This window comes from Xenopus laevis, chromosome 5L (genome assembly GCF_017654675.1).
Source record: "Xenopus laevis strain J_2021 chromosome 5L, Xenopus_laevis_v10.1, whole genome shotgun sequence".
Classification (NCBI taxonomy): Eukaryota; Metazoa; Chordata; class Amphibia; order Anura; family Pipidae; genus Xenopus; species Xenopus laevis.
In genome coordinates, this window is record NC_054379.1 from 149,268,512 (window position 1) to 149,390,407 (window position 121,896).

General features: G+C 40.6%; 1 protein-coding gene across 2 annotated transcripts; it reads left to right on the forward strand.

Moving 5' to 3' along the window:
- The first annotated feature begins 25,061 nt into the window (after nucleotides 1-25,061).
- On the forward strand, nucleotides 25,062-119,032 carry hpcal1.L (hippocalcin-like 1 L homeolog). 2 transcript variants are annotated; one of them, XM_018261978.2, is made up of 6 exons: nucleotides 25,062-25,613; nucleotides 53,363-53,393; nucleotides 74,279-74,355; nucleotides 109,268-109,670; nucleotides 111,822-111,927; nucleotides 118,150-119,032. In XM_018261978.2, the coding sequence occupies exons 4-6, from the start codon at nucleotides 109,293-109,295 to the stop codon at nucleotides 118,245-118,247; spliced, it is 582 nt and encodes a 193-aa protein (XP_018117467.1). In that variant the 5' UTR covers nucleotides 25,062-25,613; nucleotides 53,363-53,393; nucleotides 74,279-74,355; nucleotides 109,268-109,292; the 3' UTR covers nucleotides 118,248-119,032.
- Nucleotides 119,033-121,896: the final 2,864 nt, after the last annotated feature.

Genomic DNA, 121,896 nt, shown 5'->3' on the forward strand with positions numbered 1-121,896 from the left:
TACATAAAGCAAGAGCTAGCAGTAGCAATAGAGTCTTTGCCAGAATTCAAAAAGTACTTTTGTTTCTGTAATGGTCCTGATGGTCATGCATTGTCCGTATGGTAATTGGATCTGTTCTGTTATCCAGAAAGCTCTGACTACTGCTAAGGCTATTGCCCATAGTGTACTGTTTAAACAAAGAATTCTTAATTTGTAATTGATTTGCTTTCTCTCAGTAATAAGGCAACAAATTCTACTTCATATTGACTGACCTTGCAAAAATCCCAGATCGATGGGCAAACAATTGTATTTTTTGATTTTTACATGTTTATTGGAAGACTTTAAGAATACACCTGTATAAGTGCAAAACAGTTAATTATTGCCTGGGTCTGTAAGAGGCTGAAGGTTCCTGACTGATTTAGCTGCACAGCCCAGTAACATCTAGTTACACCAATGGTCTTTGCTCTGGACTTCTGCACCTAGAGTAGTCAGCAGAAAGACTTGAGACACTCCAAACAGCCCTTTTGACTTCCCAGTGTAATCATATTCACCAAGACAAAACAACTGATACATTTTTTTAATATATGTCTTTATTTGCACCACAATATAATGATACATAAGCATCAAAATGAACGTTATTACACATATGAATACATTTTGTACAATAAAACTGGGGTTGGTCTACACACTTTCTTCAACCTTCCCCAAACACAAAAGGCATAGGGGCACATTTACTTAGATCGAGTGAATAAACAGAGGAAAAAATACTTCAAATTTCGAACGTTTTTTTTGGCTACTTTGACCATCGAATTGGCTACTTCGACCTTTGACTACAACTTCGAATCGAACGTTTCGAACTAAAAATCGTTTGACTATTCGACCATTCAATAGTCGAAGTACTGTCTCTTTAAATAAAACTTCGACCCCCGTCTTCACCAACTAAAACTTACCGAGCATCAATGTTAGCCTATGGGGAAGGTCCCTATAGGTTTTCTAACAATTTTCTGATCGAAGGAAAATCGTTCGATTGATGGATTAAAATCCTTCGAATTGTTATTAAAAAAAGAAAAGATATGACAAAAAATACAAAATAATACTTAGTGAGCCCAACGCGTTTCGACCTTAGGGGCACGGATAGCACACCCAATTAAAGAAAAATACATTTATTACAAAAAGAAAAGATATGGCCTCTTTTTGATTTTTTTATCATTTGTGCCGGAGGCACAGTATGATTGTTCATTGGAAGATGTAAGGATAAGATTGTTATAAAGGACACCAAGAAGTGGGTCAGAAAAAAAAATTGCAGCACATATTTCTAAATGTCATCCCCCCCAGACACTGAGGTGTTATGATGGATAACTTGCATCCCAGAACATAGGCTTCAGATGATTCTGCTAAACAGACACCAGACAAGACATCTGAGGAGGCATCATCATTAAAGAGTTTGTCAATGATAATATTTCATGCAAAACCAAACGATCCAGGTCAAAACGATGATGTGTTCCTTTTGCTTTCCATAATTTCTATTTTTTTCAGCCAACATCCTATTGTGTAACTCCCCAAGTCCCATTATACTAAATGGGTAAATATATCAGTAAGAATTATGCAAGAAAATGTTTAGAAAAATAATCTTATGCTGTATGTCTACTTGAGCCACTGTTTGTAGCAATAATGTTCCGCCCAACCACAGCTTTATGGGTTCACAACTGAGCTTTCTCTTCAGGTATAGGTCTGCTCCATCTGTCAGCAGTATTCCTTTATAACATATTGCCCCATTTACTGAAACAGAAAGCTAGAAGAGCCTCTAAGGGGCAGATTTATTAATGGTCGAATTGAAAATTCTAATTCTAATTTCTTTATGGTTAAAACTGTCAAATTCGACTATGGAATTATCCAAACTCAATTTGAGTTTTTTAAAGAAAAATTATTTGATTTCCAAGATTTATCATACTCTGGCCCTTTAAAAGAGAAGCAAACCCAAAAGTTAAAAAACCCCTACCCCCCTACCCTACATAGACCCCCCTACCTCTTCCCCCCAGCCTAAGTGTTACCCCAGGCAAATGGCCCTATCTTTTTACTTACCCCTCGTGCAGATTTAGGCATCAGAGTTCACGGACGCCATCTTCAGCCGCTTCGGTAATCTTTGGAATGAGACCATCGCTTTGGCAATTTCCGTGAGTTTCGGCGCATGAGCAGTTGTCGCGAGACAGAAAATTGCTTCATCTGCGCATGCGCTGATACACCGGTCTCATTCCGAAGAGAAGAAGATGCGCTCGTGAACTCCGCTGGACAGAATCTGCACGGAGGGGTAAGTAAAGACTTAGGGGCGTTTGCCCGGGGTAACACTTAAGCTGGGAGGAGGAGGGAGGGGGTCTATTAAGGGTAGGGGTTTTTTAACTTTATGGTTTTCTTCTCCCTTAAGAATTCAAGTTCGACTATTTGCCACCTACAACCTGGCAAATTCATGTATAAGTCAATGGGAGAGGTCCAGTGACCAATTTGGAGTTACTAGCCTTCCTGACGTTCGAGTTTTTGGGTCGGTAAAATTTGTCCGAGTTTTAGCTATTCGATTTTTTTCTTATATAACCCCCCAGTCGAATTTCGAGTATATTCGAATTTAAGGGAGTTTAAAAAAACTCACATAAATTCAACCTTTGATATATGTGCCTCTAAATATTACTCTTACAATCAGGGGCATCCTATGTGATTATCTGATCCATCCATAAATTAAAGTCCCTGTTCTGGAATGAATGTGACAACAAACTTATGCTGCTGGTCGGGACGCCCTAAGCTAAATGTGTTCTGGGTAACAATTTAAGATGCTCCCGGTTGTTCCCTTTTGCAGCAAGCCTCGTGTTAGCGGAACATAAAAGGAGTGTTGAGTGAATACAAATAGAGCAATATGCTCTCATTCTGTCTTTACATCTTTAACATTTCATAATGAGCAGGTGGCCAGGGATTCGGAACTCTCGGCTTTCTGTGCAGAGCAAACTGATTCAGTGGTAGTGTTGACAGCGCAGCCTGCATAAATACTGGAGCAGACATTATTAGAGCTTATCTGCCTTCTAAAAGTCATTCTCTGTATAATAAATTATTTGAATCCAAAACTTAAAGCAGGGTTTTGGGAACATATGGCGTGCGAGCTTCACTTCAGCACACACATTTCTGCTTTTACAGGGGTGGTTCACCTATAAGTTAACTTTTAGTATGTTATAGAATGGCTACTTTTTTCAATTGGCTGTCATTTTTTTCTTTTTTATAGTTTATAAATTGTTTGCCTTCGCGTTCTGACTCTTTCCAGCTTTCAAATGGGGGTCATGGTTCCCATTTAAAAAGCAAATGCTCTGTAAGGCTACAAATGTATTGTTATTGCTACTTTTTATTACTCATCTCTCTATTCTACTGATCCCCAACCAGTGGCTCCTGAGCAACATGTTTCCCACCAACCCCTTGGATGGTGCTCCCAGTGGCCTCAAAGCAGGTGCTTATTTTTGAATTCACGTACTGAAGGCAAGTTTTAGTTGCAAAAAAAACAGGTGTACCCCCAAACAGCCAATCACAGCTCACATTTGGCACCCCATGCTTGTGTTTGTTCTCCAACTTTCTTTACATTTGAATGTTGCTCACAACTACAAAAGGTTGGGGACCCAGGACCCCTATTCAGTCCTCTCATATTCATATTCCAGTCTCTTTTCAAATCAGTGCATGGTTGCTAGCAATCAGACTGCTTAAATTGCAAACTGGAGAACTAAAAATAACACAAATAATAAAAATGAAAATCAATTGCAAATTGTCTCCGAATATCACGCTCTACATCATACTAAAAGTACATTTAAAGAAAACAACTCCTTTGAGAATATTTTTTATTAATTTTGCCTCAATCAAAATCAGTGTGGCAATGTAGTATTTGGAGCATTGTATCCTATTGGACAGGAACCTACAAACTTACCCCAAATTCAAATTAAACCTTTCATTGATTGGTTAGTTGAAGGATTTGATACCACAATAGATGGCAACTAGATTGATCTATGAGTGTTTTTGACCAAATAAACGGTAACGAAATTGTGTCCTGATTACACAAATTCTTGTCCTTGGTGCTAACAATAACAATTTATTGAGTTGTTTTTGGTAAGATTGGTAAATCTGAACCATAGTATTTGTACTAAAATAAGCAGCATCCTTTTCTCATGCCATTGCTTTAATAATCTGAATATAAAGTAACCAGGAGCGCAATCTAATGGAGATGTTCCATAGCTAATGGCTCCACAGCTTCAGCATTAATCTCGGGAGAACTTGACATTTGATCACTATAAAAAGGATTGGAGACTGTGAGATGTATTGGCAGAAGAGGTTTGATGTTGATCATTAGTCATTAGTCATGCAGTTAGTTCCTAATAACAAACTCATTAACAAAATCAATACACTGAAATTGGAAAACAATTTAGGAGTAATTATTTAGACCATACCTTATGTCTGGGGTTCAGTTTTGAGCACCTATATAGAAAAAAGGAGAGCAAAAAAAACCAACTGATATCTGTGTGACTCCACTGCAAAGGATGTAATAATGATTTAAGGTGGCAGGACGGTCAATGTACAGGGCAGCTTCACATACTATAACTGTTAAATACTCTGATTGGTTTCCTTTTGTTCTAAATTGTCTCCTTCTAGCTGTGCTTTAGTCAGGTGCTCACCTCAAAAAAATAATCTAAAGATCAATCTCCCCTTTGACCAGTGCATAACAAGATACAACCTCTATGGCCAATGTCAACCACATTATATAAAGAGTCTCATCAGCTGATCCAGGTCCCTTTAATGGTGGAATGACCTACAGACCTTTAATAATCAAAAAAAAAGAAATTGTAGTGTCAGCTCGATTTTCAGAGGCTTCTCTATCCTTCTCGCTACCCTGCCTGAAGCTATTCTTAGATCTTCACTAATGTCCCTTGGGACCTCTGCTTTCTAATAGCTTCACTCTTCTTGCACAACATCGAAACGATTCAAAAGCATAATAACGTATTGATAAGTTATATGCATACGAGTGGGGCATGCCATATTGCTTGTCCCTGCCTACGTTCATTGACAACAAAATCAAAACCGTCTTCAATTGATATCCACTACGGAAGCTGCTCTATTGCACTACAGCTTTCATTGTATATTGATAACGGCTTAGCCAAAATAAGATTGCAGATTGTATTTATAATCACTTATGAAATTGCTTAACATTTTAGATTCTATAAGCTGTAGTTTCTATTAAATGTACACTACAATGTTTTTTGCCTGTCTTAGAATTCACTGAGATTTTCAAACATGGTTTCCTTTTTCTCTGTAACAATAAAGCAGTAGCTTATACTTGATTCAGACTAGGATATAATTAATCCTTATTGGAAGCAAAACATTCTTATTGGGTTTATTTAATGTTTACTTGATTTTCTAGTAGACTTAAGGTATGGAGAACCAAATTACAGAAAGATCTGTTAATGCACCCCAAATAAACATGTATATAAATAAATCCGTAAATATTATAATATGTTTGTATCATCCTTATGTATGAGCTTTATGAAAATTTCCAATCTGGCCCACTATATTGTTTCCTGGCAACAAATCAATACAGAGCAGTTTGTTAGGACTTCAATACATGTCTCAATGCCTATATTTAGTTATCCCCAGTGAACTCATCATCAGTTATACCCTGGGATAATTCTTACACTTGATGGTAAAATGAACGCTAAAACAGTAATGAAGGAATTTAATTTTTGGTTCAAACAGTAAAACAAAAGCCTGTTGCCTTTACGTGCACTCTCTTAAAAATGAATTGATGTCAATATTATATATACGTCCTTGTGAAAATCCAGGTGGCATTCATGAAATCACTTATTTTGAGGGTACAGGTATGGGACCTGTTATCCAGAATGCTCGGAACCTGGGGTTTTCCAGATAAGGGGTCTTTCCTAATTTGGATCTTCATACTTTGTCTACTAAAAAATCCCATAATCGTTAAATAACCTCAATAGGATTGTTTTGTCTTTATTAAGGATTAATTATATCTTAATTGTGATCAAGTACAAGGTACTGTTTTATTATTACAGAGAAAAAGGAAATAATTTTTTAAAAATGTAATTATAATGGAGTCTATGTGAGACGGCCTCTCTGTAAATCAGAGCTTTCTGGATATTGGGCTTCTGGATAATAGATCTTATAGCCTTTATTTGTTTTATTCAAATTATGTCTAGTGTATAGTAGTGTACAAATAATCATGAAAATTTTGAAATTTTTGAAAGTTGATCTGACCTCCAGTAACATCATGGGGCAGCAAATGAATAGTCTACCCAGCAACAGAGCATGCTTGGTAAGCAGCCACAGCAGACTGGTCTACTCAGGACAGACTAAGATGAAAATAAGCACTGGATCACAACTGTATTTATAATATATGGTCAGTATGTAGACACTTGCCTACCTCGCATCTCCTTGCAAAACCAAGGGTATAAATCTGATATTGACCCTCTCTTTGTTACTTAGACAGCACTCTACTGGAACATAAAATATTGTTTCGTGGGATTTGCTCCTATCATACATAAGAGGTTGGGAATTGATGAAAGGGATCAAGTCTGGACAGACTTGGGATTCCAATTCATCCCACAGGGGATGCGTAGGGTTGAGGTCAGGGCTCTGTGCAGGCCAATTAAGTTCTTCCATTCGTGTCTCTGCAAACCTGTTCTGTATGGACCTCCTTATATAGCCTTATACCTGGCCATATATTATATATACCTTCTCACTGCTGCAAAGCCAATGTGCCTCTGGGTTTACACAGTAAACCATTAATTTAAATTGCCTCATTTCCAGCCAAATCCCCCAATCTTTTGCTGCTGTTTACTGATTTACATTATTATAAACGAGTATGTTTCCCTTTAACACTGAAACTGGAATTAAAGTTGTGCAGACTTTGATATGCGAAAACAAAGATTCAAACACCCGAGGGCCTTTTCCTTTCCAAAATACTTGCAGAAGAACAACAAACACAGATTAAAACTTCCCAGTTTGCCGCACTGTGCCTGCCTCCGACTCACATGTTCAGAATTGGCTGAAGAATACAAGGGGAAAGCTAAGGATGCAGAGAAACACCTGGGCTCTCTGCTGAGAGAGTTGCACGTCTGAAAATAACATACAGATTGTCTTAGGAAAACTTCTTAAACGTATACTGTCCTCAGAATACTTGCACCTGTAAACAATAGGGGTCATTTAGTTACTGAAACTAAGCTGCAGGCCCCCACATTTCCCTGTAATATTTTAAAAAACACATTTATTATCAAATTTGTATAGTTGCGCTTGCTGCTGTCTTCCTCCTGTTCTGAAGCGAGTGCTGTTTTACCTATTGTCTCAAGACACATGTGTTCCAGGTCAGGCAGCAAAGGAGGTTAATGCCCATGTAGGATTTTTGTCCTTCGTATTTCAGCAAACCAATTTCACTATTGCACTAGCCTTAGTGCTTTAGAAAAAATGCCTGGGCTTATAACTAATTCCACCAGCCCCTACCCCCCTAAGGTGTGCTCAGACAATTCTCTTGTATCCTTATATTATCTGTAAATAAATTAAGTTCTTTAGGGAGAACAAAATGCAAAGTCACATTGAGGTGCCAATTTTTTAGGCGCTCCCCAGTGACTCTAAATGCTTATGTCTTACATCAGTATGACTCTCCCCGTCTTTAAAAGTGCACCAGACTTAATTTCTAGGAAGTGAGGATATATGACGTATTCACTGTCATGCTCAGTGGGCAGTCAGCCATCATGCCCCAGGCTCCCAGGTTTGCTCTGCACAATGTCAGACTAAGTACATGTACAATGCAGAACATTTCTGTGTACTTTCCAGTGACTTTACATTTCCTTTTGTAAGTGCCCAGAGGCTTTGGTAAAGTTGCAGACCAAGGAGGAAACACCAGTCCAACACAGTTCGAGGTATTCGACAAAGGTGACAAAGAAGAATAGTCACGTCCAGGCAGAAGGTTCAATGCAGGCAGAAAAGGTTCACAGACGAATAAACAGGCCGAGGTCAAACACAGGAATCAGTAATAATCAAGAGTAAAGCGCACACAGGAACACACAAGGTAGAACCTATAATTGGTAAGCAAACAAACAAGCCTATGACTAAGTGTTCCAGTGACACAAAACGCGTCAGGCAAGAGATGTTTGTACAATAAAGGTTTAATTTTTATTTATGTTTCGGTCTTATCTATTTGTGGTGTATCGGAGTGCTTTGCACCAACATTTGTTTGTTTGCTTACGGTTTATCTGACCCCTTGAGCTGAGGGCCTTGGGCAGGAGCACCTGGGCCGTGAGTTATTCTAACAACTGCCTATGTTTTGTGCTTAACTGTTCTTGTTTCAGAATCTATAATTGGGCAATGACAGGAATGTTTAAGCGTCTTATATAGGCCTCTTTGGTGCCAAACAGGCATGATGACATCATGACACTGGCGTCCTGAAGTTGCGTCCATTCTGATGTGCTGCCGTCAAGACGCGGTGTCCGTTCTGATGTGCTGGTGTATAGACGCTGCGCACGTTTGACGCATTGGCGTCGTAGCGTGCCACATGGGATCCCTGGACGCTGTAATCTTGTCTCATAGGAGCGGAGTGGTGGTGAGTAATCCTTACTCCTTTTTCTTTAATTTGTGACTGATTACCCTTTTCTCTGTAATAATGAGTCACTACTCTGTACTTGCTGCCAGTATCTAAACTACATGAATCCATGATGGTGTCATGGGCCTTGCGGCTCCAGTATCGGAGAAGTCTGGACCAAGGAGGAAGCACTAGGCCAAGAGTCCAATATGCAGTAGCCAAGGGGTTAAACAGGAGGCGAAGTCAGGGAACAGGTAGAAGTTCGGCAAGGATCGTAGTCAGGGTCAAAAGTCCAGAATCAATAGTAGAGCAGTATAATAACATCCAGGAACACAAGTAATAGGAACCTATAATTGGGCATTGAACTAGTGTCCTATGAATCTTCACACCAAGGCGCAGCGTCATGACATCACACGTTTATGCGCTGACCTCATAATGCCAGCGCCACAACCCGCGTGGCACCTAAGGGTGCCACCATCTTGGATGCAGCACCGGTAAGGATAGGAGCGCCACTGAGCACTTCAGGCGCTACTGACAGTTGGTAGCAGAACATTGCTATTCGTTTTTTTTAATCTTACTATTTATTAGTTTTAAAGTAAACATTCACTTTACAACATAACAAAATATATCCAGTTCATTCCTTTGTCAAGTTTCTAGTTTTTAGATCTGGCAACACGATTGCTAGAATATTAAAAAGCAAGGGATAAAAAGACTTTGTTACAAACAAATAAAATATTGATACAAATACAACCAGCCAAGAAATAACAACAAACAAAACAGGAATCCCTAATCAAAATAATTCAATATAATAGATAATATGTAAGTGCCCTACTTTAATAATAATTGGTTCAATTAAGATCTTCTTTTGTAGTATCCATGTAGTGTCCATGAACTTTGGGTTTAGATATAATGCCCAAATTATAACCTGTCTAATATGTCTTTTTTTGATATTTAGTTATTGGTTTCTTAATGATTTTTACCAGGATCCACTATCTGGCCAAACCCCAAATACTGACTGAAAGATTCAGCTGAATACCAAATCCAAACCCTAATATTAACGTATGCAAATAAGGACAAGGAAGGGCAAAAGAGAAAAATGTTTTTACTTCCTTGTTGGTGTGATGAAAAGTCATGTGATTTTATAGGACACTATAAGGCTCTATAAGCCCACATCTTTGGTGGTGGAAAATATTTTGGCCAACACGTGCCTTTAAGCATTCAGATTCAGATTGGCCAGGCATGTGGATTCAGCAGTGGAGTCTTGCTGAAAAAGGCAGAATCCTGGCCGAATACCAAATAAGTGTCGGACTGGCCTACCGGGACACCAGGAAAACTCCCGGTGGGCCCAGGTGATAGTGGCCCCTCATGCTGCTAAACATTTGGCCTATTTCATGGCCATTCCCTATTTTTATGAGAACAAAGAGGCTAAATAGTTGGAAAAATAGATTATAGTATGTAAAGAAAAGAGAGGAGAATAGAGGCTGAGTGAGGAGAGGAAGAAAAATAGTACTGAGAGTGGGCCCCTGGTCTAAGATTAATTGGTGGGCCCCTGGTCAAAGGTTTTTGGGTGGGCCCCTGTTGTCCCAGTCCGACACTGGACCGAACTGACTATTGGATTTGATGCATCCATAATTATTACAAGGCATGGCTCTACAAATTACACAAAAATCTGTTATCCAGAAAATGTTCAATCAATCCGTATATATGGAGATACATACATATATATATATATATATATATATATACCCATTCACACAAATAGTTCAATTCATCAAGGCAGCAATGAGTGAAATAGCAGAAATGTGATTTTAGTTGCAGAACCTTTCGTTTTATTTTGTCATATAAAGTTTGCATTTCTGCTATTTTTCTGCATTAGAAAGCCTATGTTGATTTTTCTTTTTTTCTATTATTTCTAAAATGTATTGCCCTGTGTCTATTTGACTTAAAAAAAAAACCCCTATGTAAACAGAAATAGAATATACTGATGAGAACGATAACTTCCTTCTGAAAATTGGATTGTGATTTTTACTCCCCTGTTACAATCTTTTTAAGGTTTCATTTGAACACCTCTTGTTTTATCTCAAAGATACAGAATGATTCATGGAGGCAGCAGAGGGATTAAATGTACCATCCCGTGCAGAACCCAACTGAACGATATCTTGGAGGATTTCTGCTTGTTTCAGCCAAAGTAAATAAAATAAGCAAAGTAACAAGCTGAAGCTGAAACTTTATATTCAAACTATTTCAAGAAACCTGAGCTCATATCCTGGATAGTATTGTATTCTACAGCATTGTGTCCTCACCACAGAGCAGAATATTTATTCAGCACAGAGTATGGATGTTAATTTGCTTTTAACGCTACTGAATTATTCACTACAAATGAGGTATTTATTGACCAATAAGTAAGGGTAATGTGCAAACAGAATTAGATATGCCCGCACTTTTCGACTCTCCACAGAAAGGTTTATTCCTGATTTGTACTGCTGCATTGGTATCTGAATATCTATAGGAAAATCAAAATACAGGAGAGGTAGACTCCATTCTCTTGAAGGTTTGCCTTGTAACATAATTAGAGTTAATCAGGTATGTTCTTCATTCTGTTAATTGTAGCACACTGATCAAAACTAATTGCTGACTGGTTACTATTGGCAACTGCACTTCTTCAAGTAAGCACCTATGTTCATAAATCAGCCCTCCTGTCTGTAAAGTTCAATATGGTGTGAGTGCATGAAAAGTATTATTGCTAATACTAACTATGACATTGCATGGATTTTTTTATCCTGCCCTTTTGCTTTTAATATGTTTAAGCAAGCAGTATGTTTATTGAATTCTTCTGCCACCAATATGGATTCATGTGGTTTAGTTTGGATCAAGTACAAGGTATAGTTTTATTATTACAGAGAAAAAGGGAATGATTTACTTATAATGGCCTTGCTGTAATATGGAGCTTTCTGCATAACAGATTTCTAGATTGACAATTAGCAATCTATCTGGGACAGAGAATGTGTTTTGTGTTTTTTTTTGCCTGACTGATTCAATTAAAGTAACTGATGAATTTAGAAATAGCTCTATTTTAAATGAAATGTATATGGATGGTCTTACTAGTTATGTATTTATTGTTTTTTCATGAATCAATAGACTGGCCAGTCACTGATTAATTTTATTATGAAGTTGTGGTTTTTCTGGAATTCAAAAGGTTTGAATTATTTAAAGGGATACTGTCATGGGAAATGGTTTTTTTTTCCAAAATGAATCAGTTAATAGTGCTGCTCCAGCAGAATTCTGCACTGAAATCCATTTCTCAAAAGAGCAAACAGATTTTTTTATATTCAATTTTGAAATCTGACATGGAGCTAGACATATTGTCAATTTCCCAGCTGCCCCAAGTCATGTGACTTGTGCTCTGATAAAATTCAATCACTCTTTACTGCTGTACTGCAAATTAGAGTGATATCACCCCCTCCCTTTTTCCCCCCCAGCAGCCAAACAAAAGAACAATGGGAAGGTAACCAGATAACAGCTCCCTAACACAATATAACAGCTGCCTGGCAGATCTAAGAACAACACTCAATAGTAAAAACCCATGTCCCACTGAGACACATTCAGTTACATTGAGAAGGAAAAACAGCAACCTGCCAGAAAGCATTTCACTCCTAAAGTGCAGGGACTAGTCACATGACTGGGGGCAGCTGAGAAATTGACAAAATGTCTAGCCCCATGTCAGATTTTAAAATTGAATATAAAAAAATCTGTTTGCTCTTTTGAGAAATGGATTTCAGTGCAGAATTCTGCTGGAGTAGCAATATTAACTGATGCGTTTTGAAAAAAACATGTTTTCCGATGACAGGATCCCTTTAAGTAATTGTATATTCCTTGTATGGAATATTTTTGGTTGGATCGAGCCACCAACATGTGGATTGAAATACATTAATATAATACTAAAAGGTGGTATAATTATAAACAGAGCAATTAACAAAACACATGTATTCCTCCAAGCATCATTTGAACCAGGAGAAACAAGATTTTTAATTCAATACTAGTGATGGGCGAATAAATTCACCAGGCATGGATTTGTGGCGAATTTCCTCGATTTGCCGCCCGTGAATAAATTCATAAAAATTGCTGCGCGTCAAAATGATTTGGATGCCTATTTACATTAATGCATTTGGACAAAATTGTCGCACGTCAAAATTATTTTGACGCCCCTGGACTTCAATGCGTTTCCCGAAGTGAAACGGGACAGATTCACCCATCACTATTCCGAATCCTTAAAATCACATGATTTTTTGTCACAAAAACAAGGAAGTTAAATTTTCTCTTTACCCTTCCTGACCCTGATATGCATATGTAAATTAAGGTTCGGATTCCTCAGCAGAATCCCAAAATAGTAGATTTGCTGCATTCCTATGAATATTTCCACCGCTCTCTGGTGTTTTAATCCCTTTCAGTACACGCTACCCTAACTGGAACTTACTACTGGGTTATCAGTGGCACTTTGTTTTTTAAAAATCCCAATAAAATCCCAATATTGCCCTTATGCTCGCTACTCTGTCTCATCACATACAACTTATATACTACAAACATGATTCTTGCTGCAACATACTATAAGGGAACAATATCAAAACACCAAGCAATTTCATTCTTAGCAACCAATGGATAGTTTTTCTATGCTTACCAGTTTACCAAAGCTTTCATTCTCTTGCAAAATAGGCCAATATAGCCTCAAAAATGTAGCTGAAATCTCCACACTTGCTCACAAATCCAGGTCTCTCGATTCATTTAGGTTTCTCCTTTACTCGCCAGCAACCCTTCTCTTAAGAGTTTGGATATATTTATCCCTTACATGTAACAGTGTGCTATGATTATATCCTTCCTCTTAAAATCTTTTCACTGGAGTTTCTGATGCATCTATAAACCAACTCTGCCTCTTAAGAACTGACCCTAGGGCATAGCGTTAAGGGCTCTAGGGTTCCCCAGGGTCTAGGAAAGCTATGGGCATTGAACAGCGTATTCCTATCTGTAGGGTTCCTGTAGAGACTTGTACTGATAGAATATCTTTCTCTTCTTCCAGACTCAGTTTGACTTCCATAATCATGTTAACTTACCAGTACCAGTCTTTTATGGACCTGAGAATTGGTATTTGAGACATTTCCCACTTTGCTGCCATTGATATATGAGCAGCTGTTTACGGCTTTTCCATTACTGCGACGGCATTGGAAGTCCTTTTATTGTTTTTCCCAGAAAACGGTTGCATTTACCCGCTATTTAGGTTGTAAATTTCACAGCAGGGATGCATTTCGTTCACATTTATAGAAACATCTCAGCACTGCCCTCCCAGATAACAAGTACATCATCTACATATCTCATGTCGGGTTTTATATGGCAGCTGTACTTATGCTTCAAGAAAAGGTTAATTTCAGTCTACAACCGGCAACCTTTCTCACACAGTGTTTGTTTCTCTTGAGAAAGGTCACTGGTTGAGAGTGATGCATTATAGGGAATGCAGTCCATCTGAAGCTGATCATACTGGTGACGTTGTCCATGGTGCTTGACAGTGACTCCTCTGCCCTTCCTTAGGGTCTGTTATATTTGTGCTGGTGGTGGCTAATTCATTTATAGTAATGTATGCATTCTTTCCCACTTACTAACTCCACCTTCATTTTCTGCTGCCTCTTCTTCCGTTGCTCTATAGTTTAAGCTGGACCTAATGGGGGGCTGCACTAGGTTATCTTGCATAATATATATATCAGGTTCAGCAAGATTAACGTTTACCTTGAAAAAAACACAGTGGGGGAAATCATATTTGCTACATTGCTGATGAACTAGTGCTGTCCAAGAGGTTCTACTCTGGTAGGCCACCTACTACCTGCTATCAAAGCAAAACCACAGGATTGCACTTAGATTACAAAAAACACATACTTGAGGCAAACACAGCCTTAAAATACACAAAGAGCCATTCACAAGCAACTGCCTCCTGACACTTGTTCACACTTCAGATACACAAGGGGACTGTTGTTTCATGCTCGGCAGCTCTTTATTGCGTTTACCTCCAGCCGGGCTGTTGGAAATTCAGCCTAACGTGTTTTTAAAGGAATTCCCCAGTGGCCCTAAATGAATGTGTGCAGATACATGGTACATCACCTAAGTTACAAGAAAAGGAAAATAAATGACAAGAACAGAACAAGGGAAAATAAATGAGAAAGTTCATTACAACTAGATGTAGTCATCAAACTAGCCATATGCTATGCACAGTAAAATAAAGCCACATCAAACATTGTAGTGACAGTGACATGCATTCCATTCATAGCTGCCCAATGAGCCGTTCTTTATTTAACAAACTCCTGGAATTTTAAAGGTTACTTGGACAAATTCTCTTCATTTTTATAGTATTGCTCTGCTATACAAAAAGTGAAATGTGGCCACACAGGGGCAGGTATTTTCTGCTGACTAGAATACTCCTAAGTAAGATGGATGTTTAAAGACTCGTGTATGAAGCCAAAACAATTAATATCTATTTGGAAAATGGGCATAGACAGTACTTCCTCGGCAGGTTTGAATTTGAAATTATGCATTGGCTCCTATTGCCATCCCAATGTGTGGTCCATCTGGGTGACCAGATTGTATAAACATCAGCTCACATGAAGTCCTCTCTAACCAAGTGGTTATGTCTAGCTTAAGATGACTGATGTCCTAAATAACTTGCTTTCGAATGTAATTCCACCTTTCCTTTGTTGTTGATCTAAAGTTATCATCACCGCCGGACAGCTGATGTCTATTTGCTTTACAAACAAGGACTTCTGTTTGACCATTTATCATTTTGCCACCAATGAAAATGTTGACGACAAGAGCCATTGTCACTCTGCAGACAATAAAGATGTAAATTCAGAAGAGATGTGAAAAGGGGACCTTTTGAGGTAGTTTGAAACTATTAAGGCCAGTTACATTGTTCGATACTAAGATACACTGCACTACAACCATGTACATTCCTCACTGCCTAGATACATCACGCTACAGCCAATTATATGTGTCAGCACATGGTTACTGCTGTAATACCTATTGCCACTCCTGAGACCTTTGTGACTCCAAGTCTTCTTACTTCATTATTTCACCTTTCCTCTATTAAGTGTCTATTCGTCAGTTAAGTACTTCTCATAATCCAGGACCTGACCTATTTCCTACATTTGATAGATGGTTAAGGAGCCTCCTTCTGTTCCAATGGTTATTTGCAGTAAGGGTGGTGCCACAAATGTATGGCCATGTTGCACCTTGACAGTAGGTAGATAGGTAAAGATGCCGTGATAGCCTTTATTGTGACATTCCAGAAAGACACAACGTTTCCGGGGATTTACACCACCCGACCTGAAGAAGGGAGGTATAACCCCTCCCCTGAAATGTTGTGTCATTTTGGAATGACACATCTTTACCTTGGTGTGTGCTGAGCCCCCTTTTTTTCTACTACTTTTTATATTTTTCATCTACAACCCTCTTAACCTCTACCATCACTACCTAGTATAAGATAACAAGCGGGAAGGGCACTAATAACGTAGAATGGTCAGTCATTAAATTGCAGGCAGGTAAAGCAGACAACCCGTAAAAAAGAGTACATGAGATAGGGAGAAGAGAGAGAGCAAATAAGCTTGGAACACCAATTTGTATACAAAAAATTAGTACCATGAATATTTTTTCAATATGTTCGAAGTGTAAATGGTAAACCTTTGCTTTTCCTGTAAAAAAAAGACTTTTATGTCTTCAATTACATTTTTCCACACGATAATAGGATCCTGTCATTATAAAGCTACAAACGTTCCAAGTCCACCAGAACTAGACCCTGATCATCTATCTTACTTGCCTTTACTATTTTTATTTCTGAAATTATTGTACCATGAAGAAACGTATCAGAGATGATCTGACCCAGAGAGGCTTGAGTTTGATTCCAATAAGGAGCTGACCTTAGGCAATCTCCCTGTGTAGCAGCTAGCAGGTGTTGCATGTAATATGACTTCTGACCTATGGTTGGTAAAGCAAAGTCAACTGATTGCATCTTCCCAGCATCACAAATGACTTGCAGCCATATTCAAGAATCTTTTCCAGAAACCATTCAATGTGTTTACGTTGATGACATTCACCAACATAGAAACGCTACTGTCACATCTCTTGCAAATGCAACAAACGGCACAGATCACCTCCTGCAATAGTTAATAGTGACTACGGTGAAAAACATGGGCACGATTATTAAGTAGAAATTTGGGAACTGAACACCAAAGGAGACTTAGACTAAGTGAATGAATAGGGCAGAGAGAGATATACTGTACAGGTATGGGACCTATTATCTAGAATGCTCGGGACCTGGGGCTTTCCGCATAAGAAATCTTTCCATAATTTGGATCTCTATACCTTAAGTCTGCTAAAAATAATTAAAACCTCAATTAAACCCAATAGGATTGTTTTGCTTCCAATAAGGATTCGTTATCCCAGCTGGGATCAAATACAAGCAGGGCCGCCATCAGGGGGGGACAAGTGACCCAGGGATGAAGGGGGGCCCGGCAGTGCTGCAGTTTTGAAAGAGCCGGGCCCCCCTTACGAGTGCCCGAGCAGTGCGGCCATTTCGCAAGTCCCAAATGCGGAAGTGCCGAAAAGTCGAATTAGGCATATTTTTGTCTTTTCTCCCATCTGAGGTTACATTTATTTACTTATCAAAATGAAATGCCTAACAAAGGCCACAACAAAAGTTAAACTCATTGTAATTGAGAATTTGTTCATTAATACTGCACTTATTAGGTGTATTCTCTGCTGCCGTTGAGACTAATTAGGATTCTGAGCGGAATGATAGTGAGTTAAAGGGATCATTCACCCTCTCACAGGAGTATTACCATGAGTGCAGTTTTTCTACTTCTTTCCTTTTTGAAAAATCAGATTACTTAAGACTATTTGTTTAGATCTGTGATCTGTTGTGTATAGAGACACGGAGTTAGTTGCATTTACAAAACATGTCAGTAATGATGTAGTAATGCTGTAGTGTGACACTTTTGATTACATTTCAGCTCAACTTCAGAGACGGGCACAGCTGCAAAGTTTGGTGAAACCTGCATCATCAGTGCCCACCAGTTTCTTATTTCCATTTATTTATCAGCACAGGACAACCTCCTTATGACTGCAAATATGTTCCAATGCCCTCACTCTCTATCCCACTCCATATCTCAGCCTGCCTGTGGGGTTATAAACTGACCCTTTCAGACCTGTTTCCTTCTGTATTAAATGATCAAATTATTTGTGCCTATCAAGGATCCTTATGTGCTGCTCCCCTCCTAGGCAAGTGTATCAGGCAGAACAGCGAGAAAATGAGCAGGCAGAAATACATGGTGTTGAATGAATAAAAATTCGGGGAGGGGGAAAAAAAGTAAAAGAAGGGATGATAAAGAGAGGAAAAGAGGAGACTGGAAACAGAAATAGAGAGAAATGTTATCCAAAATACAGAAGGGTATTGGAGGCGAATAAGAAATAAAAAATAAACGAGGAGAGTAGAAATATATAAAAAAGGAAAAAACAAGACAAGAAAATAGGGAATAAGAGGAGAAATTTAATAGAGAAGAAAAGAGAGAAGGTGAATGCAGAGGGGAGTTGTTAAGGTGCTCATCTTCTAAGTTTTCCTGGTGGTCCCTACTAAACCATGGTACAGGTATGGGATTTGTTATTATTATTATTATTATTAACATGTATTTATATAACGCCAACATATTGCGTAGAATACTTGGGACCTGGGGTTTTCCAGATAATGGATCTTTACATAATTTGGATCTCTATACCTTAAGTCTACTAGTGCACCCAATAAGGATTAATTAAATCTTCGTTTGGATCAAGTACAAGCTACTGTTTTATTACTACAGAGAAAAGGGAAAGATTATAAAAATTTGGATTTTTTGGATACAATAGAGTCTATGGGTGATGGCCTTCCTGTAATTCTGGATAACGGATCCCATACCTGTACTGCCCTTAAATAATTCTAATTACTGCTCCACAGGAGAATACACTGTGTCACTAATCAGAACGTATCTCAGTCGCCACCACACGGCTGAAAGCACGGTGACTGTATTGACTACTCTCTCCTGGCAGTATATTACAGCACCAGTACAAATAAAGCAATGACTCTTTTTCTGAGAATAATAAAATAAATAAGTCTGGAAGCAGCAGAGCCGTGCACTTAACATAATTAAAAAAAAAAAAAAAAAACAAGACGGCACAGTCAGATGTTCATGTTTTGGAAACGATCGTAAAGTCAACAGAACATGAAAGTCCTGGGTTAATATGATTTCTCTATGATATGCAGTGCAGTCTCGCTGACTGATTAGCCATGACATGGGGCGGACAGACAGAAAATCACAGAGTAAAATAAAGAGAGCGGGGGTGAGATTTTCTGCTCTTTGGGTGTATGTTAGCAACCGAAATCCCAAACATTGCACATTGCACAGGTCTGCTTCTCTTCTCCACCTCCAATTACAGATGGATACCAGTGACAGACTGTCATAACCAAGAGGAATTTATTTAAAGGCATAATGTATACTATTTATATATGGTTTCCAGGTCACCCTTCATTAGACAGTAAATATGAAGGCAGAGCTTTATCTTTTCTAGCAGATTTTAATGCTGCAAAAATAATACAACAGGTGAATTAACTGAGCAAAAAAACCTAAGAGCCATGTCACATGTGGAGATTCATACGCCGGTGGAGAAAACAGCACACATGACATGGCCCTAAGCACATGAGAAGTCACAGACATGGGTCTATATACATGTCTTGCGACTTGCACAAATTCACCGGTACAGCCTGCTTTTATAAACTAGAAATCCATATCCTATCCTAATGAAAATCTCCAATCAGATCAAAATGTGGAAAGCGCTTCCCTTAAAGGAATTTATACTTTTTTAGTAGTATGTGCCACTGGGTAATCATAAATAGAAAATTGCCATTTTAAGACCCGCCCCCTGGGATCGTACGATTCATGGTGCACACAAACATACCATACATGTTAGGTCACATGAGCCAATTAACCGACAGAGTTCTGTCTTTTGCTTCTACACTTCTGTCTGTTATAGTTAGAGTTGTAGTATTTCTGGTCAGGTGATCTCTGAGGCAGCACATAGACCATCATGGTATGAGATGAAAAAGGGCAATATTTACTTAAATAAATATACCAGTTTGGTAAGATTCTTTAAAATGCCACTTAATATGATATAAAATATATGTTGCTGAAATATTCATTTTGGGGGTATACTTTTCCTTTAACACCACCGGGCAGAGTATCTATATGTAAAATTATTTTTTTGCCACAACTGGTGTATATTATTGAAAACTCTCCAGTCTATATATCCAAGAAAGTGTTTTCACAATTGGACTCCGATACCAAAACATTTATATGGGCAGGGAAACGCAGCAGACGGTCATACCCAGCACTTCAACTTGCCAGTCTCCAAGGTGGAGTGGCTTTCCCAGACTGGAGATCCTACGATCTGGGATCTCAGCTGCAACACTTACTAGCATGGATGAGATGTGATAAAATGGATGCATCTTATTATTGACTTAGCGCTCAGGTACCTCCTCAGGTATTCTTAGATAATTTTGTATGCCCTCTTCCAATTATTGAGACCCTCTTTCAGGTGTGGGAAGACACATTAACACAGTACCAAGGAGTCTCCCTGAACAGCGCATTATGGGAAAATAACAAACTACTGACTGCACCAGACTTTTGTTGATGATTTGTTTGTATATGGGATATTCAAACCCATTGATCAGATCAGGACTGACTTTGGCATAACTCCAAATGCGTGACTCCATTACTACCAACTCAAGCATGTAGCCAGGGCCCAATGTCCAAAGTTCCAAGTCACCAATGGAAAACATACTGGACTATTTAGCAAATATATGTAGAAAACACCCTCTCTCATGGATTTAATCCATTCTGTTCAAAAATAGAAAACACACTGTGGGTAACTTTAGAAACAAATGGGAACTCTGTAATGCAGACTTAGATGACGAGGACTGGGAGGAAGCCCTGAAAACCCCATGCCTCGTATCATTTAATGCTAAAGGTGCCCATAGACGTAGAAATCCGCTTGTTTGGCGATGTCGCCAAATGAGCGGATTTCTCCCCAATATGCCTACATTGAAGTGCGCGATATCGGGCTGGTCGATCAGATCAGAACGGAGGCCAAACAGGCGGTCGGATCTGACGGGATATTCTAACCTGCCCGATCGGCATCTACCCAACTTTCGGCCAGATATCGATCCGGGAAAGCCCGTCACTACACATGGGCCGATAAGGTGCCGACTTGGTCTGTCGGCAGCTTTTATTGGCCTAAATTCACCCAAATACTCATTCTTCAGCAGGCTTACATGACCCCTGCTCGTATGTATAAAGCAAACATGCAGTCTCATGATAACTGTCCTAAACGCCAATCACCAGGTGCGAATTTCTTACACCTTATATGGAATTGTCCCGAAGTTCTGGGGTAAGGTCTGCAAATTGTTATCTGTGGCCACCACAATCCCAGTTCAAGTATCCCCTAAAACATGTTTGCTAGGGGTGGTAACACACCTTACTAAATCTCATCACACACTAACATCAACATGAGAATCATTGTTTTTAGCACGTAAATGTATTGCTCTTAAATGGCTTTCAGTAGCTTTTCCTACTACTGGTGTTTGGAAAAACCTTCTGTGAGAGCATCTCACCCTTCATGTATTTTGTTTTCTTTATTTTTTGTTACTTTTTGTATTAAAAGCAATAAAAAAAAGGTTTTAAAAAAAATATACTGCATATCCAGACGCAAGAGAGCCCTGAATTGGGGAGGTGCTATTTCCTAGGCCTCTTTGCATTGTAAGTTATGTTGCAGATTCTGGTGCAAAATGCTGCTTAGTAGGTAAAACAATGTTGATTTATATTTGGTTACTCCTTTCCACTTCCATTATCTGTTATCTATGTGGGGTAGGGGGGAAGGGTTTTTTTGTTTTGTCCACATTTTAGGGATTTTGATTCAGTTCAGCATTCAGGCATATAGATGCAGTGCATTCCTCTTCCAAATGCAACATTTTATGAAACCCCTTTTCTAGTAATTATATCCCAAGGTGTGACACACCAGAAAAGCACTGCGTTATACAATTTGCTCTGTTCAGCCCAACAAATTGATTTTAGATAATTTTCAAGAAAGCAGCTCAATATGTAACATTTTAGCCAGGCAATCTGCCTCCCAGCAGGGCGCCCGAGTGCTTCAACAGACTGACACTCCTCGTATATACGCTGTGCTGTGAGAATCTCTGTCTGCAGTCGCAATTCACTGTGAAATACACTGCCACCTATTTGGCACATTGAGCAACTGTCACGTACAATTACATTTCTCACAATCCTTTCATTCCTTGAATTTTTATTATATAATTAAAGTCCTAGACCATGAAGTCTTTAGCAAACTATAGCAAATTTGGTGACTTAGAGCCAATCAACCTGCTGCTGAGAACTTAATCAACTTACCTGCCACAGACCACCAATTTCCTCCCACTGGCCCCTCCATATTGGCTGCATGGGATGTTATGATGCGGTTATACCTCCTCGTAGTTACTGACTCTATGGAAATTGCCAATCAGCTTCCATCTGCTCATGTGAAATACTGTATGTGCGCAACAGGCTTATAGCCCCTCACTTAGTCCATGAATTATTACATTAAAGGAACAGTAAAAAAATGAAAGTGTTCCAAAATATAATTTACTGTTCCCTGCACTGGTAAAATTTGTGTGTTTGCTTCAGAAAGCCTATTATAGTTTATATTAACAAGGTGCTGTGTAGCCATGGGGGGCAGCCATTCAAGGCTAAGGTTTCATAGCAGATACACTCTGTAGAATTCCATTGTACTCTATTACAGAGCTTATCGGTTATCTGTTGAGTAACCTGTGCCTTTTCTCCTTTTTTTCAGGTTAAATGGCTGCCCCCATGGCTACACGGCAGCTAGTTTATATAAACTATAGTAGTCTTTCTGAAACAAACACATAAATTTTACCAGTGCAAGCCAACAGTACATTATATTTCAATTGTTTTAAAATGCTTTATTTTTTTGGTGTTACTCACGCTTTAAATGGAAATCTAAGCAAAAACATAAATGAATGCGAACTATTGCAGTTTATTTTTTGTGGTTTATGAGATAGTGGCTTTTTTTAAAGAGAAAACTGCCAATATCTTGGAAACTACTACAATTAGAAAATTTATATAGATTGCAAAAATACTCAGGGAGGCGTTCTGAACACAGGTTTCCGTTTGTGATTATTTCCCTTTTAAAGGGGAACTATAGCGAAAATGAAAATGTAATATAAGCTTCCTCATACTGAAGTAAGAAACTTTCTTAATACAATCAATTAAAAATTTTGCATTGTTTCTGAAATAATCAAGTTTATCTTAACTATTCCTCTCTCAGAATCTGTTTCTCTTCATTCTGTCTTCATTCAGCAGTTGGGTGTCAGATAGTCATTGATTGTTACATCCAATATATCTTATAGGGGGGGCTCCTTTTGCCTAGAAGATGAATTAGAACTCACTCTAGGGTTGTCACCTGTTCGGTTTTGACCCAAAATGTTCGGTTTTTCTAAGGCCTGTTTGGGTCTTAACTTTCAGTTCAGTTTTTAGCCTTGTGAAACCCGAATAATAATCTGGCCAATATATGAAAACCAATTAAATACAAAGATACTCACCTTGCCATGGTTTAGTTATTATCAGGTAGGGATGCACCGAATCCACTATTTTGGATTTGGCCGAACCCCGAAATCCTCTGTGAAAGATTCGGCCAAGTACCGAACCGAATCCTAATTTGCATATACAAATTAGGGATGGGAAGGGGAAATTTTTTTTTACTTCCTTGTTTTCACTCGATTTCCCTCCCGCCCCTAATTTGTTTATGCAAATTAGGATTTGGTTTGGCCGGGCAGAAGGATTCGGCCGAATCATGCTGAAAAAGGACGAATCCTGGCCAAATCCTGAACCGAATCCTGGATTCGGTGCATCCCTATCAGGTGCAGTTCATTTCTTGTTATTTCAGTAACAGAAATAAGCAAATCCATCAAAAATAAGAAATAGTTTTTCTAAATGAGCACTGCTGTATTTCAAAGCTTTCTGGATAACTGATTTCTGTATAATAGATCCCATACCTGTAGTTAAAGGATTGTTCTTACTCATCGGGCAGACTAGATAGATGTAGGGTTTCAACTGGACATCTCAGTTTGTCAAAGGGCTGACCATTCAAAACTTTCTGTCCTATTTAAAACATTGCGGAAACTATACAGAAACACAGCCAATTGCATAAAAGTGATGCAATAACCCTGACCGCGTATCATAACTCCACGACATGATCTCTGATGCCATCATGCCCAACTGAACATCACTGCTCCATCCCCAATGCTATCTGCCCCGTCCCCTTTGTTCGGGTTTAGCCACCGGCAAAGATGGCAACCCTAGTTCACTCAAATAACTGATTCCAGTAGAAACAAAATCGAACAAAATAACTGCCTTTTGCACAAATCCTGCATGTAGAGAGACATGATGTCTGGTGATCAGGGATGGGCGAATTTTTTCGCCTTGTGTCAAAAAGAAAGAAGCGCGGCGAAATATTTTTCGGCGCCCATAGACTGTAATGGGCGTCAGCACATTTTGCTGGCGGCAAATTTTTGTCGAAACAAAGCAGGTCAAATTTGCCTGTCCCTACTGGTAATTTTAATAGAGTGAGCTCTAATACTTCTTCTAGGCAAAGAGATTCCCCCTATAAGATATATTGGATCATTCATCCGTAGGATTGCCACCTTTTCTGAAAAGTTTAACCGGCTGGTGGGGGGGGCGGGAACAAAAGGCAACATGGCGAGATGGCCAGAAAAAAAGGTACGTTTTAAATGAATTGGGGGCGGATAAAGGGCTTTTTAAGGGAATTAAAAATTTACCAGCAACTGCATTGCTGGTAAATTTGTAATACCGGTCCTGGTCTTGGGAAGTGTTTTAAGATGATAAAATACCGGCCAGGTGGCAATCCTATTCATCTGACACCCAACTGCTGCATGAAGAGAGAGTGAAGAAAAACAGATACTGAGAGAGGGATACCTAATTATTTCAGAAACTGTACAGAATTTTTAATTGATTGCATTTCAGTGGGCTGAAGCTAATATTAAATTGTCATTCTTGCGATAGTTCCTCTTTAAGTTTTACACTTACAAAAGGGGGGTAGTGGAAATTAAAGCGCCCCCAGACTAAGGCGAAGTAAAAGCAGAAACAGTATACAGCCAATGAGTCTTCAGGGAAAATTGTGACTACAGAACCAAATGTGCTCATACAGTCCTACTGTACAAGGAGACGCGCTCTAACCTCGTCCGACTCCGGCCACCTCCACCCTCATTCTACTTCCTGAGCTTTGGAGCCACGCATTGAGAAGCTGAAGGGATATACCAACTGTTAAAACCCGCGGAGGGGGGGGTGATATTGTGACGTCTCTAAAACTCACCAGAAGGAAAGTTTAGCTGTGAACAGTGAGTATGAATTCGGGCTAATTGTGAGGGAAAGTGTCTCTGAGCGCTGTTTCAGTTTAGTTAACGCCCGCAGGAGGGAGGCGGATATTTGTACATGCGATGTGCCCCCCCTCCGCCTGTCGCTCAGGTTGGGCCGCACTAGTGTAATATTCCTCTGCGCGCGGGGAGCTGTTGGTCGGCGCTGGTGTCTCCTCCTCACTATGCAAAGTGTCCTCACTGGCCGCTGCCTCTGCCTGTAGTAACTATGCGCTCAGTGTGACACAGACAGGCAGGCGAGCCCTGCGCACCGTCTAATCTCCTCGCTGCCTCATCCCCGCCCGACTGCAAACTTCCCCGGACTGTCCAATCCGCTACTCTCCTGCCCGCCTGCTTCTTGGTGTGTTTGGGGGGCGCCTGTCACGTTGTAAGCGGCTCCGAGGGGCTGTGAGTGGAAGTCAGTGAGATACTTAAGTGACCGACAAGTCAACTTACCTGCTGCAACTGGTAAGTGACTGTTTCCCCATTACTCGGGTTGTTTGTCAGCCAGGGGGCGCTAGGGAGGAGGGGCACCACACTGAGCCCATATTATTATTATTATTACTATTATTACTACTTCTACTCTGATGTTCCGCTACTGACATATTCTCCAGACATGGGTTGGATTATAGGAAAGAGCAGAGGAAACAATTGGTCCAGGGTCTCACTATGGGGAGGAAAACATAATGAGTTGTAATTTAACAACAGGTGGAAGTTGCAGGTCGAGCTGGTGGGATGTTTTATAGTAAAAAACTATTTATGTGGGGAGCACTGGTCAAGTTGCCCTTGAATCGCTGTTGTATACTGTGCCCCCTAGTCATTCACTTTATAGAAGTACTGGCACCTTTTCTTAATGTACACCTGCGCATCCAAGCCGGAGATCTGATCGGACTTCTGTCTGTCCAAGCCGGAGATCTGATCGGACTTCTGTCTGTCCAAGCCTGAGATCTGATCGGACTTTTGCCTGTCCAAGCTGGAGATCTGATCAGACTTCTACCTGTCCAAGCCTGAGATCTGATCGGACTTCTGCCTGTCCAAGCCTGAGATCTGATCGGACTTCTGCCTGTCCAAGCCGGAGAAATGATCGGACTTCTGCCTGTCTGAGCCGCAGATCAGATCGGACTTCTACCTGCTTAAGCCGGAGATCTGATTGGACTTCTGCCTAAAGCTGGCCATAGACGCAAAGATCTGATCGTACGAATCGAGGATTCGTATGATTTTCGAACCGTGTGTGGAGATTCCCGTCATTTTTCGTCCGGCGGAGATCGGTCGTTTGGTCGATCGGACAGGTTAGAAAATTTCTGTCGGCTGCCGATAATATCTCTGCGTGTATTGCCGATCGTACGATTTTCAGTGGGAGACTGTCACTAGCTTTGGTTGGACATAGATATCGTACGATTGCTGTCAGGGGCAGAACATTGCTGATCTGTTCTTTTACTAATCTGACTGGTAAGACTTTGATCTGAATGGTTAGTGGCGGGTCGGGAGATGGGAAAGTCCGATCATACGATGATTCGTACGATCGGATCTTTGCATCTATGGCCAGCTTTAGCCGGAGATCTGATCAGACTTCTACCTGTCCAAGCCGGAGATCTGATCGGACCTCGGCCTGTCCAAGCCGGAGATCTGATCGGTTCCCTGCCTGTCCAAGCCCAATATGTACTCATGCATTTTTCATCGGAAGAATCCTGCAGTGTTTCCTGTCTCTGTGCAACCAGACAAGTGACCCTGTGTCCAGATGTGGCTAAAGTTTAATGCCATTGACTCTCGGGGGGGGGGGGGGTGATAATTACAGATTAACAACTAGATTGCCCCAGGTTGGCCATACTTGGTCTATAGTGTGTTTGCCGTATAGTGCATGGGTATAAATAAAATATTCACATTGGCATTAGATAGTGTTAATGTGCCCCCCAGCAATGCACTTGTTTTAGAAGTAAGGGTCTGGATTGATATAAAGTTTATCTCCTGTCCCCAACCTTTACCCCCTGCAAGAAAGTGATGGTGAGGAGGTCTGTTAATGTTTGACCGGCACCTTGTTTTTTCTACCCAGGAGGTGATCTGGCTGCCGGATATGCACATACACATTCACAGGGAGAGAATAAAGGGAACATTCCCACTGGGAATGGCTTCTGTCAGATACCCAGCCCTAGTGCCTGCTAAATTGCCTCTCCTTGGTATTCCCTGTTTGAGCATCACGGGGATTTGCCTCCATTAAACTGTCAGGGCAAAATACTTTAAAGGGGTGCTTCACCCTTAAGTTAACTTTTAGCTTAATTCTAAGCAATTATTCAATTGTTCTTCATTATCTATTTTCTATAGTTTTTTTAAATATTTGCCTCCTTCTTCTGACCCTTTACATCTTTCAGATGGGGGTCACTGACCCCCACCTCAAAACAAATGCTCTGTAAGGCTACAAATGTATTGTTATTGCTGTTTTTAATTACTTATGTTTTTATTTTGACCCTCTCCTTTTTAATATTACAGTCTCTTATTCCAATCGGTACATGGTTGCTGGGGTAATGCTGGACCCTAGCAACCACATTTCTGAAAGTGTAGAGCTGCTGAATAAAAAGTTAAATAACTCAAAAACCACACATCATACTAAAAGTTAACTCAAAGGTGACCAACCCCTTTTAATAAGGCTGCCATACGCATTGAGTAGAATAAGAGGCTAGAAGTGCTGATCTTTTGTTTTGGGTTTGTGACCTGGTTTCTCTTGAGTTAAAGGGGTGGTTCACTTTTAAGGTAACTTTTAGTATGCTGTTGAGAAGCTAAGCTTAGGGGTCGTCACAAAACAAGCAGAAAATGAGGTTGGTCTGTAATATAAGATGATGCTACAGGCCTGATTATTAAATTCTGATGCTAATTACACTGGTTTCTGTGCTGCCATGTAGTAATTATCTGTATTAATTACTAATCAGACTTATATTGTGACATTTCTATTCTATGTGTACTGTATATTGTGAGTGGGTCCCTAAGCTCAGTAAATGACAGCAGCACTGAGCATGTGCAGTGAATCAGCAGAAAAGAAGATGGGGGAGCTACTGGGGCATCTTTGGAGACACAGATTTTTACTGCTAAAGCGCTTTGGTTGGTACAGAAGCCCAAAATATGACATATGACATACAACATTTCTAGCCTACTTCTTTAGTTAGGCTTTAGTTCTCCTTTAAGGGGTGTCGCATTACTATGCATTATTGCAAGGGTCCTCTGTAGGTAGAATGGGGAGTCTGCAATCTTTATCCCTCCAGCTGCTGCCAGAATCCTGGGAGTTATAGTTCTGCAACAGACACGCTGAGGCTACAAAGGTTGAGACGATAGTGTGCATCTTGTATATGCCCCCTTAGCTGAAATTATATATCTTTATTATGTAAAACGCACATAAGGTTATAGGTGTAAGGTAGTGAGGGGGTGGGTTTTGTTGTCTTATTTATTGCAGTTATGTGATGCAGATTAGTATAAAGCAGACGAGTTACACACACAACTCCAGTAGGTTCTGCAGCAGGTGTTGCCTCTGTGCCCACAGTTCTCCTGCCCATATAGACTAGTGCCATTTCCACTGGGGCACAGATAACTGCTCTACCTGTGGGTGAGAGACCTGTGCCTGGCTTTGCTGCTCATTATACCCGTGTCTGGGCTTCAATGTAGTCGGTAAAGCGCTGCTTATACTTCCCATCTTACAGCTGCTACTGGAAAACAACCCTACCCTGCAATTAATCTGCTGCGGCTTTGTGTTGCCTTGTTTGCCCTCCTCGGGGAGAGACCTGGCACAGGGGAAATGCTCTGTACAACTGCCGCTTAGCTTGTTGATTAAAGAACACTGTCTGACCAGTAGCTGCTTCAACCTAGTTCTTGATTGACTACAACTCCCAAAATTCCCCAAGTAGCCTCTAGAGATTCATGTAGGACACACATAGTGATTACTTCTGAAAAATCCAATCAATACTTCAGTGTAACTGGGGAATCGTCCCTTTTACCAGAAAAAATATTTTTAATTTCAACACTTTATGCATTTTATATTATAGGGATTTTGTCATGATTTTTATGGTATAGTTTTTATTTCTAAATTACATTGTTTTACACTGCAAATAATTCACTCTACAATATAAAATTTAATTCCTGAACCAGCAAATGGATGTTTTTTAGTTGTAATATTGGTGTGTAGGTGCATCTCGGGTCATTTTGCCTGATCATTTGCTTTCAGAAAGAGCCAACACTTTTGGATGGAACTGCTTTCTCAATGTAACTGAATGTGTTGAAGTTAGGCTGCTGGGGGGGGGAAGGGAGGGGGTGATATCACTCCAACTTGCAGTAAAGAGTGATTGAAGTTTATCAGAGCACAAGTCACATGACTGGGGGCAACTGGAAAATTGACAATATGTCTAGCCCCATGTCAGATTTCAAAATTGAATATAACAAAATCTGTTTGCTCTTTTGAAAAATGGATTTCAGTGCAGAATTCGGCTGGAGCAGCATTATTAACTGATGCGTTTTGACAGTATCCCTTTAACCATCAATTGCTGGGAGATGGGCAGTGGCTGCGGACTGAAGAGTAAAAACCAATTTCTGTCTGTTGTTGGCAGCAGCCCAGTGTTAGAGATTGTGACATATTCTATGGAATTGATATCCGTTGCACTAGAGACTCTCAGCTCAGTCACCGTGACCAGCGTGATATTGCTGCTTCTCTTAGCAATGGACAAACTATTGAGAGATTTTACTGTTGCTCTAACGAAAATTTTATGAAAATTGCTGCTGTACCTATTCCAGCTTGTTCATTTATAACAAGTACAGTAGAACCCCCATTTTACGTTTTCAGTGGACCAGAAAAAAATGGTGTAAAAGCCAGGAAAATGTTAAATCAGGGAAATGTATTATGCATAATATATAGGTGGGATCACAGAACAACAATGTAAAATGAGGGCAACTTAAAATCAGGGGATTTAAATTTGAGGTTTCACTGTATATAAAAACAGTTGCTGTATCAGCAGTGGAGTGAGTAGAGAGCTATGAACAGGGCTCCCATAAATAATCACGGGGTCCCATACTCCCCCAGAGGACGCCAATCATTTGTTCACTGGGTCTTTGCACCCCTTGGTTGTGAGCCCTGCCAATAAGTAAAACAGGGCAACAAAGGAAACAAAATGACCCCTTAACTGCCTGGTTACTACCCAATTATACCCAAATCACACTCTGATCAAATCACAATCAGAGCCGGGCCCAGCCGGCTGGGTGCCCTAGGTTAGAGTCCTGCGCAGAACCAATTTCTAAGACCCGAACCAGCCGTCCGCAACCCACGTAATTACCCATTTTGAACCGCTACCCGACCCTAACCCGCAAGTGCAGCCTGACCCGCAACCTGCCGATCACAATGAAGAGAGGGAGAGGGATAAAGCGCTCTGTGTGATGTAAGAGAGCTGTGCCGGAAGTCAGACGGGAGGGGGAGATGAGTGGAGGGAAAGCTGCAGGGAGAGAGTTGCAGCAGGAAGAGACCCGCAACCTGACCCGTGTCCTGCAGACCCGTGTCCTCCCAGACATGCATCCATACCCGCACCTGAAAAGCCTACCCTCATTCTGAAGGGTACCCGCTTTTTTGCGGCTACCCGCTGAGGGACTCTACCCTAGGTAAACTGGCCAACAACATTGCCCCCCCTCGTGAGTGCTGCAGGTTAAGTGACCAGTGGCAGTTAGGGGATGAGGGCCTGGACTAGCGGTTGGCAGAAAGAAGAGGTGCATGCCCAGCGCCGCCCCTCCAACGTTGTGCCCTAGGCACTAGTGATGTGCAAATTGACAATAAGTTGACCCTCACCCAGCCTGATCCCAACTGACCCAGCAAGTCCTGCTGGGTGCCCTAGGTTAGAGTCTACAAAATAGAGGCTGCTGGAGGAGGAAGCCAGAAGTGGGGAGAGTAGAGGGAGAGATCAACGTGAACTCGCCTGCGACGCGGAAGTCTTGTGCAGAAGTCGGACCAAACCCACTCAGCCCGTGGGTTTCGGCCTGGCCTGCACATCGTTATAGGCAGATGCCTCTTCTGCCTGCCCCAATTCTTGCCACCTTTTCTACAATTCTTTACCGGCTGGTGGGGGGCGGGAACACAAAGGGGCGGGCCGTGACGTCAAAAAGGGCGAGAAAAGTTCCAGGGGATTGGGGGCAGGCAGAGGAGTCTTTTTAAGCGGCTAGGCCGGTAAAATACTGGCCGGGTGGCAACCCTAGTTCTGGCCCTGCTCATAATGTACCCAGACACCACCCAACATACAAGCCCCAGCCCTTTGTTGTTCAAATATTAGATTTTAGATATTAGAGATTATTAGAGATTAGATATTAGATTTTACACAATGGACTGCAAATAGAAAATAACACGATGGCTACAATCCTGCCGTCTCTGAAACATGTTACAGGTAACAATGAGTCCCCAGCCCTTTGTATCCGTTGTGTATTGACCATAGTCCCAAGAAGATACTGTGACCAAAACTAGGGTTTACCCCAAATTTCACCCTAACTGACCTTCAGGCTGGGCTTTCAGGAGTATCCTTGAGCCATATGGATATAGACATTCTCTCCAAATGTTACCCAAGCTGATCTACAGACTGGGCTCACCCAACCACTGGTCTGCATGGTGTTGCGATTCACAGACTGGGGGCTACTACTTTAGAGATTAAAGATCTTTAGTTTTGTATCTTAGCTGTGGCTAAAGTTATTTTTTTTGCACTCACGTTCATGTCCATCATCGCCTTTTGCACACAGTAAGGTTACAGATTTATGAAAGCAGCAGTATTTCTAGAACAACAGCTCAGCACAAGCTATTCACTGCTTTGAGCCCGTTGATTACATCAAACAAAAATCAACCAGATAAGTGATTAATGTCCATTGCCTATTAGGCAGTTAACAAAATTCACTTTTTCAGGTACCGAGTTTTTTTAAGCATATTGTGGCTTTTTATATTCTATTAAATAAACTGGGGCTGATTTACATAGCTGGCTTTATATCTGTTTGCTGGAGCTGTAACTTTGAATGTGGCATCTCTGCCTGAACACCCTCAATGTGTTAATGGGTGCATTACTGATACTTGATGTATATTCCATGTTTGCTTTATGGATGGTCTGTAATGCCTTCTGACCTTGTAAGGGCAGTGGCCCACGGGGAGATTTGTCACCCTTGATTATTTATGCATGTCTGCGAGTGACAAATCCCCATGGAAATAACTGAAATTGATGGCAGTGAAACCAACATATTGCAAAGTCACCCAAAATTGCCTCTGGAGGAAACCATGGGCGACTTTGCGATATGTTGGATTTACCGCCATTGATATCAGTTATTTCCAATGGAGATGCATTTTCGGGAGATGTCACGCATAAATCATCGTGGGCGACAAATCTACCTTTCGCCATTGCCCAACAAGATTTTCAATTCTTTATAACTCTGCCTTCTCTTTATTGTAATCTGCTGTTCATTATAGTTACTGAGGTTGTTATATATGTCTGGGCTAGCAAACATGATGTTAATTGGTCACAGCTAAAGTGTTGTCTGTTTCCCTTCAAGTTTGTGCTTTTTTTATTCAAAGAAGTAGACAGAAGTCAGATTTCGTGGAAACGTGGTTTATTATACAGCAGTAGAGGTTCGGAGGATCAGCTGACAGTTTTCCAGTAAGTTGTCCCCCCCCCTAGCTTAGAAATATAACATTGTGAGACAGCCAGTGGGATATGGTTGGCTGGAAAGGGAAGAGACTACATTTCTTTGTAACATGAGTTTTGTGCTTTTACTGAAATACGTTAGATGCTTCTGTTCCAAAGACTTCCATTTTATTCAAGAGCACTGCAATTCCCATGCACGTATGTACACGTCTGGAATTCTGTACACTGGAGCACACTTAACAATAACAATACAGCATAGTGAGTTAGGTTGAAAAAAGACACGTCTATCAAGTTCAACCTTAACTCTGTATATAATCTGCCTAACTGTCAGTTGATCCAGAGGAAGGCAAAAAAAACATTTGAAGCCTCTCCAATTTGCCTCAGAGGGGAAAAAAATCCTTCCTGACTCCCTGGATCAACTTGTACTATGAGCTATCTTGCATAACCCTGTATTCCCTCACTTGCTAAAAAGCCACTTGCTAAAAAGCATAAAACCGAATTTTAGAACTGGTTGCTAAGGGTTACTAGACTGGTATAAACGTTAGGCTCTATCTTTGCCTATATTTGAACTCGGAACCAGCAGTTCAATCAAGGCAATTCTGTCCCTTCTGGGTTTCCGTTTATCCAGTTTCAAATGTAGTTGCAAACGATTAAGGGCTGTTTATAATCATTAGTTTGTAAGTCCCCCCCCCATCCCCATTTATTTATTGCAGTTCGAGAATCTGGGTTCTGCTCCTGGGCTTTGCTTGTCTTTAGAAGCAATAGTTATGTAACATTTGTTCATAGAATAACCATAGTTACTTGGGAATTTGTTTTTAAATATATACCGCTCACATGGTGGTATCCAACTTCTGCTAATGTGATTCTGGATCAACCTTCTTCTGGATGCAGTCTTGGTGCATTTTATTTTCAGAACATCTAGTGTGGTCATCAAACATGCCAGAACATTAGTCTGTACACGTATGGGACCTCTTATCCAGAATGCTCAGGACCTGGGGGTTTCCAGATAATGGATCTTTTTTGTAATGTGGATCTTCTACTAGAAAATCATTAAAGTAACCCAATATGCTGGATTTGCTTCAAATAAGGATTCGTTTTTTTTAGTTTGAAACAAGTACAAGCTACTGTTTTATTATTTCACAGAAAACCGTACATAATTTTTTTTAAAAATCTGGATTATTTGATTCAAGTGGAGTATATGCGAGACAGCCTTTCTGTAATTTGGAGCTTTCTGGATAACGGGTTTCTGGATAATGGTGCAGTTACTACTTTTTCTGAAAGTTATAATTCCCCAGGTCAAGATTATGTTCTGTGTTACTTTTTTGGGACCAATATTTTTGTGGATTCAGTATCTGCACAAATTCAAATTTCAAAAAAATAGGGAATCTTCTTTTCTGTTAGCTAGAAGGTAGAATTACAACAGTCGTGGAAACTCAATTATGGGCTGTGAAAGAGCAGAAAATCCTTAGGCCATGTTAAATGTATGAGTAGGATTCCTAGAATGTAAGGGGAACTATCTCAAAAATAAAAATGTAATATTAGCTTCAGCAACTTTCTAAACTTTTTAAATACAATCAGTTAAATATTCTGCATTGTTTCTGAAATAATCAAGTTTATGTTCACTATCCCTCTCTCTGCATCTTTTTAACTGCACTCTGAATGTGTGGTTCTCTTTCCTTCTTCTACCCCTAACTTACATATGCACAGAGTCGGACTGGAGGGCCCGGGGACCACCGGGACTACAGTCCAGGGCCCCCTCTGGACCCCCTGGCCCCACTAATGCGGCGCGTACACGTGAATGGAGCATGTGGCACGTAAGCGTGAATGGAGCCGCATTGGAACTCATACGCGAACGAAGCCTGTGTCGCAACCGGAGGAGCGTGGCCCATATGCACAACCGGAGGCTCGTTTCCTGGCCCTACACAAAATATTATTTGCCGCGCAGCTCCATTTGCACGTGCGTGCCACGTGGTTTTTCAGGTGCAAACAGCCACGTGGCATGCGCGGCTAATTATTTGATTTGTAGGGCCAGGAAATCGGGAGAGGGTGTCTGGCCCGGAGCGGGCCCATGAAGGCTGGGTCCCACCGGGTTTTTTCCCGGTGTCCCGCCAGGCCAGTCCGACCCTGCATATGCAAAATAGGATTCAGATTTGTTTCAGTATTCGGCCAAATCTTTCACAAAGGATTCAGTATTCAGCCAAATCCTTAAAAAAGTGGATTTGGTGCATCCCCAATAGGAAATAAATAGGAATTAAAAGCAGAATTCCGTCTGTAATGTGATCAGTTACACTTGCAAGTGAAATTGCGGTACCCACAGCCAAGTGCTATTGTAGCCAGGCTGATACTCATTGTGTCCGAGAGAGGATTTCTGGCTTTTCTGTAAGTGTATAGCTAGTGTGCCTGCATATAAAGGCAGGGCAGGTCAATTGATGTGGTTGTTAAGCTTAAAATCCCACAGTCACATTGTGAAATGAAATGCTTCTTGTTCAACGAGTAGGTAATCTACACTGCAGTGTGCAACAGGTAATAAATACTGCAGTGAATGGTATTGCATGCTGTTTGGGTCCCTTTTCTGAGGTTTACAAAGAAAGACCATAAAATTGATGATACATGATGTGAAACGGTGCTCAAAGGTCTCCCATTGAGTGTGTGCAAGTAGTGAAACTCTGTTGTGAATGCATGCGCTCTGATACACTCGCTGGGAAAGAGTGAGGTGCCAGTGTTAGAATCAAATATAAGGGGGATAAAGCAGGGGCAGACACAGTCATCAAAGGACCTTCTGAAAAAATTATGTATTGATTAGCCCCAAAGAAGATTGTAACTTGTTAACACAGAGCATCAGGCTGGGGCGGGATTCACTGACTCTGAAAGATACATTGCTTGATACATTTCTTATTTCTGCTGAGCAGAATCCCTGGGTTTTTATTAAAGGGGTTTGTTCACCTTCCAAACACTTTTTTCCAGTTTAGTTGTTTTCAGATTGTTCACCATAAACAAATAATTCTTTCAATTGCTTTCCATCTTTTATTTTTCACCAGTTTTCAGAAATGTAAGTTTGAAGTTGATGTTCGTGTCTGTGGGGTTTCAGTCTGGCAGCTCAGTGATCCAGGAGCATCTGAACTGTTACAATTTGCTCCATTTAGTTGATACAATTAGTTGATACATTTCTCAGCAGTATGTGGAATATTAGCAACTATTGTATCTGGGGACTAGCCCTCTTCTGTGCAGTGACAATCTCTACAAACTGCCTTCCCCCTGCTATAATGCGGAAACGCCAATGCACTCGCGGCACTTCGATTTCCGAAGTCGCCTGAAGTTGCCTCATGAGGAAACCAGAGCTGCTTTAGAAGGTGAAAAATGAAACACTTCAATATTAAAAAAACGGTCACATATAGAAAATGAAAAGTAATTGGAAGACGTCTTTGTTTTTGGTGAACAATCTGAAAACAGCTGCACTGTTTGAAGGTGAACAACCATTATAAAGGCAGCTGTTACCATTGATACAATAGTTGCTAATATTCCAGAGATGCTGCAGAGAAATGGATCATTTGACTTCTCCATAGAACAACAGCATTACCTGTCTCTTATACATGAACATCTACAAGTGCAGTTGTGCCCAACGCTACAGCCTTGCTCCTGCTTTATTGATCTTAATTGAGCACTGCTGTAACTATTGATGCAGAGGAACCCTGGAACCACTGCTGCTTCCAAACTTGGCGGTAGCTCCAGGTTTCCCTGCACCCTGCCCTGCATCAATCGCCGCCTTTCAGTTGCACCAAAAGAGTAGGGCACACTTGCATGCTGAACACCGGAAATGATGCCAGACAATATCCAGGATAACTGTGGCCTATTCGCATGCACAATTGCATCCATTTTGGCAAACTGGATGCAATTGCAGTAGGCAACACGCAATTGCATGTAGAGCATCGTCCCTTTGTGACCAAAATGATGCTGAAATTCTGGGGGGAAATGCTGCATTGTGGGGGGGGGAAACATGACAATTGCACTCGAACTCACACTTTGCTCACTGCATGTAAATTTGCCCTGATAGAACCATGGCAGTATTAGTAGCAGATCGCAACCCCAATGTTTCTATTACATTACTTCTTAAGATAGAGTCCTGCACGGGTCCATTTTTTTGGATACTGTCATGGGAAAAAAATCCATTTCTCAAAAGAGCAAACAGATTTTTTATATTCAATTTTGAAATTTGACATGGGGCTAGACATTTTGTCAATTTCCCAGCTGCCCCTGGTCATGTGACTTGTGCCTGCACTTTGGGAGTAGGGTTGCCGCCTTTTTAAAAAATTTTACCGGCTGGTGGGGGGCGGGGACACAAAGGGGCGGGACGTGACGTCAAAATGGGCATGGTGTGACATCAAAATGGGCGGGGCAGCGCCACGGACGCTGAAAGAAGCACAAGTAAAGCTAAGTACCAGGGGATTGGGGGCAGGCCGAGTGCTCTTTTTATTCGTATTACAAATTTACCGGCAGCTACATTGCCGGGAAATTTGTAATACCGGCCCCGGCCTTGGCAGGTATTTTACCGCCTAAGCCGGTAAAATACCAGCCGAGTGGCAACCCTATTTGGGAAAGAAATGCTTCCTGGCAGGCTGCTGTTTTTCCTTCTCAATGTAACTGAATGTGTCTCAGTGAGACATGGGTTTTTACTATTGAGTGCTGTTCTTAGATCTACCAGGCAGCTGTTATCTTGTGTTAGGGAGCTGCTATCTGGTTACCTTCCCATTGTTCTTTTGTTTGGCTGCTGGGGGGAAAGGGAGGGGGGTGATATCACTCCAACTTGCAGTACAGCAGTAAAGAGTGATTGAAGTTTATCAGAGCACAAGTCACATGACTTGGGGCAGCTGGGAAATTGACAATATGTCTAGCCCCATGTCAGATTTCAAAATTGAATATGCTCTTTTGAGAAATGGATTTCAGTGCAGAATTCTGCTGGAGCAGCACTATTAACTGATTCATTTTGAAATTTTTTTTTCCCCCATGACAGTATCCCTTTAAGACTCCACTGCAGCTACTGCTACTCCTAAATACTGTGACAGATATCTGTTGCCTAATACTGTAAGTATATTAATTTATTTGCAAGTTGTAGCCTCTTATGTTCATGCGTAGGAATGTGTAAGCAACTTGTTAAAGGGATCCTGTTATCGGAAAACATGTTTTTTTTAAAATGCATCAGTTAATAGTGCTGCTCCAGCAGAATTCTGCACTGAAATCCATTTCTCAAAAGAGCAAACAGATTTTTTTATATTCAATTTTGAAATCTGACACGGGGCTAGACATTTTGTCAATTTCCCAGCTGCCCCTGGTCATGTGACTTGTGCCTGCACTTTAGGAAAGAAATGCTTTCTGGCAGGCTGCTGTTTTTCCTTCTCAATGTAACTGAATGTGTCTCAGTGAGACATGGGTTTTTACTATTGAGTGTTGTTCTTAGAATTACCAGGCAGCTGTCATCTTGTGTTAGGGAGCTGCTATCTGGTTACCTTCCCATTGTTCTTTTGTTTGGCTGCTGGGGGGGGGAAAGGGAGGGCGTGATATCATTCCAACTTGCAGTACAGCAGTAAAGAGTGATTGAAGTTTATCAAGTCACATGACTTGGGCCAGCTGCGAAATTGACAATATGTCTAGCCCCATGTCAGATTTCAAAATTGAATATAAAAAAATCTGTTTGCTCTTTTGAGAAATGGATTTCAGTGCAGAATTCTGCTGGAGCAGCACTATTAACTGATTCATTTTGAAAAAAAAAGTTTTTGGCATGACAGTATCCCTTTAAGTCTCCTTCCTCTCTGCAATACTTCAGCTACCTTTATAATGGCGCATTCCAACTACCGCTCTCAAACCAATGAGCAGATTTATAAAGATTGGAAAATTGAACTGAGATAATGCTTCTTGCCTTTTCCCGTTCCCAGGTATTTATCATCTGTCACTGGAATTTTCTCTATTATAAAAAGGCCATTGTGCAAGGTTCCCCGTAGAATAATGGTAAAGAACTCTTGAGAATCCCCCCGGTAAATGATGTGGTAGAAAGATTTCCTTTCAACAAACTCTGATGTGCCCGTGGGCTTTAATTGGACCTCGGCAGCTTTGAGCTCCCAAATTAAAAAAAAAAACTCAGGTGAGAAAAATGATTGATATCTATAATATCTTCAGTAGAAAAACAGTTTAACTACAATTTCGTCTTGACTCTCTTGTGTTTGAGATAAATAAGCAAAGGTGATACACAGCATGAAAAATAAAGTGATACTTATCTACCTTCATGTGACCCATGAATCAACTTCATTCAAGAAGCCCCTGTGTTCGTTCCACTTCCAATTAAAGGGCATGAGAGAACACGCTGAATGCTGTGTGCAACAGCTGTACTTGCCCTTTAACAGATTCCAGCTTAAACAGTTGAGTTTTTCCTTTGTAATTTACTGGGAAGTTATTCTATTCCTTAAGGCTGTGTTTGTCTGTTGATACCAGGACTATAGAAACTGGCATTTGTGCTCTGTACTTTATTTCTTTTGCAAACTATCCATTTACACATTGTGAATGGTTGGGGTTAATTAAGTGGATTCTGTTATGATTTTTATGGTGTTGTTTTTGTTACTAAATGTTTATTCTTGAACCAATAAATGCATTTCTAGTTGTTATATTGGTGTGTAGGCAGCCATTTTGAAGAAAGAGCCAGCACTTCACAAAGGAACTGCTTTCAGATAAGCTATTGTTTCTCCAACGCCATGTAACTGAAGGAGTCGCAGTAGGACTTCTCATATCTTATATCTACCAGGGAGCTGTTATTTGGTTACCTTCCCATTGTTCTGCTGATGAGCTGTTGGGTGGAAAAGGAGTGGGGGGGGGATATCACCAACTTGCAGTTCAGCAGTAAAGAGTGACTGAAGTTTATCAGAGCACATGTCATATGACTGAGGGCACCTGGGAAACTAACATGTCAGGATCTGTTTGCTCTTTGAAAAACAGATTTCAATTCAAGATTCTGCATTGAGGAGGAACACTTTTAACTGATGCATTTTGCAATAAAACATGTTTTACCCTGACCAAATATTTAAGAAATCATTAAAGGGGTAGTGTACCTTTAAGTTGACTTTTACAATGACGCAAACTGAGAAAATTTTATGGTTTTTGAATGATTTAGCTGTTTGTTCAGTGGCTGCCCCATATAGAATTTCAGCAGCCATCTGGTTGCCATGGTATTATTTACGCTAGCAACCAGGCAGTGGTCGTAAGTGGGCATCCTAGCTAAAGGTTAATGGGTAACCTCCTTCCACCTCCACTCTCTTGCTGGATTTAGGCATGTCTGCCTGCATTTTGGGGGGTAAAAAAAGAAAAAAAGAAAGATATATGCCATGTCTCACCCCCCCCCCCCCCCGATCCCTTTCCATTAAGTGCCTCATGGGCTGGTATTGTAAAACCTATACTTAATGCTGAGCACGAGCAGGAAAGATCTGTAGCATCTGCTACGTGGGGTTTATAAAGCCACAAGAGTATCACAGGGACAGTACTGATGTTCTGTATCTTCATATTATGATGCATGGTCCCTGTCCGACCCCTGGGCGCGCGCCAGCCTCTGTTTGTGTGTTTGTAACCGGCATGAACTAGGCAACAGGGTTAGAAAGAAGGGAGCGTTAATAAAAAGGATCTTGGCAGAAAACCTATAATGAAGTCATGCAGAGCACAAAATGGATTTAGGGATGGGAGGTGTCTCCTTTGATTCCATCAAGTAACATTGAATATACTGTTAGATAAAGTGGGGGGGGGCAGCGGCTCTTCAGATGCTGACGAAGTACAACTGTCGGCATCACTCTTAACTGCCAAATGCTTCACATCATATAAATGACTTTAAAAGAGTTTAACATTTATATTTATCTAAATACAACTCCCAGCATCCTTTTTAATTTGCTGTCTGATGATGTAGTGTAAACTAGAGTCCTGCGCAGTTCCATTTTTTGGAATCCGAACCCGCATTCTTACCCGATTGGCCGCACATGAATCTGATGGCAGGCACTCAAAGGCAATCTTCCAACAAAATGAATAGAAATCAAGTAGAAAAGATTTATTGTGTCCTCCGCCTTACGCGTTTCGTGTTACAAACACTTAATCATAGGCTGAGTAAGTGAGGCTCAAACAAAATTGCACCAATCACAAAATTCCAACAATAAAAGCATTAGCCAATCGCTGAATATCCCACATCAGACCAACCCTTATGTTCAATTATCTCAGGTGCATCTCTTTAGGGAGACTGTTTTAAGCCAAGCCTCTTTCAGATAGAGGCCATTTTTGTACACCTCTGTAGATAAATTTGTAAACAGGTGTTGATATTTAGGAGGCCATTTAGGACCCGCTACCTGACCCGCAAGTACCTTATGCGCGACCCGCTGACCATCAAGAATCAGGAAGTGCTGTCATTGTAAACCGGAAGTGACCTCATCGGAAGTAGCTGGGATCAGGAAAAAAGGAGTAAAACAGGAAGTGCAGGAAGGGACATCATCGGAAGTAGACGTGATCAGAAAAAAGGAGTAAAAATCGCTATTGAGAAGACCCATGGCCCGACCCACAGCCCGCAGAACTGCCGACCCACGTCTATACCCGCACCCGGAACTTCAACCCACAGGGTACCATAGGTTTTTGAGGTTAACCTGCGGGTACCCATCCCGCTGCAGGACTCTAGTGTAAACAGGGGAGGGTTTAATTACTTTCCTTACACATCTATGTAGATGATCCTGGCATATGCATCAATTTTAGTCTTAACTATTACCTATGCCTACCTATTGTCTCCTGTTGTGTTGCAGTGCCCTTAGGAGCAAGGTACCAGTCTTAACAGCTTAGCCAAATAGGCTGTAAATGGACTTCTCAATAGCAGGGAAAATTCACATTCTATTTATATAGATAATATAAATATATTCTGGCATGATTATTCCCCTGTGCTAAGCACGATTCTGTAGGGACAGGGGTTCCTTTAAGGGCAGAATGTACGCAGAGCGGTTCGTTTTCCGAAGTCGCCTGACGTTTCCTAGTTAGGCAACTTCGGGCGACTTTGGAAAACGAAGCAATCCGAGTGCCATCCTGCCGGCGATTCACATTCTAGCTGGCGGGAAGACAGTTTGGGGAGATTAGTCTACCCGAAGAAGAGGGTATTTTGTCGCCAGGCAATTAATCTCCCCGAATCTGAGCGTGTGTCTCTTCCCTAAAGGGACATCTGATATAGCGTCCTTTCTGGCGATTTGTTTATTCCGCATAACTGGCACTGAATAACTTGTATAATAGACATTTAAATTTGATTGGGGTGTTTGGTTTTCTTTTTACTGTGTTCCCTCAGCCAGACCACAATACTAATTGTGGGTAAAATGTCAAGGGTGCTATGACGCTCCAGCTTTCAATTGGGGGTCGCTGACCCCATAAAAAAAAACAAATGCTTTATAAGGCTACAAATTTATTGTTACTACTTTTTACTATTCATCTTTTAAAAAGCTAAATAACTACCACAAAAAGCTAAATAACTACCACAAAATGTGAACTAGTGTAGCCCTGAGCTGGAATTAACTCTTGTGGGGGAACTACCTGAAATGTAGGGGGGAACCTTAACTATTTCACAAACCTACATTAGGAAGTCATATCATGTACTGGAAGAATTCCTGCTGTAGTAGATGTGCAAAGAAAATCATGTCATTAGAAGCAGAATAAATTAAATTGTCATTTCCCAATCTGTTGCTTTGGTACAATTGTAAGATAATGAATGAATAAATAATGGAATATTCAGTGATTAAGCTCCCAGTAGCATTGGACCTGAAGCCATAAAAGAAATATCTCATTATAGATGATTTTAATCTAATTGAATTTTATCCGTTGTCCATAGAGGTTCTCTTCTTTAACTTATTAAGTTATGCTGCTTGGTCATTATTATAGTGGCTGTGCCTATTAACATTAATAAGTAGGGTTTCCACCTTTCTTGATCCAGATAGCCTGGTTTTCGAGAGGGCTGTCCTGGTCAAAACTGCCTGCCTGGTTTCCTAATTTGGAGGACCGGGCAGGATTCTCTACGATTGATAGAACTGCCCACCGACCCACTTGCTCGTCATTAACACCTCGCCCACAATGTCATGAAGACAACCCCATGACGACATTGGCCCGCCAGGAGGGTTTTTTCTTTTTTTTTTTTAAAGCTGCAAAACTTGCCAAAAATCAGAGCTTAAAGGTGGCCATAAATGGGGAGATCCTCTTGTTTGGAAAGGTAGCCAATAGAGGGGATTTTACACCAATATGACAACTTGAGTGGGTGATATCGGGCTGATCCGATCCTTAGGGCTCAACAATTGGATCACAAGGCCAGGAATGCAGGCAGTGGGAACGATCGGGCTTCCCCATCTCCTGACCTGCCACTAACCATTCCGATCAAATAAAGTTGTAAAAGAACAGATCAGCCAATGTTCTGCCCCTACAGCAATAGTACGAAAGTTATGTCCGACAAAAGCTGGAGACAGTCTACCACTGAAAATCATACGATCGGCAATACATCCAGAGATGTTATCGGCAGCCGACAGAAATCTTTTAACCTGTCCGATGGACCAAACGACTGATCTCCCTGGTATGAAAATGTCGGGACTCTCCACACAAAGGCCCGGATTTGTGGATAGGCCACCAAGGCCATGGCCTAAGGAGGCAGGATTTTAGGGGGGTGGTATGCTGCCCAACAACACCCACTTTGGTTCAAAAACATTGGGGATGCGCAGGAGATACAATTGTTTTTTAAATTTCCTGTGTGCCAGTCCCCATTGCTCCGGTTCAGATGATGAAAATTTGCAATAATAAAGGGGAGGGGACATGGGTGATGAACGGCAGTGGCCTAGGGGCGCCCGCTATGTAAATCTGGCCCTGTCCACACACGGTCCGAAAATCGTACAAATCTCAGATTCGTACTATCGGATCTTTGCATCTATGGCCAGCTTAAGTGATAGGGTCCTCTACCTAACAGGATTTTTAAGACTGACTCATCAACATCTGGCTGCTTTTCGGCCAGATATCTGTTGTGAAAGCCTGTTTGAGAGCTCCATATACTGGCCAATAAGTTGCTGACTTTGTCTGTCGGCCCGTGTGTGGCTCCTTAAGAAGTTTTGGGCATTTGTCTTTGAAGCACCTGGTGTAAAAATATATACACTGTAATAATACCCCATTTATAGGCACCATAGATTTGGATACTTATCCATGCAGAGTTGCTTTATATTCTGCAGCATGTCAGGGGACGGGGCTTCAAACTGTTGCTTGAATGCAATGGAGGCTCACACTCTTGCTGTTAAACATACAGCACAGCGTAGGGTGCTTTTGTATAAGTGCCATCATGGATTCTACATTGCACAGCACGTAAATGGTTAAAATACACAATAGCTGTGTTGTCTCATTCCTTTAACTGAACTGTATGGAACTAGGGGTAGTTAGAAGTGACGCAAGCCTGGGGTGCAATTATGGGTGGGTGTGAGGACCCTAGACTTGTACCTCTTCTGCCTTTTGTAACATAGGTCCTATGCAGGGGGCATCAGTCAGTAGGCATGCAGGGGGATTTGTTGGGTAAGTTGCCAAGCAGCTCCTTGGACACCCTTACCTTTTGGCCCTGCACAAGCTGATTGCTAGATAACCATTTTTTCCTTCTAGACAAAGAAAGAAACCTTTAATCGGCAGAAGCAATGTGAAGTTCCGATCATTTAGTGCTGAAAACAGGCCAAAATAAATTAGAATTAGAAATATTCTGCCAGTGACTTTGTTTCTAAGGAAAAGTATATTTCCATCACTATGGAGCTCACTAATGCCTAGCTTCCTTTATGCATCACGTTTTTCCATGCCCTTTCCCGTCCATGCCCTTTCCCGGTAACATTTTCCTTTAACCATTAGACGACCATGTATTGGCTAATTTGAATGGATGAGATCCGGCAATACATCAGTCGAAGCATTATTTGCTTTTAGCACAGTTATATCCCCCCCACCTCCCCGAAGGATCATCAGTATTTTTTATTTCTCGGAGTAGCCTGGTGTTGCACCCTGACAGCACATGGCATTGCAGCCTAAATGAGTATTGATTTCATGAGAAACATCAGTTGTTCACTGGAACATTATCCAATAAAGAGATAAAGCTCGGAGGCATCGAAATGAGTCATTCTGCATTCAGCTTTTAACAGAGTACTGAATTTCCCCTGTGCTGCTACTTCTCATAGGGCTCTTGTTCACGACCGTAAATTCAGCAGCCCCATTAAGACGACTATATGCTATAATATTTCATACATTTTATTTGATTACTGAGCAAACGGTATGATCCTGGGGAGTGTGTAAGTCCATCTGTTGAACAACTGCACCAAAGAAGTGGTTATATGAAGACTCTGCACAAATTCAGATGGCTATACATGGAGTATACACAATAATCAGAAATGACATCAGAATGAACCCGTACCATTTGGGGGGGCATTCATCTTATGATCACTAAATGCCATACGGTGGGAAGGGTAGCTGGAAAGACATTACCAGTATACAACCCCCTCCCTTCACCCTTTGTTGTGATTGTTTTGTTAGCTGGAGTCCATTATGCAGGGGGATAGTCTGTACACTGGAAATCTAATTATTTTCCTCGCAAGGCTCAAACATGGAGTGGCTCCAGTTTTCCCTGTATCTCTCAAGATATAACTATATCGTGATTAAAATTGTCAAAAAGTATGTTAAACACAAGCCCTATTCATTGCACTCATGTTGAGCAAGCAACTATACTGTGCCTTTAATGACACATTTGGTTCTACTGTTAGCGGAGGCGGTCTTTAAAAATGTAGAAAAAACAAAACAAAAACAATACACTTATAAAATGCCTTGTCGTAATACAAATATTTCCAGATGGATTTTATGGTTTCAGATATATTTCATATTTGATCCTATTCTCTTTTGGGGATTTATCCCACCATCTGATTCCTCGTATGTCTGATATAACCGACCACTTAATCAGCTCTGTGCCCTGTGGGTGAATCAATTGGAAGATCATTTGGCTCTGTGCAGAATGCCGTCTCCTGGCCTATGTGCATGGATAAGCTTGATATGCCGCTTGCAGACTGTGAATAATCCGGAAATACTTATTTGTGGCTAAATTCAATATACAATGGATGTTAGAATAATCGTAAGAACTAAACGTGTAATAATTATTTTCTTTGTGTCACATGGAATTCTGTTTATGCTAATTTTGTTTTTGGGCTTTTCCAAAGAAAAATCTGTCATGAAGGACGACCAGGCCTTCATTTTCTTTGGCCAACTTCTTGAGCCTGACTTCTTCTTAGCCTCGGTGCTTACACTTGTGCTATTATCAGTAGGAAACATACCTAGAAAAGAGCCCCAAGCCAAACAACCGTTGGGAAATAACAATTCTTTTCTTATCCCTTTACTTCTAAACTGACATATTGACTAAAGCAGCTTCACCATTGTCCTCTTGGTCAAATGAAATTTACAGGAACAACGTTATAGTTTGATCCGCTAGTGATTTTAAGCAAGTTTTGTTTAAATAGGTTGTTTAACTTTGTGTTAACTTTTAGTATGATGTAGAGCAGCTATCCCCAACTTTTTTTGGCCCAGGGACCGGTAATGGAAAAATAATTTGGCGGGGGTCAGGGCGCCAGTGGCAACTGCACATTCTATTCGGGCGTGCTGGCATCCATCAACGTTGATTGTGGTCTAGGCTTGGAGGCCTGTTCGCAGCCCAGGTCTGTGCCACGACCCTGCGGTTGGGGTGAGAGAGTGATTTTCTGAGACCATTTGCAATTGGTTTTAATTTTTTGTTATTTGTGGTTTTTGAGTTGTTTAGCTTTTTATTCAGCTCCAGTTTGCAATTACATTTCTAGTGTGTGTGTGTGTGTGTGTGTGTGTGTGTGTGTGTGTGTGTGTGTGTGTGTGTGTGTGTGTGTGTGTGTGTGTGTGTGTGTGTGTGTGTGTGTGTGTGTGTGTGTGTGTGTGTGTGTGTGTGTGTGTGTGTGATATTTGTAGAAGGAGCAGATTGTGTAAAGATGAACCCCTTTTTCCCCCATACTTCCTAAAAAGATATTCAGCCTTCAATACTTTCAACCTATCCAAAGAAATGTTATAAACTGTACAGGTGTGAGACCTGTTATCCAGAATGCTTGGGACCTGATGTTTTCTGTAATTTGGCACTCAATACCTTATGTCTACTAAAAATAATTTAAACATTAAGGGGGTTGGAGGGGTCTGCGTTTAATTCGGCAAGCCACGTTAATTGTTCCCACTTCGAAACGTTAGTCATTTTTTTGCTTTAATAAAACCTCTTCTCCACCATAAGACCTAGTGCTAGCTTCTTTTGAGCCAATATATACTGTGTGTATATATATATATATATATATATATATATATATATATATATATATATATATATATATATATATATATATATATATATATATATATATATATATATATATATATATATATATAGTGATAGAATGCTGATGCACACCAGGATTTTCTTTTCAAAGTTACTTTATTTAATCATTGATTAAATAAAGTAACTTTGAAAAGAAAATCCTGGTGTGCATCAGCATTCTATCACTATATAAGTCATTCTGTCTTTGCACCCAGGTGAAGTTTTTTCTAAGTGTGTGCTAAAGCCTTTATATATATATATATATATATATATATATATATATATATATATATATATATATATATATATATATATATATATATATATATATATATATATATATATATATATATATATTTTATTATATATATATATATATTATAATATTGTATGCATATTGTGTGCCATAAGAGTAATCTGGTTTTGTTTGTTCTGCTTTGGCAGTTTCTTATCTCTCCTGATGCTCTGTTTGCTTTAAAGGTCTAAATTACCTTTTAAAAGGACAAGGAAAATGGTAAAGCAACTAAACTTTATCTTAATGGTCGCTGTAAAACTTACTGTGTCCCTGCATTGTGCCCTTTGCCTCCAGAATCAGTGGTATTCATCTCCTCTGCCCTTCAGATACGATCTATGTCTTCGAACTTCCATTTTGGGTGCCCCCTCACTTTCTGCATGGCTATTTTCTGAAGTCCAACCTCTGCGCATGGGTTGTTTTCTTAAAGGGGAAGGAAACCTAGTTGGCGCAAAAACCCTCCCCCCCCTCCCGTGTTGTCCACCCTCCCTCCTCCCCCCTGGCCTACCCGTCCCGCTGGGCAAATGCCCCTAACTTGTTACTTACCCTTCTGCGCAGGTCCAGTCCAGGGAGTTCACAGACGACATCTTCTTCCACGCGATCGTCTTCCTGCTTTGACCGGCGCATGCGCAGTAGGAGCATTTCGCCGGTACGATCTACTGCGCATGCGCGAAAAGTACTTCTTGACTTTTGACGCATGCGCAGTAGATCCGTACCGGCGAAATGCTCCTACTGCGCATGCGCCAAAACGCCGTTCAAAGCAGGAAGAAGATCGCGTGGAAGAAGATGTCGTCTGTGAACTCCCTGGACTGGACCTGCGCAGAAGGGTAAGTAACAAGTTAGGGGCATTTGCCCAGCGGGACGGGTAGGCCAGGGGGGAGGAGGGAGGGTGGGCAACACACGGGAGGGGGGAGGGTTTTTGCGCCAACTAGGTTTCCTTCCCCTTTAAGATGATGGTACAACAGATATAATGAGCTGTTCAGGGGCAGCAGGAAAGTAAAATGTGCACTAAGATGACGCCCGCAATAATAAAGGAACTATGTGATATGTTCTACATCTCGGTACTGGGGATGTAGTGCTGATTTTGGCAAAATAATGATCACAGTTTTGGAGAGCCCAGTCTGGCTGATGTTCATGTCAGTGTTTAATTACCCTTCCTTTTTTGCGATAATATTTGCAGATCTCTATTTTGGAATTTCAGCTGCTCTGTGCTTGCTGTGGTCCAGTTTACCCTAGCAACCAGGCAGTGGTTTGAAAAAGAGACTGGAACAGGAGAGGCCTTAACTGGAAGATAAGTAATAAAAAGTAACAATGATAAAAATGGCCTCTCGGAGCAATAGCTTTTGGCTGCTGTGATCAGTGACCCCCATTCGAAATCTGGAAAGAAGAAGGCAAAAACTATAATAGAAAATAGAGGCCAACTAAAAAGTTCTAAGGAGATGACATTTGTTTATATTGAATCAAGACTTCTCTCAAGAGAAGAGGAGCAAATGAGCCTTTTTAAGGCAGTTGTAAGCGGGACTATCATAGCAAATAATTCATTGGTTGCCCTGGATATCTTCCCAGTAGTTATGTGTTTTCCCTCAACCTGCACAGACCCTAATCCGAAACCGGCCCAGCCTGCTCCGTACCCTCTATTTATAGACCCGTGCCTGACCTGCCCTGTGGTGACATCATGAAAGGGGCATGGCAGACACGAGTTTATAAATTCAGGAAACGGAATTTCCTGTAGCCGGCCTGAACCTACCTGACCCGCTGGTAAACCAGCCTGCACATTAGAGTCCTGCATGGGTCCATTTTTTGAACCCATACCCAACCCGTACCTGCAACTCGAACCCGCAATTTGATCCCCATGTTTCCGCTACCCGACCCGCTATAGGCCAACTAACCTTCCGACCTGGGGGACACACAAAACTTGAAGTGCTATCACATTTGGCCAGAAGTGACATCATTCCGGTACCGAATCTACCCAAAAAAAATTTTAAACTAGAAAAACCACAAGGGTGGGTGGGAGGTATCAAGTCCACACCTTTTTTGGGTACCCAGCCAGGTCACCTGCAGACTGCCCGCATGGCCAAGTAATCGTGGACTTTTTGCCCGAAAACCCGACCACTTTGCGGATATTTGGCGGGCACCCTAACTCGATGCAGGACTCTACCACACATCACTTCTTCCCAGGTGAAAATTTGCCTAATGTTGTTATATATAATTCCCCCCATCTATAAGCAGTCACCCCATTTATATTCATTATTGTCGGCATTTTCATGCTTTTTGGTTTCCCGTTGCTATCCTTTTATGTCAGTGCTGAGAGCTCATCATTAGGTGCACACACAGGGTCCTTGTGCTCATATCTCATCATTTTTCGTCATGCCTCCTTTGCCAGAATAGGGAATTATTATGAGAACAATAGGGCGTTCATTATAAAAATTCGAAATATCTATCGTTTCTATCTCACTTTTGAAGACAGCAGGTAACAGTAGTCGTAGAATCATTAACTGGACCAGTCAACTAAAAATTCTGATTCTCCAAGCTAAATAATAATAATAATATTACTAGGCTTTATCCTGCTACAACTTCCTTTATATAATTTGGTAGCTATTTGCTATGATAGATAAGAAGTCTTGGAATTCTTCTACATTTGTGTCAAGATATCGGGAAAATGGTGTCTTTTTTCCCTCTGCGGTCTGTGTGTAGCAATTGCTCTATAAACAAAGATTTGTCCATTGATTCTAGCGAGGCCGAAGCCCAAGGTGACCTATTTGTTTGGGGAGGCTGCCAATAGAAGACTTTCAATTGAAGAACAATTATTAAATTGGAATATATAGCAGCTGATCTCTTTTTGAGAAGACTAAGCCTCTCTAAATATTTATTATTCTTCATTGATGTTGAGTCCTACAAAAAGTGCTGGGATTTTGCTAAATCCCAAACCATATTCCGGATTTGGTTTATCCGCTAACGCCCCAAGGGAGCATTTTTGGGCTCAAAAGCAGCAGTACCATTACTCTCAAGCCTTTCTTATTCAAGTCAAAGGGAGATGGTGGTAGGGTTGCCAGTTTAGTTTGGTTTTTCGTGGAACTGTTTGGTTAAAAATGCTGTTTTGGTTCAGCATTATGTGCCATGAGCCTCACAGGGGGCCCCTGGTAATGACCAGTATCCCCATCACTCTTCTTCCAGCCTGCATCTATTGCCATCCAATCCAAACAGAAGGAGAAGGGGTTATGGTAAGATGATGTAGAGTAGGGCCCCAAAAAAAGTTTATTTCCATGGGGTTCCGGATTGTCAAGTTACACCACTTTACTTGGGTACTTTTTATTGTATGTTTCAAGGGGCAGTTTACTTTTAAAATTAACTTTTAGCATAGTCTACATCTAAGAATTCTAGGCTCATTTGCAGATGATCTTTCTTTTTGTAGTTTTTTTATTACACCTCTCAAGCATTGAATCTAATGTGGTATCTTTTGGGCCCTGCAGCGGGACGGGTACCCGCAGGTTATCCGCAAAAGAACGGGCACCCTGCGGAATGAGGGGAGGATTTTCAGGTGCGGGTATAGATGCGGGTTGCGGGTCTCATCTAAATTTCTTATCTTATATAATATTGTCTATATTTTACTCCTTTCAAAGTTTTACAAAACGTGTTTCTGTACCCGCCCACTTGATGACGTCACTTCCAGTTTGCAGTAGCATCACTTCCTGTTTGATGGTGGCGGGCAGGTTGCAGATCGTGTTGCAGATAAGGCAGTTGCGGGTCAGGTAGCGGATCAAAGTGGGTAAATATGCAGGTTGCGGATTTGGGCCGGGTCCGGGTCTTAGAAATTGGTTGCAGCGCAGGACTCTAGTATCTTGTTACTAGGGGTAACTACTAGCAACCAGGGAGCAGTTTTGAAATGAAAATGAGCCAGTAACTGTAATGGGTCTAAAAAGAAAGAAGTCTTTACTGTCAATCTGTTGTTTTGTAACCTGGACCAGTGACCCGACAACCGGACTACACGAAAAGTTGCTTAGCATAGTTCCATGGATAACATGTTAAAGGGTAAATGTGCCTTTGCATTATTTTGCCCTCGGCCCAATGCTGTAAGTGTATCCGCACAGACGTAACCTTCATTCCTCTAATAGCATGGGATTAGCAGATGATGTTATCCAGCTCTTGGCTCAGGTGCTGCTGTTTTTAGGACGTACTGCCATGTATTAATTGAAAATATATAATGCACAGTGAACGTTATAAATACAGTGTATATAGAGTGGCTTCAGCGAAAATAGAATCTTCCCCGTTATAAATAAGGAAGGATGTGCCAGCGTTTAATCATTAGCAGTCCGCATGCTTGAATTGGTGAGGCAATGACTGCTTCTCTTTGGTATTTGGCAGAGACCTTATTCAAAGGAATTTATTTTCCATTTGTTATTTTTTTTTTATAATGAGAAGAATTTCTGAATAAATGTGATTCATACGGAGCTTAGAGGGAACCTAAACTGTGAAACAATAGTGTCTGGAAATATATACGTTTGGTGCAATTTTATGATGGTGTATACTGTATGTACTGTATGGTGCTGCCCATTCTTTCTTATTTCATGTATGTCAATCTTCAGCCATTGAATACACACGGCCGCACCTCCCTTTATTTGATGGCTTGGTATGGGGCAGAATTATCGAAATTTTTTTTAGAATAACTCGGTTAAGTTTGATTGCAAATTTGAATAGTCAAGACAAATTTTCTTTCTGCTAAGGGATCTTTCTGTCATTTAGATATCCATACCTTAGATCTACTAAAAAATAATGTAAACATTAAATAAACCCAAATAGGATAGTTTTGCCACCAATAAGGATTAATTATATATTCGTTGGGATCAAGTACAAGCTACTGTTTTACTATTACAGAGAGAAAAGGAAATTGCTTTTCTATTTTTAAATTGTTTAAAATAGAGTTGAAGGGAGATGGCTTTCCCAGATTTCAGAGCTTTCTAGATAACAGGTTTCCAGATAACTGATCCCATAACTGTATATATAATTTTTTTTTTTTTTTTTTTACACTGACATGCATGATTCTACGTTCTGTCTCTGACCTGCCCGAACCCTCTTCCCAGACTACTTAGGCTGGCAGAATAATTTAACCCCTTCCTTGCTTTTTCCATTGTGAATTAATGGATTCTGGGACTTGAAATCCCTCTGTTGTATGTAGTAGGTCGTTCATAGAAGGACTTCAAGTCCCAGAATCCATCCCTTCACAATAGAACAAGGCGACAGAGGGGTTAAATGACTCTGCCAGCCTAAGGGGGGGGGGAGGGTTGAGAAATACCCTAGGCAGGTTAATCGGCTTTTGATAAAACCGTGTGTGTGTGTATGATTGTGATAGAGATCTTAGATTGTAAATTCTACTGGAGCAGTGACCAATGTGAATGATGTAATCTCTGTAAAGTAATATGCTGGCATTGTATAAATTAAGGCTAATAATTATAAATATGAAAAAAATAGAATGCAAATACAGGGCAGGAGTATTTAAGTCACTAACAGAACTATCATCAGATGCTCGTTTATTGCTCTGTTTCCAGTCGTTTCCACATTTCCAGGCTCATTTGAATCCTATGGGGAAAACCTGTTGCTTATTAAAGCACTGTGGCTGGCACTTAAAGGCTTAATGCCACCACTGCATAAATATTTCTCTCTTTAGGAAGTCTACCCTGCAGAACTGTGTGAATAGGAGATACAATATCATTGCACTTGGCTCCCAATGTTTAGTTGAGTCTGTCACTTACTGACCAGCAGTGCTGCCCGTTTTCTGTCTTTACATGACCGTCTGCATCGTGTCATCATATAATTCAACTCCGCTTGATTATGGGGTTAATAACTTGGCACTGCTAGGTTCTGACCCTTATATATTTGCGTTTTTGTTTTTTAGACAGACGCTCATCATTTACAGGAGAGAACTGGTAAGAACATTTGTTTTTGCTGTCAACATTGGACTTTGCAAATGTAACACTATGTGCTTCACACTTTCAAGTTCCAGAATCCATCCATCTTGGGACACCCCCTGTTTCACCCGAACCACACCCCACCCCATTACTTACTAGGCAAAGTTCTGCCCACATCATGCCTCATTTTATTCCAGATCATCTTTTCTGCTCCACTTCTGTTTGGGGCAGTGGAGTAACTATAGAGGAAGCAGCCCACGAAGTCGCAGGGGGACATGGACTGCAGGGTCTGCTTCCTCTATAACTAATAAAAAAAAATCCCTCCTCCCCAGCTACTCTCACTTACTGGCAAGGAAAGGGGGAAGCAAGTCTGTCTGGAGTGGGCAGAGTCGGGGCGGGATGTGTGTGGGCAGAGGAGGGATGGGAAGTGGGCAGAGTCGGGGCGGGATGTGTGTGGGCAGAGGAGGGATGGGAAGTGGGCGGGATCAGGCCCGGATTTGTGGAAAGGCCACCTAGGCCCAAGCCTAGAACGGCATGCTGCCCAACCACACCCTTATTGGTTCAGAAACACTGGGGATGCGCTGGAGATACAATCATTTTTAAAATTTCCCATGCACCAATCCCAATTGCTCTGGTCCAGATGATGAAAATTTGTACGAATAAAGGGGAGGCAACAGGGACAAGGAACCTCAGTGGGCCTACGGGAACCCACTATGTAAATCCGGCCCTGGGCAGGATTATAGGTATCAGAGTACGTCAGGCCCCTCTGAAGATTTTTTTGCAGGGGGGCCCGGCACACTCTAGTTACGCCCCTGGCTGGGCGTTTAAATATGGGTGGCCCCTGAAAAGTTTGGGGGATTGAAAGGTCATAATATACACCTGTGTTTATCTTGGGATTGGAGGGATATGCTTTGGTCACACTGAAGAATTGTTATTTTTATTGAAGGCCATTGGTCTGTAGTATTACCTGCTTCTTCCATTCATCTCCTGAAGCAGCAATGCCAGAATTTTGGAAACCCAATAAAGACCTTAACGGGAAGGGTGGCAGTCTGAACCTACTGTTCAAATAATGAATAAAATCATGATTTGTTGTAGAAGTTTTCTTAGACTTTAAACTGCATTTACAGAAGGCTGACCGTTGTGATTGGTTAATATGGTAGGAGTCCATAAGTGGCATGATTGATAAATCTGAATCTGGACCTTATGAAGCCATCTGGCACTAGGACCCTTTCTGAAATTTTCAGTGATATGAGCTGATATGCAGTGATTGGCTGGTGAGGACGTTGGTGCAGCATGAGCCTAGTGGAGGGGATTTGGAGCAGACTTCAGGAGAGAGGTGGGGCAGCATACATCTAAAGTGGGGTGATCTCCTGTGGTCTCCAGGGGCACCAGGAGATTGAGTTTCTTGTGGGCCAACACTGCCCTTTTATATCCAATAATCTACATACCGGAGCTGCCAAGTGAAACTAATTGCTTGCCATTGCCAAGGCTGTCATACCTAAAAAACTAAATTGATGTGACATATCAATGCCCTTTGGGCATAATTATTTAATGCAACATGGTGATATTACCGGTCACAGGCTCCTCTCATTTTGATACAAGCCTGTTTTGTATTAAATGTGATGTTAACACTAAATAAGCAGACCGTATAGAACCCTCAGCAGAACTAAAAGCGCAGCTTCTAGACTAGTGAATATTTGGAGCTTTCCACTTTCATTGCCCCCACTCTGCACTTAATGAATCCTGAGCCGGTGCCGAGTGACTGATGGAAACTGTGAGCGACAGAGTATTCTCGAAACAACGGACGGGAGCTGGGGAATAATCCAGACAGAGCAAACAGTGGGTCACTGCATGTCTCCTGCTCTAATTACTGTTCTGTACAGAAAATTGAATTTATTTAGCAAAGGATGTTGTGCCAAATGCTTTTTTAGCGATACATAAGTAATTTATAGACAGAAATGTGGATGGAAGACAGTGGCGGATTAATGACATGAGGATTTAAAGAATAGTTCACCTTTAAATAAATGTTTAGTATGATGTGGACATTAATATTCTGAGAACTTGCAACTGGTCTTCATTTTTTAGGGTTCTCCAGTTATATAGCTTTTTATTCAGCAGCTCTCCTAAATTATATTTTAGCGCCTATCGGGTTACTTACCCTACCAATGGTTTGAACAAGAGACTGCAATATGAATGGGAGAGGGCCTGCATAGAAAGATAGGAAATAAAAAGTAATACATGTATGGGATCCGTTATTCAGAAAGCTCAGAATTACAGGATGGCCGTCTTCCATAGACTCCCACTTTTTCCAATTAATCCAAATTTTAAAAAATATTCATTTTCATTTTCTCTGTAATAATAAAACAGTACCTTGTACTTGGTCCCAACTAAGATATAATTAATCTTCTTCATTGGAAGCTAAACCAGCCTATTGAATTTATTTAATACTTAAATGAATTTCTATTAAAGGGGTTGTTCACCTTTGAATTAACTTTTAGTATGATGTAGAGAGTGATATTCTGAGACCATTTTCATTGGTTTTCATTGTTTATTTGTGGTTGATTTATTTAGCTTTTTATTCAGCAGCTCTCCAGGTTGCAGTGTCAGCGATCTGGTTGCTAGGGTCCAAATTATCCTAGCAACCATACACTGATTTGAAGAAGAGACTGGAATATGAATAGGAGCGGGGCTAAATAGAAAGATGAATAATAAAAAGTACTAATAACGATACATTTGTAGCCTTGAAGAGCATTTGTTTTTAGATGGGGTCAATGAAATCTGAAAAGAATCAGGAGAAGAAGGCAAACAATTCAAAAACTACATAAATAATGAAGACCAATTGAAAAGTTGTTTATAATTGTCCACTCTCTAACATACTAAAGTTAACTTCAAGATGAACCACCCCTATAATAGTGTATGATTTCACATGTCTGGGTCCCCCTAGTCTCTGCAACTTTATGAAGAACCTGGCACGGCTCTGAGCAGACATAGAAGTTGGTGGGCACCGAGTCTATAACTTTCCTTGCATATAGCCATTTATTCATATTCATATATTTATTGTTATTGCTACTTTTTATTATATATCTTTTTCCCTTTCATATACCAGTCTCATTTAAATCAATGCATGGTTGCTGGGGTAATGTGGGCCTTAGCAACCAGCTTGCAGAAATTGCAAACTGGAGATCTGCTGAATAAAAAGCTAAATTAACTAAAACAACCACAAATAATAAAAAAGAAAACCAATTGCAAATTTCAGAATATCACCCTATCACATCATACTAAAAGTTCATTTAAAGGTGAACCACCCCTTTAAGAAGTGTTGTAACATGGAAAACTACTTAATTACCATGTAATCAGGCAAAGCATCAATTTATAGCCAATGATGTGTTGGGAGCAATAAATATATATTGTTATAGTGTTCCTGTATAAATTGCTGATTACTGTAGCGACCCTCTCTCCAGAGAATTCGTTTGGATGGTGATCAGACATATTTAACAGGGTGTCATGGGCACAAACAGCAGAGCAATAATTCATTGGATGGGCATAGAGAAGCGCCGTACTGTCAGACATACACAGCGGTCTAGCAGGCTACCTGAGTGCAGTGATCATTTACTGTACTCCTCAACTTACATTTTTAAAGAATTGTTCAGTATAAAAATAAAAACTGTGTAAATAGATAGGCTGTGCAAACTAAAAAATGTTTCTAATATAGTTAGTTAGCCAAAAATGTAATATATAAAGGCTGGAGTGACTGGATGTGTAACATAATAGCCAGAACACTACTTCCTGCATTTCAGCTCTCTTTGTTTCCACTGATTGGTCACCAGGCAGTAACCAATCAGTGACTTGAGGGGGGGCCACATGGGTCATAACTGTTGCTTTTGAATCTGAGCTGAATACTGAGGATCAATTGCAAACTCACTGAACAGTTATGTCCCATGTGGCCCCCCTTATAGTCACTGACTAACTCAGAGTTAGAGAGCTGGAAGTAGTGTTCTGGCTATTATGATATGATATTATGATACACATCCAGTCACTCCAGCCTTTATACATTTTTGGCAAACTAACTATATTAGAAACATTTTTTTATTTTGCACAACCTATTTACCCTGCTTTTATTTTTACACTGAACTGTTCCTTTAAAGGGGTGGTTCACCTTTAAACTAACTTTTATTATGCTTTAGAACGGCCAATTCTAAGCAACTTTTCAATTTTTTTTCATTATTTATTTTTTATAGTTATTTGCCTTTTTCTTCTGACTCTTTTTCGCTGACTCCCTTCTAAAAAAACAAATGCTCTGTAAGGCTACAAATGTTTTGTTATTGTTACCTTTTATTACTGATCCTTCTATTTAGACCCTCTCCTATTCATATTCATATTCAGTCTTTTATTCAAATCAATGCATGGTTGCTAGGGTAACTTGGACCCTAGTTACCAGATTGGTTAAGATGCAAACTGGAGAGCCTCTGAATAAAAAGCTAAATAACTCAAAAACCTTCCATAACATAATAAAAAATGAAAACCAATTGCAAATTGTCTCAGAATAGCACTCTCTACATCATACTAAAAGTTATCTCAAAGGTGAACAACCCCTTTAAGGGAGGAAACGACAGCTAATGTTATAGAGCAATACGGCTGGGTCACCTTTAAGACTTTTAGTATGTTTATAGAATGCCTAATTCTGTTCAATTCTTAATGTTTTTCTTTTTATAGTTGTTAAATCATTTGCCTATTTCTTTTGAATGTTTCCAGCTTTCCAAAGAGGGGCACTGACCCCCCATCTAAAAAAATAATTGCCCTGTAAGGCGTTGGCGTTTTTGCGGCGTTTATACGCTGAGTTTTTAAAAAAAGAACAGGCAGGTGTAAATACACCACTGAAACCACATGCGACCGTCAAAATGCGTTTTTCAGCACGTAGGATTCTTTTCCCAACATGCACTTCTCATTGTTCTCATTGAGAATTTGGATGCCATATTTAAAATACGCTGTGTATTTACGCAAACTGTGGTTCCAAGAGTGCAGATTCCACAGAGTCTATTGATCTGGTAGTTTCCTGACGTATTGGCGTTTCTGCTAAAAAACGCCAATACTGGAATCCTGTGGCGGATTTCAGCTTGCAAGCGCCCTGTGTGAATTGCCATAGTGCGTTTTCCATTCGTTTCAGTGGTAGTGCAGTTTATGCGTATTTACGCCTGGCTGTTCTTTTTTTAAAACGCAATGTAAAAACACCACGTCTGGCCTTGCTCTTAGGCTACAGGCTGGGATTTGTTCTGTGCTCCCCTGTGGTGAAACACCGGGCAAAGTACCCATCGAAGTACCCATCAATATGAGCCCTAATTGAGGCTGGTTAACTTCAGGCTTTCTCCTAATTTATCAATCTTTTTGCCCACTATTGCCCACTTTTTGCCTATTGGCAAAACCAGTCTTATTCCATTTATATTATTCCATGTGGGGATACTTAAACAATAAGCACAGGCAGAAGGTTTGTATGCAGTATAAATAATAAAAGGCTGAACCGCCGCAGAGTTCTATGGGAATTAATAAATGTGTGAGTTTATTTAAAGGAGAAGGAAAGGCTTGCAGCACTTGGGGGTGCCAAATGTTAGGCACCCCCAAGTGATTGTATTGACTTACCTAAAACCCCGGGCCGGTGCTCCTATCAGCAGAAAACTGCACTGGCCTGCGGTTATACCAGTGAGCCCCATGGAGCGATCCTCTTTTGTCTTCCTCCTTCTTCGCGCGGCTGCGCATTTGCAGTAGAACGAAAAGCTGAACTTTAACTAAAAAGTCGGCTATTTCATTCAGCTGCGCATGCGTCTGCCCCAGGAAATTTGAAGAAAGAAGAAGACGGAAGTGAATCACCCGGGGTTTCAGGTAAGTTAATACTTAGGGGTGCCTAACATTTGGCACCCCTTAAATTAGAAACATGCACAGAACCTCACACCAAACATTTATTTGTGAAAATTCACCAGAATAAAAATACATTGTCAATACAAGTGTTCATGCATAACATACCACATGGCAATGTCTCCCTCCCGGTCTGCATACCTCGTGTCAGCCACTCCATTTTCTGACGCGTTTCGCGCCATTAGGCGCTTCATCAGAGGAGAATTTGGCACCCCAAGTGCTGCAAGCCTTTCCTTCTCCTTTAAGAAACAAATTGTAGTTTGTGTAGTTTTATATATATATTATACCTTTATATACACTATCCTTTCTCTGTCCAAATGACTCTTGGTGCCGATTCCCATCTTTTACGACTCTATAAATCTGCTTGTTTGGTTCATTAGCTTCTTCTCATTTGCAGGAGAGGAATAACTCAACAGATAGACAGGTCTCTTTGTAACAAGGCTTTCCATTTGCTTTTTTTATTCTGTTATTTATTTTGCTACTAGTTAGACTGTAAAAAAATAATCACAGACTATATAATTGTCAGCTTCTTGTTTTATAAGCGTGCCTTGGTGAGCCTACAAGCTACTGTTATTTGAGCCCATTATATATCCAACAATAAATACAAGTGTAGAGGTTTTGTATTGGGTTTCACTTTTATATAAAGGTGGCCATAGACTCAAAGATCCGCTCGTTTGGCGACATCGCCAAACGAGCGGATCTTTCCCCTATATGCCACTAACGGCATGGCTATATCGGGGGTAATTCGAACGTTCGGCCTTACGGCCAAACGATCGAATTACGATGCGCCAAGGGGCTCCGACGGGTCGGTCGGGTAAAAATCAAACCTTCCCGATCGATATCGTGGCCAGATATCGGTCGGGAAGACCCGTCGGAAGCCCCCATACACGGGCAGATAAGCTGTCAAATCGGTCCAAACGACCGATATCGGCAGCTTTATCGGCCCTTGTATGGCCACCTTAAGGTGAGAAAGTCTTCCCATCTGCCACTGGTTTTTATCATATGAGATGTTGCCTAATGGATATTTTAAGAACTGACCTGTTCCACTTGGACCACTTCCGTTCTGCTGAGATCATGTCTCCCCGTCTCAGGACTCAGGAAAAAAGATCAGGAAGGATAGACAGGTCTCGACTCTCTGGGATTTCACGTAGTCTGTATACAAAGAGATATTAGTCAGCGCCAACACAAAACTCTACTGTGGACCATTCTGCTGCTATTTGCTGTATATTAAGGAGTTTTAGTCAAAATGTAATTGTCCCAATGATGTAACTGTGTTATTATTATTTATGCAGCTGTGTTGGCTTTTATGTGTAGAGTGCAATTCTGGCCATCACAAAGAAGCTAGTATTATGGAGGGAAATGCTGCATTATGACTTAAAAACATGGCCATTTGCATCTGAAATCGGAATTACAGTGATTGTAGCAACCAGTGAGAATTGTACATTTCAGGCTGGAGAGTAGTGCAGACTATTATAGTCACCATCATCATCAGTATTTATACAGCATCAAAAATGTATTTAGTGGTTTACAAATACAACTGTACAATGTTCTAACAAACCAAGGTCTTAGTGTAGCCAATGGAATCAAAATGGGGCCCGAAAGTTTAAAGGGGAACTATGACAAAAATTTGAATTTAATATAAGCTTCATCATACTGAAATAAGAGACTTTCTAAATACAATCAAGAAAATATTCTGCATCATTTCAGAAATAATCAAGTTTAAACTTCACTATTCCTTTCTCTTTATTCTGTCTTCATGCAGCAGTTGGGTGTCAGATATTCATTGACAGTTAGATCCAATATATCTCATAGTCGGGACTTCCCTTCCTAGCAGATGTATTAGAGAATTCTTCAAATAACTGATTCCAGTACAAACAAAATAACTGCCTTTCGCACAAATTCTGCATGTAGAAAGACATGATGTCTGGTGATTTTAATAGAGTGAGCTCTAATACATCTTCTAGGCAAAAGGAGCCCCCCTATAAGATATATTGGATCTAACTGTCAATGACTATCTGACACCCAACTGCTGCATGAAGATAGAATGAATAGAAACAGATGCTGAGAGAGGAATAGTGAAGATAAACTTGATTATTTCAGAAATGGTACCGAATTTTTAACTGATTATATTTAGAAAACTAATATCAGTATGCTGAAGCCTATATAAAATTTTTCATTTTCGCGATAGTTCACCTTTAAAGGATAAGTAAACCTTAAAAATAAGTGAATGTAAAATTCATGAGGGTGCCATTCTAAACACTTTTGCAATGTACATTCATTATTATTTATTTTTTTAAATACAAGATATTAAAGGATACACGTACTGTTAATATGAATGAATTTTGTTACAACAGCGCCATCTGCTGATCATTTTCCAACCAGTCTGACCACCAAGTAGTCAAAGAAATTAGAAACCTTTCTCAAACCTTTCCTAACAAAAAAAAAAATCAGAACAGCCTCTTCCTTTCTCCTGACAACTGTCTTGACTACTTGGTGGTCAGACTGGTTGGAAAATGACCAGCAGGCGGCGCTGTTGTAACAAAAGTCATTCATATTAACAGGATATGTATCCCTTAATATCTTTAAAAAATAATAATAATGAATGTACAATGCAAAAGTGCTGAGAATAGCACCCTCGTCAATTTTATATTCACTTACTTTAAAGGTTTACTTATCCTTTAAAGTGATACTGACACTAAAAAATGAATTTTAGCATATGAATGTACATTAAATGTTACCTATAGGTCCTGTTGATCATTTTTTGCTGAGAGGTTTGTTTTTGTATATAATTGTTAGTTGAAGTTCCTAAGCCTGACTCTCTGACACTCTGACTTTGCCAACCTGACTGTCCCATCTCAGCCTGTTACAGTTTCTAATGCTAACGGACTCCTGCTGCACAAATATGGCAGCCCCCTCATACAGGAACATGGGGGATCAGACAGGTAATGTAAAAGCATCATGCAAATACTTTTTGGCAAAGTTAGAAGTAGCTTGCAAAGACAATATTATAATAGATGTAAAAAAAAAGTTTAATTTCAGGTGTCCGTATCTCTTTAAGGACCACGGGAGGTGGCAGTTAGCAGGGTTGCTACCTTTTCTGGGAAAAAAAAAACAGCCTTCCTATAGTTTTATCTTTCTGAATTATTAATAAAATTGGCATCAAACATTATTTTTACCGACCAGGTCAGTAAAATAGCAGGTAGGTGGCAACCCTAATGGCAGTTAGTGTGTTATCTATCACTACTTATTGATCTTTCGTTGTGATGTTCCACCAACAAAGCAATTGCTTTCTAGCCTATGTTGAGTACAGAAGGGGTATAATGTTAAAGTAGAACCCTAAAAATGAATATGGCAAAAAATGCCATATTTTATATACTGAACTTATTGCATTATCCTAAAGTTTCAGCTTGTCAATAGCAGCAATGATCCAGGACTTCAAACTTGTCACAGGGGGTCACCATCTTGGAATGTGTCTGTGACACTCACATGCTCAGTGGACTCTGAGCAGCTGTTGAGAAGCTAAGCTTAGGGCTCGTCACTAATTATCCAGCAGAAAATGAGGTTGGTCTGTGATATAAGCTGATGCTACAGGGCTGATTATTAAATTCTGATGCTAATTGCACTGGTTTCTATGCTGCCATGTAGTAATTATCTGTATTAATTACTAATCAGCCTTGTATTGTGACATTTCTATTCTATGTGTACTGTATATTGTGAGTGGGTCCCTAAGCTCAGTAAGTGACAGCAGCACAGAGCATGTGCAGTGAATCAGCAGAAAAGAAGATGGGGAGCTACTGGGGCATCTTTGGAGACACAGATCTTTACTGCTTAAGGGCTGTGGTTGCCTTGGGCTAGTACAGAAGCACAAAACATAATGTATAACATTTCTAGCTACATCTTTAGTTAGGCTTTACTTCTTTAAGACATTTTTCTGCCCTGTCTAGTAACAAGATGGACCAATATCCGTAATACCAGTTGAGTTTCTATTTTCACTATTGAGGGGTATCATTGTTCTGTTATCATTGACCCTTTCAAAGCACATTCAGAAGCAGAGAATAAAATCTCAGCACAATGAAAGTAACAAATAGAATCATCATTTACCCATCAGTCATGGTCATTGAACCCTTTGGGCAGAATGGTTTGTGAACCCAGCCGGAGTTAAGCACTCGGTTATTAGTCAGGCAGGAAGAGCCGTAAGCCTTAAAGCCACTAACATTTACTTAGCAAAGCGCAACTGTAAATATGTTTTATTTATTCAAGTGTATTTGTGGAAAGCAGCACCTGTGATTTTTTTGCTTTATTATTTCGTTCCTGGCAGAATGTTTATGCTAATTTGTGCAACAGGAATTGTGTCCCCGTTAATCACCGATCAGCCATCAAAGGCCGGGAGCTGTTATTTTTTTTACTGCTAATGAGGAGTAATGTTTTATGTACAGGAGAATTTTAAGCATTTCAAGAGAACGGCAGACAAATGGATATGACATTAATTGTGATTCGTTAGTCATTTATAGTTCCATGTTTTGCGTTGGACTAAAAAGTCGAAATTTACAGCAGATTAGCCTGGTAGGTGACGTTTTATCAGAAAAAGAAACGGTTTGTTTTGAAGAACATATTTTTTTTTTAGAAAACGGTTAAAAAAATTTTTTTGGGAGGGGGTATAGTTTTATATATCTACCTACTGTTCACTGTACCACTTTCTTATAGTATGTGTACATTATTGTAGAGTCCTCACTATTATTGAAGGGTTCACATTGAAACCTAATCTAACCCAAGGTTTATATTATATATTATATATACAGTAGAGTTTTCTAATCAGGTCTGAGATTAAGTGGATGTCACAACAATCCGTGCACACACAAACATTTATAGGGGAAATTCGCTAAAGGGCTAGGTGACTAGCGTTAGATAAAATTCACCAGTATGATGTCATTTCGGAACTTCGGGCGCAGGCTAAAATTCACTAGCAAAGGAGATAGACTGTGTCGCTACTTCGCACTCTAAGGGTAAGGACACACGAGGAGATTCAGGGAGATTTTGTCGCCTGGCTACTAATCTCCTTGTCTTTTGAGCAACTATCTCCCTGAACTGCCTCAGCGTTTTTCCCCATAAGCTACAATGAAAAGTCGCCTGCGCTAATGCACACACGGTGATGCGTTTTCAATAGTTGCCCAAAGTTGCCTCAGTGAGGCAATTTCAGGCAACTATTGAAAACGCATCGCCCTGCGTGCATTAGCGCAGGCGACTTTTCATTGTAGCCTATGGGGAAAAACACTGAGGCAGTTCAGGGAGATAGTTGCTCAAAAGACAAGGAGATTAGTAGCCAGGCGACAAAATCTCCCTGAATCTCCTCGTGTGTCCTTACCCTAACACCAGGCAATTTTCGCTCTGGCGAATGGACGTAACTACACAAATTCAATAAGATGCGGATTTTACTGAACGTTACCTCTTGCGCCAGACTTGCCTTCACCACCTCAGACCAGGCGAAGTGCAATAGAGTAGATAGGACTTCCTGGCGTCTTTTTCTTTTTTCAGGGTGATAGGCTGCAAAAGATCGTAATTTTTTTTTAGGGTATCCGGCTTCCCCCCCTACATTTCCTAACATGGCACCTAAACTATACACTGGGCTCATGTGTAGGGCAATATAACAACTTTATTTTATTTTATTAAGGTTTCCTGGGCTTGTGTAGTGTAATATATTTGCTGCAACATAAACGTCCATTGAAATTTAACTTCCCGCCGTATGCAAATTAGCCAACGATAGCGCAACTTCGATTTGCTTGCCGAATTAACGCTATCGAAACTTTGCCATCGTTCGGCGCCCTGGACGCAACTTCGCATTTTTGCGAATTAGCGTTGTCCTGGCGAATTTTCACCTGGTGAAGTGTGGCGATGTGCGGAAAGCCGTCGCTGACGAATTTCCACAGGTTAGTGAATTTGCCCCATAGTGTCTTGCTGTCTTTCTCATATAGAAATTAGTTGCAGTTATCCGTAATGTAACAAATGTGTTTTCTCTGCTCCAGGCTTGCAGTTAAATATGTCACATGCAAAGGGAAAAGCTCTGGATAAGTAAAAGCCACCGTAAGGGTACGCTGGGCTGCAGCTGTTTAAAGTTTATTTTTCTTTCCATTTTATTTCATTTTTATCATTCCGCAGCCGTGGACTCACTTCAACCTACTGAATATTATAATTCAACCCATTTCTCTTTCCATATTGCGTTAACGGCTGGCTGGGCTTTGCTGCTCACAAACATTGTTTTTGTGTAAACGAAGCGGTGCTTTGCCTGAATTAATGAATAAGGGAAATAAATAAAAGGTTTTATGCTGTGCCTTTCGTTCTGAGCTTACAATCAGCAACCAAAAAATATTTTTCCATCCGAAGGCCAGTTTGGACAATGGGGAAAAGGAAGATGCTTCTGTTCATACTATATAATTATCCAGAAAGCTCCGAATTATGGAAATGTTGTCTCTCATAGACAAATAATCGAGATTTTTAAAAATGATTTTCTTTTTCTCTGTAATAATAAAACAGTAGCTTGTACTTGATCCCAACTAAGATAGAATTAATCCTCTTTGGAGGCAAAATCAGCCTATTGGGTTTATTTAAAGGGATCCTGTCATCTGAAAACATGTTTTTTTTTCAAAACACATCAGTTAATAGTGCTACTCCAGCAGAATTCTGCACTGAAATCCATTTCTCAAAAGAGCAAACAGATTTTTTTATATTCAATTTTGAAATCTGACATGGGGCTAGACCTATTGTCAATTTCCCAGCTGCCCCTGGTCATGTGACTTGTGCCTGCACTTTAGGAGAGAAATGCTTTCTGGCAGGCTGCTGTTTTTCCTACTCAATGTAACTGAATGTGTCTCAGTGGGACATGGGTTTTTACTATTGAGTGTTGTTCTTAGATCTACCAGGCAGCTGTTATCTTGTGTTAGGGAGCTGTTATCTGGTTACCTTCCCATTGTTCTTTTGTTTGGCTGCTGGGGGGGGGGAAAGGGAGGGGTGTGATATCACTCCAACTTGCAGTAAAGAGTGATTGAAGTTTATCAGAGCACAAGTCACATGACTTGGGGCAGCTGGGAAATTGACAATATGTCTAGTCCCATGTCAGATTTTAAAATAGAATATAAAAAAATCTGTTTGATCTTTTGAGAAATGGATTTCAGCGCAGAATTCTGCTGGAGCAGCACTATTAACCGATTCATTTTGAAACAGATGTTTTTTCCCATGACAGTATCCCTTTAAAGTATACATGATTTTCTAGTAGACTTAAGGTATGGAGATCCAAATTACAGAAAGATCCGTTATCCAGAAAGCCCCAGGTCCCGAGCATTCTGCATAACAGGTCCCATACATACAACAATTAATGCGGCAGTATAACACCATTTTCAACAGGAGCTCAGTGACTAGGGCTTGTACTGGGCACACACACTGCTTGCTTATTGTTTTAATCACAATAAATATATATTGATAATCAATAATAAATGTATATTGATGGTGTTTCTTGTACCAAACAAGAGACTTAAAGTGCTTTCACTTTCTTATTTCCTGTCTCACTGCCTGGTTCTCGCGAGTCACTGTTTGAAGAGGAGTAAGTAGTAAAGAAATTAGCAGTCAACTGATAATCTACTCTCTATTATTTATTATTATTATTATTATTAATAATAAATGTTAATAAAGGGGAGTAAGTAGTAAAGCAAATTAGCAGTCAACTGATAATCTGCTCCCTAGTATTTATTATTATTATTATTATTATTAATAATAAATGTTAATAAAGAGGAGTAAATAGTAAAGCAAATTAGCAGTCAACTGATAATCTGCTCCCTATTATTTATTATTAGTATTAATAAATGTTAATAAAGAGGAGTAAGTAGTAAAGCAAATTAGCAGTCAACTGATAAAACCTAAAAAAGCTTAGAGCTGGGTGAGGGATTTGTTGATACCATTATTTGCATTTCAATAAATTACCCTCTTTAGAATTAAGAGTTCCATCAGGGTCACAGGCTTTTAAACAATTTTCCTAATCTCTCATTTAAATAAGGTAAATCACAATTGTGCTCAGAAGACAACTTTGTATTACACTTTTACAGTCTTTCGTTCCCCTTGATGGACAATGAATTGCTGTAACTGGCATACGCTAGCATTATTGGGCTTTTGGGTGTTTTTTAATATCATTTCAGAGATAATTTTATGGGAATGTTTTGCTGATGGGGCATTTCCTGATATTGTTTCAGTAATTGTACTTATGAATACTGTGAGGATAGCTTTCCTTTGAGGAAGGTCATGTTATGGTTACAAGGATACAGAAATTACAAGTTTCCAGGCTTTAAGAGCTTTAAATTAAAGAGCCCTCAGCAGGGTTTCATGTACGGATAAAATCATGTGAGATATTTGTTACATGTATGTTGGGTGTACAAACCAGACTGTAATATGTCTGGACAGTCCATCGATGGGATATTTGAAATTTTCATCTGCTAATGCACGGTTTCAGCCACAGCATGGTGCTTCAGTAGACGACAATGTGAAGATGACCCGCCGTTCCTCCTAATTCAGTACCTGCCCTTTTGATCTTTCATTATGTTAGACTGATCAGTCTTGTTGGGCGGACATCTTGGAGAGGCCTTCAAAAATATTTATAGAAAAGCCAAAAAGGGTTGTCTATTAACAAGATGCCATCAGGGCACTAGGCAATTTGGTTGTAAAGTACCCTTTCTTTCTTGTGAGATAGGGACCACTTGGGAACATTCAAGATTGCCATACCATACGGACCACATTTTCCTAACACAAGCCAGCAGTGCTTTCATGCTTTATGGCCAACATTCAAGAGAACAGTCAAACCATTGTGGGCCAAATTTCTGTTTCAAATCTATTTTTGTGTTGATGCAAGATTTCAGGCCTTCAGCATGATTAACTAGTGGGGTGAAAGATAGAAGCGTATTTTAGGCACCCCAGTGAGACTCCAGTCATTTTTATTTATGCAATGACCGGTGTCTTTCTTATTTTAATCCTTGCTGATTTGATTTTCTTTCAAAGTGCAGTAATGACATCTAGGGGGTTATTTACTAAACTCCGAATGCCAAAAACCTGAAAAATGTGTGGGTTTTTTTTAGTATAAAATTTGAATTTTTAGTGGGAAGTAAAAAAAACTATTTTTTTGGGGATTTATTATACCCCGAGGATGGAAAAAGTCTGAACCTGAAAATCTGCTGAGGTTGCATATAAGTCAATTGGAGAAGTCCCGAAGATATTTTGATCTGCACTGGGTTTCTTACATTATTCAGAAGATTGGTCATTGTAACCAGTATTTTTCTGTTGCTTTTTTTTTTTTTTTTCAAGAAAATGATCAGACCTAGCTTTCCAGGAGCTAGAAACTGGATCTGATGGGGCAGAAGATGGATGTGGGCCTCAGCTTGTTCCATTATAAATATTCTGCCAAGGGCAAGAGTGCTGGGCACGTAGTGCTACCAGCCAAGTGAAACCTGGAGGGTTTGACATTCACGTAGTTTGTTCATTGTGGTCAGAAAAAGCTGGAAAAAAGAATCTTATTTCTGAAGACAAGCTGGGTCTCCAGGGCTATCATTAGCTGAGAGATCTGAGGACACTATTCATAGGCATATGTCTGTGCTGAGGAAAATTAACATTCTGTAGCAAGAATTTGTGACCCTGTCTCCTCTCTGTGTGGGCTGAAATGTAGGCGGTAAATACCTGCGGTGGGACTTCACATAGTACAGTATAAGGGTGGTGGCACACGTGCAGATTCGGGGAGATTAGTCACCCAGCAACAAATCTCCTCCTCTTCGGGTGACTAATCTCCCCGAAATGCCTTCCCGCCGGCAAGATTGTGAATTGCTGGCGGGATGGCATATGGATCGCATCGGTTTTCCGAAGTTTCCGCGTGAGACAACTTCAGACGACTTTGGATAACGAAGCGATCCGTATGCCGGTGGGAAGGCATTTTGGCTAGGTAAGTCGCCTGATAATTTGTTGCTGGGCAACTAATCTCCCCCGAATCTTCACGCGTGCCCCCACCCTTAAGCAGATATCTCTCTTCTACAGTAAGGTCCATAAATATTTGGACAGACAACTTTTTTTTCTAATTTTGGTTCTGTACATTACCTCAATGAATTTTAAATGAAACAATTCAGATGCAGTTTTTTTAAATAATCGCTTCATTTCTGGGGTTCCAAAGTAATTGGACAATTGTCTCAAAGGCTATTTCATGGGCAGGTGTGGGCAATTCCTTTGTTATGTCAATGAATGAATGAAGCGGATAAAAGCCCTGGAGTTGATTTGAGGGGGGGTGCTTGTCTTCCACATACAACATGAGGTCAAAGGAGCTCTCCATGCAGGTGAAACAAACTATCCTTAAGCTGCAAAAACAGAAAAAAAAACATCCGAGATATTGCTAAAATATTTGGAGGGGCAAAATCTACAGTTTGGTACATCCTGAGAAAGAAAGAAATCACTGGTGAACTCAGCTATGCAAAAAGACCTGGACGTCCACAGAAGACAACAGTGGTGGATGATCTTAGAATCATTTCCTTGCTGAAGAGAAACTCCTTCACAACAGCCAAACAAGTGAACAACACTCTCCAGGAGGTAGGCGTATATTTATCCAAGTCTACCATAAAGAGAAGACTGCATGAAATTAAATACGGAGGGTGTACTGCACGGTGCAAGCCACTCACAAGCCTCAAGAATAGAAAGGCTAGATTGGACTTTGCTAAAAAAAAATCCAGCACAGTTCTGGAAAAACATTCTTTGGACAGATGAAACCAAGATCAACCTCTACCAGAATGATGGCAAGAAAAATGTATGGAGAAGATGTGGAACAGCTCATGATCCAAAGCATACCACATCATGTATAAAACATTTGAGAGGCAGTGGGATGACTTGGGTGTGCATGGCTGCCAGTGGTACTGGGACACTAGTGTTTATCCATGATGTGACACAGGACAGAAGCAGCCGAATGGATTCTGAGATGTTCAGAGACACTGTCTGCTCAATTCCAGCTAAATGCAGTCAAATTGATTGGGAGGCATTTGATAATGACCCAAAACATACAGCCAAAACAACCCAGGAGTTTATTATTCCAGAAGTGGAATATTCTTGAATGGCCAAGTCAGTCACCTGATCTGAACCCAATTGAGCTGCATTTCACTTGTTGAAGACTAAACTTCGGACACAAAGGCCCACTAACAAACAGCAACTGAAAGTCGCTGCAGTAAAGGCCTGGCAGAGCATTAAAAAGGAGGAAACACAGAATCTGACAATGTCCATGAGTTCAAGACTTCAGCCTGTCATTGCCAGCAAAGGATTTTCAACCAAGTATTAGAAATGAACATTTTATTTTCAGTTTTTTAATTTGTCCAATTACTTTTGAGCCCCTGAAATGAAGTGATTATGTTAAAAAAGGCTTTATTTCCTCGCATTTTTATGCAATCTTTTTGTTCAACCCACTGAGATAAAGCTGAAAGTCTGCAGTTCAACTGCATCTGAGTTGTTTCATTTAAAATTCATTGTGGTAATGTATAGAACCAAAAGTAGAAAAAAAAAAAGTTGTCTGTCCAAATATTTATGGACCTAACTGTATATTTAGATCTGTTAGAGTAATCACCCATTTTAGTAAAACCCATTTGAAAAGAGACCGGGGGATAGAATAACCTTGCGGCTCCTTCTGCCACAGTGCCGAATGGTATTCCTATAGACCAAGTTTTAACATCTTGCAGGAATTAGAAAGCACTCCAAAAGGAATCTGATTCTACATTTGTGTCTTCATCATCTTCATACCATTGTGTAGCACCAGAAAGTTAACTCTTAAGAGTACCATTGGTTTAACAGAAAAGAAAATCAGATAATACTTTAATGGCCTTTAAAAGACACTTGCCTTTCATTGATACTTTCGTTCAGAGGCTAAAAGAAACTGTGATTTAAGGATTTTCCTTTTAAAAATGCATTACTAGATTCCTCCTAAGCTTCCTAGAGGGCAAAGTACAGCCTTCGCCTGACTGTAACTGTTCAAAACACAGCTGCTTTGCTCCAGGGACCATGGTCGCCCCATGGGGTCTGCTCAGAGATTCTGCCTAATGAAATGAAACCATAAATGTAAACAATACGGAAAGTCGATTCACGTGAATTTGTTATTGTACATGCCATCGATTGTTATGTTTTGTTTAAAGTAAGTTAAGGACATTTAGTTCTGTAAGGTCTCACATTAATATTGGTGCTATACAATATAATATTTGTGGTATGCAAAGTCTTCGGGTTTTAAATTGGTAGTGTTCCTCAGAACCGGCATTCGGAGAAACAGTTAGTTATAACAGTGGGCCTAACAGAACAAAATGGCAAATGTAACTGTTTATATCAATGGTGACTTTGTGGCCCTACAGCAGAATAACTTCCTGTGGCCAAAGGCCCACTTTCTGAAAATCAGTTTTGTAGGCTTGTAGACATTTTGCCTCCAAATTGTTGTGTTTAGGAGGAACCCAAAGGGGATGGTCATAGCAGACTATTGGAAGATTTTTATTAGGGGCTTGTCTCTGCACAACTACCAGTGGCCTTTAATATTCTAGTTATTGGGAACGTTAAGTGGTATGTCTATGTTGGATTCCTGTGGTTTCTTCCCACCCCCTAATATTCTGTCAGATACATATTATGCCCCCAAGGTGTTGTGCCTGGTGCTTCTTGCATTAAGTGTAAATTGCACTTTGTAGTCTAAATCTGCATTGTCCTGCCTCTCACTGTCTGTCTGTCTCAGTGATCCCCAACCTGTGGCTTGTGAGCAACCCCTTTGATGGTGCTCCCAGTGGCCTCAAAGCAGGTTCTTATTTTTGAATTTCTTGGGTGGAGGCGAATCTTATTTGCATAAAACCAGGTGTACTGCCAAAGAGAGCCTCTTGTAAGTTGCCAGTCCACATAGGGCCAAATAGCCAATTACAGTCCATAATCGGCACCCCCAGGAACCTTTTTCATACTTGTGTTACTCTCCAACCTTTTTTTTTTTTTTTTTACAATTGAATGTGGCTCATGGGTAAAAAAAAACTTGAGGATCCCTGTTGTTTCTTGTGCTATATGGAACAAAACAGCTTCCCTTGACTCTGTGAATAAAGCATATTCCATTAAATCTGTTCCCCAGAGACTTAATGTTTATTGACTTAACTCAGAAGTCAACAGGTTATTTCTATTATATTTCTCAGCATGTAAGGCCATACAGATGATTTTGTTTTTTCCTTCAGTGGTCAATAATGTTTGTGTACATACATTTTCTTATGTTCCAAAACATTACATGTAGATGTGGGAACCCGCTACCATGGGTAACTACTGCATTTTCCTTTTTATTCAGCCAAGACAATATCTGAATTCATCTGAATTGTATGATTGAGCATTGCACATCAGACTCTCTGTACCATGTTTTTGATAATTATCCATCAAATGGTCTTTATAGGATTTCCAGCTATCTCCTACGTCAAGGGGACAGCTGTTAGCAGCTGGACTCCTCAATTTGCATAAGCCAGAGGTACGAAATGTTCTATTATAATGGTGAAAGATATATTCAAATATCTAATTGTTTAAAAAAAACAGAATCAATCAGACTTGAATTTCCTCCATGTTTAGTCTATATCTCCCTCCAGCAGACATCTCTCAAATACAGCAAGGTTTGTCCTACAAAAAACTAAGGGCTCTGCTCCAAACTCAGACTCCCATAGCTGCTCTCATGTGTATATCCGGGTGCTCTGTCCACAGCGTCCCCACTTTCAACACATTTCAATAACCAAGGAAGGACGGCACTCTGGTAAAAAGGCAGGTTTATTGCAGTGTCCTGCCGATATCAATCGCCTATGATTAAGGGATTGACTCCCGAAACGCGTTATGCAATTGATATCTGCAGGACATTGCAATAAACCTGCCTTTTTACCAGAGTGCCATCCTTCCTTGGTTATTGATAAAGGTTTGTCCTACAGCCTTACTCCACTGCTGACGATCAGGTGTTTGCTTTTATTATTCCAGCTACTTTAGTTTGTTAGTTACACCCAGTAGGGGATTAAGAGTTCTTCTCTGACACAAAGTGAACAATAATAAATATTCTGACTTTCCTTATTGTGAAGTAATATATCTACCTGCCACTAACCATTCAGATCAAATAAAGTAGTAAAATAACCGATCAGCCGATGTTCTGCCCCTAACAGCAATCGTACGAAAGTTATGTCTGACAACAGCTGGTGACAGTCTCCCACAGATATCGTCTGATCGGCAATACATGCAGAGATATTATCAACAGCCGACAGAAATTTTCTAACCTGTCCGATCCTCTGAACGACCAATCACCATGGCACAAAAACTGTCGGGACACTCCACACACGGCCCACAAATCATAGGAAACGACGATTCGTATGATCAAATCTTTGCATCTATGGCCAGCTTTAGTGCTCATTACTGCAGGACCGTTCACCTTGTTACCCTAGAAGAAATTGGCTATAATTCTACCCCAAAATTTTTTATATGGGCAAGACATGGGTAATGGGACCACTACATGTACTTTTTGAATGGACTGGTTAGTGGAACAGATAGGAGTGATGAGCTCCTGCATGGTAGTAACTGAACATCTCTGCACAATGGTTTGTTGCTTCCACCAACCAGACCATTCAACTACTGCAGTATAGTGATATTGTAGTAGTTGCATTGCCTGGGTTGGTGGATTAGACATGGGTGATGGGCCCAGTAGATGGGCGTAGTTGAACAGCTATGTTAAATGGTTCGTGTAACAGACATGGGTGATGGGCCCAGTAGTTGGGTGTAGTTGAACAGTTCTGCTCAATGGTTGGTGGAATAGACATGGGTGATGGGCCCAGTAGATGTTAATGTTAATATTTTGGTGTTACTGTTCCTTTAATTTTAACAAAGCGAAACAAACAAATAATAAATAATAAAAACATAAGTAATAAAAGAATTGTAAGGCAGAGATAATAAGCAGTTTTGTTTTTGCTCCTTCCCTACAGCATGTACGTGTAATTGTCCCTGCGGGCACCCAGCTAACTGTATTACTACCAGACGTCTTGACCTGCATTGAATTTCGGTAAGTTTGAATTCATCTTAGCTCTATAAAAAGAGAAACTGAATGATGAAAGATTTGTAATCCAAAATGCTTGGGACTTGGGGTTTTAAGGGTAAGGGATTCTGTCATGATTTCTATGGTGTAGTTTTATTTCTGAATTATGAACTATGCAAATAATTCACTCTACTATGTAAAATTTAATTCCTAACCCAACAAGTGTATTTTTTTAGTTGTAATATTGGTGTGTAGGTGCATTTCAGGTCATTTTGCCTGGTCATGTGCTTTCAGAAAGAGCCAGTGCTGCACTATGGAACTGCTTTCTGGCAGGCTGTTGTTTCTCCTACTCAACTGAAGGAGTCACAGTGGGACTTGTAGGTGCTGTTCTTATATCTACCAGGGAGCTGTTACCTGGTTATTTTCCCATTGTTCTGCTGATGGGCTGCTGGGGAGGAAAGGGAGGGGGTGATATCACTCCAATTTGCAGTATAGCAGTAAAGAGTGACTGAAGTTTATCAGAGCACGAGTCACATGACTTGGGGTACCTGGGAAACTGACAATATGTCTAGCTCCATGTCAGATTTCAAAATTAAATCTAAAAAAAAAATCAGTTTGCTCTTTTTTTCTGTGCAGAATTCTGCTGGGAGAAAAACATGTTTTCCCATGACAGTATCCCTTTAAGGCTCCAAAAAAGCATTTACACGATAGAAAAACCAAATAGGATAGTTTTGTCTCCAATATGGATACATTCAGCTTATTTAGGATCAAGTACAAGGTACGGTTTGATTATTACAGGGGTAAAGGATATCTGTCAAAACAAATAAGAATTGCGGTCTAAGGAAACAGCATGACCATAATTAAGAGATTTCTGCATTTGGGTTTTCAGACTAAGCTTTACTTTTATTGGGCGGTTTGTGATGTCAGTTAGCAAGCTCAAGCTTTAGATTATCACTAATAATTTTTTATGAAAGTATAAATAAACTTAGGTTGAATAACTGTCATTGATATTTGTTTAGTTATAATATTTGGCATCCTTTGTGGGGGGGGGGAAGATAAACAGGATAGGTTTGAGCAGTGTGGGCCTTTTTAAATGGAAACCTCTTCTTAGGGGAGGGGAGTATTACAGTCTATAAGTGAGAAGCCTTCAAGGAACAGTAACACCAAAAAAATTAAAAGTGTTTTAAAGTAATTAAAATATAATGTACCGTTTCCCTGCATTGGTGTGTTTGTTTCAGAAACACGACTGTAGTTTATATAAATGTGGTGCTGTGTAGCCTTGGGGGCAGCCATTTAATGCTCAGGTTACATAGCAGATAACGGATTCACTCTGTAGAATCCCCATTGTATACTACAGAGCTTATCTGTTATCTGCTAAGTAACCTGTGCCTTTTCTCCTTTTTCAGCTTAAATGGCTGCTCCCATGGCTACTCAGCAGCCGATTTGTATAAACTATAGTAGTCTTTCTAAAATAAACACATAACTTTTACCAGTGCAGGACAACAGTACATTATATTTTAATTACGTTAAAATGCTTTTATTTTTTGGAGTTACTGTTACCTTTAATCAGGCCCTCTAAAGTCTGAGTGTAGGCTTTACATCCCAATGGTATGTGGAATAGTGTACCCTTCTGTGTGTTTAAATTGAAACCTCTGCATAAGCACCCTTTATTACCGCCCATATACTTGAATGGCGTATGCATGTAAGTGCAGATGTGAGCACTTTTTCGATGAAAAACCTTTGCTCTTATGTGTCAAAATCAACGAGAGTCACGTACGAGCGAGAGCTTTTCAGCCGGCTCAAAGAGCTGCACCTGCCGTTGGCCTTACACAAATTGAATTTCTATCTCCGTTCTTCTAACCACAAAAGATGAAGCAGAGGCGTTGCTCTTATTCTTGCAGGACATGTAATAAAGTGTTTACTCCACAAACACATGGCTCTGCTTGTACGACCAGCTATAGAGGGGATTTTGAGAAAATCCTTTCACTAAAGGAGCTGAACGGAGTGCAGTGACAGCGAGTGATAGAAATGTGCTTATCTTTAATGGAGTGAGACAGGAAGCATATTTTTAGCCTTGAATTTCTTTGGTTTCATTGTCCTTCCTGTATAGTTTGGCACAGTTCAAGGCATTCCTTTGACATGAACATCACTAAAGTATAGCGGGTCTGGGGCTATTTGCATGTATTTGCAGCATTGCCAAGTCTTGGTGGATCCTGGGCTTACATTTGTTTTGTTGTGTTTTTAGTTTAGAAAATAAATGCTCCCTTGGGAGTTTGTATTTCGGGAAATTAGTATGATATGTACCATAAAGGTTTCTCCATGCCCCAAAATCGCTACTTAAAGTGGACCTGTCACCCAAATACAAAAAGCTGTATAATAAAAGTCAAATGAAACATGAAATTCAATTTCTATTTTTTATTGGAGCATTCATAGCTGTAAGCTTATTCAAAAATCTCAGCAGTCAATCAAATATTGTCTGCCCCTCCTCTACGCCTTAGGCATAGAGGCAGGGCAGACAATTACTTTCACTTTCCACTCAGCACTTCCTAGATGTCACTACTCTCCCCACATTCCCTCATTATCTTCACCATTTAATTGTGTAGCCAGTGCATGGGGATGGACATCAGGTCTCCCATTCTGGCGCACAAACAAGATTCTGAGATGATGCAAGGCTTGCCTTAATAACAGTGTCCACAAAATGGCTCCTGCCAGCTTGCTATAATTATGAATTCCCAGACTGAAGGAAACAAAATTTCAATAATTTATACAGTGCAATTAAAGTTCATTTTGCTTGACTAATGTGATAAAATAGGATTTTGGATAATTTTTTGGGTGACGGGTTCCCTTTAATTTAATACCAACAAATAAAGGCTATACTCGGCAGACTACACTGCTGATGTTTAATAGACTGGAATATGAATAGGGAGGGGTCTGACTAGAAAGATGAGTAATGAAAAGTTGCAATAACAATACATTTGTAGCCGTACAGAGCATTTTTTTTAGATGGGGTCAGTGTCCCCCATCTGAAAGCTGGAAAGAGTCGGAAGGAGAAGGCAAATAACTATAAAAGAAAGAGATAATGAAGACATATTGAAAAGCTACAGGTTAAAGTAGGAGAGATACTTGTAATGAATAAAAATAATGGCACTTGTGAATAATGAGGTTGATAAGTTTAGGCTGATATGGGAACCTTAAATTTTTTAGATATCCAATTAATACTGGTATAGATTAAACCCTATGGCGATAAAAAAAAAATAAACTGAGATATATACTCTGTAGGAAATGTAACCTTTAAAAGTATAAATAACTCCACAATATAATAACATATAGGTAGATTTATTTTTTATTTTTATTTCAATTTATAAAAAAAATTATTTTGCACAGTATTTGCTGTCATGGGTTTAATAGATGTGAATACACTGGGTAAAAAGTACTTAATTATCACTGTTTTATATGTATAACAGATTGATAAAATTAATTGAAATATTGTAAATTTAATTAATGTTTTGTAGAAAAAGTATATATAACAGTATTTTATCATTGTGCAAAAAAAAAAAAAAAGAAATTAAATGCTCAGTTGGTCTTTAAGGCATGTTTACCTGCCAGCCCTCCATCTGCTCCATAGCCTCCAGGAACAGCCGGTGGCTCCATTGGACACATTTGTATTAGAGGAGTCCTATTTCCATCCTGTGTCTCTTAAGCTAAGTCTGTTCGTTCACCTGGAGCAACACATATTTGCATTATTTATGGTCTCTGTACTATCTTTAGCATTTACACTGAGGGATCTGGTTCCTTAGACAAGAGGTCAACCTTAGACCTTCTGACCTGTGTTTTAAGCGTGTATTTGTATGATATTGATCACAAGTCACCATCCATACTATTAACAATGAGAAGAAACTAGGTTTTCATGTTGATTTTATCTAATGCACACGTTTAGTTTAAAGGAGTTGTTCACTTTTGAGTTACCATTTAGTATGATGTAGAGAGTGATATTCTGAGACGATTTGCAATTTGTTTTTCATTTTTTATTATTTGTGGTTTTTGAGTTATTTAGTTTTTTATTCAGCAGCTCTCCAGTTTGCAGTTTCAGCAATCCAGTTGTTCGGGTTCAAATTACCTTGGCAACCATGCATTGATTTGCACAAGAGACTGGAATATGAATAGGGAAGGGTCTGACTAGAAAGATGAGTAATGAAAAGTAACGGGTTTCCAGATAATGGATGCCACACATGTATATGTGTGTCAATTTATGACTTAAACAATGAACTGACATCAATGCCAGAGCTTTCTCCAGATAGTCCACAGCTTGGCAGTCCCTGGTGCAGTAGCACCCCCTGTACCCCTGATCTTTACACCATTGGCAGCTTTTCAAACCAAAGCCATAGCAAGGACCCCCAGGCTGTACAACAGAGGGGGGCATTACAATAGCCTCAGGTAAATTTGTGGGAAAAGCAGCCCTTTATAACTAGGGATGCACTGATTCCAGGATTCGGATTGGGCTGAATCCTCATACCTGGCCAAACCAAATAGGGTTGGAAGTGAAATCTCATATCTTTTTTCTCATGAAGGAAGGAAGTAAAGAAATTGGGGGTTTTTTTCACTTTTTTTTCCTTCCCATGCCTAATTTGCATAAACAAATTAGGATCCGAATTGAGCTCAGTATTCGGCCAATTCTTTCATGAAGGATTTGGGGATTTGGCCGAATCCCAGACAGTGGATTTGGTGCATCCCTATCTATAACACAGGGAAAGACTGACAGAAGCTACTGCCCAGCGTGAGCACACTTGTTACTTTGCATTCATTTAGGGAACCTCCCCAGTGTGTCATTTAATAATCATACAGGAAGGAAGCGTAATGTACATAAAAAAAAAAGCTTGTTTGCATGATCACTGCTGTAGCTCCACTATCTTTCCCGTTCTTGATCACTTGCATTTAACATTAAAGAAAACATGAATCGGTTCTTTTAAAACCCAATGTAGTTGAATCCCGAGGGGGCACTTATTTTTACGTTACAATTTGGGGGGAAAAAATGAAAGGCATTTCCTCTGCCGCCCCCTTGTTTGTAGTCACATGTCTAATTTCTTAAAATAGTCTCTCATTTCCTGCCCGTGTGTCTCTGCACAAAACGCTGCCCACCCAGACGTCATTTACTAGGGATGTTACAGTTGGAATCTCCGCACACGAGACACGGGGAACTTAATTAAATCTACAGGGAACCTTAATAAGGAATGACTTCTTTTGCTCAGCCAATTTCCTCTGCGTTGTACCTCTGTATAATTCATCTGTGCAGCAGACAAGGGAAAACTACCTTTTTTTCTATAATTATAGGCTCATCCCTTAAATGAATCTGGCCTTTGGTTTGTACTGATTACATCTTGCCTTGCTGAGGATGAATCTGCCAGAACCCCAGATGGACCCCCTGTTCTCATTCTGCCCCTTTCCCTGGTAAGGGGGCAGGGAGGCATAACTTTAGCCTTAACGGAATTGTTCAATTTAAATATAAAAACTAGGTTAATAGATGGGCTGTAAAATTATAAAATGTTTTCAATGTAGTTAGTTAGCCAAAATGTAATAAAGGCTGGAGTGACTGGATGTGTAACATAATAGCCAGAACACTACTTCCTGCTTTTCAGCTCTCTTGGTTTCCATTGATTGGTTACCAGGCAGTAACCAATCAGTGACTTGAAGGGGGGCCACATGGGCCATAAGTGTTGCTTTTGAATCTGAGCTGAATGCTGAGGATCAATTGCAAACTCACTGAACAGTTATGTCCCATGTGGCCCCCCTTATAGTCACTGACTAACTCAGAGTTAGAGAGCTGAAAAGCAGGAAGTAGTGTTCTGGCTATTATGTTACACATCCAGTCACTCCAGCCTTTATACATTACATTTTTGGCTAACTTACTATATTAGAAACATTTTTAATTTTGCACAGCCTATATATTTACCTAGTTTTTATTTTAACATTGAACTGTTCCTTTAACAAGGCTTGATTGTGGGTCTTTCCTAGCTATTAGACTATTGCATTGCTTCCTCTGTGGTCCAGGCATCTTTTTTGGCAAATAACCCTGTGCTTTTTAAGGAGCCACTAGACTAGACCCTCACATTTCACTGCTGATTGTATGATTAGTACTAAATGTAAGGCTAAGTAGTTGCCTCTGCAATGGAGAGTTCCATTCTGGACATGCCACAACAAATTCAGCAAGCTAAAGCCTTGGACAGCAAGGGGTTACCCTTCTGTGGAGTGGGAGCCTTCTGAGAGGTGATAATGAAATTTGTGATCATCTGAGAGACAATGGGCATTAAGGCTAATCTGAAACTACTGGCAGCAGCAACTTCATAAAAGCTGGAGGGAAAAAGGACAAAGATTGTTCGTTTCAATACACACGTGTAGAGCTGAATCGTCAGATATACAGGAAGAAACAGTGGAATTCTATCTGTACCTGATGATTCAGCACTTGCAATGGCCGATGTTCGAGTGCCTTCAAAGGCGCCCAATCAAAATTTTCCGGCCAGCCAAATCAACGAGCCAACCAATATCCAGGTCTTCTGCCAATATCGGTCAGCTTTTGACACACCATACACACACCGAATATCGTACAAAAATTTGTTTCTATGGCCACCTTTATTACTCTATCCAGTAGACAGATGCCAATACAATCCCTCCAATGCATCCTTGTAAATTATATCTGATTGAACAACATGATATCAGTCTGCAGATTAAAGGGATACTGTCATGGGAAAATGCATCAGTTAATAGTGCTATTTCAGCAGAATTCTGCACTGAAATCCGTTTCTCAGAAGAGCAAACAGTTTTTTTTATAATTAATTTTTAAATCTGACATGGGGCTAGGCATATTGACAGTTTCCAGCTGCTCCCAGTCATGTGACTTGTGCTCTGATAAACTTCAGTCACTCTTTACTACTGCGCTGCAAGTTTGAGTAATATCACCCCCCCCCAGCAGCCTAACAGAACAATGGGAAGGTAACCAAATAGCAGCTCCCTAACACAAGATAACAGCTGCTTGGTAGATATGAGTAGGGTTAAAAAATTAAAGATCTCCTTTTTCACACTCAGATGATCGCCAACAATTAATTACCTATTAACTGTATAATATTATGAAGTAATTTACAGAATGCAAAAAGGAGATCTTTAATTCATTAACCCTACTAATTCACTTTAATCTCACGCACCGCCTTACAAGGCTTAGTAAACTTCAATTACGTTTTAGTAGTGTGCGCTGCCATTTTATTATGTAAAAGTCTGGTAGATATAAGAACAGCACTCCAAAGTAAAATCCATGTCCCACTGTGACACATTGAGTTACATTGAGTAGGAGAAACAACAGCCTGCCAGAAAGCAGTTCCATCCTAAAGTGCTGGCTCTTTCTGAAAGCACATGACCAGGCAAAATGACCTGAGATGCACCTACACACCAATATTACAACTAAAAAAAATACTAGGGATGGACTGAATCCACTATTTTGGATTCGGCCCGAATCCTTCGTGAAAGATTTGGCCGAATACCGAACCGAATCCGAACCCTAATTTGCATATGCAAATTAGGGGTGGGAAGGGGAACATTTTTTTCCTTGTTTTCTGACAAAAAGTCATGCGATTTCCCTCCCGTCCCTAATTTGCATATGCAAATTAGGATTCGGTTCGGCTGGGCAGAAGGATTCGGCCGAATCTGAATCCTGCTGAAAAAGGCCAAATCCTGGATTCGGTGCATCCCTAAAAAATACACTTGCTGGTTCAGAAATAAAATATTATATTGTAGAGTGAATTATTTGCAGTGTAAACAGTGTAATTTAGAAATAAAAAATACATCATAAAAAATCATGACAAAATCCCTTTAAAGCCTCTTCTTGCATTTTTATTTCCAACTAAATGGCCCACCTGCAGCCACTTGTTGCTTACCGTGCCGTGTGCCAGAAGTTGGTGTCTGAGGAAAAGTGTAAAAAAACAGTATCACCCGGCCAGCTAAAAACCTCACAGGCAATTTAATATGGGGATGTACAAGGGAACGTTAAATGCTACTGGCTTGTCTGTCAGTGAGAAGAAATTGCATAATAAATGTGACTGGTAGCAATAAAATATAAATAGTTAATGGCCTCCATTGTGTTTAGGGGGGCTGGTGAAAATGGGCATTTTTGGTCTGTTGCAATTCGTAACTGCATGGCAGGCATTTCAGTTGAGATTCCTGAATGTGGCACAGTTTTTACAGCCTTCCTGTTATTATGGGCTGTTTTGACTCAAGCCTTTCTATAAGATACATTGGATAAAGCTTGGGGATACATGATTTGTCTCTCTCCACAATAGACTAAAAGGGCAACAGATTCACTGACAAAGAAAAATAATTTGATTAGGTGATCATATCCACTGTCCTGTTGTATCATATGTATTCAAGGAAAACTGTTAATCTCAGGATCGAGCAGCCAGTGACTCTGAGAATGCCACATCTAGTTACTTTTCTGTTTAGATTCGCATGCGACGGAAATAAAAAAATACACATGCTAAGAGCAGCGGAACCTATGCTCCATCTGCCCTTGCCCTTAGAGCACAACCCCAGTATGTAATAAAAAGCACTGATTTGCCCAGGGGCAGTAACCCATAGCAACCAATAAGATATTTGTCTTTTAACAGATGACAGTAAATGCTACCTGCTGATTGGTTGCTATGGGTTACTGCGCCAGGGCAAACGTAGTGCCTTTTATTACAGAACCCCAAAAGAGCTGCACCTCTGACTTCAAGCAGTAGAGCATCATGTGAAACAGAATAAACAGGACACTTTGCACCGTGTCCAATTTTAACTAAAAGAGGCCCAGTCATTTTGGGTTTTTTTGTTTTTTTTCCTCCTATGGCATTTGACAATTTCATATTTCATGTTCCTACAAATTTCCGTTTTACATGAACAGTTAAATGAAGAGTTCCGATTGGTGGCAGCATGAGAATGCTAAGCTGTAAAGAGGCTTTGTACTGACAGTTAAAGGACATCTGCTCTGAAAAGGATACAAAGATAACATGACCTAGTGGGGCGGATTAGACCTCATTGTTCTGTACACTCTACACAGTTACACAGTTAAAGGTGGCCATACACGTAACAGTTACAATCTTTCCTGCGGCCATTTGCTGATAACCCTACCCCATGGAGGGCAATGGGCCAGCCAGGAATTTTTGATTGATGCCCGTTGTCTTATATTCAATTAACTCTGACATGGCTAATTAATTCATAAGTAGCACTTTTCCTTTCTGATGTCACAAGACTACATATTGTTTATATAAACACATGACTACCAACTGATCCACCCTGTACATTGTGATACAGTCACACTAATGCACAGACATGTGATATGGACACACACCCAAACACACCTATACACTTATACACACGGTTCCCAGAAGTTGCCATGAGCTTGGCTGCCTTCTCGTTAGGTTGATGGGTGCTGCTCTGCTATTACTTAACTGGGTTTTTTATATAATCCGTGTTAACTCCATAAATCCATAAAGTAAATGTCAGTGGGAAGGAGAGACATAAAGATGGGGATTACAGTTGTGGGTATTTAAAGGCCAAATGCATGTTGTTAAGTGTGGGTTATACCATCATACAGCACTAGGTGTAAAAATATATATATATATATAAATATATATATATATATATATATATGGGATCCAAATGTTTAAAAAATATTTCATTTATCTCTATAATAATAGAACAGCAGCTTGTACACGTGATTTTCTATTAGACTCAAGATATGAAGATCCAAATTATGGAAAACCCCAGGTCTGGAGCATTCTGGAGCAGGTCCCATGCCTGTATATACAGTTAGGTCCATAAATATTTGGACAGACAACTTTTTTTTCTAATTTTGGTTGTGTACATTACCACAATGAATTTTAAATGAAACAAGTCAGATGCAGTTGAACTGCAGACTTTCAGCTTTAATTCAGTGGGTTGAACAAAAAGATTGCATAAAAATGTGAGGAAATAAAGCCTTTTTTTAAAACAATCACTTCATTTCAGGGGTTCAAAAGTAATTGGACAATTGACTCAAAGGCTATTTCATGGGCAGGTGTGGGCAATTCCTTCATTATATCATTATCAATGAATCAGATAAAAGCCCTGGAGTTGATTTGAGGGGGGGGGGGTGCTTGAATGTGGATGATTTTGACAACATGAGGTCAAAGGAGCTCTCCGTGCAGGTGAAACAAACTAGCCTTAAGCTGCAAAAACAGAAAAAAACATTCAAGAAATTGCTACAATATTAGGAGGGGCAAAATCTACAGTTTTGTACATCCTGAGAAAGAAAGAAATCACTGGTGAACTCAGCATTGCAAAAAGACCTGGACGTCCACAGAAGACAACAATGGTGGACGATCTCAGAATCATTTCCTTGATGAAGAGAAACCCCTTCACAACAGCCAAACAAGTGAATAACACTCTCCAGGAGTAGTCTCGAGTAGTGTCTCGATATCCAAGTCTACCATAAAGAGAAAACTGCATGAAAGTAAATACAGAGGGTGCACTGCAAGGTACAAGCCACTCATAAGCATCAAGAATAGAAAGGCTAGATTGGACTTTGCTTAAAAAAAAAAAAAAAAAAAAAAAAAAAGTCAGCACAGTTCTGGAAAACTTTCTTTGGACAGTTGAAACCAAGATCAACCTCTACCAAAACGATGGCAAGAAAAAAGTATGGAGAAGGTGTGGAACAGCTCATGATCCAAAGCATAGCACATGATGTATAAAACATTTGGGAGGCAGTGTGATGGCTTGGGTGTGCATGGCTGCCAGTGGCACTGGGACACTAGTGTTTATCCATCATGTGACACAGGACAGAAGCAGCCGAATGAATTCTGAGATGTTCAGAGACACTGTCTGCTCAATTCCAGCTAAATGCAGTCACATTGATTGGGAGACGTTTCATAATGACCCAAAACATACAGCCAAAGCAACCCAGGAGTTTATTAAAGCAAAGAAGTGGAATATTCTTTAATGGCCAAGTCAGTCGCCTGATCTGAACCCAATTGAGCTGCATTTCACTTGTTGAAGACTAAACTTGGGACAGAAAGGCCCACTAACAAACAGCAAGTGAAAGCCGCTGCAGCAAAGTCCTGGCAGAGCATTAAAAGGAGGAAACCAATGTTAACTTGCATCTTTGGGATTCTAAGGGTTTCTCCACTATTGTTCAGTTATATTTTGCTTCCTCTTTGTTGAGTTTTGATGATCTTGTTAAAAAATATCAGCTTCCTCGAAATCAATATTATGCATATCTTCAAATTATTCATCTGCTGCAATCTCACATTCCCAATGTTAAAACCATGAGACCTCGTACCAGAATTGAATATCTCTGTAACGTAGCATGGAATGGTAAAGCGATTATCTCGGACTGCTACTAGCAACAACTTCAATTGCCAGAGGACTTCAAATACCTTTACCTTTATATGCTAAAATGGGAGGAAGATTTGCAGACCCAATTCACGTCACATCAATGGCAAAAATGCCTCACAGCTTCGAAGGGTGCCACATGTTGCACTAATCATGTGGAAACGCATACAAAAGTGACACACCGTTGGTACCTCACTCCACAACGTATAGCTAAAATAGCACCCCACCATTCTCCGTTTTGCTGGAGAAACTGTGGTGAGATTGGCTCCCTTTTGCACATGTGGTGGCTGTGTCCCACAGTTCAACCGTTCTGGACTGAAGTGTTTGCATTGATTAAGGATAGACTAGATTGTGACCTTCCTTTCCAGCCCCAAATAGGATTATTGCAGATTTATCCTGATAACTGTTCTTATGATAACCCAAAGTTGCTATTTCAAGTGTTCAATACTGCGGTCACTCTGATTGCGAGGACTTGGAAGCTTAATGTGACCCCTACCATATCCTGTTTAATTCAACAGCTGGACTCGAGGGAAGTTATGGAACGCTTGGCGGCAGGATCCACAGAGGATAAGCTTAAATGTGCTCAGATATGGGATCCGTGGCACCCCATCACAGCTGATTGAAACATCGTATCTGAATAACTCTATTACTAGAGTTTACCATGATCTGATAAAAACCCTGTCCTATTGTGACTTCATGCACAGTTGATTATTTGCCATGTATTACCGTGTATTCTTTGTTTTCTTTTTTTTAATTTGGTTTTACTTTTCTTATCTTTTACTTTTCTTGAGTTACCTCAATCTGTATAATTTACAATGTTGATATGTGGGTTATTTGTAAGCTTCTTAAAGGCAACGTATCAATGTTACATATACCTTTATTGCACAATAAACCTGCAAATTGAAAAAAAAAAAAAAAAAAAGGAGGAAACCCAGAATCTGGTGATGTCCATGAGTTCAAGACTTCAGACTGTCATTGCCATGTACATATATACATACAGGTCATAAGCATGTGATGTGGGTGCATTTTGGGTACATACTACATACATAGATGCACATAAGAAAAGAAAACAGCTGGCTCCAATCTTGCTCAATGTCTATCTAAAGCACCAAACTATAGTTGTGCTTAAAAATATATATTGACAGAAACAACTACTAGGTAAAAGCTCACCAAGTAGGAAGATTGACCTGTGTGTACAAACCCCAGGTCCGAACACTTGAATAAACAACCAATTAGACTTTAGAATTTATAAAAGTCAGCAGAGCTTGCACTCACCAAGTTGACCGGGTGGCCAGGGTGCCGTGCCCCGAACCCGTAGCTTAGGCAATGTAAATCATGGAAAATAATTGTGCACGCACTCCTGCAGCCAAGGCGGTTGAGGTAAAACTTGAAGCTTTATTCCATCATGTTAAAAGATAAACGTCTTTCAAGTTTTTTACCTCAACCGCCTTGGCTGCAGGAGTGCGTGCACAATTATTTTCCATGATACACACATAGATGGCCAAACTGTACTGATCTGACCGATCAACCCACAGTCACCATTTTTCACTGTGCTGCCTAGTGTTGGGTCACTATCTCTTCCTGTATTGTTATTGAATTTCTGGCTGCTGAGATGCTGGCCTAGACCACCTCCCTGTAATGCTCTGGGCACACTGGGCATTACAGATATATAACTGGGCAGTATTATGTTCCTTTAATATGTTGCAAAGGGGGAATCCGAGCAGCTCTCTGCTGCATTTGTACATTTCAGCGTCTCCCATCCACCCCCTTATGGTGATTTTTTTTCTCAGACTGAGTTTAATGCAATTCCAGCTCTAGGGCTCCTTCTTTATTCTGTTGCTTTTATTTGCTTTATGGACTTATTCCTTGGGAATTGCTTAATGCTTTTATTGTTTGTTTTGCCATGCTTTAAACGCTGCCCTGACATGAGTTATGTATGAATGCCCCCTGCGCCTGAATCATCTGTGTAATTACCTGCCCCCTGCCTGCTCGCCCGTGCACCTCCGTGTAAATTTGCCGTGCCAAGTTCAGGGAATAAGTGGCAGTGCCATTTGGCAGGCTTTCAGGCTTTCAGGCTTAGCATTAACTTTTATTTACACAGCAATGCCAGCAGAAACAATAAGAGATCCCAAGTGGTAAGCTTTTTAGATTTATTCTGCTCATTTTCCATGGTTGGTGTATGCGGGCCGTTCATTTTTATTAAGAAGAATGCTCCAAAGCAAGGCTCCTGTGTATGAATAAGAACGGGAATAATGTGCTGTGTCCTTTACTTCCAGCCAATGAGTTCACAGTCTGCCCCTTATTCACTAATTCCACTTGGCACAAACAATGGTAAGTACAAGGGCACAATAAATCACCCCTTGACTTGATTTCATAGAGAATGGATGGTGGGTGCGGCGTTCTGAAGCAGGATGATGCTCCAATGGATATAGTTAAAGGGGTAGTTCACGTTTAAGTTAATCTTTAGTACGTTATAAAAAGGCCCAATGGGCCATGTTGTTTTTGTCCTAAAGAAATTATGTATTTTTAATTCACCTTCCCTTATTGGGAAACATCTCTATCTGTATTTTTCTGTTGCACCCTCAGACTGGGGTGAACAGTGGGATTGCCCCTAGCTTTACTGCATTATCGAAATGGTAAATATACATGGTGTGGTGCCCTTACTTTGATGTGGGCTTTATTCACCGTTTTTCTTTCTTTCTTTCTTTTTTATTTATTTATTTATTTATTGCTGCTTCACCTTTAAGTTAACTTTTAGTAAGTTATAGAATGGCTAATTCTATGCAATCTTTCGCATGGTCTTATTTTTTTCCTTTTTTTTTTTTTTAATAGTTTTTTAATTATTTGCTTTGGCCACTTCCCAGTTTCCAAGTCACTGACCCCATCTAAAAACAAATGCTCTGTAAGGTTACAAATGTATTTTAATCAGGGTAGAACTGGGCAGGCAGGGCATGGGGAAAACTCAGTGGGCACAGGCCCTTGTGCCTCAAACCAAACCACCCTCCCCAGTCGAGAGAAAAATATATGGGGGCTGGGCGGGTTGGAGGGGTTTTGTGGCTGGGGGGGGGGTACTTTTTACTACTCATCCTCTATTAATTACCCTAGCAACCGGATTGCTGAAATGGCAAGATATGCCAAATAAAAAGCTAAATAACTCAAAAACCACAAATGATAAAAATAAATTAAAACCAATTGCAAATGATCTCGGAATATCACTCTCTACATTATACTAAAAGTTAGTTTAAAGGTAAACAACCCATTTATTAGGTTAGGAGCTGCCATAGCTGTAAACATGTGCCCAAACTGTAGTGGAATTTCATATGTATCTGGGATCAGGGGCGATCCTGCCCAATTTGCCGCCCAAGGTGGCCTTATTTTTAGACTCCTCCCCACGTTACTCACCTTCAGCGCCGGTCGGGGGGTCCACGTCGCTAGTGCAGAGAGCACAATTGCAAACCAGAAATTTGGCTCTTAGTTACCAGGAGCGCCATTTTTGCCGCCCCTGGCAATCAGGGGGGGCGCTGCCGCCTGAGGCGAGTGCCTCAACTCGCCTCATTGGCAGTGCGCCCCTGTCTGGGCTGTAACAGTCATGCCTTCACTAAGCCGGGGATATACAGCCAGACTAATATAGGGCAAAGGGTGCCCAGTACCTTTTTTCCCTGCACTTCAGGATTATCACAATAAATGAAAAACATGTCCTGGGAGTGCAGATCAGCACAGGCTAATTATAGAGTTCCTGGCAAAGTCTCATCAGGGAAACTGTGCATCATCCACTATAAAATTTATCTGGGCCCAGCACAGAGAGCATTCTGTGTTATGCAGCAGTGGGTCTAATTACACCGGATGTAACATCATATTGCAGGCAGTCTGTTCATTAAAGGGGCTGTTTACCTTCAAATTAACTTTAAATATGTTGTAGAGAGTGATATTCTGAGACAATTTTCCATCGGTCTTCGTTTTTTATTATGTTAGATTTTCAAATGATTTTGCGCCTTCAACTTGACTCTCTCTAGTTTTTAATTTCTGCCTGTATCTGGTTGCTAGGATCTTAATTACCCTAACAACCAGGCAGTAGTTATTATGAATGGAATGATAAAGTCAAAAGAAGAAATGCATTATTTTGCATTCGGACGAACCCCTAAAACGTTCATGAAAGGTTCTGCCCAATATCAAACTGAATCCAAACCCCTAATTTGCATATGCAAATGTGGGGGAGGGAAAAAGAGAGCAAAACATTTTTTTAACTTGTTTGTGAAGAAAGGTCACATGATTTTAAGGATTCAAATTCAGCTCTGCTGCACACAAGGATTCGGCTGAATTCTGCTGAAAAAGGCCAAATACCGAACTGAATCCTGGATTTGGTTCATCCCCAGAAAGCAAATTGTTCATAAACTGTACAAAATAAAAAATAAAGACCAATCGGAAAGTTCCTAAGAATTGACGATTCTATAATATACTAGAAGTTCGCTTGAGGTTGAACTACCCCTTTAAGCTTTAGTGGGTAAGGGTAGAGTCCAGCACGGGTTCATTTTTTGGTACCTGCAATCCGCAACCCGCATTCTTACCCGCTTGGACCCACTACCCTACCCGCAAGTACCTTATCTGGAACCCGGACCAATAACCCGCTGACCATCAAGAATCGGGAAGTGCTGTCAATGTCAAAACCGGAAGTGACATCATTGGAAGTAGGCGTGATCAGAAAAAGCGTAAAACAGGAAGTGCTGACGGAAACTGGAAGTGACATCATCAGAAGTAGGCGTGATCAGAAAAGATGAGTGAAAATCTATATGGAGAAGACCTCTGGCCTGACCCGCGTCTATACCCGGACCTGGAACTTCTACCCGCAATCCGCAAGGTACCGCAGGTTTTTGCGGATACCCGACCCGCTGCAGGACTCTAGTTCAAGCACACGGGCAGATTTGGATTTGGCAGTTCGGGGAGATTGTCGCCCCGCAGAAGAGGTGATTAGTCGCCAGGCGACTAAATCTCCCCGAATCTGCCCGTGTGCTTAAACCCTAAAGCTGCCAGTCGGTGCAGTGCATATGTACTGTATATTCTTAGGTGAGGGATATAGAGCTAGAATCAATGGGTTTAATTAACTTGATTCAGTGGAGTAACTAAATGTTACTGGGCCCCAGAGCAAATTAATTTTAGGCCCCCCCACATATACAGAGATTTCCTATTTTGCCAATATATGCTGAAATATGAAAAGTATGGTTCACATGTCTTGGTATAGTGGCTCTATAAGAAGGATCAAAAGCCCCCACAAAATGGTTGTACGATTGCAGGGTGCTTTTCTGAGTGCCTTTGCATCATTATCTTTCGTTTTCATCATATTAACTGTTTTTGCTGTTATTGTGGCTTTCAACATCAGTTCTAACTTGTGTTGCTTTAGGCCAGGCTTTCGGTTTTATATCATGGAGCTGTCAATGTTTTGTCCATGCTGAAGTGCAGTCAGATCCCTTTTGGGAAGCAGCCAGCCTGCCTGGTCACTGCACAGGTCACTTTCTGTTCCATGATGATGTCATAGCCGCTGGAGAGTGTCCGGGGGGCTGAATAAAACATCCCCAGCAGGCAGAAAATAGTGTGTGCTCTGCCCAGTGCTGTCATTGGACAATCTCGTTCCGACTTCTGTACGAAACATAGAATTCTCTGAGGCTTTATATTGAAATGGCACAGATTACAGGTATGGGACATTTTATCCCGAATGCTCGGGACCTGGGGCTTTCCAGATAATTGATCTTTCTGTCATTTGGATCCACATACCTTAAAGGAGAAGGAAAGGTTAAAACTAAGTAAGCCTTATCAGAAAGGTCCATCTAAATATACCAGTAAACCCCCAAAGTAATGCTGCTCTGAGTCCCCTGTCAAAAGAAACATCACATTTCTTTCCTTCTATTGTGTACACATGGGCTTCTGTATTAGACTTCCTGCCTTCAGCTTAAACCTCATTGCCCTGGGCAAGAGCATGCTCAGTTTGCTCCTCTTCCTCCCCCCCTCCCTTCTCTACTGTAATCTGAGCCCAGAGCAGGGAGAGACTCAGGCAGGAAGTGATGTCACACCATGTTAAAACTGCAGCTCCTATCCTAAACAAACAGAGAGTTTCTAGAGATTTTTACTCAGGTATGGTAAAACATTCTACAGAATAAATATAGCATTCCAGCTTGCACTATTGCAGCTAATCTATTGGCAATAAACTGCCTCTGTAGCTTTCCTTCTCCTTTAAGTCTACTAGAAAATCAGGTAAACATTAAATAAACACAATAGGCTGGTTTTGCCTCGAATAAGGATTAATTATATCTTAGTTGGGATCAAGTACAAGCTACTGTTTTATTATTACAGATAAAAAAGGAAATATTTTTTAAAAAATGTAAATTATTTGGATGAAATTGCATCTATGGGAGACAACCTTTCTGTAATCTTTCTGGATAACGGATCCCATACCTGTACAGGCACCCATCTTACAGGCAAGGGATCGGAGAGGGCACTATTAGGGGGTTATGTAATCAACGTTAATAAGTTTACCTAGGAGCAGTAATCCAGTCAGCAGGTAGCATTTACTTGTCACATGTTTCAAAGTAAGCATCTTATTGGTTGCTATGGGTTACTGCTCCTGGGCAAACTTAGTGACTTTTATTACATACTGGGGATAGTGTTCACATTAATATGACTCCCATTGTAAGTGCCGGGAGAGAGCCTTCCTTTAAACAGGACCTCGTTAATGGGTTTTGAGAGTATTAGAAATAGGCCACGAGGATTAGCCTGTAATTAATGCCGAGAGCCGGCGCTTCATAACATTCTGTGCAGACGAGTTGCAGGCAGTTCGTTGTGAGTATTTTATATATTGGGAGAACAGTGGGTTCATTAGAATTATTGCCCTGTATAATGCTTATGTTGGGGGATAACTCGTTGCTCATCAGATTCTATATGGCAGCTAGTGTTTAAGTTAAATGTGTGTAAATGTGCCCCCTGGTATTTGCACGGATTGACTTAAGCTCCCCATAGACGCGACGATTCTTCTTGCCGAACGTCCGATTTTAGCGAAGTCCGACCGATCCTTAGAAATTATTGTGCGGTTAGTGGGATTCGAACGATCGTACATCTTTACGATTTTTCGGCCGACATCTGTCAGGAAATTGATCGGCCAGGTCAAAAAATATTTGTCGGTCCCAGTGCAATCTCTCTATGTTTGCAGGGCCAAGCAGGCAGCTCCCCTTTGTTTTCCTGGCAAATTGGTCTTTTTAGTTGATGGTCAATTCGTACGACGATCGTTCGTGGTCTCACGATCAGGATCTGATCTTTTTAAAATATCAACATCTATGGCCAGATTTATACAATGGCCTCACATATACGGTACGAGGATTTGGCTGCATTGTGTTCCTTGCCTGTCTGTTGCATTTCTACAGGAGTAGGAGCTGCTCTATTGCTTGCCTTGTTTGAGACAGTGCTGAAAATAAAAGTGCTGCAGAATATATTGGCTCTATATAATATATATATAATAATGGTCATATGCACCTTACACACAGCCATCCTGGCAGTCATAAATAGATGCTTAGGTGCTTTTATTGCTGTTTGCCTGCATAATAAAACATATGTTGTTGACACATACCTCCCAACTGTCCCGTTTTTAGAGGGACAGTCCCTCTTTTGACAGCTCAACCCGCAGTTCCTCATTTGTACTAGAAAGTCTTTTTCCGTTTTTCTCTGCACTGAACAGCCAGAAAAAGAAACAAAGCTTCTAACTTAAAATTGGCTTTTGGCAGAGAGCCCAGAACAGCCACAGCAGAAGATAAGATACTTTTTGTAACAATTTCTAGATAAGATAACAGGTCCATTGGGAGAAGTTAGACTCATGGCTTAAAGGGCAATTCACCTTCATTAGCAAAACTGTAATAACTGGAAAAAAAACACAGAAATATGTTCAAACTTTCATAATCTGCCAAATGAAAAATTAACATGGTAATTAGGGGGTGTGACCACAAAAATGGGCGCGGTCATAATTTTTGTGCACGCCAACTTTTTGGTCCCTCTTTTTATTTCCAAAATGTTGGGAGGTATGCGGACACTGTCTTGCCTTACTATACTGACTGTCCCGCAGACACAGTCTCTCCCCTGACACCCTCTAGCTAGAGCAGCCACTAACGAAATTAGGGATGCACTGAATCCACTGTTTTAGATTCGGCCGAACCTCCGAATCCTTTGTAAAATATTCTGCCGTATACCGAATCCTTTGCAAAAGATTCGGCCGACTACCGAACCGAATCTGAATCCCAATTTGCATATGAAAATTAGGGGTGGGAAGGGGAAAACATTTTTTTTTGTGGCAAAAAGTCATGTGATTTCCACCCCGCCCCTAATTTGCACATGCAAATTAGGATTAGGTTTGGCCGGGCAGAAGGATTCAGCCAAATCCCAAATCCTGCTAAAAAAAAAGGCAGGATCCTTGCTGAATCCCCGAGCTGGATCCTCGATTCGGTGCATCCCTAACAAAAATACATGCAACAGCCTGACAGCGGGGGTCATTTGCAAAAAAATGGGCACACATTCTGCCCTACCCTGTCCTGCCCCAGGTCTCTGCACTCCAAAACAGAGCACAGAGACCTACATTCATCTTGTGGCAGGCAGTAGGGACAGGGCTGTCTTGCCCCCCGACACTCAGAGCAGGGGGCATAAAGGGATATGGTCTGGGCTTAATCAGATATGATCAAGTTAGGAACAAACAGAAGGGTCTCAGTAACAGCACATTGGCGTGTTTAGGGGGACAGGGGGGCTTAAAGGAACAGTTCAGTGTAAAAATAAAAACTGGGTAAATAATAAAAAAATGTTTCTAATATAGTTAGTTAGGCAAAATCTAATGTATAAAGGCTGGAGTGAGTGGATGTCTAACATAATAGCCAGAACACTACTTCCTGCTTTTCAGCTCTAACTCTAAATTAGTCAGTGACTATATGGGGTGCCACATGGGACATAACTGTTCAGTGAGTTTGTAATTGATCCTCCGCATTCATCTTAGATTCAAAAGCAACAGTTATGTCCCATGTGCTCCCCCTCAAGTCACTGATTGGTTACTGTCTGGTAACCAATCAGTGGAAACCAAAAGAGCTGAAAAGCAGGAAGTAGTGTTCTGGCTATTCTGTTACACATCCACTCACTCCAGCCTTACAGTCTTATCTATTTGCCCATTTTTTATTTTTATACTGAACAATTCCATTAAATGGGTTGTTCACCTTTGAGTTAACTTTTAGTATGACGTAGAGAGTGATATTTTGAGACAATTTGCAATTGGTTTTTATTTGTGTTTTTTCAGTTATTTGAATTCAGCACCTCTCCAGTTTGCAATTTCAGCAATCGGCTCGTAGAATCCAAATTCCCCTAGCAACCATGCACTGATTTGAATAAGAGACTGGAATACGAATAGGGGAGGGCCTGTATAGAAAGATGAGTAATAAAAAGTAACAATAACAATAATTTTGTAGCCGTACAGAGCATTTGTTTTTTTAGATGGGGTCAGTGACCCCCATTTGAAAGCTGCAAAGAAGAAGAAGGCAAACAATTCAAAAACTATATTAAAAAAAAAAAAGATAATGAAGACCAATTTTTTGCTTAGAATTAGTCTTTCTATAACATACTAAAAGTTAACTTAAAGGGCACAAAGTTACAAGATGGTGACCCCCTGTAGCCAACTTTGAAAGCATTCATTATTTGTTTGATTAGGCTTGTGGTGCAGTAAGTTCATGTTTATATTTAGTATACAAAATACAGCATTTCTAGCCTTATTCTATTTTAGACTTTACATGCCCTTTAAAGGTAAACCACCCCTTGAATGCATTTGTTCCTGCTTGCCACCCTGCAACCCAGATTACAATGTAATTTCTCCTACCGCACACCTTCCTGATGAAGGGTGGGTGTTCCCCCCCACGGAACGTTGAATGTTTGGTGGCTGAATAAAAGGGGATACTCCCCGACTGCATTAACCAGTGCGTGTGCGGATCCGTTTTCTATACACATACCCTGCAACCCAGGCCAGGACTTGCAATCTGTGGATTCTGGCAAATGCCAGAGGGGCTGCTGTAAGATCACTTAGAGAGTTGCAATTTATGGGGCTGAAAGGAGATGGTTTGGCCTTTGTGTACTTAAAATTGCCAATCCCAGTGTGGAGCAGTGGCACCTGTGTGGGTATATGGGCCAACTGCATTGCAGTGAGCTGCCATAGAAGATCAAGAGAAACTTACAGAGGGAATTACAGGAAGGAATGATAAATAATTCACAAACAGTGCAGCTTTCAATAGAAGAAATTGTCAGATTTATTCAGCTATAATGCAGCCACAGCAGGACGGCCGGGCACTCGCTGTTCCTAGTCTGACTGTTCTGCCATCCCGTATTTGCTCCTAATTAGAATTAGCATTGTCGTGATTTACAGCACTAACGAAGTAACCATTTTCTCTGTGGGCTTTTATTCACTGGCACAGATCTCCTCTGTTGGGCAGCCACGCTGATGCCAGGAAAGCAATGGGATGATTACTATGTAGTTAAAGAATAAAAACAGCTTTTGGTTGTTAAATGCCTTACTGTGACCCAGGCGGGTTCCGATACAGAATATTCCGTTGTTTACATGAGATTAAGTTCTACCTCTGGGAATGCGCAGCTGTAAGAATAATAAACAGCAAATAAACAAGAATAGGATAATGTGATAAATGATATAACAAATAATTTAGCCCCTATTGGAAAATATATACATATATATATATTATATTGCATTGTATTTTGACTTCAAAAACTACTGATATACAGCTTACAGTTTTTACCATAATTAATGAATTTAACTTCCTTACAGCCTTTCCTTTGTGTGATGCAGCTCACAATCTTTATTTGATGTAGCTCAGAATTCACTAACATAGATGCTAAAGTGACAAGGCTATAGGGTGCTGGCCATTACTGTAGGGTTGAAGGGTGCTGGCCAAGACTGTAGTGTTAAAGGGTCCTGTCCAAAACTGTAGTGTTGAAGGGTCCTGGTCCTGTCCAAGACTACAGGGTTGAAGGGTGCTGGCCAAGACTGTAGGGTTTGAAGAGTGCTGGCCAAGACGGTATGGTTTTGAGGGTGCTGGCCAAGACTGTAGGGTTGAATGGTCCTGTCCAAGACTGTAGTGTTGAAGGGTCCTGGCCAAGACTGTAGGGATAAAGGGTGCTGGCCAAGACTGTAGGGTTGAAGGGTCCTGGCCAAGACTGTAGGGTTAAAGGGTGCTGGCCAAGACTGTATGGTTGAAGGGTGCTGGCCAAGACTGATGGGTTGAAGGATGCTGGCCAAGTCCATATGGTTGAAGGGTGCTGGCCAAGACTGAAGGGTTTAAGGGTGCTGGCCAAGACTGAAGGGTTGAAGGGTGCTGGCCAAGACTGAAGGGTTGAAGGGTGCTGGCCAAGACTGAAGGGTTGAAGGGTGCTGGCCAAGACTGAAGGGTTGAAGGGTGCTGGCCAAGACTGAAGGGTTGAAGGGTGCTGGCCAAGACTGAAGGGTTGAAGGGTGCTGGCCAAGACTGAAGGGTTGAAGGGCCCTGGCCAAGACTGTAGGATTAAAGGGTCCTGGCCAAGACTGTAGGGTTAAAGGGTGCTGACCAAGACTGTATGGTTGAAGGGTGCTGGCCAAAACTGAAGGTTTAAAGGATGCTGGCCAAGACTATATGGTTGAAGTTTGCTGGCCAAGACTGAAGGGTTAAAGAGTATTGGCCAAGACTGTAGGGTTGAAGGGTGCTGGCCAAGACTATAGAGTTGAAGGGTGTTGGCCAAGACTGTAGGGTTGACGAGTGCTGGCCAAGACTGTAGGGTTGACGAGTGCTGGCTAAGACTGTAGGGTTGACGAGTGCTGGCCAAGATTGTAGGGTTGATGGGTGCTGGCCAAGACTGAAGGGTTGACGGGATCAAAGATCAAAATTTATTATATCAAACAACTTGCATCATAGCAGAAAACCCGCCTTTTTTACTATTTTTGTACTTAAAGTGATTGGCCCCTTATGAAGACCACTATGGTAGTCGAAACGCATCAGGTTTTCTGCTATGATGTAAGTTTTTTGATATAATAAATTTTGATCTTTTACTTAAATCTAAGTGTGCAATCCACATATTTATTTATATGATATTTATCAGGAGGGTTTGATTGGGCGCCCCCCATTGGATTGGCACCTCAGCAAATTTTCAGGGTGTGCACCTTCCAAATTACAGTCTGAAGGGTTGACAGGTGCTTGCCAAGACTGAAGGGTGCAGGCCAAGACTGGTCGAATAGTGCTTGCCATTCGTGATGTGAGGTTCTGGAAAAACTCTTTAAAATGTGTTATATTAGGCAGAGTAAACAAAGACTTTCAGCCAGAGGGCTGAATTGTGGCATCACTCAATAGTATTATTATTATTATTGTTAAAGTCCAATTTAATATGAACCTCGTTATTGAGCAGAACATGCAGTTGCTGAGTCAGCAGTAAATGCGCAGAGGATACACAGAGCAGACATTGTAAGGAAGGGGCAGTAGGCAAGATCTGTGCTAATCCCATTGCAGGCAAGTTACAAGGTGTCCCAGGAGAAGAGTAAAAGAAGGACCAAAATGCACCATGTACTAAGCTCACTAATGTCAACAGCCATATTAAGGTTTAAGTGGAGCTAATATATCATGCTGTGACATTTAACAGTACATTAGACTTGTCTGAGCAAACTCATTTCAGTTTCACTGGGTACAAGAGACTCAGAAAATCCACTTGTCCTCTGACTTTGTCTTTCCTTTCTTTAATTTGTTTTATACGAATCCTCTCGCCGACCACCCAACAGCTCATTTCACTGCAATAACAGATCCCTTACAAACAGTGTTGACCTATAAATGTGCAGCAGTCTGGAACCAGATTTGCAGAGCAGTCCTTTTATATTTAGTGACAATTTGCAGGGTATCCATTTACTAAGCCATTTAAACATTTGCATAAAGTCAGTTTTCCCTCCTAATGGTCTTTACATAGTCTTGGAAGCCAAAAACAGCCTTGATACTGTGTATATGTTCTGCATTGTCTCCTTCACTAATTAGGGTATTAGTGTGGTATCAACACATTTTATCAATTACAATTTCTATTTAGGGACTGCATTCTAAACCTGTGTTGTAAACAAGGTTCAATCCTAGCGGTGGTGACTTAAAGGAAAACTATACCCCCAAAATGAACACTTAAGCAACAGATAGTTCATATCATATTAAGTGGCATAGTAAAGAATCTTACCAAACTGGAATATATATTTAAGTAAATATTGCCCTTTTACATCTCTTGCCTTGAGCCACCATTTCGTGATGGTCTGTGTGCTGCCTCAGAGATCACCTGACCAGAAATACTTCAACTCTAACTGTAACAGGAAGAAGTTTGGAAGCAAAAGACACAACTCTGTCTGTTAATTGGCTCATGTGACCTAACATGTATGGTGTGTTGGTATGTTTGTGAGTACAGTGAATCCTACGATCCCAGGGGGCGGCCCTTATTTTTTAAAATGGCAATTTTCTATTTATGATTACCCAATGGCACATACTACTAGAAAAGTATATTATTATGAAAATGGTTTATTTACATGAGGCAGGGTTTTACATATGAGCTGTTTTATGCAATATCTTTTTATAGAGACCTACATTGTTTGGGGGGTATAGTTTTCCTTTAATGAAGTTCAGTTGGTTCCGGCCAGGTATTTATAAATACTGACCAAATTTTCACCTGGGCAGTAACCCATGGCAACAAGTACATGTGCATACATAAGGTTAATGGCAAACAAGCAAACATAGGAAGAGAAAAGGTAAATCCTGTACGCTCCTTCTGGACTTTTACCCCTGATCTGAACTGTTGCTTTTATGTTTAGTTCCCCCAAAAAACATAACGGTATAAATGTGCACCACTTTCATGCTTAATGACCCACACAAGTGGCAACTTCATGGTTGTCTACGAAGGTTTTCATGCATCCAGGCCATGATATAACTCTGGTCCCAGTTGCTCTACACTTATTTCTACTAGATACTGTACATCATGAGCTGGAAATGAATGAAATGCAAGTGCATTTGTTTTCAGTTAGAATGAAACTGGCAGGGACTGTGGTCTGTTGGCCCATTTAGGGTAGTCTGGTAGTTCTGTATTATAAAATAAGCGTGTAGAGTCCTAATTAAACCATTTCCAGTTCAGATGATTTCTGTATCTGAGCTGTTTTGAGACTAGTGATGACACAATGGTTAACTGCTAAAATGTGTTGATACCACAATTGCCTGCTACCTTTAATAGCAGCGCAAAACAACCTTGTTTGAATGTACTCCTACATTAGAAGGTAGGTATGATTCATTATCCGGAAACGCATTATCCAGAGAGCTCCAAATTTTGGGAAGGCCGTTTCTCATGGACTCCATTTTATCCAAATAATCCAAATTTTTAAAAATGATTTCTTTTTTTCCCTACCTATTTTTCTCTACCTTGTACTTGGTCCCAACTAAGATATAATTACTCTTATTGCAGGCAATACAATCCTAGCAGGTTTATTTGATATTTAAACGATTTTCTAGTATGCTTAAGGTATGAAGATCCAAATTACGGAAAGATCCCTTATTCTGAAAAGCCCAGCTTTAGGATAGCAGGTCCCATACCTGTCTATCTTGTTGATTTTCAGGACATCCATATACATCTTTTGAATGGAAGTGTTTGTGTGAATGTGTGTGTGTATATATATATAGTGAATAAAGTACCCCCTTTTGTAAAATATAGGGATATTATAAGTTACCGAGGAGTTTCATGACCATATAAAAACACGAGGCCGAAGGCCGAGTGTTTTTATACAGGTCATGGAACTGCGAGGTAACTTCTAATATCCTCATATTTTACAACTGAAGGTACTTTATTTATTATAATACACAAATTTCAATGAGTCATGTGACAGAAATGACATCAGAACTCACCGTTTATAACTGATGACATCAGAACTCACCGTTTATAAGGATATAATTTACAGGATATTCATGGCTTTTGTGTATTATATATATATATATATATATATATATATATATATATATATATATATATATATATATATATATATATATATATATATATATATATATAATTACATTATAGTTATATTAATAATAAATTAATGGCTGAGGAGGGTTTCATTTCTACATGTGGGGTTTCTGTTTTATTGATGTGCAGCTGGTTCTCTGCATCCGCTGAACAGGATTTCAATTTGGCAGAGTTTTTGCCATTAAAAAATTGAAAAAGGAAAAAGATTTCCCCCCCCCCTCCTGTTTCTTAGCAAACTGCAGGGACAAAAAAAAATGTTGAATTAAGCAAATTGATTCAGCTCTGTTCCACGAGTCTGGCAGGCACGTCCTTTGTCAGAACTGTAAACAACTGATTCATTCAGACCTGTCAGTGGATAATTGTAGAGTATTTTCACTACATAATCAAGCAACAATATGCTGCGGCAGGGCATCAAAACATTGTGTATAAATAATGCAGAGAATGTCGGAAAGGGAGGAGCGGCCGGCAAATCGTCTTTGTTCAAGGACCGGCTTTTTTATTTGTTTAAGTAAATAATTAATGGTCCCCAGTAGGAGTATTTTTATTTTTAGTTTGTGTAAATAATGGGGTATTTTCTAGTCAATTGAAAAATCACCCTTCTTCACTAGTAACTACAGGTGTGGGATTCATTATCCGTAAACCCGCTATACAGAAGCTCCGAATTACAGAAAGGCTGTCACCTGTAGACTCCATTTTATCCAAATAATCCAAATTTTTAGAAATGATTTCCTTTGTTTCTCTGTAACAATAACAGTTCTTTGTTTTAATCCTTATTTGAAGCAAAACCAGCCTGTTGGATTTATTTAATGGTAATTAAATAATAAAGCCTTCAAGGGGTGGTTCACCTTTTAAGTTAACTTTTAGGATGTTCAATATAAGGTAACTTTTCAATTGATTTTTTTTTATAGTTTTTTTTTTTTTTTTGCCTTGTTCTTCTGATTCTTTGCAGCTTTTAAATGGGGGTCACTGACCCATCTAAAAACAAATGCTATGCAAGGCTACAAATTTATAGTTATTGCTACTTTTGATTATTCATCTTTCTAGTCCTGTCCTATTCATATTCCAGTCTCTTATTCAAATCAGTACAGTGTTACTAGGGTCATTTGGATCCTAGCAACCAGATTGCTGAAATTGCAAACTGGAGAGCTGCTGAATAAAAAGCTAAATAACTCAAAAACCACAAATAATAAAAATGAAAACCAATTGCAAACTGGAGAGCTGCTGAATAAAAAGCTAAATAACTCAAAAACCACAAATAATAAAAAATGAAAACCAATTGCAAACTGGAGAGCTGCTGAATAAAAAGATAAATAACTCAAAAACCACAAATAATGAAAAACAATTGCAAATAGTCTCAGAATATCACTCTCTATATCATACTAAAAGTTAATTCCATGTGTACAACCTTTAAGGGCGCAGATTTTATTCTTTGTATTTCAAGTGGGTCAGGTTTACTATATTCCCATGCTTGTCATTGAAGTCAGCAGTTTCCCCAGCAAATTTCTGCTGTAAAATAAATGCAGCAAATATTTTCCAGTGTTTCATTATACAGATTCTGTGGTTCAGGCACATTTGAGATTTGCTTTGATTAAAGTATTGATTTGCACAGCAAGAGAGTGAGTGGCCCAAGGATTTGTGGGCCGTGCCATATGTGTGTTATTATAGTTCTAGTTATAAGCACCCCAGTGTGTGAGGTAATAGGCACAAACGTTGCCCAGGTCTAGTAACCCATAGCAACCAATTTGTTTTAACTTTTAAGCTCCCATACACGAGCTGATAAATACAGCCGACAGATTAAGTCGGCAGTTTATTGGGCAGTGTATGGGGCCCTCTGAAGGGCTTCTCCAATCGAAATGTGACTGAAAGTCAGGCGGATTGAGGACCACATTGGTTTGTTGATGCGATCTTTGATCCTACTGCTCGTATTCTTCGCATTGTGATCTTATTGTTGGGCCCATGATCGGATAAGCTCGATATCACCCACCTCAAGGTGGGCGTATCGGGGAAAGATCCCCTATATATGTCCAGCTTTAAACATCTTACCAGTTAATGCTACCTGCTGATTGGTTGCTATGGGATACTAGACCTGCAGCAAACCACCCTTATTACGTTACCCGTGGAGATTTTAAGCTTCACTGGGCACTGAAATGAAAACAATATTGCCCCCATCTGCTAACAACAACGAATGCAAGTCTAGTCTAGTCTAGCAATGTTCTTTTATGCATTTTATTTTACTGTTCCTGCCCATATTCTTCTCAAATTCAAAAACTTGGCAAATCCAGCTCTTTCTCTGCTCTTCTCAGACAGGAATTCTTATAAACATACTTATCTTATAATACTGTAAAAAATACTAATAAACGCAGACATGGAGGATAAGTCTACTTGTTCTTTCTGGGTGCTGGAATGAAATTAACATTTTGTCCACAAATTGTATTTTGTGCTCAAGAATGTTGCCAAGGAAAATTTCATTTTCTACGCCTGGTGTTAAAACCCTTTTAGAGTTCATTTGCGTTTTTATCTGACATGCGACCTTCACGGTGTTTGCTGTATTTGTGGAAAAGCTTGATAGCACCTGCCATTATTTGTGCATGACGGACGGAGAGTGGAGGCCTGGGCGCTCGCACAACGGTATTTATGGAGGTTTTTCCATACTGTAGAATACGGATTGCTGTGTTTGTAACTGTGATGCCGGCCTGGGCCTTCAGCAATAAGTGGAAATCCAGAGGGCCAAGGTCACTGAAAGAAGAGGCAGAAGATATTGCAGTAGATCCGACAGTGAGTGTTAGAGATAGGGGACATGGCAGATCGGCAGGAGAGGAAGGTACAGAATCTCCCACCAACTTCTTCCAAGCAGGCTGCTGCTTAAAGGAGAACTAAATCCTGAAAATGAATGTGGCTAAAAATGCCATATTTTATATACTGAACTTATTGCACCAAACTAAAGTGTCAGCTTGTCAATAGCAGCAATGATCCAGGACTTCAAACTTGTCACAGGGGGTCACCATCTTGGAAAGTGTCTGTGACACTCACATGCTCAGTGGGCTCTGAGCAGCTGTTGAGAAGCTAAGCTTAGGGCTCGTCACTAATTATCCAGCAGAAAATGAGGCTGGTCTGTAATATAAGATGATGCTACAGGGCTGATTATTAAATTCTGATGCTAATTGCACTGGTTTCTGTGCTGCCATGTAGTAATTATCTGTGTTAATTACTAATTAGCCTTACATTTCTATTTTATGTGTACTGTATATTGTGAGTGGGTCCCTAAGCTCAGTAAGTGAGAGCAGCACAGAGCATGTGCAGTGAATCAGCAAAAAAGAAGATGGGGAGCTACTGGGGCATCTTTGGAGACACAGATCTTTACTGCTAAAGGGCTGTGGTTGGTACAGAAGCCAAAACATAATGTACAACATTTCTAGCTACTTCTTTAGTTAAAGGAACAGTTCAGTGTGACAAAACAAAATAGATAGCCTGTGCAAAATAAAAAAGATTTCTAATATAGTTAGTTAGCCAAAAATGTAATGTATAAAGGCTGGAGTGATTGGATGTGTAACATAATAGCCAGAACATTACTTTTCAGCTCTATAACTCAGTGACTATAAGGGGGGCCACATGGGACATAACTGTTCAGTGAGTTTGCAATTGATCCTCAGTATTCAGCTCAGATTCAAAAGCAACAGATATGACCCATGTGGCCCCCCCTCAAGTCTCTGATTGGTTACTACCTGGTAACCAGGGTAACCAGTCAGTGGAAACCAAGAGAGCTGAAAAGCAGGAAGTAGTGTTCTGGCTATTATGTTACACATCCAGTCACTCCAGCCTTTATACATTACAATTTTTTTTGGCTAACTAACTATATTAGAAACATTTTTTATTTTGCACAGGCTATCTATTAGCCAGTTTTTATTTTTACATTGACCATTTCCTTTAATCTTTACTTTTCCCTCAATTACTGTGTAATGCAGATGTTAGTGACATGGAAATAAGTTGGTGCTATATCAATAATGCAAATAATACAATAAGAGAAGATTTCGTTTGAAAACTTCTCTTGGATGCAATCACCCACACTTAGCATGGTGCAGGTGAAGCCACTTATCACCTTTTTTTGCACAAGTGGGGCAAAAGGACTGTATTAGGTGGGGGTGCAGTGAAGCAGCTTTGGAGGAGGGTGTTTCGGAGCGACTCAAGGGCTTTTACTTAGGTATGTGACTAGTTCTCCTGCAATGTAATCCAGCACAAAACTTTATTTAAATCATTATAGTGCCTAACTATTCAACATGTGCTGTGTGCTATCCAGTGCAGCCGTCCACTTTACTATTCAAACTGCAGCAGTTTCAGTAAAGTTAGTTCTGCACTGGTTACATTTCAGGTGCCATAAAACATACCTCCCAACACTTTGAAAACAGAAACAGTAACAAAAAGTTTTGCAGCGCTTAGCGCAGCGCAAAGTTGTGACCACACTTATTATAGCCACACACCGTAATTACCATGTCCATTTAACAAAATTTGGCAGGTTATGGAAAATTTGAACACCTTTCTTTTGATTTTAGGTTTAGGTTTTATGTGTTATTACAGATTTGTTAATGAAGGTGAATTGCCCTTTAAGCTGCAAGTCACAGTTTCCCCAAGAGACCTGCTTATCTTAAAAAGTTACAATTGTTTCTTTGCTTATCTTAAATTGTAACAAGTGTATCTAAGTGCACCTGCCGTGTATTCTGGGCTCTGCCAAAAGCCAATTGAGTTTTAGAAACGTTGTATCTTTTTCTGGCTGTTCAGTGCAGGAGATCAAAGAGAAAGTCGGACATTTCAGTAACAATCTAGGACTGCCAGCTGAGCTGCCAAAATCGGGACTGTGTGTCTTCACGTGTGTCTCTGCCCTAAAACTCCAAGGTAGAGTCCTGCAGTGGGTCGGGTACCTGCAGGTTACCCACAAAAACTTGCGGTACCCTGTGGGTTGCAGGTAGAAGGTTCGGCAGCGGCTATATACGCGGTTCTTCGGGTTTGTGAGGCGCTGGTCGGGTCGCGTGTCTTCTCAATAGCAAGTTTTACTCCTTTTTTTCCTGATCACGCCTACTTCTAATGATGTCACTTCCGGTTTACTATGACAGCACTTCCTGTTTCTTGATGGTTGGGGGTCGCAGATAAGGTACTTGCGGGTTAAGTATCGGGTCCAAGCAGATAAGTGTGCGGGTTGCAGATCGGGATCAGGTTCCAACAAATTGGTTCCGCGCAGGACTCTACTCTAGGGATATCCCATGCATCAAAGCAGAAACTGCACCAGCCACCCAAAGCCATACAAGCAAAACCCCTATGCATTATGCCATTTTTACCTTATGGGCCAAGGCTTATCAGCCAGGTGGCAACTCTACAGTGTGCCTATGACATTACAAGTTCAGTCTATGTGACAGCAGTTTGGTGCAGCTGGTGCCTTTGGAGCCCTTGGCCACCCAAAAATGTAAAAAATAAATTTTCCAGTCATTTTCTGTGAAACGAGGGCTCAAAAATGGTCCTTCTGCTGTCCTAAAACAAATGAAGAAAATGTCCTTTTCTGATTCCAAAAGGGACCCTGTCTTTTCTGATATAAGTTGAGCAACACTAATGTTTATTGGAAAAAATAATTTCCATTACTGCCATGTTTCCACGTCTGTTTTGTGACATCTCTGCCTCCGGAGCCGTCTGATTGTCTCCAGCCTCATGCAGGGTGACACTTGTATGTCTGGATGATCCCAGTGTTCCCCAAGGTGTGACTTCATGCTGAACACTTGTAAGCATTCTCCTGAATCCCTACCTGGGATCAGCCAGTGCTTAGTCTCACCTAGTAAGGAGCTTATCTTATCTGACTGGCATCATTGCTTGTGTTATTTCATAGAACACCGGCCAGCGGGGTCATGAGAGGGTCTCGCCTACCAGCTGGACATAGAAAAATAAGAGGGGATCATGTTCCTCTATACTTTTTACAATGTGTCTTGGCAAATACAGTAAAAATATTTAGGAGATGGTGAATATGCCATGGTGGATAAACAAACTAATATATTATTAGCTTCTTAAATGTTTTTTTTTTTTTAAATTATTGAGGCCCCATGTCTCAGCTGTCAGCATTTACGTTGTACATAGAGATCATCAAGTATTTATATGTACAAAGCTTTCAAATAATGTGCAGGTATGGGATCTGCTATTCAGAAACCCGTTATCCAAAAAACTTTTTCCAGAAAGCTTTGAATTACAGGAAGGCCTTCTCCCATAGACTCCATTTTATCCAAATGATCCACATTTATAAAAATGATTTCCTTTTTTTTCTGTGATAATAAAATAGTACCTTGTACTTGATCCAAATTAAGATATAATTTATCCTTATTGGGTTTATTTAATATTTTAATTATTTTAAGACAGGCTTAAGGTTTGGAAATCCAAATTACAGAAAGATCCTTTATCCGGAAGCCCTCCCTGTACAACAAACGGGTTACAGAATTAAAATAGGTTTGGACAGCCCTGCTCACAAGCGCTTACAATCTAAAGGGTTTGTTGTTCCTCCTACATACAGGACAGGTTTATGCCATTAGTTTGGTTGCAGAGCAGGGTGCAACTTAAATGACTGTCCCCCTGTGTACATGCTCCATGCTGGCGTTTCACTTTTAGTCCCGAGTAGTTTTGCTTGGGGTCCCCTTCACAAGGTGTTCAGCACCAATGTGAGGTAGAAGCATGCAAGCAGGCCATCAACTTCACTCATGCACTTTGTTGTATATTTTGGTGGCATTGGCATGGGGCAGGACTTCCTCTGCAGTACAGGTATGGGATACATTATCCGGAAACCTGTTATCCAGAAAGCTCCGAATTATGGAAAGACCATCTCCCATAGACTCCATTTTATTCAAATAATCCAAATTTTAGACAATGATTTCCTTTTTCTCTGTTATAATAAAACAGTAGCTTGTACTTGATCCCAACTAAGATATAATTCATCCTTATTGGAAGCAAAACCAGCCTATTGGGTTTATTTAATTTTTACATGATTTTCAAGTAGACTTAAGGCATGAAGATCCAAATTATATAAAGATCTGTTATCTGGAAAACCCAAGGTCCTGAGCATTCTGGATAACAGGTCCCATACCTGTACTCTTTTACATGGGGAAGATGGTGGCAGTACTGTTGATCCATTGTGCATTTCTTCTAGTCTGCCGATACCAGTCTTTCCATTGAGGCAATCGGGGCAACCCATTTTTATTGTCTGGCTTCAAGTTTACACACTCATGCCAGTAGAAATTATCCTGATCAAACTTCTTTCCCTATTTACCTAAATCTGAGAAAAAAAACCATCAAACCTTCATCTCTTGGCTATCAAAAGACATCAAAAATGTCTGTCATGGATGAATCAATAAGGCCATTACAATGGATGTCCACCAAGAGACCCAATTCCTGAAGGCTCAGAAGGCCACTTAAGACCAGTATCAAACCCATTGGGCTAAAACTGCTGGAATTTTTATGGAGCAAATCTGGTCAAGTTCTAAAACCTTTGCAAAGCACTAGAGTGGTTGGAGGTGAACCTGGGAAGTGGCTTTCTCTAAAGCTATATTAACCCCTGTCTTCAAATAACTTACTCTAATTCTATTGTTATTCATCAGCTCTCCATTGTGCTTCATTCTGTTTGGCCATCAGAATAATCATCTTTCATTAACCTTCTATTGCACTACGGTCTTCTAAAAAGAAGCTAGAAGCCCCAAGAGCATATGGAGCATGGTATTTTACAATTGGGGTTACGGTCAGGTGGACAGGACAATAATTGGCAATATCCAGAGAAAAGCTATAGTAACATAGTAAGTTAAGTTGAAAAAAAGACAAGTCCATCAAGTTCAACTTAAGTCTGTTTATAACCTGCCTAACTGCTAGTTTATCCAGAGAAAGGGAAAAAACCCTATTTGAAGCCTCTCCACTTTGCCTCAGAGGGGGGAAAATTCCTTCCTGACTCCAAAATGGACCAGTCCCTGGATCAACTTGTACTATGAGCTATTTCCCATAACCCTGTATTCCCTCACTTGCTAAAAAGCAATCCAACCCCTTCTTAAAGCTATCTAATGTATCAGCCTGTACCACTGATTCAGGGAGACAATTCCACATCTTCACAGCTCTCACTGTAACAAACCCCTTCCAAATATTTAGGTGGAACCTCTTTTCTTCTAATCGGAATGGGTGACCTCGTGTCAGCTGGACAGACCTACTGGTAAATAAAGCATTAGAGAGATTATTATATGATCCCATTATATATTTATACATAGTTATTATATCACCCCTTAAGCACCTCTTCAACATCGTGAACATCCCTAATTTGGCCAGTCTTTCCTCATAGCTAAGATTTTCCATATATTTGACCAGCTTAGTTGCCCTTCTCTGTACCCTCTCTAATTGTCCTGTACATAGAGATACTATATCTATTGTTATTGCTTTGATATTGAATGGCAGTTGCAGTTTTCTTTAAACTTCCATTTATATCTTTTAACAGCCTTCAGTACTAAATAAGCATCAGAATGGGGAAACAGAACAGTAAGCTGCGGCCTGAGATCCTACAAGATCTCCGGGAAAACACAGAGTTCACAGACCACGAATTGCAGGAATGGTACAAAGGCTTCCTGAAGGATTGTCCCACTGGGCACTTAACGGTCGAAGAATTCAAAAAGATATACGCCAACTTCTTCCCGTACGGAGATGCCTCAAAGTTCGCGGAGCACGTGTTCCGTACATTCGACACTAACGGGGATGGGACAATAGACTTCCGGGAATTTATCATCGCCCTTAGTGTCACCTCCAGAGGGAAGCTGGAGCAGAAGCTGAAATGGGCATTTAGCATGTACGACCTGGATGGAAATGGCTATATCAGCCGCGGGGAGATGCTAGAAATTGTGCAGGTAAGAGGCACATCTTGATATTATTACATTTTGTTTGGCAGACTGAAGTTATGTGCTTGAAAAAAAGAGAACGTTCTAGAATCTAATATATACTAGCCCCCATATGTAATACAAGTGTGCTCAGCAGTGCCAATAAATACCATTTAAGGGGGATTATTTTAAACATGCACTTCTTTTCCTAGCGTAGTAAATTAATACAAATTGTGTAAATACAAAAATGTGTGAAAGATGAACAAGAAAATCCACTTAAAGTGACTTGTGCACTTTACCGCACACAGTGAATCAGCTTACTCACCAGATATAGACCAGTATTAAGGTGAATGGAAAGGAATAAAGGTGCATATGGAGAACCATTGTAGGTGGAGCGAGTGATGTTTTAGTCCCACTCTCATTTACTGTGGCCTATTTTAACAAAAAGGAAACGACTAAACATTCGTTTTGCATACATAGTTTGAAATGTGTCTACTATTGGTCCATATAAAATTTTATATATATATATATATATATATATATATATATATATATATATATATATATATTTTTTTTATTATTATTATTAATTTATTTTTTTTAAAGTATTCTCATGTGCCATTTATAAGGAACCCATTAAAAGAAAAGGAAAGGCTAAAATTAAGTAAGCTTTATCCGAAAGGTCTATATAAATATATAAATATATCAGGAAACCCTCAAAGTAATGCTGCTCTGAGTCCTCTGTCAAAAGAAACACTACATTTCTTTCCTTCTATTGTGTACACATGGGCTTCTGTATCAGACTTCCTGCCTTCAGCTTAAACCTCCAGGGCTAGGGCTTGAGCATGCTCAGTTTGCTCCTCTCTCCCTCCCTGCTGTAATATGAGCCCAGAGCTAGGAGTGAGCAGAGAGACTCAGGTAGGAAGTGATGTCACACCAAGCTAATATGGCAGCTGCTATCCTAAACAAACAGAGACAGTTTCTAGAGCTGTTACTCAGGTATGGTAAAGCATTCAGCAGAATAAATATAGTGTTATAGCTTGCACTATTGTGGCTAATCTATTGGCAATTAACTGCCCTGGTAGCTTTCCTTCTCCTTTAATGAAAGTAGACCACACCCCTGATTTAAGCTTATGACTGTTATAAGTAGCCATAGATGTAGATCTCTGCCCAATATGCCCACATTGAAGTGGCTGATCCTAGGGCCCAACGATCAGATCAGAATGGATCCGTTATGGACAGTCGAATTGCATGACCGCATAGACGCACAGATGCGGCAGTGATCCGACAGGCTTTTTTCACATACCCGATCGAGATCTGGCCAACTTTCAGCCAGGTATTGATTGGGGGAAGCCCTTCGGATAGCCCCACACATGAGCCAATAAGCTGCCGACTCGGTCTGTCTGCAGCTTTTATCGGTCTGTGTATGGGGGGCTTTTAGGGAACTCTCAGAACCATTGCATTTACCATTGGAAAAACACCCTTACGGCCCACGCAGGACTTGGTTTACGCTGCCATCTAGTGGTACAATAGGATCATCTTTAGGTTGAACGCAGGCTGCCGTGCAGTTGAAGATGAGTCTCATTCTGTCCCTTTATATTACCAGTTCTAGGGTTAAGAAATAATTAGTAAAACTATAATAAATAACAAGTAGATTATGTACAGTATACGTGCCAGTACCAGGCCATTGTTAGCCCGCTGACAGGTGGGCAGTGATTATGGAACTGTTCTGTAGTATCACATTCTACATTTCTGCCTCCCATGATTGTGCCTATTAAAGGGGCCACTGTTCTCTCACCCGGCCCAGCTGGGGAATGTTGCCAGGACATATCTTTGTGCAAGTTATGAGATCTTCTTGTTTCGGAGAGTTCCATTTATAGCCCTGTTTAGATGGCCACTCCCAGATCAATTAGGGGTCGGGTAGGGAAATCACGTGACTTTATGTCACAAAATAAGATTTTTTTTTTCTACTTTTTCCTGTCCCTAATTTATATATGCAAATTAGGTTTCGGGTTCGGTATTCAGCCGAATCTTTCACCAAGGATTCGGCTGATACCCAAATAGAAGATTTGGTGCATCCCTAATTTCTGGGAAACGATTGAACTGAAAAAAGTGTTTGGAAGGTGAACAGCCCCTTTAATATTAACTCCTCATTGATACCCTGTGTTTATTCCCCTGTAGGCAATATACAAAATGGTCTCATCAGTGATGAAAATGCCAGAAGATGAATCTACTCCAGAAAAAAGAACAGACAAAATATTTAAGCAAATGGACACAAATAATGATGGTAAGTGGGTGGGGGGGGGGGTGAATGCAGTACTTGTTAAGAGTTTGTTCACACTGGAAATTTTGGTCAAGATTGTGATGACCCTCGACATTTTGTTTTAATGGCCAATTTACTGCACATGTTAATGTGTTTTTGTTGTCGCATTAAATAAGGGATGCACCGAATCCACTATTTTGGATTCGGCCGAAGCCCAGAATCCTTTGTGAAAGATTCGGCCAAATATCGAACCAAATCCGAATCCTGATTTGCATATGCTAATTAGGGGTGGGAAGGGGGAAAACATGTTTTACTTCCTTGTTTTGTGACAAAGTCATATGATTTTCCCTCCCCGCCCCTAATTTGCATATGCAAATTCGGTTCGGCCGAGCAGAAGGATTCGGCCGAATCCAGCTGAAAAAGGCCGAATCCCGAACCGAATCTTGGATTCGATGCATCCCTACATAAAATATAGGTCTATCGGCAATGGTGTGACCAGAGGAAGCAGACCCCGCAGTCTAGACTGTGGGGTGCAAGTCAGCATGGGATGGGCAGTGGGAGGAGATGGGGCGGAAAATGGGCAGGAGGGTGGGGATCAGAGTGTACCAGGCTCTTCTGAAGATCTTTTTGCAAGGGAGCCCGGTGCACTCTAGTTACGCCACTGCCTATTTGACTACAGTCAGTTGGTCCAAACAGAAAATGTGACCTCCTGGCACCCCGTCTGCTAGTTGGAAGGGGGTGAAGAAGTGAAAGGGGTGCGGTTCCGTCTCAGTTCATGAAATGGTTGGATGTCCGTCCCAAGATCAAAGCTTTTAAAAAATTTATTAAAGGTATTAAATTTAAATGAATGTCATGCTTAAAGGAGAAGGAAAGGTTTGTTATATTTAGGGGTGCCAAAAGTTAGGTACGTCCAAGTGATTGTATTGACCGGAAACCACTGGCCAGTGCTCCTATCAGCAGAAAACTGCACCGGCCCAGGGTTATACCAGTGAGTAACACGGAGAGATCTTCTTCCTGCTTCTTCTTTCTTCAAATCTCCTGGGGCAGACACATGCGCAGTAGAATGAAATAGCCACATTTTTAGTTAAAGAAGAACTAAAGCTTAACTAAAGAAGTAGCTAGAAATGTTGTACATTATATTTTGTGTTTCTGTACCAGCCCAGGGCAACCACAGCCCTTTAGCAGTAAAGATCTGTGTCTCCAAAGATGCCCCAGTAGCTCCCCATCTTCTTTTCTACTGATTCCCTGCACATGCTCTGTGCTGCTGTCACTTACTGAGCTTAGGGACCCACTCACAATATACAGTACACATAGAATAGAAATGTCACAATATAAGGCTGATTAGTAATTAATACAGATAATTACTACATGGCAGCACAGAAACCAGTGCAATTAGCATCAGAATTTAATAATCAGCCCTGTAGCATCAGCTTATATTACAGGGGAAGCTCATTTTCTGCTGGATAATTAGTGACGACCCCTAAGCTTAGCTTCTCAACAGCTGCTCAGAGCCCACTGAGCATGTGAGTGTCACAGACACTTTCCAAGATGGTGACCCCCTGTGACAAGTTTGAAGTCCTGGATCATCGCTGCTACTGACAAGCTGAAACTTTAGGCTGGTGCAAGAAGTTCACTATATAAAATATGGCATTTTTAGCCCTATTCATTTTTAGGGTTTAGCTCTCCTTTAAAGTTTGGCTTTTCGCTTTACTGCGCAGTTGCGAGAAGAAAGAAGAAGCTGGAAGAGGGTCACTCTGTTGTGCTCACTGGAATAGTTTTCTGCTGATAGGAGCACTTGCCCGGGGTTTCAGGTAAGAAAATACAATCGCTTGGGGGTGCTCAAATTTTGGCACCCCAGAGTCAAATGACTTTCCTTCTCCTTTAATAACTAGCAGAGCGGCTGATTGTGTTATTACTAACTCATATCTTAACGTGTGATCAGACCCTTTACAATAGCGCATTGTGTCTTCTCTGCTGACTTGGCTCAGGCAATTGACAATTCATTTAATACATGTTTTTTTAGCATAAAAAAACCTGAAAGTATTTATCAGATGTGCAGGGGTTCACCTTTAGGTTAACTTTTCTTATGCCATAGAATGGCCAAATCTACCACTTCGTCAATTGGTCTTCATAATTTATTTTTTAGAGTTATTTAATTATTTGCCTTTTCCAGCTTTCAAATGAGGGTCACTGACCCCATCCAAAAAAAAACAATTGCTCTGTAAGGCTACTCATTTATTGCTTTTTATTACTCATCTTTCTATTCAGGCCTCTCCTATTCATAATCCTGTCTCTAGGGCCTGGTTACTAGGGTCATGTTGACCCTAGCAACCAGTGTCGGACTGGCCCGGCGGGACACCGGGAAAAAACCCGGTGGGCCCCGAACCTCGTGGGCCCCCGCCGGGCCAGACCCCCGTACATATAGAAATTTTCGGAAAAAAAAAGTTTTCGCCGATGCGCATCGCCGCTCGCGCATGCGCACAAGAAGCGCCGCTCGCGCATGCGCACGAGAAGCGCCGATCGCGCATGCGCATGGCGGCGTTCCAGCGGCCGAATTCGGTGCGGCGCAGTAGGGGGCGGGGGCCCTGGACCAGCAGTTCCGGTGGGCCCCGGGCCCCCCAGTCCGACCCTGCTAGCAACCAGATTGCTGAAATTGCAAACCGGAGAACCACTGAATATAAACCTAAATACATCAAAAACCACAAAAAATAAAAAATGAAAACCAATTGCAAATTGTCTCAGAATATCACTCTCTACATCATACTAAAAGTTATCTCAAAGGTGAGCCACCCCTTTAAAGTTTAGTCACACACATGTTTTACCCTTCCCCATGCAGAATGTCCTGTGTTATAAGATATTTGCAGAAGCCCCTGGTTTATAGTATAAACACACAGGCATTGGGAAGTTTTTTAATACAGGTATTGGATCCCTTATCCGGCAAACCTGAAATCTCCAAATTACGGGAAGGTTGTCCATATTAATTAAACAATTCAAAAAAAAATTCTCTGCAGTAACAAAACAGTAGCTTGTACTTGAGCCCCACCAAAGAAATAATTCATTCTTATTGGTAGGAAAACCAGCCTATTGGGTTTATTACATGATTTTTGGCAGACTTAATGTATGAAGATCCAAATTACAGAAAGACCCCTTGTCTGGTAAACCCCAGATCCTGAGCATTCTGGATAACAGGTCCCATACCTGTAATATATAAATGCAACTGGGTATGGGGGTAACTAGATAAAGGGAACAGACTGAATTTTACTTCTTCCACCTTCCTTCTGTCCAGTAAGAAGCAGTAAGATCAGGGGAGGGCTGAAGAGCAATTTACTGGTTACTCGCTAGACAAAATAGCCTGGAAATTATAAACCTCTACAGGAGAGCAGTTTTCATGTAATTATATTTTTTTGCCATTTATCCTCTTTTGGATCTCCATGAGCAGGTTTCCATAGCAACGGGCTATTATCGGGAGATAATGACATGCCATTTAAGAGAGGACCTCCTGTTCAGCCACACTTTTTACTCCCCCCCACCCCTAATTTATTATGTTAAAAAAAAAGACGGCAGTTCCATGGCAGCCGTAACACTCAGTACTGATTTACTTTCATGTTTATTTGTATGGGAAAAAAAACACATCTTGAAACTTTTACTTAGAATTTTAGTATATCCACATCTCTGCAATTGCAGTTGTGCCCATAAGTTTACATTCCCTGGCAGAATTTATGATTTCTTAAAGGAGAAGGAAACCCTTTTGGAACAAAAACCCTCCCTCCTTACCCCTCGGCGCAGGTCTTCTCCTGTGGAATTCGCAGGCGCCATCTTCTCCCATGCGGTCTTCTACCTGGATACCCTGGCATTTGCCGGGTTGGAATCTACTGCGCATGCGCCGAAAGTCACAAAGTTGCCGAAAAAAGAGATCTGAAAACTTCGTGACTTTCGGTGCGTGCGCAGTAGAGCTGAACCGGCAAATGCTCCAACTGCGCATGCGCCGCCAAACGCCGGGGAATCCAGGAAGAAGACCGCACGGGAGAAGATGGCGCCTGCAAACTCCATGGGATAGGACCTGCGCAGAGGGTTAAGTAGCAACTTAGGGGCATTTGCCTGGGGGGGAGAGTTTTGCGCCGAAAGAGTTTCCTTCTCCTTTAACCATTTTTCAGAGAATATAAATGATAACACAAAAACTTTTCTTTCACTCATGGTAAGTGGTTGGCTGAAGCCATTTTTTGTCAAACAACTTTATTTACTCTTTTCTAATCATAATCACTACACAAACTGCCCAAATGACCCTGATCAGAAGTTTACATACCCTGGTGATCTGGCCTGATAACATACACACAACTTGACACAAAAGGGTTAGAATGGCTATTAAATGTAACCATCTTCACCTGTGATCTGTTTGCTTGTAATAAATGGCTGTGTATAAAAGGTCAATGACTTTGTGGACTCCTGACAGACACTTGCATCTTTCATCCAGTGCTGCACTGATGTTGTTTGGATTCTTGAAGTCATGGGGAAAGCAAAAGAATTGTCAAAGGATCTGCGGGAAAAGGTAGTTGAACTCTATAAAACAGGAAAGGGATATAAGAAAATATCAAAGGAATTAAGAATGCCAACCAGCAGTTCTAATTAAGAAGTGGAAAATTAGGGGTTCTGTTGAAACCAAACCACGGTCAGGTAGACCAACTAAAATTTCAGCCACAACAAATTTCAGCCGGGATACAAGGAAAACCCCACAAATAACTTCAGGTGAAATACAAAAAATAATGGAGGAAAATTTGCACTCATCAGCCCGGAAGCTGCGCATGGGACGTACTTGGACATTCCAACATGACAATGATCCAAAACACAAGGCCTGTCATTGGCTACAGCAAAATAAAGTGAAGGTTCTGGAGTGGCCATCTCAGTCTCCTGACCTCAATATCATGGAGCCACTCTGGGGAGACCTCAAACGTGCACTTCATGCAACACAGCCCAGGAATTTACGGGAACTGGAGGCTTTTTGCCAGGAAGAATGGGCAGCTTTACCGTCTGAGAAGATAAAGAGCCTCATCCACAACTACCACAAAAGACTTCAAGCTGTCATTGATGTTAAAGGGGGCAATACACGGTATTAAGAACTGGGGTATGTAAACTTTTGATCAGGGTCATTTGGGTAGTTTGTATAGTGATTGTGATTTAAAAAGCGTAAAGAGTTGTTTGACAATAAATGGCTTCAGCCAACCACTAACCATGAGTGAAAGAAAAGTTTTTGTTTTATCATTTATATTCTCTGAAAAATGGAAAGAAATCATAAATTCTGCCCGGGTATGTAAACTTATAAGCACAACTGTATGTGTGTAGGTGCATCTCAGGTCATTTTGCCTGGTCATGTGCTTTCAGAAAGAGCCAGCACTTTAGGATGGAACCGCTTTCTGACAGGCTGTTGTTTTCCTTCTCAATGTAACTGAATGTGTTGCAGTGGGACCTGGATTTTACTATTGAGTGTTGTTCTTAGATCTACCAGGCAGCTGTTATCTTGTGTTAGGGAGCTGCTATCTGGTTACCTTCCCATTGTTCTGTTGTTACGCTGCTGGGGGGGAAAGGGAGGGGGTGATATCACTCCAACTTGCAGTACAGCAGTAAGGGTCAGGGCACACACTGCTATTTTCGGGAAATTAGTCTCCCAGCGAAAAATCGCTTCTTCTTTGGGCGACTCATTTCCCCAAACTGCCTTCCCCCCTGCTAGAATGTAAATCCCCGGCGGGATGGCACTCTGAGCAATTCCAAAGTTGCCTTACGAGGAAACTTTGGGCGACTGCCATCCCTCTGGCGATTTAAGTTCTAGCCGGCTGGAAGGCTGTTGGGGGAGATTAGTCGCCCGAAGAAGTGATGTGTCACTGGGCGACTAATCTCCCAAAATAGCAGTGTGTGCCCTGGCCCTAAAGAGTGACTGAAGTTTATCAGAGCACAAGTCACATGACTGGGGCAGCTGGGAAACTGACAATATGTACAGATTTCAAAATTAAATATAAAAAAATCTGTTTGCTCTTTTGAGAAATGGATTTCAGTGCAGAATTCTGCTGGAGCAGCACTATTAACTGATTCATTTTGAAAAAAAAAATTTTTTCCCATGACCGTATCCCTTTAAACACTTTTATATACAGATTCCCTGAAATGAGGGGCAAGAGGCCTAAACTCGATTTGTGTGGTCAACCGAACATCATCACAACCAAACTCATGTTCCTTTCTTTCTTTCCCCACTCGCTGTAGGTAAACTTTCCCTTGAAGAATTTATTAAAGGTGCCAAGAGTGACCCTTCCATCGTCCGATTGCTACAGTGTGACCCGAGCAGCACCAGCCAGTTCTAACCCTCCTCCTCCCATACGGACAATGGCAACAGGCCACGTGGCTTGTGATTTAAGCTCTGCAAGTGGATGCCTTCTCCATCCTTCCTCTACTTGTAGCGGATCCCCAACCCCCTCGCCAGAAAACAGCCTTGCCCCTCCCCCTTCATTTCCCACTCGCTGACATTCCTTTTCTCTGGCATCAGTCTCACTCACACTTATGTTTACATACAGATACAAGGGAACTGTTCTCCTGCTCAAGTCTCGCTGCCCTGGATTATTATATACGCGGAATATAACGGTGGTGCGACGACGCTACGCTGAACTCTTATTTGAATAGAATAAGCAGATTGTGGTTTTCGCTTTGTAACAAAAATTAAATAGATATGGACCAACCAAACGATATGGACTCCATTTTGAAAGCACAAGAAAATACCTTTTTTTTTTTTTTCTTCTTTGAAGCGAATTGCTTGCAAGTTCTTTAATAATAAATGTCTTGTATATATATATATAGAAATAGATATATCTATACTTATTTGTTTATTGTTTATTGCTCTCCTCTGTGAATACGTTCTCATTCTGTTTATGCTTTAATTTAAACGCCATGACGTCAATGGTTGCACCACGTCTAGTAACCCATAGCAACCAATCAGATGCTTGCCTTCAAACCGTTACCCAGTGGTCGCTTTTGGTTCTCGAAATGCAGCGAATTGTTTGACTTTTATTACATTACCCTCAAAGGCTTCCTCAAGTGATTAAAGGGGAACTTCACCTAAAAATAAAGGTTTGTTACTTGTGTAACTTTTAAATGAAGGCATTTTAAATTATCCAGCAGTTAACATGGAGCATTGCTGTGCATTATACCAGGTATTTGAGATGCAGGATTATAAGACAATTCTGATGTTATTTACAGAAGTCAGTGAAGCCTCTTTGCAGACTGCGGGACCCGAATATCTCTTGAATGTATATATATGTGACCCATGAGCCTCCAGTTTGACGCCTTAAGCTGGCCATAGACCCAAAGATCTGATCGTACAAATCATCGTACGATCGGACTTCCCCATCTCCCGACCTGCCACTAACCATTCAGATCAAAGTCTTACCAGTCAGATTAGTTAAAGAACAGATCAGCAATGTTCTGCCCCTGACAGCAATCGTACGATATCTATGTCCAACCAAAGCTAGTGACAGTCTCCCACTGAAAATCGTACGATCGGCAATACACGCAGAGATATTATCGGCAGCCGACAGAAATTTTCTAACCTGTCCGATCGACCAAACGACGATTTCCGCCGGACGAAAAATGTCGGGACTCTCCACACACTGTACGAAAATCGTTAGAATCCACGATTCGTACGATCGGATCGTTGCTTCTATGGCCAGCTTTAGTGTAGGGTAATAAATGGAGGATCAAGACAAGAGAATAGAACATGAAGATAAAGGAAAAAGAATGTGTAAAGTAGTATATTGTGTGGAGGAAAAAGCATCTACTTTTGAAAGTGCATTAGTATTGTGTGTTTGCTTGGTGTGTATTCTGGTAGTTGTGCTGTGGCCTCTGTTTCCTTCCTGGAGACAAAAATAGCAGCGCTGACTTGTTTGGAGGACATGCATTTTACATATACTCTCAGGATTAGAGCTTCTGACAATTCACATTAGTGATGTGCGGGCCGGCCTGCGGGGTCGGGTGGGTCAGGGGCAACCTCACACCCCCATTTGCAGATCTGGGTTGAGCTCTTCTTCCTGCTCTCCCCGGCCACCACCTTGCACTGTCGGCTTCCATTTTTATAGACGCACACCTGCTTGCCTCGCCCTTTTGTGATGTCATCGGCGGGCGCAGGTCTATAAAAGGAATCCGGAAGACGGGCGCCAGCTGATGGGAGGGCGGGTTAGGGTCCTAACCTGCACATCACTAATTCACATGTAGATTTACAGGTCTGCTGCTGGTTTAGCTGTGACGGTGGAAGAGCTGAGAAAGCTTAGCTGAAGCCAAACAAATGAAACCGCAGGAACTGTAAAATACATGTGTATAAAAGCTGAACAAAAAAGTAGGAATGCAGCGAATACACTATTTTGGATTCGGCCAAACCCTTCGCGAAAGATTCGGCGAATACCAAATTCTAATTTGCATATGCAAATAAGGGGAGAAGGGGAAACATTTTTTACTTCCTTGGCTTGTGACAAAAAGTCACACGATTTCCCTCTCTGCTCCTAATTTGTATATGTAAATTAGGGGCTGATTCTTTTCGGCCAGGAAGAAGGATTCGGAATCCTGCTGAAAAAGGCTGAATCCCCAACCGAATCCTGGATTTGGCGCATCCCTACAAAAAAGACATAATTACATGTAAATTAGGATTATTAAGGGGGATGATTGTTCCATGCAGTGGCGTAACTAGAGTTCACTGGGTCCCCCTACAAAAAAATCTTCAGTGGGGCCCAGCGCAATCCGATCCCCATCCTACCGCCCACTTCCCATCCCGCCTTCACCACACACATTCCCTGCCTGACTACACCCACTCCAGTCAGACTTACGCCCCCTTCCTCGCAATAGGTAAGAGAGAGGCTGGGGAGGAGGGTTTTTTCTATTAGCTATAGAAGAAGCAGACCCCACAATCCGGATTCCCTTGTCCACCCGGGGCCCCCTGCAACTTCGGGGTCTGCTTCCTCTATAGTTAAACTACTGATTCCATGACAGCATCCAATTAATTGATTAGAAATATGTGTAACCCTTGATTGCTTACATAGAATCTTGTGCACTTTTTGTTATTACACCAGGCTTAAGAGATGCAGACTGTATAGGTAACCATCAAAAGGTGCACGATTCTGTGTAAGGAGCAATCAAGGGAGGGGGATTGTGTAGTGGCAGCACCCCATTAACTGAATAAAATACATGTTTAAAGCATGTTTTAAATGATGTTTTTGTTTTTAATCCAATTTGAATATTCATAGACTAGAAAGAAAGGGCACATGATTCTGTGTAAGGAGCAATCAAGCTGGTTAATAAATGCAATGATCCCAGTAGAGTATATTTAAATACACAAACATATGTTGTTTTATATTAATTCCAGGTTGAAGAGAAGCAGATTAAAAAGGTAACTAGCACAAACTGCACATGATTCTGTATAAGGATTGATTTTTTAAACTTACTGTTGTCCACAGTGATTAAGAAGACCTTCGTTTTTAGCTGAACTTCCCTTTAATGATGAATGTAGGTGTAAAGCCCCCCCTAACATTTGTTTCTATGATTATTCTAACCTTGATTGCAAATTGTTGCCGTTATACGTGTACATCCCACAATATCGCTATTTAACAGGAATTGCATGAGCAGACGTTTATGTGACTGTGTCATTACTGAATGCTAACGTTTTGCCGAAATGTCGGTCTTTTGTAAATTGTTCCGGAGCCAATTATGCTTGAGAATGTTTTAAAGAAGAACATATTCAGCCAGGTGTTTCTCTGCAGACACTTTACATCTCCCCATCCCCCCAATTAATTGTGACTCAGAAATGAACTGGATAAATTCCGCAGCTTTTAATGTCTTAAACTTTGCTTTAAATTGCAATGCTCTTGCTGTCAGAATTTTAAAAAAAAAAATCTAAAAAAAACAGAAACTATAAATGTCTTGTGCATTCCAGTGTTATATAATATCTGCCTGATGCCAAGAACTAATATTGTT

Bases quoted from the DNA above. Each gene is read 5' to 3' on its own strand.
- hpcal1.L (XM_018261978.2), top strand. From the start codon at position 109,293: ATGGGGAAACAGAACAGTAAGCTGCGGCCTGAGATCCTACAAGATCTC. The intron at 109,671-111,821 runs GTAAGAGGCACA...ATTCCCCTGTAG, and splicing joins AGATGCTAGAAATTGTGCAG to GCAATATACAAAATGGTCTC. The intron at 111,928-118,149 runs GTAAGTGGGTGG...CACTCGCTGTAG, and splicing joins AATGGACACAAATAATGATG to GTAAACTTTCCCTTGAAGAA.